The 132,168-nt window shown below is 43.5% G+C and overlaps 1 protein-coding gene across 1 annotated transcript; it reads left to right on the top strand.

The window, feature by feature from the left end:
* Window positions 1-36,853: 36,853 nt before the first annotated feature.
* LOC115464776 (cysteine-rich venom protein TEL1-like) lies at window positions 36,854-118,064 on the top strand. The gene is made up of 8 exons (XM_030195130.1): window positions 36,854-37,001; window positions 53,680-53,741; window positions 68,034-68,153; window positions 84,306-84,396; window positions 88,039-88,184; window positions 97,509-97,603; window positions 111,368-111,456; window positions 117,931-118,064. The coding sequence occupies exons 1-8, from the start codon at window positions 36,854-36,856 to the stop codon at window positions 117,948-117,950; spliced, it is 771 nt and encodes a 256-aa protein (XP_030050990.1). The 3' UTR covers window positions 117,951-118,064.
* Window positions 118,065-132,168: the final 14,104 nt, after the last annotated feature.

The raw sequence follows: 132,168 nt of genomic DNA, 5'->3' as shown, positions 1-132,168 counted from the left end.
TCTCAGCCCACACCCAGAAACTCTCAGATTTCCTTCCTTCCTTCCTTCCTTCCTTCCTTCCTTCCTTCCTTCCTTCCTCAGACCTCTCTTACTCCATGGCAGCTTCATGGTCCCCCAGGCAGAAACAGCTGATCAGACGCTTCCCTTTACCCTGCATATGAAGGATAAAGGGGATTCTTTAGTCAGTCACCATGATTTTCAATTTTAGTGCAGGAAAAACTGAAGTCATTGAGCATTGCTTCTACTCAAGGGGTCCTGAAATTTCCATGGAAGAAAAGGCAAAATTTAAGGGGCGTAGGGGGTAAGACGTGGATCTAGAAAATTACTAAGCAGAGGAGTTTTGTTAGATTTTTGTTGGGGGGGGGGGGGGCTTATTAACAGGATTTGCTAAAAAAAGGTACCTGCAAAGGGAGCTCTGTTTTCCTGTTTGGAAGGTTTCAAATTAGGTCTAACTCACATTCCCACAATGGGAAACTCAGGAGCACTAATGATGTTTCTAGCTGTCATACATCATAAAAATCATTAAACCAAGGAAGATAATTTAGATTGGAGAATACTGTAAAATGTTTTAAATGCATTCAGTTATGTATGAGCTAACATGCTCATTGGTAACCTCATTTTTGTGTTTGTTCTAACACAACTTATTAGACCCCCAAATTTGAAACTAAAACAGCAACCAGAGATGCAGTTTTGGGAGGTCATGAGGGCTACTGGTGTTGAATTGGCTCCCTCCCCATAATACCAGTATAGCCTCCCTTCCTTTCACCCCCTCCTCCTTAAACTAAGCAGGCAAACTACCCTTACAGCAACAAGTAAATGAATCCACTCAAGAAGGTACTATCCGGTGCCAGGTAAGTATTTGAATTAAGCAAGTTTGACTATGTATGTTTTATATGATGAGTTATAACTATTAGAATCTTAAAAAAACATTTTTCCTAGGTGATGGGAAAACTCATGTAAGAAAATAGCCATGAGCTTTCTTCTTACATATAAATCATGCAGCCAAAGCTGGAAAACAACATCTTGTGATGTTAATAGTTTTCATGGGCATGGAAAAAAGTTTAAAGGCAACACAATCTTGTTCATTTAACTGTCTATTCTTGTTCTAAAACATCAAAACAGAGGCTTAAGTGATATTTTTAACTATAATGTAGCATAATTGATCTTTTTTTAAATTTAACTCTATATATACTGTTTCTACAGCAGAAAGATGGTAATTCTGTAAAAGGTGCCAATTTTTAGGTGCAAATAATATGCCCATTTGTAGCCTATTTTATAAGGAAAAGTAGATGCCTACCTTTCTTTACAGAATACTAACATAATCCCCTGGATTCTATATAGCGAGACTAAAGTTATGCTTGAAAATCTGGTCATACTCTAGATTTGCACACACAATTTAATTACTTAACAAGTCAATCAGTGCCTATAATTGCCACTGAATATGCAATTATTGACACTAATTAGTATTAATTAGAATTTATGCTTACAACTTGGTAAATGTATTCTGTAAAGTGGTGCGCATAAACTCTAATGCATGCTACCAAAAGGGGGAGTGGCTATGGACATGGAATGGTCAGGCCATGGGAGCTCTGAAAATGTATGCACAGGGTTATGGAATATACCTGTTCTGCGCCTAACTTAGCCGGTATTTACACCAAGTTTTACTTGGCGTAAATGGATGCACCTAGAGTTAGGCACAGGCATGGCTGCTAGGTGTATTCTATAAACCTACTATGCATATATTATGAACCATGCCCTAATCTAGGCATGGTTTATAGAATACGCCTAGGTGAAAATATTTTCGATGCCAATTTTTCAGCCATCCTATACAGAATCTAGTCCAGTGTGCCAAAAATGCACCTATAATTTAGGCAAGATCACTTACACTAGCAATGGGGCTGATGTAAATGCTCATACCTAGATTGTTAAAGAATGTGTGTACATATTTATTTATTTATTTATTTATTTATTTATTTATTTATTTATTTATTTATTTATTATTGCATTTGTATCCCACATTTTCCCACCTCTTTGCAGGCTCAATGTGGCTTACAATACATCATGAATAGTGGACATATATTAGAAGATAGACAATTAGTGATATAGAAGGATCTTGGGAACATGATAATGATAAAACATGATAGTAGTATAACAAGCAACTATTATAAGACAGTTCTGAATATATGTGGAGTAGTGTATATTCATATTGGTTGATCTTTGTGGTATGCCTTGTTAAAGAGATGGGTCTTCAATAGTTTGCGGAAGTTCATTAGTTCGTAAATCGTTTTTATGTTGCACAGCAATGCATTCCATAACTGTGTGCTCAAGTAAGTAAAGTTAGACGCGTGCATTAGTTTGTATTTTAGACCTTTGCAGTTAGGGAAATGTAGATTCAGGAATGTGTGGGGTGATCTTTCGACATTCCTGGGTGGTAGGTCTATCAGGTCTGACATGTAGGCTGGTGCATCTCCGTGTATGATTTTGTGAACTAGGGAGCATATTTTGAACGTGATGCGTTCTTTAAGTGGGAGTCAGTGTAGTTTCTCTCGTAGGGGCTTAGCACTTTCGTATTTTATCTTATCGAATATGAGTCTGGCTGCGGTATTCTGGGCTGTTTGAAGTTTCTTGATTATTTGCTCTTTACAGCCGGCGTAGAGTGCGTTGCAGTAGTCTAGATGACTGAGCACCATTGATTGTACCAGGTTACGGAAAACAGTCCTTGGGAAGAAAAGTCTTACTCTTTTTAATTTCCACATTGAGTGGAACATCTTCTTGGTTGTGTTTTTCGCGTGGTTCTCGAGTGTTAGGTGTCGATCGATGGTAACTCCAAGAATTTTTAGGGTATCCGAAATTGGATGGTTCAGATTTGGTGTATTAATGGCGGTAAATTTGTTCTTATTATGTTGAGAGGTGAGTATTAGGCATTGGGTTTTTTCTGCATTAAGTTTCAGCCAAAATGCATCCGCCCATGAATGCATGATATGAAGACTTTGGTTGATGTCGTTGGAAATCTCCTTTAGGTCTTGTTTAAATGGAATGTAAATCATTATGTCGTCTGCGTATATATATGGGTTGAGGTTGTGGTTTGATAATAGTTTGGCCAAGGGTATCATCATTAAGTTGAATAGAGTCACGTTGCCTCCAATTCCGAAGTACTCAAGGATATGTAGTAGTATTCCATGATCAACCATATCGAAAGCGCTTGACATGTCAAATTGTAGAAGTAGTATGTTCTTTCCAGTTGCAATCATTTGTTTGAATTTGGTCATGAGAGTGACTAGTACTGTTTCAGTACTGTGGTTAGACCGAAATCCTGACTGGGAGTCGTGGAGTATTGAGAATTTATTTAAATAGTTTGTGAGTTGTTTGTATGTGCATAAAGGTCTGCCCTGTCCATGTTCCACCCAAATTCTGCCCATGGAAATGCCCACCTGCAAAGTATGCACCATCAAATATTGTTGAGTACTTACAGAATAACATATAGCAGGAAATGCACTATTTAAGAGGCACTAAAGGATCCCTTGCTAAGCATATATAATCTGGTTAGCACATGGTAATGTCAGCACCCCCCCAAAAAATGTGAATAAATATATGACTTACCAGCCATTATGATAGCCTCAGATGTTAAAACCAGGTCTGAGCAGCATGCAGGTCCCTGGACTAGTGTAGTGGTCGGTACAGTACACTATGGAGTGGGGGACTCAGGTCCCTATCTCCATCTACCTGTCACACTTGTGGTGGAAACTGTGACCCCCCTCCCAAAGTCACCAAAACCCTAGTATACACACATATAGATGCCTCCCTTCAGCCATAAGGGCTATTCTAGTGGTGTACAGTGGGAGGGAGAGGATAGTGGCATTTAGATGAGTTTTGGAGGGCTCAGGGTCAAGATAAGGGAGCAAAGGTGAAATGTGTACCTGGGAGCATTTTTATGAAGCACACAGAAGTGGTCTCTTGGGTGCCCCATTGTTCTCGTGAGATGTTTGGGGGACCATCTACTAAAAATACTAGCTCCTTCTACATCCCAATGGCATGAATCTCTACATTTTGCACTTATTTGTTTGTTTGTATTTTTTAAATGGACAAAAAATAAAAAATGCCCAAAAAACTAAACTTTGTTCAAAACAGTATTTTCTAAACAAACAAACATACAAAGATATACATTTTTCTTTTTCAAAAATGACTCTCTTTCCTATTTGGATTTTGGACGTTTTGTGTAAAATGTCCACAGTTGGACTGAGACGTCATATCAAAAATATCCCTCCAGAAAAACAAACATTTAAAGGAGCATTTTTTATATGATACCTAAGTCTGAATTGAGACGTTTTGAAGAAAACGTCTCAAACCAACAAGGTCCAAATAAAATCACTAAGGGGTCCTTTTATTAAACCATGTTAAGCGCTAACGCATGCTTAGAGTGGAATTAATGGCCTAATGAAGGACTCATTCAAGTCTTTTGTATTGGCTTTGCCACTTGCATGCATTAAATGTGCAGTATTTTTTATTTTTATTTTTGGAGGGAGCATGTCAGTGCAGAGGATGGGCATGGAAGCACAATTTAGCTAGTGCGCTAACATTAGCATGCTGTATCTGAGTAACATTGACTTAATGTGGATCCCTTAATGCCTCCTACATAGGAGTCAGTAAGGGCTCTTCCTATATAATAATTCTCACCTCCAACGTTCTAATCTTGCTGCCTGTGTCCATGGCCCCTTCGGAGTTGCTGAGCTAGGCTCCGTAGTCAGGCTCACGTCACCGTTGCCATTATGCTGTGAACTTCATAACCTGCGAAAAAAGAAAAAAAAAAACCTTCCATGCCTCACAGCTGATCCATGTCCAGCGACCCTCCTCTCTCCCCTGCCCCCCCCCCCCAGCCAACCAGGTTGTGTAGCGAATTCTTTGGGGCAGGCAGGAAAGATCCCAGGTCCTCCCTGCCCGCTGCTGACCCTCCCCTGCTGCCGGATCGCTGTTCAAAATAGCCGCCGAGACTTACAAGAGCGACCTCCAAGACTTCAACAGATGTCTTGCGAGTCCACCATTGGAGGTCTCGGCGACCATTTTGAACAGCGATCCGGCAGCGGGGGAGGGTCAGCACCAGCAGCGGGCAGGCAGGACCAGGGATCTTTCCTGCCTGCCCTGAAGAATTCGCTACACAATCTGGGTGGCTGGAGGGGGGGGAGGGTGAGAGAGCAGGGTCGTTGGGCATGGGTGGCTGGACGGGGGGGCAGGGGGAGAGGAGGGTTGCTGCACATGGGTGGCTGCAAGGGGGGCAGGAGAGAGAGGAGGGTCGCTGGACATGGGTGGCTGCAGGGGAGAGAGGAGGGTCGCTGGACATGGGTGGCTGCAGGGGGGGCAGAGGAGAGAGGAGGTTCGCTGGACATGGGTGGCTGGAAGGGGGCAGGTGAGAGAGCAGGATCGTTGGACATGGGTGGCTGGAGGGGGTAGGGGAGAGGAGGGTTGCTGCACATGGGTGGCTGTGGTGAGGGCAGGAGAGAGAGGAGGGTTGCTGGACATGGGTGGCTGCAGGGGGGCAGGGGAGAGAGGAGGGTCGCTGGACATGGGTGACTGGAGGGGGGTGCAGGGGAGAGGGAGGGAGCAGGGGATAGGGAAGGGGTGAGGGGGTTCCTGATACCAGAGGTGGGGGTGGAAGGGGGTCCTGAGACCATAAAGGGGGAGGAGGGGGTCCTGAGAGAGGGGGGGTGGGGGCACACACTCACTCACTCTCTGTCTCTCACATACACTCTCTCTGACACACTCTGTCTAACACACTCTATCTCTCTGTCACACACATACAGTCTCACACACACAGACACTCTGTCTTTCACACACTCTCTCTCTCACACAAACACACTGTCTTGTCCACAAGGAAGGTGAGCCCTTAGGTCCCGCAAGGCTCCGAGGGACCTCAAAGGACAGCCGAGCAACCCCAAGTCTTCACCCGCGGCGACCACCGTTCACCAGCTGCAGGCGGTCAACGGGACTTCAGGAACCGCGGGGTTGACGGACTGACCTGGACTGGAACCAAGAGAGAAGAGGGCAGATGGAATATAGAGACGTCCACAAACAGGCAACAGTTCAGGGCAGGCAGCAAACAGCGTAGCCAGAGTGAGGCAAGAGGACAAGGCAGGTGGCTAGCAGAGTAAACCAGGAACAGTCCAAAAGTCAAAACCAGAAGCACCAGGAAACCAACTGAACACAGGAACAAACGGAGACTGGCCTCGGGAAACAGAACCTGAAGCAATGTCCTATCTCAGGCTCATTCCTTAAATACTGTTCGGCAATCAACCGCCCAGGCCCCGTAGACATAGCCGGCCAATCAGAACCTGGTTATCGACAGAACCCTTCTGATTGGCTCTGTCCGATCTCCCAGGCGGGACTACCGTACTGGCCTTCCAGTCTAACTCCTCTGAGGCGGAGCTTCGGATTCCCGCGCCCGAGAGTGAAGAAGACGCCGGCCATCGCACCTCGGCGCCATTTCCCCTACTGGCGCAAACACAGCCCCCATAGCCGGCGATCGAGAGTCCGGCAGCCGCGATCGCCGGCCTCCGGCCTCGGCCCCGGACTGGGCGGCCATCACCACGGCGAGCCCCGGCTCCCCGCTGTGGCCTCAAAAAAGCCGGCCTTCGTCATGGTGGACGCCGGCTCCTGCTTCCCGTGGAGGAGCAGCCGGAGGGAGCGACGGATGTGACAGTATCCCCCCCCGGATGCCTCCCTCCTCCTGGGTCCAGGTTTTTGAGGATATCGATCATGGAAGGCCCGTACCAACTCCGGGGCAAGTAGATTGGTAGCCGGCTCCCAGGAATTATCTTCGGGACCGAAATGCTTCCATAATAACAGGTAGAGCAGCTTTCCCCGACGCCTCTTGGAGTCTATGATTTCTTCAACCTCATACTCGGGATCGGGGTCAGCCTCTGGAACAACTGACTCTTTATTCTGTGGATGCCATTTAGACCCCCGAAAGATCTTCAGTAGAGAAACATGGAAGGCATTATGGATCCGCAGAGTACTGGGTAGCCGCAGGCGGTATGTCACAGCTCCGATCTGAGACTGGATAACAAACGGCCCGATGTATCGTGGCACCAGCCTCCGAGAGGGTACCCGGAGCCTCAGGTATTTGGTGCTCAGCCATACCTTTTGCCCCGGCTGCAAAACCGGGGCGGGGCGCCGGTGTCGGTCAGCAAACGATTTATACCTGGCGGCTGCTTTCTGTAGTTGCTCTCGGGCCATATTCCAGACTTCCCGCAGGTCATCCAGGGTTTGAGTAACCATGGGCGTAGAGGAGTCAGAGGGGATGGGCGAAGGAAGCCGCGGATGTTGTCCATATACCATGAAAAATGGAGATTGTCCAGAGGCAGAGTGTTCGCTGTGGTTATAGGCGAACTCGGCCCACGGAAGAAGGGATGCCCAGTTGTCTTGCCGCTTATTGACAAAAGCCCGCAAGAACCCCTTCAACGTTTGGTTAATCCTTTCAACCATCCCGTTGGTCTGCGGATGGTAGGCAGAGGAGAAATGGGTAACAACCCCCAGAGCAGAACACAGGGCTCTCCAGAATCGTGAAGTGAACTGGGCTCCGCGGTCACTGATGATCCTAACTGGTAACCCATGGAGCCGGAAAATATGTTGGATAAACTGTTGGGCTAACAGTGCTGCCGACGGAAGCCCTGGCAGGGGAACAAAGTGTGCCATACGAGAGAACCGGTCTACCACCACCCAAATCACAGTGTGCCCCTGGAAGCGGGGAAAATCCGTAATGAAATCCATAGACAATTCTTCCCAGGGGTGCTGCAGGAATGGGCAAGGGCTGCAGATCTCCCCAGGGGCGCCCCACCACTGACTTGGTCCGGGCACAGGTAGGGCAGGTCGTGACAAACTGAAGGATATCTTGCTTCATACGAGGCCATTGGTACTGTCGAGAGATCAGACGGAGGGTTTTTTGGAACCCAAAGTGTCCGGCCCATACAGACGAATGTCCCCAATGCATTACTTTTTCCCGGTCCTGAGGAGGCACAAGTTCCCGCATCGGGGTGACCCCCCCCCCCGGGCCGCACAGAGGCAGGCCAGATCCAACATAGGATGAGGCTCTTCAATGTCTTCTGGAGCTTCGAAGGCTCGGGAGAGGGAGTCCGCAGGGGTATTCTGTGCAGCTGACCGGAACACAAGTTGAAACCGGAACCTGGCGAAGAACAGCGACCAGCGGGCTTGCCGCGGATTCAGCCTTTGGGCCTCCTGCAGATACAAAAGATTCTTGTGGTCTGTAATCACTGTAAATCGGTGCTCTGCCCCCTCCAGCAGATGTCTCCATTCTTGCAGAGCTAACTTCAAGGCTAGCAATTCTCTGTCTCTCACAGTATAATTGCGTTCCGCAGGGGAGAACTTCCGGGAGAAAAAGAAGCAAGGTTGATGCCGGCCCTTGGCGTTAACTTGAGAGAGGACTGCCCCGGCACCCAAAGCAGAAGCGTCCACCTCTACCACAAAAGGCTTGTTAGGATCTGGGGCCTGAAGGATGGGAGCGGATTCAAAGGCTTTCTTCAAGTGACTAAATGCTGCTTGCGCCTCGGCCGGCCAGTTCCGAACATCTGCATGCTTCTTAGTGAGCGCTGTCAGCGGAGCTGTCAATTGCGAATAGTGAGGAATAAATTGACAATAGTAATTCGCGAACCCCAGGAACCGCTGCAGCGCCTTCAGGCCTTGGGGTTGGGGCCACTCCCGGATAGCGCGGAGTTTGTCTGGATCCATTCGCAGACCCCCAGGTAAAAGAATATGTCCCAGAAAAGGCAGAGTCTGCTGATGGAATGAGCATTTGATGAGTTTGGCAAACAGGCGATATTGCCGTAGGCGTTGAAGAACAGTCCGAACGTGGGCCACATGCTCCTGGGGATCTTTGGAAAAGATCAGGATGTCATCTAGGTATACAATTACCGTAGCGTAAAGCAGGTCTTCAAGAGCGAAGTTTATGAACCTCTGGAACACTGCTGGAGCTTTGCACAGGCCGAAAGGCATCACCCGGTATTCGAAGTGCCCCTCATGTGTATTAAATGCAGTTTTCCATTTGTCCCCCTGCCGGATACGGACCAAGTTGTATGCTCCACGGAGGTCCAATTTAGTGAAGATCTGGGCCCCCTGCAGCCGATCAAACAACTCCGGGATAAGGGGCAGAGGGTATCGGTCCTTAACGGTGATGGCATTTAGGCCCCGGTAGTCAATGCAGGGCCTCAAGGAGCCATCTTTCTTGGTCACGAAGAAGAATCCTGCCCCAGCAGGGGACATGGAGGGACGAATGAACCCTTTCTGGAGATTCTCCCGGATGTAGGCTTGCATGACCTTCGATTCCTCTTGGGACAGGGTATAGAGTCGGCCCCGCGGTGGCATTTTGTCAGCCATCAGATTAATAGCGCAATCAAAGGACTGATGTGGGGGTAGTACATCCGCTTCCATGGGACTAAATACATCAGCGAACTCCCGGTACTCCTCTGGCAGAGCAGCTTGACAGACTGACACAGTTCTAGGAGTGGCTACTACCGCGGGACAGCTGGATTCCCGGCCCTTCAAACAGGTCCCAGTGCAGGCGCCACCCCAGGCTTGAATCCTCCCTAAAGTCCAATCTATAACAGGGGTGTGATGCCGTAACCAGGGCAGGCCCAGTACCACAGGATGAATGGTGCGGGGTAAAATCAGAAATTGAGCCTCCTCCCGGTGGTCTTCCCCCACCTGGAGCCCCAAAAATGGAGTCACCTCTGTGATAGGCTGAGGTAACGCTGTCCCCTGGATGGATGTCACTTGCAAAGCGGGTCGATAGGGCAGTATAGGCCATCCCATCTGCCGCAAGAGTTCCTGACAAATGAAATTTCCCCCGGCGCCGGAATCCAAGAGAGCTCGGGTGTGAACCATCGTCTCCTGCCACTGCAGGGTTACCGGGAGAGTTATCAGATGGTCTGGTAGGGGATTTGAGTGCCCCAAGACCCCTCCCCTCAGGGCGCCTTGGGAGCGGCGTTTCCCGGCCGTGCGGGGCAAGTGCGGATGAAATGACCGGCCTCGCCGTAATACAGGCACAGGCCGCCCCGAAGGCGTTGAGTCCTTTCCGACGGGGTTAACCGTTGACGGCCGATGACCATAGGTTCCTCAGAGGTCGCCCTGGATTCGTTGGAGCCCCATCGGGGGGAAGGTACCCGACTAGACCGGGACCTGCCTCCAGGCCCCCTCCGCCGGTCCGCAAGGGCTCTGGCACTTTCCTGGAAACGGGTATCCACCCGGACACAGAGCGAGATCAATGCGTCCAACTGCCCGCCAGCTTGTCCTTAATGCGATCCTGAAGCCCCTCCAGGAAAATCGCGGATAGGGACTCCTGATTCCAGCGCAATTCAGTCGCCAGAGTCCAGAACCGGATTGCGTAGTCTGCCACGGTCCCTTCGCCCTGTTGGATCCGCAGCAGCTCGGAAGCGGCGGAAGACGGCCTTCTTGGAAGATCGAACACCATGCGAAATCGGCGTTGGAACTCCGCGTAGTTGTCCAAAATCGGATCTTGTTGTTCACATAGCGGGGATGCCCAGGCTAGGGCCCGTCCTGTAAGCAAGGAAATAACATAGGCCACTCTTATCTGGTCAGAGGCAAAAGCTTCTGGTTGCATCTTGAAGTATAAGTTGCACTGGTTGAGGAACCCCTGGCAGCTTCCGGGGACACCATCAAACCGAGTAGGCTCAGGGAACCGAGGTCCCAGGAAGGACCCTCCCGGACGGGAAGTCGCTGCGGCGACCTGGTGTGCCACAGCGGCCTGGTTCTGCACCTGGACCGTGGTTAGCTGAGAGCAGACATTCTGCAGGGCCCCCGACAGGGCATTTAACTGCTCCTCCTGCTGCTGGAGAATTTTAGCCAGGTTCCGTAGATCGGGTTGAGTAGGCGAGCTCATGGCTTCAGGTTCCTGTCTTGTCCGCAAGGAAGGTGTGCCCTTAGGTCCCGCAAGGCCCCGAGGGACCTCAAAGGACAGCCGAGCAACCCCAAGTCTTCACCCGCGGCGACCACCGTTCACCAAGGGTTGAGCCCCCAGCTGCAGGCGGTCAACGAGACTTTAGGAACCGCGGGGTTGACGGACTGACCTGGACTGGAACCAGGAGAGAAGAGGGCAGATGGAATATAGAGACGTCAACAAACAGGCAACAGTTCAGGGCAGGCAGCTAACAGCGTAGCCAGAGTCAGGCAAGAGGACAAGGCAGGCGGCTAGCAGAGTAAACCAGGAACAGTCCAAAAGTCAAAACCAGAAGCACCAGGAAACCAACTGAACACAGGAACAAACGGAGACTGGCCTCGGGAAACAGAACCTGAAGCAATGTCCTATCTCAGGCTCATTCCTTAAATACTGTTCGGCAATCAACCGCCCAGCCCCCGTAGACATAGCCGGCCAATCAGAACCTGGTTATCGACAGAACCCTTCTGATTGGCTCTGTCCGATCTCCCAGGCGGAACTACCGTACTGGCCTTCCAGTCTAACTCCTCTGAGGCGGAGCTTCGGGTTCCTGCGCCCGAGAGTAAGAAGACGCCGGCCATCACGCCTCGGCGCCATTTCCCCAACTGGTGCAAACACAGCCCCCATAGCCGGCGATCGAGAGTCTGGCAGCCGCGATCGCCGGCCTCCGGCCTCGGCCCCGGACTGGGCGGCCATCACCACGGTGAGCCCCGGCTCCCCGCCGTGGCCTCAAGAAAGCTGGCCTTCGTCGTGGTGGATGCCGGCTCCTGCTTCCCGTGGAGGAGCAGCCGGAGGGAGCGACGGATGTGACACACATACACTGTCTCTGTCTCTCATTCTCTCTCTGACACACACACTCCATCTCTCACACACACTCTCTCTCAAACATACACTCCGAGGAAAACCTTGCTAGCACCTGTTTCATTTCTGACAGAAACGGGCCTTTTTTTACTAGTATATTCATATTTATACAATGGCTGTGTGTTAATATGCGAAGACCCCTGTTTTAAGCAAAGGTCGTTTAACCTGAGCTGAGCCAGTAGTAAACTTCAGAGTTAAGAGGGGAAAGGGGGGATGAAGGCAAAGGGTGTTAGGGAATATCAATATGTTAGTTAGGGATTTGATTATTAGGGATGCGAGAAGAGCAAAGGGGGATTGGATGGTCATTATGGAAACAGGAGCATGAGATGGGCTGGAGAGGAAGATGATTGATGGGAATGTAGTAAACAGAACAAGGCTGTGAATGGGAGATTTGGATGAGATCCCATTTTGTCAAGTGGCAGGGGAGAGGTCGAGTGTGGATTTTAAGGGTTTGGGGCCTCTTTTATTAAGCCGCGTAGGCACCTATGCGCGCCCAACGTGCGCCAAAATGGACTTACCGCTTGGCTCTTGCGGTAATTTCATTTTTAGTGCATGTCCACTATGTGTGTCTATGGGCATCTCTAACGTTTAGCGTACCCACAATTCTCCACCCCTGACACCCTCCTCCAAACATAAATTAAATAATAATAATAATAATAAATACCATATCGCTAGTGTACACAAAAGGGAAAATTAGCACAAGATGCTGTAACATTTCCTCTGGTAACCATTTATCAGCATGCTAAGTTTGTGTTATGTATTTATTGATCGCAGAAAAAAAAAGGGGTTTGCAGTTTCCACAAAAATTCAACAAAAGAAGGAAGTGGAAAACACAACTTCAAGAGATCAATCCGAGACACCAGGGTGAGATGCTCCAGGAAAGCTTTATTAGGACCCTACACGGTCCGTGTTTCGGCTTTTAAAAAAGCCTTCATCAACATATATATAATAATTAAATTAAAATCAGACAAAATATGTAACAACAAATATGAAAACACACCTTATATACAAAATTACATATAATCCTCTAACTTAAATGTTAAATATTAACTAAACTAATACAAATACTATTACTATATCATCAGACAAACATCATAGGGGTCAAATAGTAAATAAAGAATATTTAAATAAATAATTTTGGAAATTTTGTAAAAAACATACCTCAAAAAAATATTTTATCTATATAACCATGGGTATATAATATCAATCCATAAGTACATAAATTAATATAACGTACAGCAGGACAGGTTTCTTTAAACATAAAAGTTAATAATGAATATGCTAAATAAAAATACAAATATCTAAAACAGATGATTTCTTAATACATACAAATTGAACAGAAATGAAAATAGAACATATCGATCAGTGGATGCACAAAGTCTATACTGATTGATAATGGAGCACATGAAATATCGTCTCTATAAGAGGACAGCAAAAAAAATTTATATGAGTAGAAAAAATGGGAAAAATTACTAAATGCAAAAATAGTAATAAAAATAAAAATAAAACATGTCAAAGCATATAACGACCAATAGAGACGATATTTCATGTGCTCCATTGTCAATCAGTATAGACTTTGTGCATCCACTGATCGATATGTTCTATTTTCATTTCTGTTCAATTTGTATGTATTAAGAAATCATCTGTTGTAGATATTTGTATTTTTATTTAGCATATTCATTATTAGCTTTTATGTTTAAAGAAACCTGTTCTGCTGTACGTTATATTAATTTATGTACTTATGGATTGATATTATATACCCATGGTTATATAGATACAATATTTTTTTGAGGTATGTTTTTTTTACAAAGTTTCCAAAATTATTTATTTAAATATTCTTTATTTACTATTTGACCCCTATGATGTTTGTCTGATGATATAGTAATAGTATTTGTATTAGTTTAGTTAATATTTAACATTTAAGTTAGAGGATTATATGTAATTTTTTATATAAGGTGTGTTTTCATATTTGTTGTTACATATTTTGTATGTATTTATTGATGACATTTATACCCTACATTATCCCAAAAAAGACTCAAGTTCAATGTGTCTTACTAACAAACAAACAATAAAGTGAATAAAACTTAATCATGTATAGAATATAACACAAAATACAATAAGTTCAAGAAGCAAATTAATTCATATGCAGTAAGTAACCAGGGATTTAGATTTAGGGCTTAGTGCAGCTTAGTTAAAATGCCCCAGAGTGATTTATGTAACCATATAAGTTTTATATGGCTTTCAGCAGTCATAATCAGTACCTGAACCTAAACTCATTAGTGTTTTTTAGCATGACTCAGTGAGCCAGCTGAAGCACAGGTTAGGTTTTTTGGACAGCAAATATATGTTTGTGAGAATTTTGTTTTTGTATTCTCCATAACAAATTTTTAATTCTGAACAGACAAAATTTGCCTTTTTTTTTTTTTTTTTTGCTTTCCACCAAATTACTTACATGGCTATTGGGAGACACAGGAAAAACAAATTAGTCAAAGCATGAAAAAACACATCAGATGTTTAATTCTTTGGCCTCAGGGTTTGGAGGAAATGGGACTTTATGGGGGGAAGGTTTTTGTTACTCCTTCTTCCTTCCTTCTTTACAGAGAAAGTTACATTTTCATCAAACAGTAACAAGTTGAGGCCTTGTAAAATAAACTGTAGAAGCATAGACAAGACAGATCACAAACTATGTATCAAATGCTCAATACTCTTGGAGAAATGCTTTGAACTGCAAACCCCTGGAGGCTTATCACATGACAGCATTTCTTCTGTACAGTGCATGCAAAAGGAGGGCAGTGGCATTTCTTTGCTTTTTATCTTCCCGTGTGCATTGCCTTCTTGTGTGTATGGAAACAGAGATATAACTGCACACACTATAGATGTCATACATTCATCGAGGAGGAGAATTCTTTTCAATATTTTCTTTCAATTTTATCTAACTTGCAGCTGAAAGGGCTCATTGTGGTGAATTTTGAGATACTGTGTTCAAGCACCATTGCTAGTTTCTGCTTTTACCTGCACCATATCTGTTCCTAAAGTGTAAAATATCCATGTGCTTTATGGTGATATTATATCATTCTCCTCTGCTATATATATGACCTAAGTATTGAATTTATACTTTTTATATTGATAAGAGAGATGTTCAATTTGTATGTTATGGATTGCAATTTTATTTTCTACTAGTAAAAAAGGCCCGTTTCTGACACAAATGAAACGGGCGCTAGCAAGGTTTTCCTCGGAGTGTGTATGTTTGGGAGAGTGTATGTGAGAGTCAGAGTGAAAGTGTGAGTGTGTGTGTGTGAGAGAGAGAGTGAGTCTGGGTGTGAGTGTGTTTGTGAGAGTGTGTGTGTGAGAATGAGAGTGTGTGCAAGTGTGTATGTGAGACACAGTGTGAGAGTGTGTGTGTGTGTGTGTGCGAGAGAGAGAGTGTGTGTGAGACACAGATTCTCTGTGAGAGTGAGTGTATGAGACCAAGCGAGTGTGTGAGTGACTGTGTGGCACATAGAGAGTGAATGTGGTACATTGTGAGACAGAGTGTGTGAGAGTGAGAGTCGGAAAGACATTGTATATGAGAGAGAGAGTGTGAGCCTTGCCCTCCCAATCCATGCCCATCTGTCCCCTGCCCCCTCCATTTATCCTTTTCCAGCAATTCCCCTCTCTCCCTGAGCCCTGCCATCTCAATCCATGCCCATCCATGCTTCTCTGTCCCCTGCCCCCTGCATTCATCCTTTTCCAGCAATTCCCCTCTCTCCCTGAGCCCTGCCATCTCAATCCATGCCCATCCATGCTTCTCTGTCCCCTGCCCCCTCCATTCATCCTTTTCCAGCAATTCCCCTCTCTCCCTGAGCCCTGCCATCTCAATCCATGCCCTTCCATGCTTCTCTGTCCCCTGCCCCCTCCATTCATCCTTTTCCAGCAATTTCCCTCTCTCCCTGAGCCCTGCCATCTCAATCCATGCCCATCCATGCTTCTCTGTCCCCTGCCCCCTCCATTCATCATTTTCCAGCAATTCCCCTCTCTCCCTGAGCCCTGCCATCTCAATCCATGCCCATCCATGCTTCTCTGTCCCCTGCCCCCTCCATTCATCCTTTTTACAGCAATTCCCCTCTCACCCTGAGCCCTGCCATCTCAATCCATGCCCATCCATGCTTCTCTGTCCCCTGCTCCCTCCATTCATCCTTTTCCATCAATTCCCCTCTCACCCTGAGCCCTGCCATCTCAATCCATGCCCATCCATGCTTCTCTGTCTCCTGCCCCCTCCATTCATCCTTTTCCATCAATTCCCCTCTCACCCTGAGCCCTGCCATCTCAATCCATGCCCATCCATGCTTCTCTGTCCCCTGCCCCCTCCATTCATCCTTTTCCATCAATTCCCCTCTCACCCTGAGCCCTGCCATCTCAATCCATGCCCATCCATGCTTCTCTGTCCCCTGCCCCCTCCATTCATCCTTTTCCAGCAATTCCCCTCTCTCCCTTCCATGACCCCCCTCGCATCCATGCTCTTCTGTCTCCCATGTCCCAGCATGTCCCACCCCCTTCTTCCCCCCCCTTCGCATCCTTGCTGTCGTTTCTCCTCTGCCCTCCCGCTCCCATTGTTCAACTGCCCACCCTCTTCTCTTCCCCCTACATCCCTTTTTTTTTAAAATTTACCTCCGTGGCGGCGGTTCCGGCAGCGCAGCGTCAGGGAAGGAGGCGGCGCTCCCGACGTCTAGCCTTCCCTTCGTTGTGTTCCGCCTTCTTCTGACGTCATCCTTGACGTCAGAAGAAGGCGGAACACAGTGAAGGGAAGGCTAGAGACGTCGGGAGCGCCGCCTCCTTCCCTGACGCTGCGTTGTTTTTTTTTGCGCCGTCGATGTCATGACGTTTGCCCTGGACGTCATGACGTTTGACGCGAGGGCGGGGCAGAGACGGCTGGCAGCCTGGCTGGCTTCACACCACGAATCCACGAACCCTAAGAAATGTTTGAGTGACTTCAGAACGTTGTCCTCATTAGAACGTTCACGGTGCGTTTTATTATATTAGATTATTTTAATTTATGTGCACTGCTTTGATGGTCTGACTCTAAGTGGATAATCAAATAAATAAAACCTTTGAACCTTTGAATCTTCCAGAAAATAAGGTCAATGAGGACTCAAGGGAACTGACTTTGGAATAAAAGTGCTGCCTGTGCACATTAGTGGCATGGAAGGGATTTGAATTTAGCTCACACCTTTTTGGTAGTAGCACAGGGTGAATTATACCTTATGCACTCCAGAAAGAGGCTGTCTTTGGAACTGTGCAAATGTTGAGATAGGCATTAGCAGTGAATCACAGAGAATGAGATCACCTATAAAATACCCTGACATAGGAGTGAGGTTTCTTCCTATCTTGGGATGCACAATATTAAACTCATTGGGAGATATTATCCTGAAAGGAACATTAGAAAATATTTCTTCACAGAAAACATGGTGGATGCGGTAGACCTGAGGGAGGCAAAAATATAGCAGAATTCAAGAAAGCATGTGATGAGTACAGAAAGATAAAGCGTAAAGGGTCATGGATTTGATATACCACATTTCTGTGTGTACAACCAAAGAGGTTTTCGTATATTATATGCTGATACTTTTTATGTCCCTAGTGGCCTTACAATCTAAGTGGTCCTTTTACTAAGGCGTCCTAATGGATTTAACACACTATAACAATTAGGATGTGCTAAATGCTAAGACACCCATTATATTCCTATGGGCATCTTATCATTTAACATTCGCTAAATCCATTAGAATGCTTTAGTAAAAGGACCCCTAAATTTGTACCTGGGCCAATGGAGGGCTAAGTGACACAAGGTGTTGCAGGGGGAATTGAACCCATTTATCTAGGTTCTCAGCCCACTGTACTAACCATTAGGCTACTCATCCACTCCTCATGTTACCCCATGTATAAAAGTTAGATTGTGAGCCCATTAGGGACAGAGAATACCTGTATGTAATATATAAACCACTTTGATTTGTACCACAGAAAAGCAGTATATCAAGAATCTAATTAACAATGGGGTTGATAGCGCTCTAGAAATGTTAAGTAGTATATTCAAAGTGATGTGGAGGGCCATTTTCAAACCTGAAAAAAAATCTTTTTGTTTTGAAAATGTCCATTTTCTAGATGTTTTCTAGATGTTTTGTGCTTACTCCCCGAGTGGTCACTGACCTCCCTCCCACCCCCTAAAGATATGAAAGAAACAGTACAGATGATATGGCCAGTCCTATTAGAGCAGCAAGCAGGTCCCTGGAGTAGCCTTGTGCATAAGTACACAAGTACATAAGTGTTGTCATACTGGCGCAGACCAAAGGTCTATCAAGCCCAGTATTCTGTTTCCAAAAGTGGTCAATCCAGGTTACAAGTACCTGGCAAGATCCCAAAACAGTACAATACATTTTACGCTTTCCACTCATTATCTTATAGATCTCTATCATATCTCCCCTCAGCCATCTTTTCTCCAAGCTGAAGAGCCCTGGCTGCTTTAGCCTTTCCTCATAGGGAAGTCATCATCTGCCATTTGGATGACCAGTCTCCCAGTCTTGTAAGGTACTCTTGTAATTTTTCTCAATCCTCTTTAACAACTTTAAATAACTTTGAGTCATCAAATATTTAATTACCTCACTAGTTCCTCCCATCTCCAGATCATTTATAAATAGGTTAAAAAGCAGCGGTCCCAGCACAGATCCCTGGGGAACCTTTCTATCTACCATTCTCCATTGATAATACTGACCATTTCACCCTACTCTCTGTTTTCTATCTTTCAACCGGTTTTTAACCTACAATAGAACACTACCTCCTATCCAATGGCTCTCCAGAGAATTGCACAGGCCACGGACAATGAAGAAGTATACAAAACTTTGGCCATAGTCGGCCGTGGAGAGTAGGAAGTGACTATGGTGCTGCTTAAGATAAGTTTTCACTTAAACACATTTCACTTATAAACATTTTTGAAAATTCACAACAAATTAAAAACTTAGTATGGAGGTTTTTATGCCATTGATGACAGCAAATGCTCCGTATGGTTTAAGGCCAGTGAGCCCAAGATATAGGAGTCTGTTGAGGCTTTTCCACCATTAATCTGTAACCTTTTTGATATGGTTATAAGATCAACCTAGTAAATTCAGAGCTTTATGTGGATATTTGTTGATGTTGATATAAGTATTTATTCTCTTACCATTCTCCCCTGGGGTGGCAACTCTATAAGCTACGTTGATACAATTTTCCTAAAATAAAATCCATTCCCTTAACCCATAGTTATTAACCAATCCATACACCAATACATTTAAAACCAAACAATTCTCCACAATACTCTTTCAATACACATTCAAATAGCATATATCTGGTTCCAACAAACCATTGTAACGTTAGTGATAAATCTTGAACAACCATTGATGATGTCAATCAGCAACATCCAAAACTATCCATTTTCACCATTAGCAGTATCATGTGTTCCAGATATATATATTTTTTGAAAATGTGGTTACATTTGTATTAGAATTTCAATCTCTCCAATTCTTATAGTATTCCACCATACGACCAGGACCCAACATGCTCATGTTTCGCTATAAAAGCGTCATCAGGGGTCTTGAATTCTAAACACAATAACAGTGGGTTAACTCTAATTCTACTTAATATATATCATTATTAAAAACTCTCAAAATTAAACATTAACATGCTATCATAGATACACTTACTGGCTCATCCAGGTGGTGGGGTAGTCAAATACCAACGATGCGGTGGTGAGCTAGAACTGCTCTCCCAAACGCATAGATGGTTACCAACTAACACAGAGGTTAAATACTCTAGAGGTTTAACCACTCAATCTCTTTATTGAGTCCAGCTGGAGCTACCGTGTTCCATTGAAATATATAACGTTGCTCCTTCCTAAGTAGTGCCTGAGGCATGTTACCACCCCTCTCTAACTTAACACAATCAAGGACAACAAATCGAAACTCCTCTAAATTGTGTTGCATTTCCAACCAGTGGGCTACAATAGGAGCTTCCAAACGAGTTGTACGTATGTTACTTAAATGCTGTGAAATATGCAATTTAACCCTCCGAGAAGTCAAGCCAATATACTGGTTGGAAATGCAACACAATTTACAGGAGTTTCGATTTGTTGTCCTTGATTGTGTTAAGTTAGAGAGGGGTGGTAACATGCCTCAGGCACTACTTAGGAAGGAGCAACGTTATATATTTCAATGGAACACGGTTTTATATTTAATTCTGGTGTGCATCAGGGTTAGGGGGAGGGGAGATGGCTACAGGGATGATTGGGGGGGGGGGGGGGGAGGGTAGGGCTGATGCTGGGCTACAGGCCAATTTCAAAATTTTGGTCCTCTATTCTCAATTGATGAGGGTTAATCTGTGTTCTGAATGTGATCCAGGTGAGGGATTCTGCTTGCATATGGTTTGATACAGATCCCATTCAGTCTGACTTGTCTGTTTTGTTCCAATGGAACACATTGCTATTGTGTATATTCACTGCTGCCTTTTTAAAGGTGCTGTTATTGGTATTTGTGTGTTCAGAACTGGCGGTATTAAGGTTTGCAACATAGGTTCCAAGTATGTATGTGGTTTATGTTGATGCAGGACAACTGCTGGGCAGACTGTTTATTAAAAATCTGTCATCAAGTGCACTCTAAGGCATTATTTAGGAGTGTCCCAAGAAACACTACTCACACCCATTTACATAGTGCCCACCCATATTAGCTCTGGGCCCACCCAAAATGTTAGGTCTGGCTACGCCACTGGTGCTGAGCCCCCCAAATCCCCCCCAAAACCCACTCCCCACAACTGTACACCACAGCCATAGCCCTTAGGGATGAAGGGGGGCACCTAGATGTGGGTACAGTGGGTTTTGTGGGGGTTTGGAGAGCTCAATATTTACCACCACAAGTGTAACAGGTAGTGGGGGATGGGCCTGGGTCCACCTACCTGAAGTGCACTGCACCCACTAAACTTGCTCCAGGGACCTGCATACTGCTGCCAGGGAGCTGGGTATGACATTTGAGGCTGGCATAGAGGCTGGAAAAAATATATTTTTGGGGGGGGGGAGGGGGTTGGTGACCACTAGGGGAGTAAGGGGAGGTCATTACTGATTCCCTCTGGTGGTCATTTGGTCAGTTCGGACTCCTTTTTGAAGCTTGGTCGTGAAAAAAAAGGGACCAAGTAAAGCCGGCAAAATGCTCGTTAAGGCCGGCTTTCTTTTTTCCATTATCGGGCGAAGCCGGTCATCTCGTGAGCATGCCCCTGTCCCGCCTTCACTACCCTACCGACACACCCCCTTGAAGTTTGGCTGGCTCCGTGACGGAAAGCAGTTGGCGCCGGCCAAAATCGGCTTTTGATTATACCGATTTGACCGACTTCAGGAGATCGCCGGCCATCTCCCGATTTGTGTCGGAAGATGGCCGGCGATCTCCTTCGAAAATAAGCTGGATAGTGATTTTTAAACCAGAAAATGTCTTTTAGAAAAAAAAAATTAACCATTTGATAGATGTTTATGTGCTCAGTGAATCTACCTTTTTGGACTATTACAAAAACAAACAAACAAAATTCCAAGGGAAAAAAATGCACAAAAACAAGCCATTGGGATCACAGGAGGAGCCAGCATTCTTAGTAGACTTTCCACACAGACATCCCAGCAGAGCAGTGGGGCCCCTTAGGGGGCACTGGAGTGGACTTCACATAAAAGGTCCCAGGTACACATCTCACTGTTACCCCCTTGTATGATGAGCCCTTCAAAACCCACCAAAAACCTACTGTACCAAACTATACTACATTATAATAGTCCTTATGGCTGCAGGTGTCATCTATATCTGGGTACAGTAGGTTTTTGGTGGGTTTTGGATGGCTCACACTTTCCACCACAAGTGTAACAGTTTGAGTGGGATATGGGCCTAGGTCCTCTTCTTTATAGTTCACTGCACCAACCTCTAGGTTGCTCCATGGACCTGCTTGCACTAATAGAACTGGCCATAACATCTGAAGCTGTCATAGAGGCTGGTATATATTGTTTCTTTCACATCTTTGGGGGTGGGAGGGGGTCAGTGGCCACTGGAGGAGTAAGGAGGGGTCATGCTTTAATCCCTCCAGTAGTCATTTAGGCCACCTTTTTGTGGCTTAGTTGTGATTGAAACAGGTCTATACCAAAACATCTTTTAGCCGTGGACATTTTTGCTTTGTTCCATTATGGCAGAAAAAAATGTCCAAGTTTTGGGAGTACCCAAATCCTGCCCCTAACATGTCCCAACATGCCCCCATGTAAACTGGATGAACTGTAGATTAAGTGTATAGAAAAATGTCTTAAAATATGTTTTGAAAATAGTGATTTAGACATTTTGTCAAAAAAATGTGCTGCTTTTTAGATGTTTTCCTCTTTTGAAAATGAGCCCCTGTATCAGAAATAGCAGACACTGATACAAATGAAAATGACTGAAATGGAAGGTGCATTTTTTTGCAAAGAGGACCATGGGTTTGATACAGAAACAGAGGATATGGAAGACTTGAATTAGACAATGAGACGAAAGAATGAAAAGTGGATTATGTAACTAAAGCAGAGAGAAAGAGGGATGTCACATTAAAAAAAAAAACCATAAAACAAAACTGTGAGAGCCTGTGAAGCCTGCCTCACCATTTGTTATTGTATGCCACCATCTACTGGTGATTTGTAAGTAATGCAAGTTTTATTTAGAGGATGGTGTTGATCACTTTAATCTACCAAACAAATGGGATCACACTTGACTTAGAAAATGTAATGTAGATATAATATTCCTATTGGAGATTCACTTCTTAACCATAGAGAAAATTTCTACTATGCTTGTTTCCTTTGCCTTGATGAATAATAGATTATTAATTCTGTCTTGATGAATAATAGATTATTGATTCTTGTTAAATCAATTAATTTGAAGTAAAAGATGTAGCCCTATGATCAGAGATGAGATAGAAATAAATTTGCCTTGAAAAACTGGAAAACTCCACATAGGAAAAAGTGTATGCATACTTTCTACCCTGCATGCATTTCCAGTTATCCTTAAAAGTTTGGCAAGCAGCAACAACGTCCCTAAACTACTGATGCCGGCACCTTATGCATTCTTAGCTGTCGGTGACTGCAGAGGATAGTAGAAGGAAGTTCTGCCTGCCTCTGGAGGAGGTCCTCAGCTGGGGAGGATTGAGATTCCTACCAGCTAAACAGCAAGGGTCAGAACTAGGGTTAGACATGTTAGGGCCTAGGGGTGGACTGACACTGATCTGGGCCCCCGGGCACTAAGGGTCTTTGAGTCTTTTGCTGCTTGGGTAGTGGAGGTTTAGGTATGATCGTGCAGATTTTGTGGTGTTTCTGGTAGGCAGGTTGATGAGGATGGAAATGGATAGGGCTGGGGACATGAGGTACTGTGGGTGAGCTAAGGCAGAGTGGGCATGGCTAGACCATGTACTAAAATCTCCCTTTCAAAAATTGGGACCCCCTTAGCAGCTCTGGGTGATGGTGGTGGCAGCAGTGGCAGCAGCCAATGGAGTAGTGAAACATCTCCTGGTCCTGGCTTGTGGAGCAGACATTACAAAATTCATGTGTGAGAACTGATGGAATGTCCTAAACCCAGGGTACAAATGTGTTTAATGTGGCAGGGGTAGCAATGAATACTGACCCCAGTGAGATAGTTCTGGTCAGCAGCACATGCTACACCCACAGCTAAAAACCAGACTATTTTACATCAAACAGCAGTATAGGGGGAGGGGTCACTGACAGGGGGATAGGGAGTAGAGGGGGAGTAGGAAAGAGGGAGATCAGAGACATGAGCAAAAGACTGAGGCTGAAATGATGTACCTGGGGGGGGGGGGGGGGAGCGTATTGTAGTGGAAATGGTGCATGAGGGAGAGTGGGTAATAACCTGAGGAACAGATATTGGGAACTGTGTTTGTGGGTGTGAGGGACCTGGGGGTGTGAGGGACCTAGGCAAGTGAAGGAAGGAAAGAAAAGGGAAACAGGTAGTATGACACTTAGATGTAGCCAGGCATCAACCTGGAGGGGATGGGACCAGAGGTCAAAATGGGGGGGGGCACATTTTGTCTCCCCCCTTCCCACTGCCAACTGCCACCACCTCCTCTTCCTCTCATTCCTTGGCTGGTGGGGGGGTGGTCCAAACCCCCCAGCAGCTGAAGTGTTTGTTTAGCACTGGTCTCCACCATATTGCCTGCCCTTCCCCTTATGTCACATGCATGCAAATTTTAATACAAGAAGCATGCATGCATGCAGCATGAATGGAAGAGCAGGGCATGCAATGTGACAGAGATCAGCGCTGGACAAATGCTTCAGCTGCCAAGGATTGGGGACCCTCACCAGCCAAGCCAGTGGTCCCAAAGCCTATTGGGGGGAGCACACACCCATATGACCCCCTATACCTACATCACTGGAATTGCTGCAGACATTCTGAGTTGTGATAAAGAACAGGGGACATATTGTGCAGACACACTACTATTGAGCAAACCTCTGCTACAGATATGCTAATCTTGAGGACATGTAAAGAACAGAGGTATGCCTCCTTCCAAAGGATCTGAAAGAGAAGAAGATTCTGTGAAAGTACTCTTGTGGCAAGTTGTTCTGCATTACAAATTGTCCATAACAACTCGGGTTCCTACATACCTTCTGATATTCTTTTTATCCTTCATGAAGGGAAATGGAAGCTTGCCTCTACAGATACTGGTTTGGGTTTCAAACCCATGGAGGCAAGATGAGAAAGCAGCTACGTTACATGCTAAGCCAGGGGTTCCCAAATTTTTTCGGTTCGCAGCACCCCCCCCCCTTCCCGGCCACATGGGTCTCCATGGCACTCCATTGCTCATATGGGTCTCTGCACCCCCCCCCCCCCCGGACATATGGGTATACTTTCCTTGCAGCCCCCTCCTCTCGCACCAGCACATGTTCCCCAAATCCATCATCGCTCCTACCTTCCTTCCTGCAGGTCCAGGATCGCTGCAATTTCCTTCTCCTTTCCCCACTGCTGCTGCAGTGTTTGCAACTTAGAGTTTCAGGCCATCTGCAATGCACACAGGCACTCCGGGGCCTTCCTAGTCTGCTGCATCTGGCCTTCTCTGATGCAACTTCCTGCCAGATGTGGCAGAGGGAAGTCCCCGAAGTGCCTGTGTGAATTGCAGATGGCCTGACACTCTAAGCTACAAGTACTGCAGTGGCGGCAGGGGGAAGAAGCAGGAAGCGGCAGATGCCAGACCTTCTGGAGGGGTACGTATGGAGTGAAGCACCGTGGCACCCCTGAGAATTTGCTGCGGCACACCAGGGAGCCAAAGCACACAGTTTGTGAACAGCTGTGCTAAGCTATCAGTTACCATACATGTTGGGTGATGCAAACCTCACAGAAACCTTTAGCGGTCTACCTTCACACCTGTAGAGGCGGGAGGGGAAATGCATCTCATGAAGTATAAACAGTGGCTACAGGGAACCTTTTGCTATGTTTTGGGTTCTGAGTACTCAATTGGATTATAGGCAATATGTTCACAGTTTGATGTAAATGGTTCTGAATTCCAAACCTCTGTGTCGTGGCTGTGATGACAAACGTTTGTGATCCAAACACATGGAACCTCATCTAGCCATACATGCAGGAGATATGGAGCTGGCCATTTAGATTGAGAAGCATGGTAGAATGTGCACAAAGCTTGTGTGCCTTGCACAGTCCCAACACATGTGTGAGCTGTTCTGTTCTGTCAGATCCACGTGACTCCAAATTGAGACTTTCATAGATGAGCCTCACAAAAGCGATGTGCTACAACAATGATTACAATGGCAGTGGTGAGAAAGGGGGTGTTTGAAGAGCAACTGTGGCCCATATTACAACTATTCATTGCCATGATTACAGACATCTTGTCCTTAATGGATGCACATACCTGGTGACCCTCCCTGACTGGTAACATTCTGGGTTGTTCAATAACAGTTTGCAGATCTCATGGTGCCCAATTGTAACTCCTAAAGGGTTAAATAATTTAGGTACCTGGGGTGCTGTTGGGGCGGTGACCTGGGAAGGGTAAGCTGCGGCGTGGGTGACGGCAGCACGGTTCCTCCGGCAGGATGCAGCATCAGCTTCGGCGGAGTCAGCTGTTTTGTCCAGTGTTGGAAGAAAGGAGCAGCATTGGAGCATTGGGGCTGCAGCGCCGGCGGAGTGGAGGGCCTGAAGAGGCTGTTTGGCCATGCGTCTGCTTCTGATATCAGCGTGATGATGTCAGACTCACGTCTAGACACAGGGTGCATTGATTCCCTATTTTTAAAGGAACCGGCTCATTTTAATGGGTAGAGCCGGTTCCGAAGAGAGAAAAAGACTGGCATGCTCCAGTGCACTCTCCCAGGTTTTTTAAATCATTTTTTAATGCGGATGGGTCTGGAGCTGGCGCTGCATGCGCTAAAGAGAAGAGAAGAGCTGGGTGCAGAGAGGAGAGCATGAGCCAGATGCCGGCTCATGGCAGAGCCGTGCAGTGGTCGCATGCAGAGGAAAAATTGAAAATAAATACACAGAATAATAAAAAGGTATGGAGAATGATATTTATTAGAGATATGTATGCTAAAATGTATAAATATGTATTTTTATTTTGGTTATTTGCAGGTATGCTTAGTGCAGAGGGTCGTGGGTGAGCTCGAGGCAGCTGTGACAAGGTTAGGGTTCTAAATGTTCGTTTTAGTCAGTTGGGAGGTGAGTGAGTTAATGAACGGACTTATGTTAGTGGTCTCCGTTCAGGAAAGTTAAAAAATCTGTTCAAAACAGATTACTACTACTACTTAACATTTCTAGAGCGTTACTAGGGTTACGCAGCGCTGTACAGATTAAGAAAAAAGGACAGTCCCTGCTCCAAGGAGCTTACAATCTAATGGGCGAAATGTCAAGTAGGGGCAGACCAGATTTCCTGAATAGATTAGATTAGATTAGAGTGCTGACTAATTTTAAGTAAGAGTGGGCTTAGATAATTTAATTAAAGAAGCCTCGCATGTTAATTTTGGCTTCAAGGGGAGAGTTTGAGAATTTTTGTGAGAGTTTTGGATTTGAATTAAATGGTATAAAAATTATTCTAAATTTAATCAAGCAAAGTACCTCATTGCTTGAGAAAATATATTTTTAAACAGTTGAATAATTTGCCAGCGTAGCATTGACTGTTATAGGAGCTGTCAGAGAAAACGCTAATATACTGTTAATATACTGCTCACAGATAACAGCTGTGAGAGATGTTTTTTTTAATAATAATTTTCCTCTGAAAAAATTAAAAATAAAAGTACTTGAGAAAAGTAATTTAATTAACATTGGGTTATATGACAGCTATAAGCTGATTATCATCAGAGGACTTTAGATTCTTTGAATTGATATTTACTGAATAAAGCCCTAAGATTATATTTAAAGCGCCAGGAACTCTAATTATCTGTTTATTTATCTGGGATAGCTAGTTATATATATATATATATATATATATATATATATATATATATATGGAATAGATTTTTTTCATTTAACTTTCGTTCTTCTAGTATATGAATGGTACCCAACATGAAAGAAAGGAGAAAATGCGAAGAAAGTCAAGAAAGCTTGAAAATCAGCTAAGTTCTGCAAAGAATAAAGAACTAAGAAATTTAAAGAAAAAAGAGTGCAAAAAGTTAAACCAATACTTACCTCTGTAGTAGTGAAGAACCTGAAATAGAAAAAAAAATACACACAAAGCATCAGTCTCTTTAAAATTGCATTAATCTGGGTTAATTTAAATACAGTACATATGTTCCATAACAAAATGTAATTGTCATATAAAGAAAAGTACTTATCTGATAGAACTGCAGCAGAAATTTCTTGGGATGTTTGGGTGGTGAACTGTTAAATAAGAATACAAAATCTTTGATTAATTTATTTAGAAGTAAATGTTATAATTGAAATTAAAAATACATTTATTAGATTTTTTAAACATAAGTCACTTGTGTTCCTGAGTTACTTGGGTTTTCTTTCAGATTTTATTTCCCCCTTCTATTTTAGAAATAGAACGGCGGGGCTAGTTTCAATAATTGTGCTTCACCTCCGTTTTGATGAGAGTTTACCTGAGGTATTCAACTGAGTATTGTAAGGTAGACAATCATTCTTGAAGGTGAGGTTACACAATGATGAGATGTAAATGTGGCTGGCAGAGGCCACTAGCACCGTTATAGAACCCACATTGGCACCAGCCCCTGCCCATTATCAGCAGCCTCAGAGCACCAGAACAATTCAGTAACAGAGAGCTCATTGAAATTTGATTTTAATCGCCTCTGCTTATATTCCATCCACTATGATCACAGAACAGCACCCTGATCATTTGAGAAGAACAGCACTGTAACCCTACACCAGTTCATAGCAGACATTAGGGTTGTGCCTCTGTCCCCCCCCTCCCCCCCCAGCAGAGTCTGCCATCACAGGTAGCCAACGTATCCTGGGAGGCCTTTGGGACCTCCACACCCCCTTGCAAAAAAGTGAGGCCCTGGTGTCCTCGTGGCCTGACCCAACTTTATCTCCAAATAGTGAAACAGGGAGCTGTAGGTCCTGTGGAACTATAAACCCCTACCCCCCACCACCAAACAAATCCATGATGGGCCAAAAGGGTTCCCACCCAACCTGGTGGTGTAGTTAAGCCCTCCCTTCATCCCTCCGTGTTGAAGGAGGAAGTATCACACTCCCTCCGCTTTAGAGCTGCATTCAATAATGTGAACATTGCGCTCAGCCATTGGAGACAGTAGTTTTACTATCATGTTTTAGCAACTGAGGAATACCTGCCCTGTCCATGTGACATTCACACACATGAACACAAGCCACTTTCTCCCAAAGTTTTGTGACAGCGTGCCCCCCCCCCCCCCCCCACCCACCAAGCAATTGCTCCCGGTACACCATTTCCTTTAAGATGACACTTCCCTTCCTGATGAGTTTGTCATGTGCCAAAAGTCGCACACATGAACGCGCGAGTACTCAATGCTAACCATATATGGTGTGCATATGAGGTAGCAACAACACACCTCCTAGACACACTGGTTGCATACACTCTGATTTCTAAACTAGCACACATCCAATCCCATGTTGTACACATCTGCGACAGATTTCATACTGCAGCTTAGTAAAAGGGGCCCCAGTTAGCCATCTTAGATAGTAGTTTGAACATTGCTATTATCCAGATATTTAGCACCATCCTCTGTCCAGATACAGACACTGCGTATGCAGACAATTTTTGACTATCACAGATGACATTTATAAAGAAAACACTGACCACAAAGGCTAAATATTCAATACAAAATATATTCTGCATATAATGCTAGGATAAAATAGATATAGATATATATGATATAGATATATATGAACCGGTGAAGCAGCGTCGCAGGCAGCGCCTCGTGCCCTGCTTGTAAAAAAAAATCTCCTTCCTTCTCCTCGTCTTGACGTCTTGACGTCGACTCGGGCCTTCCAATGATTGGAAGGCCCGAGTCGATGTCAAGACATCAAGACGAGGAGGAGAAGGAGGGGAAGGAGATTTGATTTTTTTTTTACAAGCAGGGCACAAGGCGCTGCCTGCGACGCTGCTTCGCCGGGTTTTAAAATGTGCGGCGCCGCGGGAACGGCCACGGGAGGTGGCGGGAGTGGAGCACCCCCCCACCCACTGGCACCCGGGGCGGACCGCCCCCACCGCCCCCCCCCCTTGGTACGCCACTGCCACCAGGTAACTGGAACGAAAGCCAGTCAAACTTCATGGACTTCATCTCAAACACTTGTGCAACCAACTCCAACATACTAGTTTTAGAATACATCAACCTTCACCTAGAAGACCCTAACTCCACCAACGCACGCGATTGTAAGGAATTCCTTCACTCATGGGATCTAAAATGGCCACACATGCAAGCAACCACGTTAAAGGGTACACAAGACCTCATCTCATATAAATTGTCCACAGACCAAAACCTGATAATAACAGATTCTAAATGGTCAGAAACACCTTGGACCGATCACTACAAACTAAACCTATCCCTAAATTGGAGGAAAAAGAGCTCATACCGTATACAAGAACATACAACCTACACCACAAGAGGTCAAATAGACCCGAATACATTCTGGCAACAGATATACAACAACCAATGGACAACACAAACGGACCCCACACACTATCTTTCTGAATGGGATAAAAGATGCACAATCATATTAGATGAAATAGTACCCTTATGAACAATAACATCACGAAGACATAATTCAATACCATGGTTCAACGACAAACTGAATAAACTAAAAACACAAACCAGGAAGCTTGAACGATCATGGAAAAAAATAAAAGACAGTCACACACTTAATGCCTGGAAGCAAATACTAAGGAAATACAAATACGCAATAAGATAGACCAAAAGGTCATACTATAAAACTAAAATAGGACCAGATCAAAGACATTAAGAAACTATACCTACTTATACATAAATTACTAGACACTACCTCAGTCACCACAACTAACTTAGACATCCCATCGGCAGACAAACTTGCCAAATAATTTAATGAAAAAATTGTAAAACTATGCAACAATCTTCCTCAGAACACCATCGATATCGAAAACTTCATCAACGGCCTGGATCCAACCTTTGGAGAATATCCAGCGGACGAGAGCAAAATTTGCTCTCCTCATAGCCGAAACAATTGCCCAAGTGATTAATAGACTCTCCAATACTCACTGCAAATTGGACACCTGCCCCAGCTACCTAATAAAATTTGCCCCCGATCGCTTCAGAACAGACCTCACATCCCACCTAAACTTCATGCTCCAACAAGGTCTCTTCCCTAAGGAAATGGCAACATCCTACTCACCTCCATACCAAAAGATACAAAAAAAAAAAAATGAACTTACCAATTACCGCCCAGTAGCATCTATCCCACTAGCAGTCAAACTGATGGAAAGCATCTTTATAGCCTCTATTCTATAAAGCTGTGTACATACATTTTTCCATGTGGATCTGAAAAAGGGGTGTGGCCATGGGAGGGTATAGGCCAGGGGCGTATCTGGACTCCGGCGGTAGGGGGGGGCCAGAGCCAGAGGGAGGGGGCACATTTTAGCCCCCCCCCCCGCCGCCACTGACCCCCCCCCGCCATTGTCAGAGCCCCCACCGCCACCAATGACTCTCTCCACCCTCCTCCCGCCGCCAACCCTCCCCCGCTGCCGTTGCTTACCTTTGCTGGCGGGGGACCCCAACCCCCGCCAGCCGAGGTCCGCTTCCACCTGCCGCTGCCTTAAAAACTACTTCTTCAGCCGGCGGGGGACCCCAAACCCCCGCCAGCCGCCCCGAGGTGTTTAAAATTCATCTTCGGCCTCCATGGCCGTGCTGCTGTTGATAGGAGCTGTTGAATCCACTTCGGAGTCTGACGTCGTTGTACGTTGTACGTGCTGCGACGTCAGACTCCGAAGTGGATTCAACAGCTCCTATCAACAGCAGCATGGCCACGGAGGCCGAAGATGAATTTTAAACACCTCGGGGCAGCTGGAGGGGGTTTGGGTTCCCCCGCCGGCTGAAGAAGTAGTTTTTAAGGCAGCGGCAGGTGGAAGCGGACCTCCGAAGTGGATTCAACAGCTCCTATCAACAGCAGCATGGCCATGGAGGCCGAAGATGAATTTTAAACACCTCGGGGCGGCTGGCGGGGGTTTGGGGTCCCCCGCCGGCTGAAGAAGTAGTTTTTAAGGCAGCGGCAGGTGGAAGCGGACCTCGGCTGGCGGGGGTTGGGTCCCCCGCCAGCAAAAGTAAGCAACGGCAGCGGGGGGGGGGGGGGGGGGGGTGGATGGTGGTAGGGGGGATCCAGGGCAAAATCTGCGGGGGCCCAGGCCCCTGAGGCCCCACGCAGATACGCCCCTGGTATAGGCGAGTCAGGGGTGTTTCTAGAATTTGTGCAAAGTGTTATAGAATTCAGGGGATCCACAGATCATAGGAGCCAACTTTTCAAAGTTATTGGGGGTGCTAAGCCCAGTGGAAATAACCCCTCCCTGGACAAATACAAGGAATTTTCTCAATATTGGGGGTGCTCAAGCACCCACAGCGTCGGCTCCTATGCCACAGATAATTTAGGGCCCCTTTTACTACGCTGCAGCAAAAGGGGGCCTGCGATGGTATCGGCACATGTTTTTCATGTGCACCGAAGCCAACTTTTACCGCAGCAAGTAAAAGGTAGGTCTTTCTTGTTCACCTTCTTCAGAGCCCACTGCTTCCTTCTCCCTTTCCCTAACATCTATTGCTTATGCCTTTCATCCCCAGCATGCATTTCCTTGCCTCTTATCCCATAGTTCCTTCTCACCTTCTCCAGCATCCATCTGCCTACCTCCTTCTCTAATATTTCTTTCCCCTCTCTTTCCTCATCTCCCACATTCATCCCTTTGCTTTTCCATCACCACCTTCCCCTGCATATGCCCCTGCTTCTTGTCCCTGAACAGTACCTGTTCACCTTTTCCTTCTAATGCCCCCCCAAATCAGTTCCTTTCTTTCATGCCCCCTCATGATATACCAGCATTAGTCTTCTTCCTTTCCCAGCACCAGTGTCGGCCTCCAATATCCCCTCCCAAAATCAGTCTCTTTCTCTCAACACAAACCCTAGCCCTGGCATATACTAAATATTAGTTCCTTCTCCCATCTCCAGTATCTGTGTCAACCCCCAATACATTTCCCTATCTCCAGCATCAAATTCTTCTTCCCAAGTTAGCCTTCTTCTCTCAAATCTACCCTTGTCCTCAGCATCTCTCAGTATCAGCCCAATATGCCATCCCCAGTATCTGCCTGTATCAGTCCCTTTCTCTCATTCCCAGTACCTTTGACAGCCCTAACTCCTGCGCTATATAAATGCTAAATAGTAGTAGTAGTAGTAGTAGTAGTAGTAGTAGTAGTCTTCTAGCCCCTAGCATCAGACCTTTCTCCCAATCTACTATCTACCAGCAACAGTCTCCTTCTTTCTTTCCCTTGTCCTAAATCCAGCACCTTCCATTTTTTCTCCTCCCCAGTGTGATCTAGCACCTCATCCTCCTCCTCTCTTTCTTCACATCTCTTCATGCCTACCATGCCTCACTTACCATCCCTACCCACCATGAGGTCCAGCATCTCCCACCTTCCTCAAACCGTTCTCTCTGCCATGGCAGCAACAGCAGTAGTAACTGTGAGTAAGGCATGCTACAGAGCTTTAGATCCCGAATACTTTGCAAGGTTTTGTTCAGTCTCACTCCCAGAGCTGGAGTAGCAAGGTAGTGTGAGGCATCAAGTTGCAAAGCCTTATATATCAGAAGTAGGATTTTAAATGTAATACAAAAATGTAAAGACAGCCAATATAAGGTAAGATAGGGTGTAATATGATAAAACAATGCAGCTCTAGTCAGTAAAAGAGTTGCAGAATGTTGTACTAAACGTGCTTGTGAATTTCCCAGATAAAGTGAATAACAATAATCAAGCCTAGATAAAACCAGGCTCAGAATGATAGTTCTAAAGTTATCACCACACAGTTTGCTTAAAGTCTGTAAGCAGAAAAAAGGATGACTGTACAACAGTTTTACTTTGGACCTTCATAGTTAAGATTGAATCTAGTGTAACACCCAGACTGCAAACCTGCAGAAAAACCATAGGTTGCATACTATTAAACATTAAGTATGAAGAAATGTCTAAAGATTCTGAGTGGTTAAAATCATGTTCTCAGTTTTAGAGAGGTTCATGACCAGTCAGTTTGCAAACATCCAAGCTACCACTGTTTGCAGGGAAAGTTGGATCTTGAAAATAGCATCAGTGAGAGGACTATCAAATGAGAAAAAAAACAAATCTCTATGTCATTAGCATAGAACTGGTAGTGATCAAGGAATTTTACAACATTTCTGATAGACGGATGCCAAATAAAGATTGAACAGTAATGCTAACAAGGTGAATCCCTGAGGCCCCCCTGTCCCCAAAGCACGAACAGAAAAGTGAGAATCATCCAAATGGACTTACTGGTATGGAACGGTAACAGGGAGCATATCATAACCCAGCTCTGGCAGTCCCAACTGATTTCATATGCTGCAATAGAATAGAATGATTAATAGTATCAAATGCAAGGGTGGATACAAAATTAGTAAGCAATCTTGAACATAAAAATTATAGGGACAGGCTTATGAACCGCATCATGTATACGCTGGGAGAGAGGAGACATGATAGAGATGTTTAAATATCTCAAGGGCATTAATGTACAGGAAGAGAGCCTTTTTCAACTGAAGGAGAGCTCTAGAATGAGGGGGCATATGACGAAGTTAAGAGGGAATAGATTTAGGAGTAATCTAAGGAAGTACTGTTTCACAGAAAGGGTGGTGGAGGCATGGAATGGCCTCCCGTCGGAGGTTGTGGAGTCGAGGACTGTTGCAGAATTTAAAAAGGCATGGGATAAGCATGTGGGATCGCTTAGGAAAAGGAGGAGTTAGGGGTTACAGAGGATGGGCAGACTGGATGGGTCATATGGCCTTTATCTGTCGTTATGTTTCTATGTTTCTATGTTGAGTAAAACTGAAATATAATGTGAACAGTGATCCAATTGTTGTCAGATTATATCCACACAGTGGTGTAGCAAGGGTGGGGCGGCGGGGGCGGTCCGTCCCGGGTGTCAGCGGATGGGGGGGTGCTCCATCGAGAGCCGACAGCTCTCGTCTCCTGCCACCACCCTGCCTTTTTTTAAAAAATCCATGCAGCGGCGCAGGCAGTGCCTCGCATCTGCCCTATGTGTGTTGTGAAAGGAGAAAATCGCCTCACTGGCGTCGGGCCTTCCCTCGCTGTGTCCCGCCCTCTTCTGAGGTAACTTCCTATTTCCTCGAGGGCAGGACACAGTGAGGGAAGGCCCAACGCCAGCGAGGCGATTTTCTCCTTTCACAGCACACACAGGGTGGACGCGAGGCGCTGCCTGCATCGCTGCATGGATTTTTTTTTTAAAGGCAGGGTGGTGGCAGGAGAAGAGGGCTCTGTCGGCACTTGACGGAGGGGGACAGGACCGGGTTGGGGGGGCTCAGATGGGAGAGGGGGAGCTCAGAGGGGAGAAGGGGATTGGGGAGGGGTGGGGGAGCTCAGAGGGGTGCTCAGAGGGGAGAAGGGGATTGGGGAGGGTGGGGGAGCTCAGAGGGGTGCTCAGAGGGGAGAAGGGGACTGGGGGAGGGGAGTGCTCAGAGGGGAGAAGGGGTCTGAAGCTGGAACTGGGGTCCGACAAGGGGGCAGGAGGGAAAATGGGCCCATGCCTGGGACAGGTGGGAGAATGGGTCTGGGGCTGGAAAGGGGGGATGCAAGGCATGTGGTGGATGAAGGGGGCTGGAACTGGGGGCTGAAAAGGAGGGTAGTTGGGATAAGGGGGCTAGTACTGAAACTGGGGGCTGAAAAGGGGCAGGGGCTGAAACTGTGGGGACTGCGGGCTTTAAAGGGGACAGGGAGAACTGGCTGGGGCTGAAGCTCGGGACTGGTGAGAGAAAAGAGCTAGGGTTGAAACTAGGGGCTGAAAAGGGGACAGGGAGATGTGGCTGGGGGCTGAAGCTCGGGACTGATGGGAGAAAAGGGCTGGAGACTGGTGGGATAGTTGGGCTGAAAAGGGGGGCAGGTGGGAGATGTGGGCTGGGGCTGGAACTAGGGGCAGGTGGAATAAGGGGGCTGGAACTGGGGGCTGAAAAGAGGGGGCAGAGAGAGAGGGGACAGACCCTGGATGGAAGGGGGGAGCGTGAGGTAGGGCAGACCTTGGATGGATGGGAGAGGGAGGGCAGACCCTGGATGGATGAGAGAGGGAGGGCAGACGGATTGAAGGGGCAGAGAGAAAGGGCAGATGGTGGGTGGAAGGGGGAGAGAGAAAGAGGGCAGACTGGGGCAAATGGTGGGTGGAAGGGGCAGAGATAGAGGGCAGATGTGGATGGAAGGGAGAGAGAGGGCAGATGTTGATGGAAGGGGGAGAGATGGCAGACTGGGGCAGATGGTGGATGGAAGGGGCAGAAATAGAGGGCAAATGTGGATGGAAGGGAGAGAGAGGGCAGACAGTGGATGGAAGGGGCAGAGAGAGAGGGCATACAGTGGATAGAAGGGACATTAGAGAGGGCAGACACTGGATGGCAGAGAGAGAGCGAAGACAGATGCTGGATGGAAGGAAGACAGTGAAATGAAGATGAGGAAAGCAGAAACCAGACACAACAAACTGTAAATAAAATATATATTTTTATTTTTTTGCTTTAGGATATAGTATTGTAGCTGTGTTAATAAATGTTTATAAATAGAACATGTAAATAAGGTAATCTTTTTATTGGACTAATTTTAATACATTTTGACTTAACTTTCAGAGAACAAAACCCCCTTCCTCAGGTCAGGATAGGATACTGTAACAGCACTATACTGTATTGACCTGAGGAAGGAGACTTTGGCCTCTGGAAGCTAAATGTATTAGTCCAATAAAATGGTATTATTTTATTTTCTGTATTTGTTTTATTTCTATTTGTTAATTTGTAAAGTGGTGATTGATATTTGTTAGTTTTTTCAAATTTACATCTGCTGTCTTTATATTTTGCACAGTACTAGGGGACATTTTCTGTTTCTGTGGTGTTGCATTGTATGCAGAGTCTGGCATCTTGGGGGTTCAGTTTAATTTTTGTCTAAATAGAAAGTTTATGATTACTTATTCTATAGTGGATTAGGGTGTATCTGTGTTTGTGAAAAAGACATGGCTTTCGGTTGGCATTGACTGTGCTGGATCGATCTGTACTAATCTGTCTGTTTTCGTTTTACAATAGTTGAATTGATGTTCTAGTGCTCACTGTAGTGTTTAAGATGCTTTCCTTTTCCTTGTGTGACTCGTACAAATGACTGCTTATGGTATAGTAGAATTGCTCTATAGGTCCTGAGTGTTTTGTATTCTCGGTATGCCTAGTACTGGATTTGGGGGGGGGGGGGTGGGTGTTAAAAAATGACCGGCCCCGGGTGTCAACTACCCTAGCTATGCCACTGTATCCACAGTAGAAAGAGCAAAGTATCTGTGCTATATGATTTTCTAAACCATGTTGGAACAGATCCAAGAGTTCATCCTGTTTCAGAAAAGCACTGGTCTGAGTCAAAAGAACATTCTCAAGAACCTCAGCAAAGAAAAAAAAAGGGAAAAGATAGGATGGCAGTTTCTACAAATAGCTGGATCTAGCAACTCCATACGTAAAGAAAAGCAGTGGCAACTTTCAACAAATCTGACATCTGAGCAGAATTCAAGGAAGCAGTGACTAAAGAAATGAGAGCTGGAGCAGTTTCCTCACACAGCTAAGAATGAGGGTCATGTAAAGACAAGGTAAGGTTCAAACTTTTCAAAGTAGAATATATTTAATTTTCAGCCACAAGCTCAATGTCATTCCATAGGTACTGAAACTGAATTGCACATCAGCAAGCATCTGATTTATTTATTTATTGCATTTGTATCCCACATTATCCCACCTCTTTGCAGGTTCAATGTGGCTTACAATTCATCATGGTTACTGGAAATAGAAGTGAATATACATTTGGTTTACAGAGGGTTTTGTGTTACATGGTGGTGAAATACATGATGGTGTTAAAGCAAAAGACCTTATAAGACAGTTCTGGAAGTTTTAAATTAGCCTACAAACTTCAAAATCTTTCCACTGAAGGAATTAAGGAAGTCAAATTCATTAATGATTTCTTCCTCTGTATCAAATACTTAACTGTATTATTCAAAAAAAAAAAGGAAAAAAAAAACTTCCCTGGATTGATTCAAAGTGACCCTGATTTTTGACTGAAAGTAAGAATTTCTAGTGGTTTCAAACGTATGCATTTATTCCAGGAGTTTTAGCTTATATGAATGAATCCTCATTCAAACAAGAGATCTCCAGCATTTTTCTGATTCCATCAGTTTATGCCCTAGCACATTCAATACATCATTTATCCAAAGAGATGGATAGTGGTCATTTTACAAGCACTATTCACACTTTAAATATCTCAGTCCTGGCACATTATTAGTTTTTGCAGCCAAAATATAATAAGCCAGTATTTTACAGAACAGTAGGACAAAACATAAAAGCCACTAAAATGCCTAGGACCATTAGAAGCATGTCAGGAGTGGTATGGAGGTGTGTCATGGGTGGTGCAATGTTCTCTATGTCCATCTCTGATTCCAGATAGCACATTGACATTCAGGCGACACAAGATCTACGTCAGGGCTTACTTTACATTTAAATCAAAAATAAGTGCTGTTGCAGCATATACCTGTGACAGTCTTGGCACTGACTGTTAGAGAGCTGAGAGAGAGAGAGTCTGTACAGGAGCCTGATTGCTGTTTCTGTCCATCCAGGTTTGTCGTCTGAAACCTTTCTTTCTCCACACCTGCAACCTGTCCTCCCCCTGCCAGCAAACATCTCACTGCATTGCCTGCCCCCCATCCTTCCAATACCAAGTCAACTACCTCATGCCCTTCACCTGCCCCCCCCCCCCCCCCCCAGGGTACAGCGGATCCCTTCTATGATCCTATCTGGTTCTCAGCATGTCCACCACTCTGCCCAGTGAAAGGACACCCCCCCAGGTGCAGCGTGACCCCCCCACCCCCGGCGAAAGGACACCTCCCCCCGGCAAAAGGACAGACACCTCCCCCCGGGTGCATTTTTACCTGCTGGGGGGGGGGGGGTGCCACGCGCCTGTCGGCTTCGCTCGTTCCCTGCTCCCTCTGCCCTGGAACAGGAAGTAACCTGTTCCGGGGCAGAAGGAGCAGGGAATGAGCGTTGCCGACAGACGCGCGGCACCCCCCCAGCGGCGTGCACCCAGGGCAGACCGCACTCCCCCTTGGTACGCCACTGTCCCCCCCCCCCCCCCCCCACACACACATATCCACTTCCTCTGAGCTAATGTTTCCTTTGCAGGATAAGAACTACTGTTTTGGAGTCAGTACAAACCTTCCCATGCAGCTTCTGCACAAGATTGCAAAATGGCAAGCATCACATTTAAATATGCCTTACTAAAATGTCTAGGTGGGAGGGCTGCAAATGTTGATACTTGTTATGCCCAAGTTTCTGAAATTGCTGGCAGCTCTGAACAATTAAGGCTGCAAAATGTCTATGCCTGCCATTTTGCAAACCGGCTGCTTATCTAGCTCAGTATGTGTCTCCACCATCGGGGAATAGAACCATCGAAATGTGAGCCAGAGTTGGTTGCAGAAGATTTGGGTAGTACAATATATATTTTTTTACATTTCAATTGCTTTTTGTGATTTTATGCCCTTTATATTATATTTGCTAATGGTGGGTATAACATGTTCTTTTTCTGTGCAGTACTGCTTTAGGGGTTAAAATGGTTAAAATAGGAATAAAATGGGCCCTACTGCAGATAACTCAAGCTAAGCTTTAGTAAACCGGGGGGGGGGGGGGGGGGGGGGGGGGTAAATTAAAAAAAAAAAAAAAAAAGCTATCTGATAAATGTTTTGTACCCCAGAAAAGTGCTAAATGTTTTGCAGGCACTATATGGGTTTTTTTTTTTTTCGGTGCTAGTTGTTTTCCCCTGCAGACACTGAATGGACATCAGAGATCCTGCAGGGTCTTTGCAGATGTTATGTACTTGTCTTACGACTTTTCTAAAATGGAGCTGCAAATCTTTTACCGGGGCAATGTGATCCATAGTTGTAGGAATTTCTGTGCACGATTCAGAGTAGAAAAATATTTCCTTTCAATTAATCATCAGTCTAGCTCAAGATTAGATCAAGAAGTGGTGTTAGGTTCAGCCATGCTTCTGAAAGTCTAGTAACATAGTAAATGACGGCAAATAAACACCTGAATGGTCCATCCAGTCTGCCCAACAAGATAAACTCATTTTACATGATATGTGATACTTTATATGTATACCCGAGTTTGATTTGTCCTTGCCATTCTCAGGGCACACCACTTTTATACTAAAAATTCTGAAGCTAATGTTGAAGCCCATTAAAATTTACACTCAAGCCCATTCATATCTATTCAGTCACGATCAGGGTGTAGACCATAGAAGTCTGCCCAACACTGGTTTTGCTTCCCAATTACCGGCGTTTATGTTGTCCAAATTAATAATAGAATAATCCATGGTGGCACATCTTCCTGACTGTTCCCACCATCTGATCTCCCCCAAAGATCTGAACCTATCCAGATCCAATCCCACCCCTCAAAGTCCTCTCCCAAATGGTTCCTCCAAAGTAACCAACCCCCCCCCCCCCATAGCCTGACCCTCCTCCCACCCACAATGCACCTCAGGATTATTTAGGGATCTCGCTGGTAGTCTAGTGGTCTGAGACAGGATTGATCCCTCCCGCTCCCATCCTAGCACAGCCCTGTAATCCCACAGGGAGTTGCTTATGGGGGACTGCCCTGTGGATTCCTTTGAAGGAGGGACAGAATCAGGGGTTAGATTCTTGATGGGGGGGATTGGATTGTGGTAAGCTCATTGGGTGGACTGGATCAGGGTATGTTTGTTGGGGGGGGGGGGGTCAGGTCAGGGTGTTTAGCTCCTGTGGGGTGTCTAATGGGAGCATTGTCACATGGAGGTTCTGATTGGAGAGGTCTGTATTAGGTGAGGGGAAAGGTGAAGGTGATGTGCTGTGAATTTGATTTTTTTTTAAATTTTATCCTGGCACTGCGTTACATATTTTGGCAGGTACTGTCAATGCATATAGGAGGCAATTCCTTAAATGGTGCCAGAAAACCAAAACCCACGGCCATTTTTCAGCACGCCTTTGTGAAAGATCCCCTAAGTTTTTGCACTTAACACACCTTAACACCAAAAATGAACACCAAAAATTAATGTGCCTTAAGAGCAAAGGCTGCGTGCTAATTGTTGGAGGCATGCCCAACTCATCCTCTGCAATGATCGTGTTAATGCTGCTTGCAATTAGGGCAGATACTTATCGCCTCCTATTGAGGAGGTGCTAAATGATCCTGCACTAACAGCATAATCGACAGTGCACAATATATTTTTGCACCAATTGCAATATGCTATCCATGCCCATGATCCACCCATGCCCTGCCTCATTCCTGCCCATAGTGCAAAAAGCAATTAACACATGAATTAGCACATGCTAACTGCTAAACCACCATGTTGACAATTGGCACATTTGTGCACTAGTGGTTGATTTGCATTAATTTGCAAGTTAAGGGGGTCTTTTATTAAAAATTAGCTTGAGTTATCTACAGCAGGGCCCATTTTATTCCTATGGGCACTGCTGCAGATAACTCGAGCTAATCTTTAGTAAAAGACCCCCTGAGTGCTTAATACACCTTAGTAAAGACCCCAAAATGTTACAAACTTAAAATTTATTCTCAAATCACTAAGGGCCCCTTTTACAAAGGTGCACTAGTGTTTTTAGTGTGTGCATTAAAATGTGTGTGCTAAATCCCAGAGACACCCATATATTCCTATGGGCGTCTCTAACATTTAGCACATGATAAAATACTAGCATGCCTCTTAGCAACCAATGAAGTCTGATTCAAAATAGCATCGCTTTCTCCCATGCTTAGTTGATAAGGACATTCACTGCAAACCCAAATAAAGAAAATTATAATACTAAGATGAAAGAGAGGAGCAGCACAAACCATGTGTAACAGATCAGGCTTTCATAAAAGCACTTACTGTATCAGCTTAACCATTGCAAGTCTCCAAAATACCTTTTAAATACATAAGACGTATGGTGTTCAAACAAATGTGTAGAGTCGATATTGACTCCCAATCTTCTAATTTTAGACTGTAGATGAATTAATCTTTTTGAACCATGATTTTTACCTTTGTTTACAGTTAATGCTAGTGATTAGATTTTTGTTCCAGTTCTAAGACTACCTGTCTCTCTGATCTCTACCCTGCAATTTTCAAGTTCAAAAAAACTGGCCTTTTGAAACAACTGGCTATGGATATTAATTCCTCTTTGCAGGAAAGCATACCCTCTAATCTTTTAAAATACACTGTTTGTCCATTGCTAAAATAATAAAAGAAAAAAGAATCAAAATTATATCCTATTAAAGGAAATTATACACCAGTCTGTAACTTTATTAGGTAAAACTGTAAAAGAGCTAATACATACCAAACTACAGGCGTTTTGGAGTTGGAAAGGTACTTAATTCAGTCAGGATATATATTCCCATAACAATAGACTACATTGTTGGCTATTGTAGATCATCTTTCATGTGAGTGATGGAGTTCTGAAGGAAGAGGAAGCCTCTCTGGGTAAGTGAATATTACTTTGCTGGGAGATTTGGAAATTTAAGCTTTGGATAGAAGATAATTTATAGATTTATTGTTAATACTGCTTTAATTTGGCACCCAGTCATAATAGCCCTGACAAAGTAGCCCCAACAAAAAAGCCCTGACAAAACAGCCTTGTAACAAAATAACCCTTGACATTTCACACCCTAACAAAATGGGTCCTTCCACAAAACAACCCTTGACAAAATAGCCCCTACACAAAATAGCCCCCTTAACAAAACAGCCCCCCCTAAGAAAAATAACACCACAAAAAATATAATAAACTACAACAGAAATCTTCACTGATAAATAATCCTACCAGCATTCAATTGCACAAAGCATATATAAATAAACAATATTCTATAGCTATAAACTGGTATTCATGATCTGTTCCGCTATTTAAATAAACTATTCTTCCATCAACATGCTAATTAAAAAAAACAATATTGTCATCATTTTCATAGTCTTACCAACCTTATCCTGTTTGGCAAGGTAAGATTATTAGGAAAAAAATGCAGTCCCAGATTCTGGGCATCCTAATCGGGCCCTTTTGTCATGTGGCTAACTTGTCAAGGGTTATATTGTGAGCAGACCGTTGTGACGGTGGCTGTTATGTCAAGGACTATTATGTCGGGAGCTTTTTTGACTGGGCTTTTTTGTCGGGGCCATTTTGTTGGGGCCATTTTGACCAGGTACCTTTTCATTTAATTTTAAAATAAAAACAAACAGTAGGTATTAGCTTGTTAAACTAGTCTAAAATTCATAGCAGTTCAAAATTCTGTTGCCCTAGTTTAGATCTGTTAGGGGCCATTTTACTAAGCCGTGTAAGCATCTATGTGCACCCAACATGCATCAAAATGGAGTTACCACCCAGCTACTGCTTGGCTTTTTTTGGTAATTTCATTTTTGGCGCTTACGCGTGTCCGAAAAATAATTTTTATTTTCAGATGCGCGTATCAGATGCGTGCCAAGTGGCATTTGATGTGCGTAGGTTATTACTGCCCGGTTACCGCGTGAGACTTTACCGCTAGGTCAAAGGCTGGTGGTAAGGTCTCAGACCCAAAATGGACGCGCGCCAATTTTGATTTTGCCGCACATCCATTTTCGGCAAAAATTAAAAAAGGCATTTTTTTTGCAGGTGCACTGAAAAATGGATCTGTGCACACCCAAAACACACGCCTACACTACCACAGGCAAGTTTTCAGCGCACCTCAGTAAAAGGACCCCTTAGTGCCCTACAGAAGTCAAAAATAAGATTTTAGCTAGTTTATCCTCACTAAATTCTGCTATTTTAATTTAGATTTAACTATTTACAGTCCTACTTAAAAATAATTGATTTTGCCACACGTCCATTTTTGGCAAAAAAAAAGGCCTTTTTTACAGGTGCGCTGAAAAATAATTCTGTGTGCGCCCAAAACCCATGCCTATACTACCGCAGGCCATTTTTTAGTGTGCCTTTTTTAAAAGGACCCCTTAAAGAAATTGTCCCTAGGCTCCTCCTTACTGCCCACTTACAGACCTGTCTCAAACCTCACCTACATTTTTAAGTTCACTGAAAAGGCAGTATTCACTCAACTTGTACAGCATATAGAAAGGTGTCACATATTGCACTCCCGTCAATCCAGATTCCATGCAAGCTATAGTGCAAAGACCATTCTCACTAATCTCAGTGAGCTTCATAGTATCATCAATTATGGCAGGTATGCACTGGTAGTTTCCGTTGATCACACATCTGCCTTCTGTTTAGTAGTCTGCAATTTGCTCCATATTTGTCTGGTATCCATTGGCCTTTCTGGACAAGCCCTGACTTGGTTCAGCTCATTTTAGACTGGTTACTCTATCTATATCCTTCCTCCACCTATTCAGCTCTTCCCTTGCAATATGGTGTCTCTCAGAGTTTGGTTTTGTCTCCTTTGCTCATTAATGTCTTTTTCATTCCTCTTGCAATTTTAGTTGAAAATCATAACATCTCTGCATATTACTACACTGCTTATATTCTTCTCATTGTACAATGACTTCTTTTATCCTGATCTTGATAAACTTCAGTCTTATCTTGGTGCAGCCACTAGATGTCATCATATTAATTGTCTCATTTTGAATCCTGCAAACATTGTTCTTCTTTGGTTCCAACTTTCCTAGTAAATCTAATTACTTTGGTCCACAATTTTTGATACCTTGATATACTTAAAGATCAATCCCTGTCTTTTGAGACTAAAATATCACACTCTGCCAATTTGGTCACAAGATTTGCTTTCCTGCCTCGAAAAAAGCAGGGGAAGGCTCCAACACTACCTGTGTGTCCAAAGGAATTCTTCTGTCTGCTTCTTACACCTAAAAAAGTTGAGAAATCCTCTTTTCAACCGCTTCAGTGCCACCTTGGCTGGCGGTAGGTTTCCAGCGTTAGGGTAGGGTTGTTTTGGGGGTTTATTTTCATTTCTCTGAGCATTTTGAAGGAATAGCTACTGAACTAATTTATAATAATTTTGACTACATCTAAATACTATTTATGGCCATCTTTGGTGAGCACACTGTTCCTTGCTAGAGGTCTGGTAGTAGATGCCAGTGGCTGGCTATGTGCTGGGGTTGGTCTGAAATCAGCCATGGAGTGGGGCTGGTCAGGTGGCTCCTGCTTAATCACAGGGTGTTTTGCTGGGTACAACTGCTCAATCTTTGTCTAAGCCCAGTTCCTGGGTAGTTCCAGAGTCTGTGATAGAAAGGAAACGTTTCCTTTGGTGCACTTTCCTGGAGCGAGAGCCCATGTTAGTACATTTGTTTGTGTGTGAGTGTGTGGATCACTTTGGTGGTGGTTCACCTCCTTGGCATACTTTGCCTTAGGCTTGATTTTTTCAGGTGAGCAAGACTTCGGTGTAGAGGAAAGTGCTTGCTCAGAATCTGACGACTCTTCTGAATCAGACTGTGACAATGCACTTTTATGAACCAGGGTATGAGCCTTAAAATATGCTGCTGTTCGCAGAATCTTCTGCGATAATGTGGCTGAGCTTGTACTCCCCACCATCCTGCCTTGTACCCTGCTCCAGGGCCGTTGCTTCAGCTTGCATGGTGGCTGCTTCTTTTTCTTGCTGGAGCAGTTTTAAGGTGATGTCTAACTCTGCCTTCTTGCATTCTGTAGTGGCTTTTGCCTCTTATTTTTCTAATTCTGTCTCCCTGCATGAAGTGGCAGCCACTACTCTCGCCTCTTCTTCCAATTAGGCCTCTAATTCTGCCTTCTTGCATGCAGTAGCAGTCACTGCTTTCTGTTCTACTTTCCATAGAAAACAGGTCATATTCTGGACTGAAGTTTTTTAAAAGCAAGCAAGGGAAGATCAATATAAACAACATTACAGTTATCCGGCTTGGAAGCAACAAGGGCAAAGAGAAGGGTAGCACAGCTATCATATTCCAGAAAAGGCTGGTCAGATCAGGCACAGGGAATAGAAACACAATTTGGTAACTGCTGAAATTAGTGAATGGAAAGTAAGAGCTGAATCAAAATAAATTCCTAAATACTTAAGGGCATCCCTCTCTCTTCCTTTCCTCCTTTCTTCCCCTTTTCCAGCATCTCTCTCCCTCCCCCACTCATAGCCCAACATCCCCTCAATCCAGCCCCAACCATGGTCCAGAATACCCCTCCCTGAAAACTCTCTCCTCTCACCCCTGATCCACCTCAAAATAATTTTTCCTTATAGAAGTCACAGACAGTAGCAGCAATTCATATAAGCTGGCTACAGCTGGCCCTGGAGCCTTCCCTCTGCCATGTGATGCCCCCTCTGACATAATTTTCTTTTTCCACATGGGCACCGTATGGCTAAAGGAAGGCCCTGGGGTTATCTTCAGGCAGCCTACTGTATGTGAATTTCTGCTGCTGCCAGTGACCTCTACAGGGAAATATACTATAAGGTAGATTGGGGAATCATAGGAGGGAAAGAGAGAGGAATACTGCTTTAGACTCTTCATTTCAAAAAACCCTGAATGAAGTGAGGCGGCCACTTCTGGGGTGTTTTCAGGTCACTTGCTGCTGCCTCCAGAAGGTCATATTTATTGGCTCAAACTTCGAGGCATGGCATAGGATCAGCTATTGCCACTTTATTGCAGGCTTGCTGTTTTTCGTCTCCTTTGTTGGTCATTATACATTTAGAGGGTAATGAGCTTTGTTCTGTTAAAGGAGTGGATTTAATTCAGGAAATGAAGAGGACTTTCTTTATAGCTTGCTGTTATTTTCCAACCACGAGTTATGTGTGGTCTACAATTATTCCTCATTTTGTGTGGTGAGAGGCTAAGAATGTGAAGGCTGTGGAGTGGTTGCTTAAACGAGTCAATGCTGAAGTGTCTCATTTTATGATCACTCTGCGTGGTTTGGTGCTTTGTCATGCTTTAATTATGAGGGATTGCTCTGGGTTGTTTTGGGGGAATGGTACCCACTTCTCCGACATTGGGTTGGACATTTTCTTGAGTGACTGTCAGGATTTGTTGGAGGTTTATGTTGGTAGCAGACAGGCCGCACCACTTGTAGCAGGGAAGAAGTACAGAACTTTGCATGTGTTTTGGCATTAATTCTAATTTGGGTTTTATTGAAGGCCCAGGGATTGGTATCTGATGTGTGACATCACTATGGGATGGGCAAGACCCTGCTGCACCACAGGCCATGCATGAAGATGGGATAAATGGTATATACAAGGATTTGGAGCAGCTATTTCGGCACCAAATGGCTGTTGGGAGGAGGGTCACTTGGGATGTTGTGTGTTATTTATTACCTGGTTTAAGTTTGTTAATAAAGCTGCAGCCATTTTCTTGCCCAGCACATTAAAGTTATGGTGTTGTGTTTTAATTGGAGGTGATAGTGTATGTAATGCTGAAAGGGAAGATGTGAGTGTCAATATTATATTTATTTTATTCAAAATGTATATTCTGCAGAACCAAACATGCACAGAGAGTAACAACATATATAATAGAAGGTTGACATCATACTAATTGGCCAATAATCATCTACTAAAAAATTATATTTTTAGTATATCTCTATTCCATCAGAAACATCATCACTTGCATGCTCTGACATTTGTTCCTTTCTCATTGAATTCACATACAGTTTTTTAAATATTTTAAAATATTCCGTATTTCTCAGTGACCTCACAGATGAAGGCAAAGAGGGGCATAATTGAACGGGGCGCCAAGTTTTCATGAAGGCGTCCTCGCAGGATTGACCCAAAAAGTGGCGGGGCAACCTGTATTATAGAAACAAGATGGGCGTCCGTCTTTTGTTTCAATAATACGGTCAGGGACGCCCAAATCATGAAATTTAGGTCGACCTTAGAGATGGTCGTCCTTAGGTCGTTTTTGAGATGGTCGTCCCTGGTTTTTGGCAATAATGGAAACCGAAGATGCCCATCTCAAAAACTACCAAATCCAAGCCATTTGATCATGGGAGGAGCCAGCATTTGTAGTGCACTGGCCCCCCTGACATGCCAGGACACCAACCAGGCACCCTAGGGGGCACTGCAGTGGACTTCAGAAAAAGGTCCCAGGTACATAGCTCCCTTACCTTGGGCGCTGAGCCCCCCCCCCCAAAACTCCAAACCCAAAGCCCACAACTGTAGACCACTACCATAGCCCTTAGGGATGAAGGGGGGCACCTACATGTGGGTACAGTGGGTTTCTGGTGGGTTTTGAGGGCTCACATTTACCACCACAAGTGTAACAGGTAGGGGGGCCTTGGCCCGCCTGCCTAAAGTACATTGCACCCACTACAACTGCTCCAGGTACCTGCTTATTGCTGCGATGGACCTGAGTATGGCATTTGAGGCTGGCATAGAGGCTGGCAAAAAAGTATTTTTAAAGATTTTTTTTGAGGGTGGGAGGGGGTTAGTGACCACTGGGGTAGTAAGGGGAGGTGATCCCCGATTCCCTCCGGTGGTCATCTGGTCAGTTCTGGCACCTTTTTGATGCTTGGTCATGAAATAAAATGGACCAAGTAAAGTCGGCCAAGTTTCCATCAGGGACAGCCTTCTTTTTTCCATATTGCCGAGGACGCCCATCTCCTAAGCACACCCCAGTCCCGCCTTCGCTACACTGCCGACACACCCCCATGAACTTTGGTCATCTCCGCGACGGAAAGCAGTTGAGGGCGCCCAAAATTGGCTTTCGATTATGCCGATTTGGGCGACCTTGCGAGAAGGACGCCCATCTCCCGATTTGTGCAGTTCAGTCTCTGATATGGCAGGTTTAGTGCCACATGCTGTACAGTGCCTGAATTGTTACCACAGTGAGAGAGTGTTTCTAGGGATGCCTGCCACTATGACAGTCACTTTCTGACATTGTTTTATTATACTGTAGTATGGTGGTTCAATTATTTTAATTGATTAAGTGGCACATTCCTGGCTAATGAGGAATGTACCTTAACTTGGCTGAGCTGACCATTGCACCGGAGAATTTGAAGGGTTACGTGGTTAGAGGGGGTGAGGGGGGAGAGAATGGATACGAGAAAGTATAGGAATGGAAGTTATTGAGTTCTGATTGGTGCTATGGATTTTGCAGTTCACCAATAAGAGCTATGACATTGAGGTCTGGCAGTGGGCTCATGGCGGGCTCAGAGTGTATTTGTCCGAAGCCCATGTGGGAGACCAGTTTTTGAATGGGTCTTGTCTCAGGGCTGTCCATGGTGACAGAGGCTTACCAGGTTGTTTCCAGGCTGTGGATTGTGGTAGTCCATTTAGCTTAGTATCTTGTTTCCAACAGTTGCCAATCCAAGTCACAAGTACCTGCAAGAAGCCCAAATAGTGGCAGCATTCCATGCTATGAATCCCAGGGCAAGCAGTAGCTTTCCCATGTCTGTCTCAATAGCATGGGCTTTCCCCCCAGGAACTTGTCCAAAACCTTTTTTAATCCCAGATACGTTAACCTCTGTTAATACATCCTCCAGCAAAGAGTTGCAGAGCTTAACTATTTGTTGAGTGAAATAATATTTCCACCTATTTGTTTTCAAAATATCTCCATGTAATTTCCTTGAGTGTCCTCTAGTCTTTGTACTTTTGGAATGCTTAAAAAATAGATTCACTTCTACTTGTTCTACACCACTCAGGATTTTTTAGACCCCAATCATATCTCCCCTCATCTGTCTCTTTTCCAAGCTGAAGAGCCCTACCCTCTATAGCCTTTCCTCATATAAGTGGAGATCCATGTCCTTTATCATTTTGGTCGTTCTTCTTCGAATCTGTTCTGATTCTGCTTTTTTGAGATACAGTGACCAGAACTGAATGCAATTGTCGCGTGCTCGAGGACCTTGGCATACTGTCAGGCTTCTTCCCTGGGAGCACTGGGTTCGTGAGTCCTTGGGCCACTACCGTGGAGCGGCAGTGGCAGGCAAGATCACCTTCACAGTAGAGATGAGACAAGACTGGATCGGAACCCCGGACCGGAGTTCTACACAGGAATACTCGGAACTGGAACGCACTGGACGGGTGCGCACTGGAGTGGAGCCCGCTGGACTGGAACACACTGGAGTGGCCCCACTGGACTGGAACATACAGGAGTGAAACCCGCTGGACTGGAACACACTGGAGCGGAACCCACGGGACCGGAACCCACTGGACTGGAACACACTAGACCTAGGCTTTACCTAAGCTTAACCACCTTTCCCCGAGGGTTGAGCCCTCAGGTTCGGGCGGCCGGCAGGGCTTACAGGAAAAACCGGAACTGGAACTTGCAAGCAGGAACAGCAGGAATGAGGATCCAGGAGTGCCCCCTGGCACCTAGGCGAAGGCAAGGCCGACAGGCAGGGAATGTCCGGGTTCTGGCAGTAGGCAGGTATAAACACAATGACTAGTAAACAGTACCCAAGCTAATAGGAAAGCTATGCCCAGGCAGACCAGTCATACACAAGAAACATACACTAAGCAAACTCAGGAGACTAGTAAAGCTATACACCAGCTAACAACCAAAGCTGTGCCCAAGCTAACAAGTCATACACTGGAAACATACACAGAGCAAACGCAGGAGACTTAGTAAAGCTATACACCAGCTAACAAACAAAGCTGTGCCCAAGCTAACAAGTCATACCCTGGAAACAAACACAGAGAACTAGCAAAGCTATACACAGGCCAACAAGCCAAGCGGTGCCCAAGCTAGCTAGTCATACACTAGGAACAAACACAGAGAACTAGCAAAGCTATACACAGGCTAACAAGCCAAGCGGTGCCCAAGCTAGCTAGGCAAACACTAGGAACAAACACAGAGAACTAGCAAAGCTATACACAGGCTAACAAGCCAAGCTAGCTAGTCAAACACCAGGAACAAACACAGAGAACTAGCAAAGCTATACACAGGCTAACAAGCCAAGCGGTGCCCAAGCTAGCTAGTCAAACATAGAAACTCACACAGAGCAAACACTGAAACAGTGTACAGAGCACTCTACACACCAGGGCCCTTAGTTGAGATGCAAAGGCAAGGGCTGTAGTCTCTAAGTGATTAATAAAGCCCTTCAACACCAGAGGCACAGCTGCAGCAATCACCTTGCATCCAAACAGAGGCTTGACACACAGAGAAGTCAGCCCACAGAAAGGAACAGCAGGAGCCATCTTGGATACTGGCATAGAGGAGGAGGCGGAAGCCATCTTGGAAGAGGCATAGCCCACACAGGTGAGATTCAGTAGGGCAATCAGCACACAGAGCCAGAGAGAAACTAAGACAGAGACAGACACAGAGACAAGCAGAAGCCAGCACAGCCACTGACTCCCAGAAACAGGGTAAGTCTGAGGGTGGTCACGGCCACAGCCGTGACAGCAATACTCAAGGTGATGTCGCACCATGGACTGATAGAGGCATTATAGTATTTTTAGTCTTAATCACCCTCCCTTTCCTAATAATTGATAGCATCCTGTTTGATTTCTGGATGTCATCGCACACTGAGCAGAAGATTTCAGTGTATTATCTACAACACCACCTAGATATTTTTCTTGGGTGCTGACCCCAAAGTGGACCCTAGTATCAGGTAAATATGATTCAGATTATTCTTTCCAAGGTGCATCACCTTACATTTGTTCACATTAAATTTTATCTGCCATTTGTATGCCCAGTTTTCCAATTTCCTAAAGTCTTCCTGCAATTTTTCACAGTTTGCATGTGGTTTAACAACTTTGAATAGTTTTGTGTCATCTGCAAATTTAATCACTTCACTCATCTTTCTGATTGCTATATCATTTATAAATATGTTAAATAGCACCAGTCCCATTACCGATTGCTGCGGCACTCCACTGCTCACCCTCCTCCATTAAGAGACCGTTGCCTTCTATCCCATGACTCTTTAATTTTCTCAGTAGTCTCTCATGAGGAATCTTGTGAAAAGCTTTCTGAAAATCTAGCTGTACTACATCAACTGGCTCAACTTTATCCATGCCTTCAAATAAATGAAGCAAATTGGTGAGACAAGTCTTACCTTGGCTGAACCCATGCTGACTCTGTCCCATTAAACCACGTTTATGTATGTGTTCCATAATTTTATTCTTTATAATAGTGTCCACTATATTACCTGGAACTGATGTGAGGCTTATCAGTCTGTAATTACCCAGATCAGCCCTGGAACCTTTTTAAAAATCAGCATTACATTGGCCACTCTCCAATCTTCAGGTACTATGGATGATTTTAATGACAGGTTATATATTACTAACAGCAGATCAGCAATTTCATATTTGAGTTCTTTGAGTACATTTGGATGTATGCCATCCAGTCCAGGTGATTTACTACTCTTTAATTTGTCAGTTTAGCTCAATATGTCTTCCAAGTTCACAAAGATGTCTTTCACCCTTGAAAACCATTTCCAGTACACGTACATCTCTTATATCTTCTTCCGTAAAGACCGAAGCAAAGATTTCATCCAGTTTTTCTGCTATGGCCTTGTGCCCCTTTTGCTCCTTCATGGTCTTCATGGTCTTATGGTCCTACAGATTCCCCATCTTTGCTGCAAACTCACCATTTCTCAATGTCTGCTTATCTGCTGGTTCATTTGGGAGAGAATGATATCTCCTACATTAAGGGAATTAAAATTATTCAACACATGAAAAGGACCTTATTGTTTCTTCATTGTTACTTTCCTGAGGACTCGTTGATTTGGTCATGTATTGTTCCCTACAGACTTATACAATGACAAATTATGGGGCCCTTTTACAAAGGCGCGGTAGGCTCTATGCGCATGCAGCATGTGCCAAAATGAGACTATCGCCAGGCTAGTGCAACCCCTGGTGGTAATTTTGGGTTTGGCGTGTGTCCATAATGCCTTGAAAAAATATTTTTTATTTCCTACCTGTGCAGCGTTTCCAGCGTTAATCGGCAGTTGAAGGGTGCTTACCGATCACCACACATGTAGTGCATGAGCTCTTACCGCTAGATCAATGGGTGATGATAAGGGTTCAGGCTGTAAATAGGCGCACGCTGGTTTCAGTTTTACCACAGTGTCTTTTCCCAGCCTATTGAAAAAAAGCCCTTTTTACAGAAGTGGTAAAATCTGACCCAGCACACGCCAAATACACACACCCACATTAATGCAGGCCACATTTTGCCATGCCTTAGTAAAGGGACCCCTATGTAATTATAATGAATTATTTTCTGAAAAACAAAAAAGATAAAATAAAAGTTATTGAACCTTCCATAAAGTTAGTCCTTTCTTTGTCAATCCAGAAAAGGAAGTATATGGATTACTACTTTTACTTATTATTAAAGACCCTATTATTAGTGAAGTTCAATTACTATCTACTGAGGAAATTCATTCTTTATAATTGCAGGAGGAGTCTTCCTTTGTAATAGTATTCTTTAACTATTTTGCAACACACTTCTAATTTGAGTGTCCTTGTATTTTAACTTTGTTCACCTTGGCTGGTATCCCTTAATCCCTTGCTCAATCAGATATTAATAAAGTCAGGAACCAGAAATGCTATATAAGCTGCTTCCAGGTATAAGATTAACTATAGTTCTCAGAAGTTTCCATAAAGATAGAAGATACAGTCTCTTCAGGCTCTGAAAGGTAAAATTAAAATAGCTTACATTTATTTTTACTAACTGTATTTACTTTAATATAAAGCATATCCAGATTTTAACAAATTGCACTTTAATGATGTAATAAATATTTGAAGTATAGCTAAACTTTCTTGAAATAATCAGATTTGATTATGGGAACAATATCTAACATTTTCTATTTTATCAGCATGTAGGCAAATTATTTATTTCATGTATTTTATTTGTCTTGGTCACAGCATTTGTCAAAAAGCCACCCAATTCTACTGTAAACATTCCTTTTCCACCATTATATAGTACAAAACCATCAGTACTTAGACTCAATCAGTAAAAACTTGATTGAATAAAACTGTTTTCTGAAGGTGCAGAAACTGTTTGTAAGCCTAATTTCCAGTTGCAATGTATTCCATTGAAATGTTGTAGTCAGTATAAATGATATGCTGCAAGTTTCCATATAGGGATATTCTTGAGAAGCAGGTAAATGAAGTCTCCTAGAAGTTTCAGATTGCAAAACTGGAGCAGAAGTATTCATTTTAATTGAGACAGAATACATTGAGTAATCCCCAGAAACAGTTTTGTATATAAGACAAAATACCTTAAATTTTAATCTTTTAATTTAATTTGTGTTTCTTCTCTGTTTTAGAGATGGCCATGCTGATTTTTACTGTGTGTTTTGCAGCTATGCTGCATCAGACAGCTGGGCAAGTATGTGTCAAATGTCAGGAACATATTTAGATATGCTATTTACGTGTTATTGCAGCATAATTATTGCTTGCTTCTTATCTGAAAAAAAAAGTTTAAAATAACATTGAGATAAAACGTGGAAATGAGGTCTAGGAAAATAAAACATAGTGGTTTATTTACTAACTAGTAAAAAAGGCCCGTTTCTGACACAAATGAAACGGGCGCTAGCAAGGTTTTCCTTGGAGTGTGTATGTTTGGGAGAGTGTATGTGAGAGTGACTGTTTGAGAGTCCGAGTGAAAGTGTGAGTGTGTGAGAGAGAGAGTGAGTCTGGGTGTGAGTGTGTTTGTGAGAGAGTGTGTGTGTGAGAATGAGAGTGTGTGCAAGTGTGTATGTGAGACACAGTGTGAGAGAGAGTGTGTGTGTGTGGGCGAGAGAGAGAGTGTGTGTGAGACACAGATTCTCTGTGAGAGTGAGTGTATGAGACCAAGCGAGTGTGTGAGTGACTGTGTGGCACATAGAGAGTGAATGTGATACAGTGTGAGACAGAGTGTGTGAGAGTGAGAGTCAGAAAGACATTGTATATGAGAGAGAGAGTGTGAGCTGTGCCCTCCCAATCCATGGCCATCTGTCCCCTGCCCCCTCCATTCATCCTTTTCCAGCAATTCCCCTCTCTCCCTGAGCCCTGCCCTCCCAATCCATGGCCATCCATGTTTCTCTGTCACCTGCCCCCTCCATTCATCCCTATCCAGCATTTCCCCTCTCTGCCTGAGGCCTGCCCTGCAATCCATATCCATCCATGCCCATCTGTCCCCTCCATTCATCCCTATCCAGCAATTCCCCTCTCCCTGAGTCCTGCCCTTCCAATCCATGCCCATCCATGCTCATCTGTCACCTGGCCCCTCCATTTTTCCCTATCCAGCAATTGCCCTCTCTCCCTGAGGCCTGCCCTGCAATCCATATCCATCCATGCCCATCTGTCCCCTCTATTCATCCCTATCCAGCAATTTCCCTCTCTCCCTGAGTCCTGCCCTCCCAATCCATGCCCATCCATGCTCCTCTGTCCCCTGCCCCCTCCATTCATCCATTTCCAGTAATTCCCCTCTCTCCCTGAGCCCTGCCCTCCCAATCCATGCCCATCCATGCTCCTCTGTCCCCTGCCGCCTCCATTCATCCTTTTCCAGCAAGTCCCCTCTCTCCCTTCCATGACCCCCCCTCGCATCCATGCTCCTCTCTCTCCCATGTCCCAGCCTGGCCCGCCCTCTTCTCCCCCCCCCTTCGCATCCATGCCCCCCCCCCTTCGCATCCATGCATCCCTTTTTTTTTTCTTTTTTTTAACTTTACCTCCGTGGCGGTTCGTGCAGCGAAGCGCCAGGGAAGGAGGCGGCGCTCCCGACGTCTAGCCTTCCCTTCGCTGTGTTCCGCCGGATTTGTTTGGTTTGAGGCGAGGCGGGGCAGAGACGGCTGGCTGGCTTGAAGGCTTCACACCATGAATCCACGAACCCTTCAGCCTGGGAGTGACGTCAGATGGCTTCACAGAACGTTGTCCTCAGTACGTTGAGGGTGCGTTTTATTATATTAGATGTTTTGTCCAACTCTGCGTATATGGGAAAATGCTTAGGGGTCCTTTTACAAAGGTGTGCTGAAAAATGGATTGCGGTACTGTAGGCGTGGGTTTTGGGTACGCGCCTGTAAAAAAGGCCTTTTTTAAATTTTTTACGGAAATGGGCGTGCGGCAAAATGAAAATTGTTGTGCGTCCATTTTAGGTGTGAGACCTTACCACCAGCCATTGACCTAGCGGTAAAGACTCACACAGTAACCAGGTGGTAATGACCTACGCTCACCAAATGCCACTTTTCACGTGTCCGTTACATGCACCTAAAAATAAAAAATATTTTTCAGATGCACGTATCGGACGCACGCCAAAAAATGAAATTACTGCAACAGCCACGTGGTAGTCAGGCGGTAACTCCATTTTGGCATGCGTTGGGTGTGCATTGGGCGGCTTAGTAATAGGGCCCCTTAGTAAACAGAGCTATAAACATAAAATATATATTACCCAGAAACCTGGCGGTCTAGTGTTATATATTAGGGATTCCATTTACTACCAACTGACATGTTTGAAACTTTTGTATTAGTTCCTCCATTTTTAATTGTTCTTTTAATTTAGGGCTATGTTTACTAAGCTCCTCTATAGACACACTGTTTTTAGCATGCACTAAAAATTAGCATGTGCTAACGCTAGAGACACCCATAGAAATATATGGGTGTCTCTAGCGCTAAGATGCACTAATTTTTAGCACATGCTAAAAACGCTAGTACACCTTAGCAAACAGGGCCCTTATGGTCTTCAGGTTAATTGTATTATAATTAATTAATTTTATTTATTTATTTTGTTTCATTTGTATCCCACATTTTCCCACCTATTTGCGGGCTCAGTGTGGCTTACAATACGTTGTAGTAATGGAAGTAGAATCTGTTACAACATAATTATGGTTACATCGTGAGGAGTTAATCCCTTCTTATTGAAATAATTTCTACCTCTGATTTCCTTGATAATGAAAATGTTATTTTATATTTTATTAATTTATTTTATTTTAAAATTATATACCCAGTCTAAAACCTAAGCAGCTTCCAGATAACCATACATAATAAAATCAAACATATTGTTTATTAATTTGATATACCGCATCATTTGAGCATGAATCAAGGCGGTTTACATACAATTGTACAGATACTTGCATTGTACCTAGTGGACTCTTTACTGCCTAGGGGGAAAAAGTATATTTAATCATTAAATATATATCCCTTTTGCCCTAGGCAATGAAAAGCCCACCCCCACCTAGAAATTCACAAACAATAAATTTTAATAGTGCCCAGGACTCATACATAGTGCCTACCCATATTCGCTCTGGGCCCACCCAAAATGTCAGGCCTGGCTATACCACTGTTATAAACAATCTTTAAAACAAATTTAAAAGACAAAATCAGCAACCCCAGTACTTAAGTGGCGGAGTAGCCTGGTGGTTAGTACAGCGGACTCTGACCCTGGGGAACTGGGTTTGATTCCCACTGTAGCTCCTTGTGACTCTGGGCAAGTCACTTAACCCTCCATTGTCCCAGGTACAAATAAGTACCTGTATATAATATGTAAACTGCTTTGAATGTAGTTGGAAAAACCACAGAAAGGCGGTATATAAGTCCCATTCCCTAGCTGGCACAGTGCTGAAGGTAAGCAGAGCTCCTGACGCGCACTTGAAAAAAAGGCATGGCATTTCGGTTCCACAGAACCTGCTTCTGGGGTGATTTCAAACCAGGTGGCTGATAATGGTACAGCCTCAACGCTCAAGTGGCAACTGTCAAAAAGAAGCTGAGGTTATATTATTCCATAGGCTTTAGACCATTATGAGATGTCTCAATGCCACCTGAAATTAAACATGACCAAAACCGAGCTTCTCATTTTCCCCCCAAACCCACTTCCCCACTCCCCCCATTTTCTATTTCTGTTGATGGCTCTCTCATTCTCCCTGTCTCCTCAGCTCGAAACCTTGGGGTCATATTTGACTCTTCTCTCTCCTTCTCTGCTCATATTCAGGAGATCGCCAAGACCTGTCGTTTCTTTCTTTACAACATCCATAAAATCCGCCCCTTTCTTTCTGAGCACTCTACCAAAACCCTCATCCACACCCTTGTCACCTCTCATTTAGACTACTGCAATCTGCTTCTTGCTGGCCTCCCACTTAGTCATCTCTCCCCTCTCCAATCGGTTCAAAACTCTGCTGCCCATCTCGTCTTCTGCCAGGGTCGCTTTACTCATACTACCCCTCTCCTCAAGTTGCTTCACTGGCTCCCTATCCGTTTTCACATCCTGTTCAAACTTCTTCTACTAACCTATAAATGTACTCACTCTGCTGCTCTCCAGTATCTATCCACACTTGTCCTTCCCTACACCCCTTCCTGTACACTCTGCTCCATGGATAAATCCTTCTTATCTGTTCCCTTCTCCACTACTGCCAACTCCAGACTTCATGCCTTCTGTCCCGCTGCACCCTACGCCTGGAATAAACTTCCTGAGCCCCTACGTCTTGCCCCATCCTTGGCCACCTTTAAATCTAGACTGAAAGCCCACCTCTTTAACATTGCTTTTGACTCGTATCCACTTGTAACCACTCGCCTCCACCTACCCTCCTCTCCTCCTTCCTGTACACATTAATTGATTTGATTTGCTTACTTTATTTTTTTGTCTATTAGATTGTAAGCTCTTTGAGCAGGGACTGTCTTTCTTCTATGTTTGTGCAGCGCTGCGTGCGCCTTGTAGCGCTATAGAAATGCTAAATAGTAGTAGTAGTAGTAATTTCATGGGTTTGCTCATTATTTTCAGGAAAAGGCTTTACAGATTATAAACCCATTTCCAGAAAATATAGAGTTAGAAATGCAAGATAGTATTGAAAAAAAGATGACATTTGTAATGAATTTATACCTGCAAATTTGTACATGATGTTTTGAAGTTAATTGACACACTTAATTACTCCAGTAGTATGGGAAAGACGATGGGATTTGATATACCACCTTTCTATTGTTACAATCAAGTGGTTTACATACTATATACAGGTATTTATTTGGGGTAACAGAAGGTTAAGGGACCCTTTTACTAAGCAGCGGTAAGCCCAAAGTGAGCTTAGCACATGCCACTCTGGAGCTACCGCTGACCCAACAGAGGTTCCAGTAGTAGTTTTACCCCCAGAGCATGGCATTTCCAGCGCTAGCAGAAATATTCAAAAAATGTTTCCATATGGGGGTTACCGGGTGGTAATCGGGCAAAGGGTGGTGGTAATTGCTTCCCCCTCCCCAAAATGGTCACGCAGTAAAAGCAATCTTACCACATGGTCATGTCTTTTTTCAAGCAAAAAGGTAGGGTCCGAGTAACTTCCACAGAAAGCCAAAGCGCAACAAAGAGGTAGAAGGAGAATGAGGTTCAAAAGATACAGGCAAACTGAAAGTGAGAGCTTCCATAAAGTTTATTTGCCACAAATCATAACCTACAATGGAGTAAGAAGGGAACCCAAGTGACCCTACACAGGCCATATTTCGGCACAAAAGCCTTCCTCAAGGGTCGTTGTGGATTACATCAAAAACTCCACTGCTTGCAGAGAAAAAAATGAAACGTCAGCTGTTGCAAAACACTGAGAAAGATAGACACTCAAAATCCAAATAACTGGAGCAACTTGGATTTTGGTTTATGCGGGGGGAGGGGGGGTGAAGTACTTACCGCCACCCATTGCCCGATTATGGCCCGGTAATCCCCTCTGGAAATATTTTAAAAATATTTTTTACTAGTGCTGGAAATGCCATGCCCAGGTTGTAGTTCCTTACTAGTGACGCTTTGCTGGAGCTACTTGGATTTTGAGCGTCTATCTTTCTTAGCGTTTTGCAATAGCTGACATATCATTTTTTTTTCTCTGCGAGCAGTGGAGTTTTTAATATAATCCACAACAAACCCTGAGGGTCGCTTAGAAAGTTATGTGAATGCATTTTAATTACTGCCAATTAGTGCTGGTAATTGCTTGCTAATGGCAAATTATCAGCATTGATTAGCTTGTTAAAACAATTAAGTTATGGCCGCAAATTGGCTACCCATGCAGATTTGCGTGGGCACATTTAGTCACCATTTATAGAATGTGGGGGAGAATGGGCAAAGTCACCAAGAGGCATGTTTTCAAAGCACTTAGACTTATAGAATCTGGCCCTTTCTGTAGTTATTTTATAAAGACTCTTAGGTGCTATGTTGCCTTTATAGGATAACTGTAAAATAGGCATCTACTTGCGCTTCTTCCCTAGGTGGCCTATTATAAAATTATTCTCCACAGGTGTGGAAGAAGAGCAAAGTTGGAAATCAAATAGGGTGCAGAGAATCTCACTAAGAAGTAAAAATGAGCAAACCAGATGCCTTCAGGTCTTTATCTGATCTGATAATTTAAGTGTATTTCTTTTATTTTAGATGAAACAGTCAAAATATATCTTGAACACTTTGAAGCACTTTGAAATTATTTGTAGTTCTGAAACAAAAGTTCCAAGTGAACCTATACAACTGTGAATTGCTCATTTTTTCAAATATTCTGGTGCTGTTGGGGGAAGGGGGGTGACACTATTTTCTAAGATGTCTTGTTAGCATTGACAATGTGTTAACTATATGTATATAACTATATGTAAGCGCAAGATGGCCGACAAGTAAAGACCTCGGAAGGCGAGCTCCAGAAGTCCCGAGTGAAGAGACCCACCTAGGCCATCCCTACCTGGACCGGAACGGACCAGGAGGGCTCGGGACTGGAGCTAAAGCCTGCTGGATCAGCTGAAAGCCATCTGGGCCCAGAGATCCAAGAACAAGCGGCGAGCCTTGGACGGGACTGTCCGCACCACGAGGCCCGTCCACCCACGGCTGGTCACTGCCAACGGAGACCTGAGTGACAAGCTGTGAGACCTGAAAACAGCAGACCCACCGAGTGATCCGGATCGCCGCTGTGCCGCGGCACCGACCGGTCCGTGACAGGCCCAGCAGTCTGAGAGGTGAGTCAGCTGGGCTTTGCCAAGCCGCGGACCATCTACCACCGACGATCTGGGTCCCTAGAGGAAACAGAGCCCGAGGACGAACGGCATCCGGGTCCGAGCATACCTTGCGAAGCTGGACCTGGAGTGCCGTGATCTGGCCCGAGCTTGCCACGTGGAGCCGGTCCTGAAATTAGACCACGAACGTGTTCCGAGGCTGCCGCGTGGAGTAGGCCCTAGAATGCTGAATCACGCGCGCAAGCAGAAGACAGGAGAGACATCCGACACGCAGGCGAGGAGGACCGGAGCACCGATTGCGCACTGGCACAGGAGAAGGTGCACTACAAAGACAGAGTCAGCGAATCAACCCAACGGAGGACAAGCGGACCGCCAGATCTCGCAAGAACCGCGCGTTGAGCCCAAGCACCAATAGATTGACCCGAGGGCCGCGTGGAACCGAGATGCCCGAATCAACCCAATCCTTAACGCACTACGATTGACAACAGAGTGAACGACGTGCAGATGTAAGAAGGGAAAAAACCCATCTGTTTTTCATATTATTATGCTGCTGCTGTTGCTAAGTTGCCTATGACTCTACCTGCTACTTTTCCAATTCTGCCTTCAAACACATGCTAAGTATCGCTTTTCATATTATGACTGCCTATGACTTAGCCTACTAACTTCTGCAATTCGGCCTCCAAACACAAACTAAAAATTGTATTTCATATTATTTTGCTGCCGTTGTGCTAAGCTGCCTATGACTCTGCTTGCTAACTTTGCAATTCTTCCTTCAAACATTTGGTAAATACTGTTTTTCATATTATTCCGTTGTTGCACAGCCATTAGACTTGCCTCGCTTTGAATTGTTGCCAAGCTTTGAATTGTTGCCAAGCTAAATGCAAATGTAAGCTTTGCCTCGCTTTGAATTGTAGCCAAGCTTAAATGCAAATGTAAACTCTGCCTCGCTTTGAATTGCCAAGACATATGCAATGTAAGCTTTGCCTCACTTTGAATGTAGACTAGCTAAATGTTTGTAACAGCGCCTCAAACATAGATATGAATACCAACAAAACACTCCTAATCATCCATTGTCTCACCCTACTCCTACACGCAAACACAACCCACAACCCAGATAACAACAACCCCATAAATCACAAATCACACAGCACTCACACACACACAATGCCCACCTCAAAGAACATCCATAATAACTCACACACAATACACCAACCCTATGTACAACCTATCAGCAACTCATCAATCCAAAGACACAATAACCAACCAAAAGGAAAAATCTCCGGATACGAACATCACCAACAAAAAGAAGAAAACAACAATAACAAATTCAACCCCCGAAGAAACAGACAACTAATAAAAATAAACACATCGAACCTCCCCGCGGAACCATACCACTCAATCCAACTAGGATACATCAATGCAAGATCAGCAGTAAGAAACTCAGTAGACATACTAGACTGGATCACCACAGATAATCTAGACCTTCTATTTATCACAGAAACCTGGTTCTATAGCCCCACAGACCCCGCCATCTTAGAAACATGCCCACCAGAATACAAAGTCACCCACTGGACTAGAATTGGAAAAAGAGGAGGCAGAATAGCCATAATTTACAAACCTGAATTTACCATCACAATCACGGGTGAATCCACCTCACCACAACTCGAAATTGCATCGACAAGAATTAATCACCCAAACCTAATAGGACACCTTAACACTATCCTATTCTACAGACCACCAGGAAAATGGAAAGACTCCCAAACACTACTCATGGACTTCATCTCGAACTCCTGTGTATCTACCTCAAACATCCTTATAATAGGAGACATTAACCTACACCTGGAAGATGACACCTCACCAAGCACATGAGAATGCAAAGAATTCTTAAAACTCTGGGATCTTCAAGCACCCAACATGCAACCAACACACAAAAAAGGACACACACTCGATATCATAACAAGCAAATTCGAACCGGACTCAACAATCATACTCACCGACACACAATGGACACCTACATTATGGTCAGACCACCACAAAGCAAATGTCTCTCTCTGCTGGCGAAAAACACACATAAACACAACCAATAAACATGAGCGAACAACATACAAAACGAGAGGAATAATAGACCCCACAACATTCTGGCAACAGATCTACCAGAACGAATGGTCAACAAATGCTGACACCATCCAATTCCTCCAAGAATGGGACGACTTATGTACAACAACACTAGACAAAATCGCCCCATTCCAAACTAGAACATCGCACAGGAAAAAATCAAATCCATGGTTCACTGAAGAGCTGAAAAAACTTAAAACACAAGTCAGGAAACTAGAACACGCATGGAACAAAAAGAGAGATGAACAAACACTGAGCGCCTGGAAACTACTTCGGAGAAAATACAAATATACCATAAAACAGACTAAAAGACTACATTGCAAAACAATAATAGGACCAAACTACAAAGACACACATAAACTCTTCAACCTTGTGAATAAACTGTTAGACACCACACCAGTCACAACGGCAAAGACATACCAGATGTGGACAACCTTGCAAAATACTTCAAGGAGAAAATCATACAATTACGACTCAAAATACCCACTAGCCCTATTGAATACGCCACAATTCTAGATTGTCTAGATCCAGAAGAAGGAACATATCCAGCAGACAGAACCTGGACTGAATTCGAATTACTATCAGAAGACCTCATCTCTAAAACACTTAAAAAATATGCCAAATCCCATTGCAAACTAGACATTTGCCCAAATAACCTCATGAACTCTGCTTCTCAACAATTCATAGTAGACCTAATGAACCACGTAAACTTCATGCTACAAAACGGACTCTTCCCAAAAGAAAAAGGAAAAATATTACTCACTCCAATTCCTAAAGATACAAAGAAAAGCATGAGCGAAATAACCAACTACAGGCCAGTAGCATCCATACCACTAATAACCAAAATAACTGAAGGAATGGTAACGAAACAACTCACAAACTATCTAAACAAGCACTCAATACTGCATGATGCCCAATCAGGATTCCGATCAAATCACAGCACAGAAACGGTATTAGTCACCCTTATGACTAAATTTAAACAAATAATAGCTACTGGTAACAATATACTCCTCCTACAATTCGACATGTCAAGTGCCTTCGATATGGTTGACCACGGAATCCTATTACACATACTTGAATATTTCGGCATAGGAGGAAATGTCCTGAACTGGTTCAAGGGGTTCCTAACCCAGCGTTCATATCAAGTTACATCAAATTCAACCACATCTACTGCATGGACACCTGAATGTGGAGTACCACAAGGATCACCCCTCTCACCAACCATTTTCAACCTAATGATGATCCCTTTGGCAAAACTCCTATCAAACCACAACCTCAATCCATATATTTATGCCGATGATGTAACAATATACATCCCTTTCAAGCAAGACATCAAAGAAATCCACAACGAAATCAATCAAAGTCTACACATCATGAACACATGGGCAGATGCATTTCGTCTGAAATTAAATGCAGAAAAAACTCAATGCCTGATACTCACCTCCCAATACAACACGAATGAATTTATCACTATAAACACACCAAAACTAAACCTTCCAATCTCAGAAACGCTAAAAATCCTTGGAGTCACTATCGACCGCCACTTAACACTCAAAACTCATGCAAACAATACAACCAAAAAGATGTTCTACTGTATGTGGAAACTGAAAAGAATAAGACCATTCTTCCCAAGATCCGTCTTTCGTAGCCTAGTGCAATCCCTAGTACTCAGTCATTTGGATTACTGCAACTCACTGTACGCAGGTTGCAAAGAGCAAATTCTGAGGAAACTTCAAACAGCCCAGAACACAGCAGCCAGACTCATCTTCGGAAAACCAAAATATGAAAGTGCAAAACCCTTACGAGAGAAGCTACACTGGCTTCCACTCAAGGAACGCATTACTTTTAAAGTATGCACATTAACCCACAAAATCATTCACGGCGAAGCTCCAGCCTACATGTCTGAGTTAATAGACTTACCACCCAGAAACGCTAGAAGATCATCCCGAACCTTCCTCAACCTCCACTTCCCTAATTGCAAGGGCGTAAAATACAAGACGCTACACGCATCAACCTTTTCTCACGTGGGAACGCAGTACTGGAATGCACTGCCGCGCAACCTGAGAACGATCCACGAGCAAACCTCCTTCTGCAAACTACTGAAGACCCATCTTTTTGAAAAAATCTACGGAAAGAAGCAAAACACATAAAGTCCACACTCACTGTTCACTAATGCATCAATACATCCATTTCTGAACTCTCACCCCCGTAATCTAACTTCACTCATACCTTCATCCACAGATATATGTATACCACACATAATGCCCTTCTAGCTTCCCGCTGTCTCCTTCCAATGTTTCAAAGCTTTGATCCATTGTTATATTCTGCATAACTCTTCACAATGTAATCCATTACCAAGTTGTAACAAATTGTACTTCCATCATTCATATCATATTGTAAGCCACACTGAGCCCGCAAAAAGGTGGGAAAATGTGGGATACAAATGCAATAAATAAATAAAATAAATGAGACACATTAATGAGACACTACTGTTAGTGATATGGAATTTATCCTTAAAATCAAGCGTGGTACCGGAAGATTGGAGGGTGGCTAATGTAACGCCGATTTTTAAAAAAGGTTCCAGGGGAGATCCGGGAAATTATAGACCGGTGAGTCTAACGTCGGTGCTGGGGAAAATGGTAGAGACTATTATCAAAAACAAAATTACAGAGCACATCCGAGGACATGGATTACTGAGACCAAGTCAGCACGGCTTTTGTGTGGGGAAATCTTGCCTGACCAATTTACTTCAATTCTTTGAAGGCATAAACAAAACATGTGGCCAAAGGGGAGCCGGTTGAAATTGTGTATCTGGATTTTCAAAAGGCGTTTGACAAGGTACCTCATGAAAGGCTACAGAGGAAATTGGAGGGACATGTGATAGCAGGAAATGTCCTATTGTGGATTAAAAACTGGTTGAAGGATAGGAAATAGAGAGTGGGGTTAAATGGGCAGTATTCACAATGGAGAAGGGTAGTTAGTGGGGTTCCTCAGGGGTCTGTGCTAGTACCGCTGCTTTTTAACATATTTATAAATGATTTAGAGATGGGAGTAACTAGCAAGGTAATTAAATTTGCTGATGACACAAAGTTATTCAAAGTCGTTAAATCACGACAGGATTGTGAAAAATTACAAGAGGACCTTACGAGACTGGGAGACTGGGCGGCTAAATGGCAGACGATGTTTAATGTGAGCAAGTGCAAGGTGATGCATGTGGGAAAAAAGAACCCGAATTATAGCTACGTCATGCAAGGTTCCACGTTAGGAGTTACGGACCAAGAAAGGGATCTGGGTGTCGTCGTCGATAACACACTGAAACCTTCTGCTCAGTGTGCTGCTGCGGCTAGGAAAGCGAATAGAATGTTGGGTATCATTAGGAAAGGTATGGAAAACAGGTGTAAGGATGTTATAATGCCGTTGTATCGCTCCATGATGCGACTGCACCTTGAGTACTGTGTTCAATTCTGGTCACCGTATCTCAAGAAAGATATAGTAGAATTGGAAAAGGTGCAGTGAAGAGCGATTAAAATGATAGCGGAGATGGGACGACTTCCCTATGAAGAAAGACTAAGGAGGGTAGGGTTTTTCAGCTTGGAGAAGAGACGTCTGAGGAGAGACATGATAGAGGTATATAAAATATTGAGTGGAGTGGAACAGGTGGATGTGAAGTATTTGTTCACGCTTTCCAAAAATACTAGGACTAGGGAGCATGCGATGAAACTACAGTGTAGTAAATTTAAAGCAAATCAGAGAAAATGTTTCTTCACCCAACGCATAATTAAACTCTGGAATTCTTTGCCGGAGAACGTGGTGAAGGCGGTTAGCTTAGCAGAGTTTAAAAAGGGGCTAGACGGTTTCCTAAAGGACAAGTCCATAAACCACTACTAAATGGACTTGGGGAAAAATCCACAATTCCAGGAATAACATGTATAGAATGTTTGTACGTTTGGGAAGCTTGCCAGGTGCCCTTGGCCTGGATTGGCCGCTGTCGTGGACAGGATGCTGGGCTTGATGGACCCTTGGTCTTTTCCCAGTGTGGCATTACTTATGTACTTATGTAATTTTTAATGCCTACTAACCCCCTGAGTTTATAAAGCTCACCAAAATTGCACACACAAATGTAGGCGTGTCCCCGATTAGCACATGCAATTTAATTGAATAACAAGCCAATTAGTGCCAATAGTTGAATTTTAACAAGCAATTATTAGCACTAATTACATTTAATTGGGACCATGCACATAAAGTTAGGTGCATGATTCACGCCTAAAATTTACGCACAATCAAAAAAAAGGGGCACAGCAAAGGGAGGGTCATGGGCATTTCACGGCAGAATGAGGATGTGGCTTCAATTTACATGCACAATTTCAGAATAATGGTGCACCGTGCATAAATGTAAGCACTGTCATTTGCACCATGTTTCCTTTGGTGCAAATGGTCATGCCTAAATTTATGTGTGACTCTGCTTAAGTGTGTGAACATAAGTACATAAGTATTGCCATACTGGGAAAGACCATAATCCATCAAGCCCAGCATCCTGTCTCCAGCAGTGGCTAATCCAGGTCACAAATACCTGGCAAGATCCCAAAAAAGTACAAAACAAAGTCCATTTAATAATGGTCTATGGACTTTTCCTTTAGAAAGCCATCCAAACCGTTTTTATACTCCGCTAAGCTAACTGCCTTTACCACATTCTCTAGCAACGAATTATGGAATCTAGCCCTAACTGTGCAGTTAGTAGTCAACAAGTAATAGGGCACAGAATGGGCAGAGACTGTGTTTCATACACAGATAATTAACATGGCAGATAATGAGGCACAGTTAACACCACCTGAAGAGGTGTAGTTAACTGCATTGCATTATCTCTCATGCAGTTTACAATAACATTTCCTCTGTGTTAACTAAGAAACTACTGAGATGTGTTCAGCATTAAAGCAGAAGTTTTGCAGTCACTGTGCATTAATTTTGGCTATATTTATTTATAAAATAAATCCTAATAAATATTATTTATTTATTTATTTATTTATTTATAAGGATTTATTTTCACTCAAGGTGGTGTACAGTAAGAATAAATCAAACATGAACAATAGACAATTACAGCAGTAAAAATATTAAAAAACAATACAAAGTATGGCATGGTATACTATTTACAATGTCAACATAATACGTAATAGAACATTATAATTGATAGTGAAGGGTAAAGCAACATATAGATAGGTAAGAAAGTATGAAAAATTAGAAAGTAAGGTGATTGATTTAAAGGGAAATGGGACTTGATATACTGCCTTTCTGTGGTATTTTGCAACTACATTCAAAGTGGTTTACATATATATAGGCACTTATTTTGTACCTGGGGCAATGGAAGGTTAAGTGACTTGCCCACCATCACAAGGAGCTGTAGTGATTCCCCCCCCCCCCCCCCCCCCCCCCGGATCAAAGTCTGCTGCACTAACCACTAGGCTACTCCTCCACTCCAACTTTAAAGAAAGTTGTATATGAGGTCAGAGAAATGGTTATATATTATCTCAGCTAGGGTAACTTCAAAACCTTACCACACTTTAGTAAATATATTACTTTAGGAGATAATAGGAGTAGCAAATTCATACAAAAATTCAAAAGAATAATCTTTTTTTTTTATCAGGATGCATCACCATTTAGTTCCCTGTCAACCAGTTTAACTGAGAATCAAAATGCTGTCGTAGATGAACACAATTCATTAAGAAGACAAGTATCACCAACTGCTAGCAACATGCGGAAAATGGTAAGATCACCTATATGAAATTCTATTTTGCTGTAAGATATTCTGAGAGTAATTTTAAAACTGGTTACCTAGTTTAAGGCAGAAAAAGTCACCTGCTTAAAGCCTATTTTATAAAGAAAAGTAAGCACCTAAGTGTAAAGGGTGGGAAATGCATCTTCATTTCAGCACAATCACTTTCGCCAGTCCCGTGGAGGGGCATTTTCGATATAACGTCTAAGTGCGATTGCCGAAAACATCTCAAAGAAACGTCTAGTTCACAGCCATAACTGAACCAGAAAAAAGTTGTTATGCTCAAAACATCCATTTGTAAAATAACGTAACATAATGTTGTTAGGCTCAAAACATCCATCTGTAAGTACCATTTTCAAAATTAAAATGTCCCAGGGAAAAACATAGAAGAACAAGCCATAGGGATCTCTGTCTGGTAAATTGGCTACACAGACATCCCAGCATGCAGAGGGGCAGCTAGTGGTCAGTACAGTGGAATTCACATAAAGGGGCCCAGGTACAAATCCAAATTAACCCCCTTCATATTGTATTGTGAGCCCTCCTGGAGGAGGGAAAACCTACTGTACCTAAAGGTCCACAACTATAATAGCCCTACACATTTGCAGATCACGTGGAGGGCCATAATTGAATGGGGTTGGCCATCTCTAACGCCGGCCCCGTCAAGCGGCGTACCCGACTGTATTATCGAAACAAGATGGCCAGCCATCTTTTGTTTCGATAATACGGTCGGGGCCGGCCAAATCTCTTAAAGATCGCGTTAGAGATGGCCACCATTGGTTTTCACTGATAATGGAAACTAATGGCGGCCATCTCAAACCCAGCCAAATCCAAGGCATTTGGTCGTGGGAGGAGCCAGCATTTGTAGTGCATTGGTCCTCACATGCCAGGACACCAACCGGGCACCCTAGGGGCCACTGCAGTGGACTTCATAAATTGATCCCAGGTACATAGCTCCCTTACCTTGTGTGCTGAGCCCCCAACCCCCCCCCCCAAAAAAAACCACTACCCACAACTGTACACCAGTACCATAGCCCTTAGGGGTGAAGGGGGGCACCTACATGTGGGTACAGTGGGTTTTGGGAGGGTTTTGGAGGGCTCCCATTTACCACCACAAGTGTAACAGGTAGGGAGGGATGGGACTGGATCCGCCTGCCTGAAGTGCACTGCACCCACTAAAACTGCTCCAGGAAGTTGCATACTGCTGTCAGGGAGCTGGGTATGACATTTGAGGCGGGCATAGAGGCTGGCAAAATATATATTTTTTTGGGGGTGGGAGGGGGGGTTGGTGACCACTGGGGGAGTAAGGGGAGGTCATCCCCCATTCCCTTCGGTGGTCATCTGCTCAGTTGGGGCACCTTGTGAGACTTGGTGGTGAACAAAAAGGGACCAAGTAAAGTCGGCCAAATGCTCGTCAGGGCCGGCTTTATTGTTTCCATTATCGCCCGAAGCCGGCCATCTCTTAACCACGCCACCGTCCCGCCTTCAGTACCCTGCCGACACGCCTCCTTGAACTTTGGCCGAGTCTGCGATGGAAAGCAATTGAATCCAGCCAAAATTGGCTTTCGATTATACCGATTTGGCTGGCTTTAGGAGAAGGCTGGCCATCTCCCAATTTGTGTCGGAAGATGGCCGGCCTTCTCGTTTGAAAATAAGCAGGTTATATATTTAGGTACAACAGGTATTTCTATGTTCCTGGAGGGCTCACATATTTGTGCTTAAAATAGCCCGTGGGGATGCGGACAAACTTTGTCCCTGTGTCATTCTCTAATTTGAAGTCTGTTAATGAACTGGACCATTATTAATGTTTGAGTGATGCAGACAATATTTTGATTTTTTTTTTGAAAACCAAGCAAAAATGCTGGCCACAACTGGCAAAATTTCCATGGGGAATACTGTGTATTACTGCTACCAGCACATCTTCTAAGAAGACATCTTCTATAGCATTAAAAAAGGAGGGAGGAAAACCAAACAACAGACAGACAGATTAAAAACTGAGGTGAAGGAAGCTATAAGAGCTAAAAGAAAATCCTTCAGAAAATGGAAAAAGGAACCAACTGAAAATAATAAGAAACAACATAAGGAATGTCAAGTCAATTGCAAAGCGCTGATAAGAAAGGCAAAAATGGACTTGAAAAAAAGATTGTGTTGGAGGTATATTAAAAGCAAGAGACGGCAAAAGAATCAGTTGGACTGCTAGATGACCGAGGTGTAAAAGGGGCAATCAGGGAAGACAAAGCCATAGCGGAGAAATTAAATGAATTCTTTGCTTCGGTCTTCACCAAGGAAGATTTGAGAGAGATACTGGTTCCAGAAATGGTATTCGAAGCTGATGAGTCGGAGAAGCTGAATGAAATCTCTATAAACCTAGTGGATGTAATGGGGCAATTTGACAAAATGAAGTGTAGCAAATCTCCTGGACCGGATGGTATTCATCCCAGCGTATTGATGAACTGGTGGAACTATTGTTAGTGATATGTAATTTATCTTTAAAATCGAGCGTGGTACCAGAAGATTGGAGTGTAGCCCATGTAACACCAATATTTAGAAAAGGTTCCAGATGGGGATCTGGGAAATTAAAGACGCTGTTGCTGGGCAAAATGGTAGAGACTATTATAAGAACAAAATTACAGAGCATATTCAAAAGCATGGATTAAAGGGACAAAGCCAACATGGATTTAGTGAAGGGAAATCTTGCCTTACCAAATTACAGTTTTTTGAAGGGGGTATTGTGTATCTGGATTTTCAAAAGGTATTTGACAAAGTACCTCATGAAAGACTCCAGAAGAAATTGGAGAGTCATGAGATGGGAGGTAGTGTCCTATTGTGGATTAAAAACTGGTTAAAAGATAGAAAACAGAGAATAGGGTCAAATGGTCAGTATTCTCAATGGAGAAGGGCAGATAGTGGGGTTCCTCAGGGGTCTGTGCTGGGACCGCTGCTTTTTAACATATTTATCAATGATCTAGAGATGGGAGTAACTATTGGGGTAATTAAATTTGTTGACACAAAGTTATTCAAAATTGTTAAATCGGAAGAGCATTGTGAGTTTAAAGGGAGTCTAGACAGATTCCTGAAGAAAAAGTCTATTGATCGTTATTAAATTTTGGGTTTTTGCCAGGTTCTTGGGGCCTGGATTGGCCGCTGTCGGAGACGGAGTGCTGGGCTTGATGGATCTTTGGTCTTTTCCCAGCGTGGCAGTGCTTATGTACTTAAGACCTTACGAGCAGGGCCGTAGTGAGAGCGGCTGACACCCGGGGCAGGTCGCCGCTGCGCACCCACCCCCCCTGGGTGCAGCACGGCGCGTACCCCCCCCCCCCTCTGCGGTGCACCCCCCCTCCGGAGCAAATTCTTACTTGCAGGGGACGGGCGGGAGGGCCGATCCGCCCCGAGTGCAAGTCACTCGGAGCTGCGTCGGCTCCGCTGGTTCACTGCTCTCTCTGCCCCGGAACAGGAAGTAACCTGTTCCTGGCAGAGGGAGCAGGGAACCAGCGGGGCCGACACCCCCCCAGCGCGTGCACCCGGGCGGACCGCCCCTCCCGCCCCCCCTTCCTATGCCACTGCTTACGAGACTGGGAGACTGAGCATCTAAAACCTGCCGTTTCTTTCTCTATAATATCACCAAAATTCGCCCTTTCCTTTCTGAGCACACTACCAGAACCCTCATTCACACTCTTATCACCTCTTGCTTAGACTATTGCAACTTGCTTCTCACAGGTCTCCCACTTATCCATCTTTCTCCTCTTCAATCTGTTCAAAATTCTGCTGCACAACTAATATTCCACCAGTGTCGTTATGCTCATATTAGCCCTCTCCTCAAGTCACTTCACTGGCTTCCTATCTGTTTCCGCATACAGTTCAAACTCCTCTTATTGACCTATAAGTGCATTCACTCTGCAGCTCCTCAGTACCTCTCCACTCTCATCTCTCCCTACATTCTTCCCCAGGAACTCTGTTCACTGGGTGAATCTCTCTTATCTGCTAACTCCAGACTCCGTTCCTTTTATCTTGCTGCACCATATACCTGGAATAGACTTCCTCAGCCGGTACGTCAAGCTCCATCTCTGGCCGTCTTTAAATCTAAGCTAAAACCCCACCTTTTTGATGCTGCTTTTAACTCCTAACCCTTATTCACTTGTTCAGAACCCTTATTTTATCATCCTCACTTTAATATTCCCTTATCTCTTGTTTGTCCTGTTTGTCTGTCCTAATTAGATTGTAAGCTCTGTCGAGCAGGGACTGTCTCTTCATGTTCAAGTGTACAGCGCTGCGTATGTCTAGTAGCACTATAGAAATGATATGTAGTAGTAGTAGTAGTAGTAGTAATGTGAGCAAGTGCAAAGTGGTGCATGTGGGAAAGAGGAACCAGAACTGTAGCTGTTCCACGTTAGGAGTCACTGACCAAGAAAGGGATCTCGGCATCGTTGTTGATGATACATTGAAATCCTCTGCTCAGTGTGCTGTGGCAGCTAAGAAAGCAAATAGAATGTTAGGTATTATTAGGAAAGGAATGGAAAACAAAAGTGAGGATGTTATAATGCCTTTGTATTGGTCCATGGCATGACCGCCCCTTGAATATTGTGTTCAATTCTGGTCACCGCATCTCAAAAAGGATATAGTGGAATTAGAAAAGGTACAGAGAAGTACGATGAAAATGATAAAGGGGATGGGACGACTTCTCTAAGAGGAAAGGCTGAAGCATATAGGGCTCTTCAGCTTGGAGAAGAGACGGCTGAGGGGAGATATGATAGAGTTCTATAAAATAATGCATGAAGTGGAACGGGTAGACGTGAATCTTTTGTTTACTCTTTCCAAAAATACTAGAACTAGGGGGCATGCGATAAAGCTACAAAGCAGTAAATTTAATATGAATCAGAGAAGATTTTTCTTCACTCAACATGTAATCAAACTCTGGAATTTGTTGCCAAAAAATGTCGTAAATACAGTTAGCTTAGTGGAGTTTAAAAAGGGTTTGGACGGCTTCCTAAAGGAAAAGCCCATAGACCATTATTAAAATGGACTTGGGGAAACTCCACTGTTTATTTCTGAGATAAGCAGCATAAAATGTTTTGTACTTTTTTGGGATCTTGCCTGGTATTTGTGACCTGGATTGGCCACTGTTGGAAAAAATGCTGGGCTTGATGGACCTTTGGTCTGTCCCGGTATGGCAATATTTATGTACTTATGTACAGCTTCTGGTATTATGACCATTCCTAACAGATCAGCATGCAAGTGTAAGCAGTGGCCTAGTGGTCAGTGCGGTGGACTTTGAACAATGGGACACAGGTGTAACTCCCACTCCTTTATTTCTGTACAAATATGTGAGCCCTCCTGGAAGCATAGAAATACCTACTGCACCTGAATTTATAAGATACCTGCAAGCATGATGACTATTGTCGTGGTGTACCTTAAGATAAAGTAGGTTTTTATTTGTTCCTGGAGGCCTCATAATAGCATATAATGGATTGTTTAAAATCCACTATACTGACAACTAGGCTGCCCCTCTGCTCTAAAGGGATGTCTGTGTAGTCATTTTTGTACAAATGATAGCAGACAGACATTTTCGTGTCTGTGTTTTGGCTTTCATATTTTGGACATTTCATTTTTGAAAATGTCTGTTCCTTTTTGGATTTTTTCAGCACAAGAATATCCTTCTTACCTATTTTCAAGCAGGAAATCCCATGTTTTTTCTGTTCAAAATTAGCTGTGAGATGAACAGGGTTCTCTCAAAAATGCTCCTCCACGTTTGAACTGTGACTTTTTTGAGCACAGCATTTGTTGGACTAATCATTTGAAAAAAATTACTACTTAAAATATTTTGACCTATGATGTCATGTGATAAGTTTTGCTGCCACCACAAAAGAGCACTCCCAGGACGCCAAGATGTTGCCCAATTTCACTGGAAGCTGAGCATGCAAAGGCACAATAAAATCCATTTTAAAGCAGATTTATAAAATATTCTGCTTACTTTAAATGCTGAAGGTCTCTATCAAACATATAAATGGCGATTGACCGTACTCACTCTCAAATGCGCAGTAGAGACTTCCCTCTCTGCCCCGCCCCCACATCAATACGTGATGATGGGAGCGGGACAGAGAGGGAAGTCTCTACTGGCATGCTGCAGACGTCGGAACTGCTCCCCCTCCCCCGGAGTCGCCGCCGCCCCTCCATCTTGCCCGAGCACTGTGAACTTACATCACCACGCAGCAGCAGCAGGCACATCAGCAAAGCTGCCGTCAGGCTTCCTTCTCTGCCTTTGTCCCGCCCTCACTGACGTTACGTTACACGAGGGCGGGACACAGGCAGAGAAGGAAGCCCACCCTGACGGCAGCTTTGCTAATGTGCCTGCTGCTGCGTGCTGATGTAAGTTTACAGTGCTGCTCGGGCCAGGTGGAGGGGCGGCGGCGGTGGTGACTCCGGTGGAGGCGGGGCGCCGCAAACCTCGGGGGGGGGGGGGCTCGGAAACCCCCCCATTCCAAAAGTAGCCCGTTTTCACGGGCTCAACGGCTAGTATAATATATTATATCATTCTCATATCATGCAGTTTAAAGCCCAGTTTTGGAGAGGAGTTCACATTCTGGTATATTACAATTTCTCCTCTCAAGATTATTTACATTGTGAAGAAAGTAAGAAACAGCATAAGGAATTTTCAAGTCAAGTGCAAAGTGCTGATAAAGAAGGCCAGATGATAGAGGGGCAAAAGAGGCACTCAGAGAAGACATGGCCATAGTTTAGGGCCCTGTTTACTAAGGTGCGTTAGTATTTTTAATACAGCTATAATTAGCGCATGTGCTAACCATGTATGTACCTATAGGGATATTGTGGGTGCCCACATGGTTAATGTACATACATGTTTAATGTGTGTTAAAGATGCTAACGCGCCTATAAAGCGGCTTAGTAAACAGAGCCCTAAATGAATTCTTTGCTTTGGTCTTCACTGAGGAAAATGTGGGGGAGATATCCATGCCAGAAATTGTATTTTAATGGTGATGAGATAGAGGAACTGAAACAAATCTCTGTAAACCTGGAAGATGTAATGGGGCAATTTGACAAACTAAAGAGTAGCAAACCTCCTGGGCCAGATGATATACATCCCAGAGCACTGGTAGAACTAAAAAATGAATTTGCAGAGCTATTATTAGTAATATTTAAATTATCTTTAAAAATCGAGGGTGGCCAATGTAATGCTAATTTTTGTTTTTTTAAGTTTCCAGAGGTGATCCAGGAAATTATAAATCGATGATCCTGGTGTTGAAGCCACACAAAATGTTAGTCTATTATAAAGAACAAAATTACTTAACATATATATAGACATGGAGTAATGGAACAAAGCCAAACATAGATTTAATCAAGGGAAATCTTGCCTTACCAATCTGCTACATTTCTGTGAAGGGGTGAATAAACATGTGGATAAAGGTGAGCTGGTTGATATTGTGTATCTGGATTTTCAGAAGGCATTTGACAAAGTTCTTCATGAGTGACTCCTGAGGAAATTAGAACGTCATGGAATAGAAGGCAGTGTCCTATTGTGAATTAAGAACTGGCCGAAAAAAATAGAAAACAGAGAGTAGGGTTAAATAGTCATTATTCTTAAGAAAGAAAAGTACATAGTGGGGTTCCCAAGAATCTGTGCTGGGACTGACACTTTTAAACATATTTAACGTTTGAGTGAGTGAGGAGACTAAGGGGCCCTTGTACTAAGCTGTGCTAAAAAGTTGGTCAGTGCTTATGTTCTTCTGTTCTTATCTGAGGTAATGGAGTATTAAGTAATTTGTCCAAGGTCACAAGGAACTGTAATGAGATGTGAACTGAGCTTCCCTGGTTTTCTGCTCTAACCAGTAGGCTATTCCTCTACTCCATGTGACCAACACACTTCTATAAGGGAGGGAGGCAAACTACTGCAAAAGAAAGGCCTTTCATTCCTTCAATATGCAGCTAGTCTGCAATGCCTAGGGCAAAATAATACATGTATTCCCTGGATTCTCTGAATCCTGTCATGATGCATACATCCTGTCACACTCTGGAATCTATCAAAAGTTTGAGAGACGCCAGATAACTGACAGTTGTCTGCCTGATAAGCATGTACTACTCCACACTTACACTTCTCCATGTTAATGGAGTTTGAACCTTGGCTAGGGAACTTTACTGTAAAATGACACCGCTTTTTGTGTTATTATTTGCTAGTATTTTAATGCTTATTCTGTTAAATCAATAAACAGTTAAGAACAGGAAGAAAAGAAATGGCTATTTTAATTACTCATAATTGTCATATTTTTAATATAGATTCAGAAACTACTAGTCTATTAAAAATTGAAATGATTCTGTGTAAATTAGATAATAAATAGATATTGTAGAAATTCTAGTAACGTCAAGAAATACTTTTTCACAGAGAGGGTAGTGAACACCTGGAACACCCTTCCAGGAGAGGAGGTAGAGTCAAAAATGGTGAGTGAATTCAAAAATGTGGAGATAGACACAGGGGATGCCTAAATAGATAGATGATGGAAACTCAACATGGCTGGTGAGGTATTATGTTAGGTAAGTGTTCTGTCCTCCGACAGCCTCGCACTAGTTTATAACGTGATCCTAAAATGTGTGTAATGCCTTTACTGTTATTCTCAGTCCCAAGGACTATCATTGCTGCAGTTTCCCACTGGAAAAATACATGAGCAATGCACTGTGGGTAATGTAGTTCACAGGCAGTGCAACCACACTTGTTTGGCTGTGTAAGAACTGTTATCACTGGTTGTGAGGCTGCTCAGACCTTCTCCCTCTCTCTCTCTCTCTCTCTCTCTCTCTCTCTCTCTCTGCCAAGCTTGGCTCTTTTGTCTTCCTGTTCAGTCTTACTATCTGCCCTCAGAGGTCAGCCAGGTATGACCTTTCCATCCTATCTCTAGGACTACCCCTTGCTATCTGATGGCAGGCTCTGTCCCCATTGGTCTCTATCTGCTCCTCCCTGTGTGAAGCCCCACCACTTCTTTGTCCTTTCAGCCACGGCACGCGGGGCTTCTTTCACCATTATAGCCAGGGACATGGAGCTAACACCATCTGGCTCCACACAGCTCTGTCCTGCTGAGAACTCCCTTTAAAGAACCTGGTTTTTTACCCTGTGAATATCTTCTTCCAAATGAGATATCACACATTCCAGTCACCCAGCTTTGGACTATTTTTACCTGTTCAACTACCTTCCCCTCCCCCTGCAATACAACTACCTCTCTTCAGATCTCCACCTCCCACAGCCTCCAGATTAAGAAGTCTCTGTATCCTGAACATCTATCTGTGAGTAAATTATCTGTGATTTATTCAATAAAAGAGGCTTCATAAAATAATAGAGACTTCAGGTGATTGCTTTGCCAGGGTTATGCTCCATGATATTGGGGCTTCTAATTACCAAGCTCCAAGAGTCATGACAGTAAAAAAAACAGAATTAAAACTTAAACATCTATTGGAGAAAACTCAGCAGGATGTGCCTTTGAAACAGCCATCTGCACTGTGTTTAAAGAAATCAGTGACACTGCTTGCAATGCCTATGTTAATTGAAATGCATTTAAGTGAACTTGCAGCTAAAGAAAGCAACATTGGACTGTTTAAAGTTTAAAAGCGTTTATCAGAAGAACTTAGTTGTGAAAAAGCAGAAGATTGTGGAGTTCTAAACTCAAACCAGAAGCTGTGCTAGCCAGCCCTGCATTCCTAAGGGTGATTGAGTTAAGTGCCCTTCTATTGTGTTTCTAAGTATTCTTCCTTGCTCGAGAGCAGCCCCCACCACTTCTATGTCATCAGTAAATAAAGCCAGCAGCTAAAAAGTCAGAGAGAGAAGAAAACTGTTTTTGTGTTGACAAACCTGTGAACATTTAACCTTCAAGCAAGCATAAGAAGTTAAGAGATAGAAGGAATTAAACTGGCTGTGGCAGATCTATTAGAAACTTTGAAGCAAGACATTAGAGTGAGCCAAAGAATGTGCAGCTAGCTCTTTGTTTGAATATCACACCTCTGTGATCACTGAGGACACTTGGAAGGTCCCCATTCCCTCTCCCTCCAGCTTCAGAAATCTGAGCCCTGAAGGTCTTTGGGCAAGGAGGGCGGGAAGCAATCTGTTGCTAGGTTACTGCTTGAAGCGACAGCCCTGACTCAGAGCTACTCTCTCCAGTCCCCTCTCCCTCCTCCTTTGTCCAGTAACATAACAGTGAAACTTGATCCAGTTGATTTCAGCACCTTGAGAAGCAAACTGCTCCCTGACCCAGCACAGAGAGAGAAGCCACCACAGCTAGTAGGTCCCAGCACAGCCTTCATATTGAACAGCTCTCTCCACCCTAAGAGCTGACCCCTCACTCAATAAAGACAAATAAGCAAACCAGTGCAGGATGGCAGAACTTAATGCCTTACAGACAGGACCAGATGAAGTGTCCCCTGAACCAGGCACACAGAAACAGCCAGAGGGCAGCGCAGGGTTCAAGGGCAGAAGAACTTGTCAGTTAACCCAGAAATTCCTGGAAGGTTATCAAGCAAAGCGAGAAACTAATCGAGCGCTGTGAGGAAGTTGAAGAAAGCATACGTAGCGCTGCAAAAGCAGGGGTAGACAATGACGCAAGATCCTCCAGGTCACGTACAACAAATTGCTCCAACCATTCGAAAACCAGCGAGGCAGCCTTCCAAATGAGGGCCCTCATTGAGCAAGAAACCGCCCTGAAGTTAAAACGAGCTGCGCTAGAGGCCGAGGCAGCACATAGAGAGTTCGAGGCTGCACATAGAAATGCTAAGGCTACATATAAAATTGCCGAGCTGGACATCATGATGGAAGCACTCCAACAAGAGAGAGAGGTAGCAGCACTTGAGGCAAAGGCCAAGGTTTTAGAGGCTGCCGTGGGTTGGAACCACGGAAAGAACCGACTCAGTCGCCTTGCCTCTGAAGACTACGCTCCTCGAGCCAAAACTCATGCGATGGCACACACCCCATCACCTACTAGCATATTGAAGCAACTTGAGTCAAAAGAACCCTCATATACCGAGGAATCTGATCTACTTTCGTCAGAGTTTAACGCACCCGAGATGAATGAGCCTAAAGCAGAGCACACTACGGAGGCAAGCTCGTACGACAGTGACTCACACGCAAGCATGCACACGGATGCACTACCACTAGCACTCGCTCCAGAAAGATGCGCTAACAGAGACGCTCCATCTCAGCAACAGAGTCTGAGCCTTCACACAGACTGGGGGCAGGAGAGACACGAGCAAGAATGCTCACCGCAGAGTCTGAGCCCTCACATAGGACAGAAGCAAAGTGGAAACGAGCAAGAATGCTCACCACAGAGTCTGAGCCTTCATGCAGACTGGGGGCAGGAGAGACACTAGCAAGAACGCTCACCACAGAGTCTAAGCCCTCGCATAGGGCAGAAGCAAAGGGGAAATGAGCAAGAAAGCTCACCGCAGAGTCCGAGCCTTCACGCAGACTGGGGGCAGGAGAGCCACGAGCAAGAATGCTCACCGCAGAGTCTGAGCCCTCACACAGGGCAGAAGCAAAGGGGAAATGAGCAAGAATGCTCACCGCAGAGTCTGAGCCCTCACATAGGGCGGAAGCGAAAGGGAAACGAGCTAGAACGCTCATCGCAAAGTCTGAGCCCTCGCACAGGGCGGAAGCAAAAGAGACTGGAGCAGTCGCTCTCAAGCAGAATATCGGCTGAACTCCCTTGCTCTAAACCAGAGGGAGCTGGACAGCCACACTCCGCATCAGGCGTCGGAAAGGCGCAAGCCAACCAACTGGCAGTGACGTCAGCTGCTCGACTTAAAGCCACAGCAAGAGATGAGCCAGCAGAGTGTCTGACCAGCAAAGATCTGGGGAGCGCAAAGCTTACCCAGTCCAATGACCGCCCTGAGCGCCACAGGACGGGGAAATCCAATTTCGAGGATGCCATAGCAAGTATGAAGCTTACTCCTAAGCAAGAGAAGCACACGATGCTACATGGGCTGAGAAAGGAAACAGCCGCACGTGTAGAAGAATTGAATTCAGATCATCCTGCCAAAAATGGCAGAGTACCTATCAAGGGTACAGAACATGGCAATGACCAGAGCGTCTATGCCGTACACCCAGATGATGCCGAACTGAGTTCTAACCCCGCATCGAATCATGATGGGGAGACGGAGGAGGAGAAGGCACCAACATTCCAAGCCACTCTGAGATGCACGAAGGTGTGTGAAGGAAACTGCGAAGGTAGATGCCGCACCAAGACATGCTTGACCGAAGTGCACCTTGAAGGACGACGTGACAAAGCAGCCAAAATGTACGTTGTCATAGATGAGCAGAGCAACAGGCCTCTTGCAAGATCAGAGCGCCATGACCTATTCGACATCCACCAAAACTGCGCCCAAGACAGCATCAAAACTTGTGCAAAGGCCGTACAGACTGCAAGGCAAGCAGCAAGCGGTTACGCGATAGAGGCTACGAATGGCGACACCATGCCACTGTCACTCACGAAGGTTGAACGTGACCAGATACCAAATGACAAGGGTGAGAGTCCCACGCTACAGGCTGCCCGGAATCACCCTTACCTGAGGCCCACCACCGACCAGCTTGCGTACTTGAATCCAGATGCTGAGATCTCGCTTTTGCCAGACAGAGATGAACCAGAACCCCTGGACATCCATGAATCAGGCAAGAGCCCATGCATTGCTCCCTATGCACACCCACTCAACTTGGGTGGGACAACAGCAGGCGATGCCTGCCTCAAGCGAACAAGAAAGTCAAATGTCAAGGTACTTCACACCAATGTCCTAGACAGCAGGTGCTCTTCCTTGTTCGAGCCATGTACCAACCACTTAACCACCAAAGAAGCTCCCGCCCAGAAGGAACAGAGCATTGTCCCAACGCTCTACAAAACAGTCTCTCCAGCAGACCTAGGAGAACACCTGGGAAGCTCAGTGTTCCAGAACACCAAAGATGGAGATGAACCAGCCTTCTCCATAAAAGATAGAGTTCCTGAGCATGATGAACAAAGAGTTCAGTAAAGATGAGTCACTCCCGTCAGTAGACCATGCCAGAGACCTGAAAGATCTAGACTTGGGTGTGGACACACCCTTGTTTCAACGCCGCCTTGGCCTAAGCTGGGAATTCACCCTTTGGGTCTCCACCCAGCTGCACCAGCGCACCCAACGAAGCATCCTGCCTACAGTGAATGGCCCGTATGATCCACCGCCAAGATTTCGCTTCCTGGACCACCCGAAGAAGCACAAGCACAGAGAGTCGCCATCCTCCCATGAAGACCAAAGACTCAAAGACTCTCTGTCTCTTTTGTGTTGTCTAGTGTTGTTGTTGTCTGTCTCTCGTTTCAGCTCCTGTGTGATGAAGAAGATGACCCTACAGCCAGTACCACAACTGTGGTCGTGATCCCCCTCTGGTCCACACCTTGTCCTGAGGGTCAGCTGCTGTGCTGGCTACTGTCTGCGTGTTTATCTCCTGTGTGTGTCAAGCCTCACTTTGGGTTCTGTGTATTTCCTGCCTCTGTCCTGTTTATAAGGAAGTGTAGCACTTCTACCTCGTTCATAGTCTGTGTGCCTATGGGCACTTCTGCCTCTGCTCTTCTCAGTCTGTTTGTGTGCTGGGTTCAACCTTCAGCCGTAGTTCTGTTATTTGTCTGTGTAGGTCAAATTTGTGTCCTGCCTAGTCAGCCTTGCTTGTTCTAGTTCTCTTCTACCTTAGCTTCAGCATTAGTCTGTTGTCTGTCTCTGTAGGTCAGTTTTGTGTCCTGCCTAGCCTGCCTTGTTTGTTCTAGTCCCTCTCTGCCTTAGCTTCAGCCTTAGTCCTGTTGTTTGTCTGTGAGGGCTAGCTTTGTATCTTGCTTGTGTCTATCCTGGTTGTCTTCAGCTCCAGTCCCCTGCCTGCTCGTCTCTGCTTTGTTTGCTTTCAGCTCCCGTTCCTGCCAAGTTTGTTCCAGCATCCTGAATCCTGTTCCCGTCCAGCTTGTTCGATTATCCTGAACCTGGTTCCAGCATCTTGAATCCTGTTCCTGCTAAGTCAAGTCCGTCCTAGCAACTGGTTCCAGCCAAACCAAGCTTGTTAGTCCAGTCCTGCTCGGGAGGTTTGCCTCCTGCTGCCGTTCGACGACAATAGGTCAAGAACGCACATTGTTCCAGAGTTTGCGACTGTTTGTTTGAAGCCTGGGATCGTGACAGCCGATGGACAGCCTGAATGTCAATAATGGACCTTGCATGCGATTAATTTGATAAAGTGTGATAATAAGGATAGTGGTATCTACCGATACCAGGCGGGGAGTGTTCTGTCCTCCGACAGCCTCGCACTAGTTTATAACGTGATCCTAAAATGTGTGTAATGCCTTTACTGTTATTCTCAGTCCCAAGGACTATCATTGCTGCAGTTTCCCACTGGAAAAATACATGAGCAATGCACTGTGGGTAATGTAGTTCACAGGCAGTGCAACCACACTTGTTTTGGCTGTGTAAGAACTGTTATCACTGGTTGTGAGGCTGCTCAGACCTTCTCTCTCTCTCTCTCTCTCTCTCTCTCTCTGCCAAGCTTGGCTCTTTTGTCTTCCTGTTCAGTCTTACTATCTGTCCTCAGAGGTCAGCCAGGTATGACCTTTCCATCCTATCTCTAGGACTACCCCTTGCTATCCGATGGCAGGCTCTGTCCCCATTGGTCTCTATCTGCTCCTCCCTGTGTGAAGCCCCACCACTTCTTTGTCCTTTCAGCCACGCGGGGCTTCTTTCACCATTATAGCCAGGGACATGGAGCTAACACCATCTGGCTCCACACAGCTCTGTCCTGCTGAGAACTCCCTGTAAAGAACCTGGTTTTTTACCCTGTGAATATCTTCTTCCAAATGAGATATCGCACATTCCAGTCACCCAGCTTTGGACTATTTTTACCTGTTCAACTACCTTCCCCTCCCCCTGCAATACAACTACCTCTCTTCAGATCTCCACCTCCCACAGCCTCCAGATTAAGAAGTCTCTGTATCCTGAACATCTATCTGTGAGTAAATTATCTGTGATTTATTCAATAAAAGAGGCTTCATAAAATAATAGAGACTTCAGGTGATTGCTGTGCCAGGGTTATGCTCCATGATATTGGGGCTTCTAATTACCAAGCTCCAAGAGTCATGACAGTAAGAGTATTGGAAACTAAGGCCGAAGCCGGACAGACTTCTATGGTCTGTGTCCCACAAATGGCAAAAGACTGAAAGATAACTAACAAAATCCTGCATGAAGAAATTAAGGCCGCAGCTAGACATACTTCTACAGTTTGTGTCCTGCAAATCGCAAAAGAAAGGTGAAGCTTCAGCAACTCCAGTGTCGTAGATCACTTTACTGTCACATGCTGTGAATGAGGGTGCTGTGCAGCTCAGGGGAGAGGGGAAGAAATCTTGATTAGTAAGATGAATACTGTCAGCAATACTTGAGGATGATATGTGGTTATAACCAAGACCCCCATCAAGTTTGGCTACAATAAAGTTGGCATGGTGAAAACTTGAAAACCAGTGTTTAAGCATAGGTGAGTGGGGCCGGCATAGTGTGGTAGGTATGGCTCTGGCCAAATTGTTGGGCAGATTGGATGGACCATGAGGGTCTTTGCTGTCATTTACTGTGTCACCGTGGGACCCTTTTACTAAGCCACAGTAGGCTCTACGCGCATCCGGTACGTGCCCAAATGAGACTAGCGCCAGGTCAGTGGTAATTTCAGTTTTGGCATGTGCCCATAATGCTTGGGTGAATTATTTATTTATTTCTTCCTATGCACGCCGGTTCCAGCGGTAATCGGCACTTGGTGCGGACTGACCGGTCATTGCACATGTAGCGCATAACCCTTTACCGCTCTATGGGTGGCATTAAGGGCTCAGGCCGGTTTTGGGCATGCATTGGTTTCATTTTTAACGCAGGCCCTTTTCCTGACCCTTTAAAAAAAAGCCATTTTTTGTAGATACGTTAAAAACTGTCCTGGCACAGCCAATAAACGTGTCTATACTACCACAGGCCACTTTTTACCACAGCTTAGTAAAAGGACCCCTATGTTACTGTGTTACTAATCATACTGTAGCTTAACATTTTGGAATCTTATTTTAACAAGACATATAATATATATATATATATATATATATATATATATATATATATATATATATATTTCTTTTTGTTTAGAGATGGAATGCAACAATTGCAGCGAATGCACAGCGCTGGGCAGATACCTGCGCAGAAGCTCACAGCCAGCGTAGCGATAGGCAGATAAATGGTAAGTAATTTATTCTGAGCTGTTACTTACTACAGTACATTATAGACTGAAAGACCACATAGAATCCATCAGATCAATATTCATAGCATTTATCTGGATTGTAACACTTACTGTCCGGATAAGTGCCCCTTGACCAGTACATTCAGGAACACTATCCTGATAATGCTTCTGAATATTCTTACAGACTTAAGGGGTTGTTTGCTAATGCTCGAGTTATCTGCAGCAAGGCCCATAGGAATAAAATGGAGTAGCCTAGTGGTTAGTGCAGTGGACTTTGATCCTGAGGAACTGAGTTCAATTCCCACTGCAGCTCCTTATGACTCTGGGCAAGTCACTTAACCCTCCATTGTCCCTGGTACAAAATAAGTACCTGAATATATGTAAACTGCTTTGAATGTAGTTGCAAAAACCTCAGAAAGGCGGTATATCAAGTGCCATTTCTCGTCCCTTCCCTCTATGTACCTCTCTGTCTCCCTCAGCTCCACCAAGTCTGCTACTCTAGCCTCAAGAGAACAGACACGTTCTCTGAGAGCTAGGAGCTCTTTGCATCGGGCACACACATATGACATCTCACCAACTGGGAGATAATCACACATGTGACACTCAATGCAAAAGACTGGATAGCACCCCTCTCGTTGCTGGACTACTGACTCCATCTTAGTGTTTTTGAGTTTTTCAATAATTTAAAACTTGCTACAGTGTTAAGGATATTAGCCTAATATAAAAATGTATTTTAGTTTATGTGGAGGGGCATAATTGAACGAAAACGTCTATCTCCATGGGCGTTTATCTCCGAGAACGGGTCCGTGAAGGGGCGGACCAAACCGTATTTTCGAAAAAAATAGACGTCCATGTTTTATTCGACAATTTGTGAGCTGGGCGTTTTTGTTTTTCAGCGATAATGGAAAATGAAAGCGCCCAGCTCAAAAACGAATAAATCCAAGGCATTTGTTCGTGGGAGGGGCCAGGATTTGTAGTGCACTGGTCCCCCTCACACCAACCGGGCACCCTAGGGGACACTTTTACAAAAACAAAAAAAAAGGTAAAAGAGCTCCCAGGTGCATAGCACCCTTCCCTTGTGTGTTGAGCCCCCCAAATCCCCCTCAAAACCCACTGCCCACAAGTCTACACCATTACTATAGCCCTAAGGGGTGAAGGGGGGCACCTACATGTGGGTACAGTGGGTTTTGGGGGTTGGACGACTAATAAGCATTAAGCAGCACAATTGTAACAGGTAGGGGAGGGATGGTCCTGGGTCCACCTGCCTGAAGTCCACTGCACCCCCTAATAACTGCTCCAGTGACCTGCATACTGCTGCCAGGGAGGTGGGTATGACATTTGAGGGTGAAAATAAACAGTTGTGAAATGGCATATTTTGTGGTGGGAGGGGGTTTGTGACCACTGGGGGAGTCAGGGGAGGTCATCCCCGATTCCCTCCAGTGGTTATCTGGTCATTTAGGGCACTTTTTGGGGCCTTATTCGTGGAAAAACAGGGTCCAGGAAAAGTGCCCTAAATTCTCGCTAAAAACGCATATTTGTTTTCCATTATCGGCGAAAGGCGCCCATCTCTGATCGGCCGATAACTACGCCCCAGTTCCGCCTTCACCATGCCTTCGACATGCCCCCGTCAACTTTGTACGCTTCCGCGATGGAGTGCAGTTGAAAACGTCCAAGTTTGGCTTTCGATTATACCGCGTTATTCGTTTTTGGGAGATAAACGCCCATCTCCCGATTTAGGTCGCAATATAGGCGTTTTTGTCTTTCGATTATAAGCTGGATAGTATATTGTATGATTTATTTAGTGTTTTCATCTTAGATAGTAATGAAATGTATTTAAAACTCTGTAAGAGCACTCCTTGCTTTTTACCCTAATTACAATAACAGACTATAAATGTCCTAGGGGTGGGCGGGTGTTGGGGAGGGTGGGTGGGAAGACTAAACTAGATCCTGCAGTGCCTGCTAGAGTCTACCTGTTAATGCTGTGGTACAAGTTTTTAAAACTAAGGGGAAAAGACTATGGAGATAATTTGATAAAATTTGCATTTTTATATTTTTATTTTGCCTATTACTAACCTACAATTCCTCCTTTAAACCCCAATCTTTAAGTTCCCAAAGCACAAAGCAAAATAGTTTTCACTTACCTGAGAAATGTCCACTTCTCTCAGAACTTCTCAGAAAGAAAGTTCAGTGGGACCTTTCCTCTTTATATAGTTTTGAATCTAAGAAACCTTTTTAAAACAGGCTCTTTGAAGCTAACTCAGCAACCTATGCAAATATTCTACTTCTCCACATCTTAGTTAGCACTTAATTGAGGTCGCTGGATGTGCTACCTCTCCAGTAGCTAAATAACAGAAAATAACTGCCTTTTAGAACAAGAGTTTTTGGCTGTTAAATTTCTACCTCTAGAAAAGGTTTCAGTTTAAAACTATGGGAAAAGGGTTGTACACTATAGGCAACTAGTTAATAATGCTTGCTTTTCTCTCTCTCTCTCTCTCTCTCTCTCTCTCTACTAACTGGTTTTATTCTCATTAACCACACACAAGTGGATCCCAGTTATAGATGTTTCTTGTTATCAGTATAGTTAAGCAGTTGAATTTATCCCAGAAAAAATATGTCTGTAATTAAACTGCTTATCAATATGTACAGCAGTGGAATATCACCAATTTTTACATTTCAATTTTACAATATCAGTACAATAAGCACTGCATCAAGCAATCAATTACAGCCACATCACGGAAGGAGAAGCAACATTGAACATGAAAATAAACCTAAGAAATAAAGACATATGCCATAATATAACCTGTTCTAAACAAAGGCGATCTAACATTTCTCCACCTATGATCACATCATTTGTTTTCCCTATCTATTAATAGTCTTTCTAGCTGATCTGGGTCCAAGAAAACATAACATCTGAAAAGTTAGCAATACACTTAAAAGGACATTTAAAAAAATGTAGCTCTCAGAGCCAAAACCTTAGGCTTAAAATTTAGAAATTGTTTACGTCTAACCTGTGTAGCTCTGGAAACATATGGAAAAATCTGTGTTTTTCCTCCACAGAAAATAAACTTTTGTTTCCCTACAATAATTTTTCAATACCAAAGTTTTATCAGTTTCTAAGGAAAAATAGACTAGAAGGGTTGAATGTTCTGGAAAATCACCCTGAATAGTTTCCAAAAAAAAAAAAAAGCAGTTAGATCTGAAATATCCATACCCTAAACATATAATAAATCTGAACCTTGTTCCTCCTGACCTACATATTTTTAGGAAATACCACTGTTATAATAGCACTGAGTATAAACGTTTTTTTAAAACACCACAGCAGGTATTTAAAAATCATGATCACTGCAGCAGCTAACTATTGATCTGAATAATAATAGTACAGAAGTCACCTGGGCTTTTGGGCTTCATTGCAGGAATCAACGTATCCTTTCATATTTTCTGAAACAAAGTGCTCATGCATCTCTTTCATACCAGGCACAGGATTGTCAGTCCTACGTATTAAAAAATAGTTTTGTATATTACAAATGTTAATCTGAAACTGTAACATCAGACCAAGAGCCTGCTCAGATTTTATCTGCAGAAATTGTTCCACCTTGTGAAAAAAATCATCACCTTTATTTCTGAATGATTTTTATTTTTAAGGACTTATTTGTGGTGAAAACCTGTACATGTCATCAACTCCCAACTCTTGGTCTATGGCAACTCAGGTCTGGTATGCAGAAGACAAAGATTTTGTCTATGGAGAAGGTCCCAAAACGGAAGGTGCAGTAACCGGACATTATACACAGGTACTGGCTTCTTAAGAAACTGCAATGACATGATAGCTAATATGTTGACTTTTAGAAGTATTGGGTGCCTTTTCATGAATAATAATGCACTTATATATGTATAATGTGAGAACAGAACAGAGGCGCACACCCTCACTCCCCAATGCTGGACCGTTAGGCGTGGGCTGCGGGTGGGGGGGGGGGCAGGCATCCGTGACCAGTGATAAAGGAAAATAAATTAATGGAGCAGAGCGGAGGCACCCCAGGAGGCTGCTGCTTGCTTCCTGGAGGCTGGAGCGCTGGTAAAAACAAGAATAACACCAGAGCTGCAGTTGGCTCACAGACTGGGACTGGGAGGGAGGGCCTGAGTCAAGAAGGTGGGCCTGGGCCCACTCAGGCCCACCCATAGCTACGCCCCTGAGGGGTCAATAAAATAACACATGTTAATGAGCTAAAATCCCGAGGAACTGGGTTTGATTCCCAATGCAGCTCCTTCTGACCCTGGGCAAGTCACTTAACTCTCCATTGCCCCAGATACAAAAAAAAAAAAAAACTTAGATTATGAGCCCACTAGGGATAAGGAAAGTGCCTGTATATAGGACTAGATTCAGTAAATGGTGCTGGAAAAATGACATAAACAAACAAAAATTGACAGTGTTATTCCATAAATGATGCTCTGTTGCATGTTGTTTCTAAAATAACACTTACAGCCAATTCCTGCACCAAACTTTAGTCATAAGGATTTACACCAACTAAAACCTGGTGTGCATACTGGCACCTAAGCTAGGCATAGATCCCCCAAATTCTATAACACTGTGCATCTTGTGAGAATATCCATGTTGGGTTGTGCACCGTTTTAGAATAGCACACAGCTGTGCAACTCCCATTTGAGGCCAATTAATGCCAATAATTTATTGTTAGCATTCAAATATTGGTATTAAGTGGCTCGTTAAGCAATTAAAATGCACACACATCTCAGGATCACATGCCAAATTCGGCATGTATATTTTAGCACCATATATAGAGTCCAGGGGATAATGTGTACAGCGCTGTGTACATCTAGTAGTGCTATCAAAATGATAATTAGTAGTAGTACAATATGTATTAGCAAATAATGAGATGCAAATCAATGTAGACCATCTCATTATTATGAAAATCAAATAACACAACTTGCAGTGAACTTTGCAAGCTGTGTTATTTGAGACAAAATAGTACCAGTTTGGATCTGACCTTATATTTCCTTCCTTACATGGACCCAATTCTCCGCAGTCAAACTTCTCACCTCCAGTGAAAATCTACCTCCTTCCCAAGAGGATTTTCCTAGTATTTAGTGTCATAGGCAGGAGTGATCCCCAGTTGTTCCTGCTCTGCACGGATCTAGGTGCAAAATGGCGCCATTTAGCCTTAGCAGTAGTCTCACATTACTACCACTAGGGGGCAAGTTGTCAAATGTTAGTCCTACCTCACTGTAACGTTCAATTTCTTGGTGTTAAGTGTCAATATCAGAAAACAATTGCAAATCATACTGAACACAGCTGCTAGACTTATATACAGATTGAATAGATATATTAGTGTTTCAACTCATCTAAACAAATTGCACTGGCTTCCCATAGCAGAAAGACTCAGGTTCAAAGCTGCCTGTTTAGATTTTCAAATCCTACAGGGCTTCACCTCTGAACTGCTGACTACGACCACTTCACGACATTTGGTCCAGTCTAACAGACTGAAACAACAACTGATGCTAGCATCACCGTTTCAAAAGACAATTCAAAATCAAAGATTTTCAGCTCTCTAGTCTCTGTTCTTGGAGTCAAAATATGGACTCTCTACCTAATCCCATCAGAACAGAAAACAGCTACCTCAACTTCAGGAAGAGGCCAAAAACCTTTCTCTTCCCAAAATCTACTTCGAAACAATCCATTGCTGACTTGCTGACCTGAACATGTATACCTTGAAGGAAAGGAGAAACTGTTGGAATGTATTGTATTTTGCATGCATTGCCTGTCACCTATTATTTCTCTGTGATTACTCTGTGACCTCTGATGTGAATTACTTAGAGAGGTCACACAGCTATGCAACTTCCTGTGGGGGTTAGATGCAGCACATGCAGCACATGGAGCACATGGAGCTCATGATCTCTCCTAACCTGAGAGGATCTATGGTGGTGTGAGCATCCATTACCATCTAAGCACATGGAAAGAGCTGATAATACAAATGTATAGTAATATGTATATATAAGCCTGTCTGATTATAATCTAACTACAAACTGTGAGTAAACAGATGTTTTGTTACTTCAACTTTAAAGTGACTCAGCAGTGAATTATTCAGGGGTGAATGAGAGAGAGATGAAGAAAGAAATTAACATTTCTAAAGCTGAAGCTGTGTGTACTAAAATCTGCTAATTATTTACTACAAATAATCCAACAAAAGGGTTATGGGCCCAGGGCTCAGGAATTGAAAAAGAAGAGAAATATTACCAGGCAGAAAAAAAGGCCACATTTTTCTCTTAAGTTTTAAAGGAAAGATTCAGTCTGTCTCTCTCTCCCCCCACACAGCAGACAGAAGGCTAAGAAAATGGCTGAGGGAAGAAATTCACCATTGTTCTATTCTCTCAAGGTGCCTAGATTAACTGAGTTTAATTATCGGCAGTGGGAACTAAGATTCATATGTCTCCTTCGAGCAAAAAGATTAAATATATGCTTAGACCAAGACAGAACAGCTGAAAATATGGCTGAATGGGACAATGCAAACTATTATGTGAAGTGCATGCTTTTGGAAGCTCTCTCAGAGAAACAAGCCATATTAGTGGAGGGAAAAGATACACCAAAGGACATTTTATATAAACTGAGAACTATGTATGCAACTACATATGCAAAGCAGCAACCAATTTGGTTGGCAGAGTTGAATGAAACCAAATTAAGGGATAAAAGTAAATGTAATGATCACATTATGCATCTTATGTCTTCATTTCAAAAGCTAGAACTTTCTGGAATTCCCATGTGTGATGCATTGAAAAGAGCATTTCTTTTTACCTCACTATCAAAGAAGTTTGATGTTTTTAGGTCTGTAAATGAGGCCATTGAAGGGCAATCTTTTGAACAGGCAACATCAAAACTAAGGCAGGAATGCATAATAAATGATTCTGAGGAGATGTGTTCTCAAAGTCAGTCAGAGAGAAATGAAACAAATTTCTTGGCAAAGAACAGAGGAAGGCGGAGCTATGGGAAAACTCCACCCAAGGGCAAGCTGATTTGCTACTCATGTGGAAAGGAGGGACATGTATCTAAATGGTGTAAGGAAACACAAAACACTCCCTCTAGCTCACCTAAGCCAATGGAACTAAAGAATTTTCAAACCAGGAAATGTATGAAGGACAAAGATAAACACAAGGGCTTTCTAATGGCAGAAAAATCTTTGACTATGGTAAATAATAATTCAAATGAAAGTACTTGGATTTTGGATTCAGGGAGCACATGCCATTTAACCAATTGTAAAGATTTCTTTCAGGAAATGTGTCCAGAAGAAGGAATTCTTAAAACTGCAAACGCAGGGACTGCTAAGATCCAAGCAAAAGGTATTGCATTCTTAAAATGCAAAGTGTCTAATGAAGTTAAAGAAATTCCTGTAAGTGATGTCTTGTATATTCCCCAAGCAGTTTGCAATATGCTTAGTGTATCTACATTAGATAAGAAGGGATTTGCGATTCATTTTGAAAAAAGTAAGTGCACAATCTCTAAAAATGATGAAGTGTATGCTGAAGCTTTTATGCATAATGATGTTTATAAGCTGAACATTTCAGGTGAAGCCTCACATATGGCGCAAGTAAGGAAGAATGATGGTAAATGTAGTCTGGAAATCTGGCACCGCCGCCTGGGACATCGTGATTTTAAGGTGATCCAGGATCTTTACAGTAAGCAACTAGCCACCGGCATTCAGATAAGTGCAGATGCTGGTAAAATGGAGAAATGCATAGACTGTGTTACTCAAAAGGGTGCGAGACCCTCATTTCCTGCATACACAGGAAATAGGAGTAATAAAGTGCTGGACTTAATACACAGTGACTTATGTGGACCGTTTAATATCCCATCATTGGGAAATAACAGATTTGTGCTAATATTCTTGGATGATTTCTCTAGATATTGTGTGGCCTATTTGCTGAAAGAGAAAAGTCAAGTCACAGACATGCTGAAGAAATACGTAGCCATGGTGAGCAATAAATTTGAAAGAAAACCAAAGGTTCTTCAGACCGACAATGGTGGTGAGTTCACTTCACAAAGCATGCGCACATTTCTAGAACAAGAAGGCATTCAACATATCACAACAGTAGCTTATACACCAGAGCAAAATTCTGTTGCAGAGAGAAAATTTAGGTCACTTGTGGAAATGACCAGATGTATGCTGTCAGATAGCAATCTCCCTAAAAGACTATGGGGGGAAGCCATTCTCACAGCAGTGTACCTACAAAACAGAATGCCAACTAAAGGCGCTGAGCGCACACCACATGAGACATGGCATGGTAGGAAGCCAAACCTGTCACACATAAGAACATTTGGAAGTACAGCATATGCTCATGTACCAAAGCAAAGAAGGCATAAGCTGGATTCCACAACAGAAAGGGGCATTTTAGTTGGCTATGCTCCAGGACACAAAGGATATAGAATTTTGAATCTGAAAACTGGCATTGTTGGCATAAGACATGTTACATATTTTGATGAAAACAAAAGGGTTGATAAAGGCTGGATTATCCCAGATGAGCCTTATCATCCAGAATATGAAACTAGAACCATAATAGACATGCCAGTGTATATAAATGCCATACCAAGGCAGATGTCTGAAAGCAACTCATCTGTATCTAACGAGGAACAGACAGAGGAAGCAGACACAGAAAGGATCATTGAAGAAGACAGTACAGTTGGAGAAGGGGAATCAATTGGAGAAGAACTCTCAGATTTAGAGGATGCGGAAAGGTCAGACCAACCTGTTGTCAGACGCTCATCCAGGGAAAACAAAGGTGTTCCACCCCCAAGACTGTCTTACCTAACAAAGTCAGCAGAAGCTCAAGAGCCCTTAACATGGGATGAGATTGAGAAAATGCCAGCAGAAGAAGCTGCTGAATGGCATAAAGCTGCACAAGAAGAAATTGATGCATTGGATAAAAATAATACTTGGATTCTTACAAAATTACCTCCTGGCAAGAAAGCTATAGGATGCAAATGGGTATTCAAGTTAAAAAGGAATGCACAAGGAAAAGTGGAAAGGTATAAAGCCAGATTAGTGGCAAAGGGATATCTTCAAAAATATGGAGAAGATTTTGATGAAGTGTTTGCACCTGTAGTGAAACACACGACAATAAGAACACTTCTGAGCATTGCAGTCTCAAAAGGCATGCAAGTCAAACACATTGATGTGAAAACAGCGTTTCTTCACGGAGATATAACTGAAGACTTGTACATGGAACAGCCAACAGGTTTCATAAATACAAAACAAAGACAGCTAGTGTGTAAATTAAACAAAGGTCTTTATGGATTAAAGCAAAGTGCAAAATGTTGGAATGAAAAATTGCATGAAATATTGACAAATTTAGGATTTAAGCAAGGTGAAGCAGATAAATGCTTGTACACTAGGTGCACAAATGGACAATATGCATACATTTTAGCTTTTGTTGATGATCTGCTCATTGCAAGCAAAAGTGAGCAAGAGTACAAGGACATTGTAAAGTGTTTAAACCTCAATGTTGAGATAAAAGAACTTGGTAATGTGTCATACTATCTTGGTATAGAAATTGAGAAACAAAATGATGGTTCTTATCTTCTAAGCCAGAAGCAGAAAATAAATGAGCTTATTGAAAGTTTAGGTATGCAAGATGCCCAAGTTGTAAGCACTCCCATGATCACTGATTTTCTGAAGGATGAAACAGTAAGAGAACCTTTACCAGATAACATCCAATATAGATCAGCCATAGGTAAGCTTTTATATCTAGCTACCACATACAGGGCTGATATAGCAAATGCAGTAGGAATTTTGAGCAGAAGGGTCAGCTCACCTACCAAATCAGATTGGACTGCAGTTAAAAGGATGGTAAGGTATTTAAAGGGTACCATTGATTGTAAATTAAAGATTTCAGCCAATAGTAATCCAAAACTAATATGTTACTGTGATTCAGATTGGGCAGGGGATCATTCTGATTATAAATCCACAAGTGGATATGTGTTTATGTATGGAAATGTACAAATTTCATGGGCCAGTCATAAACAAAGTATTGTGAGTCTGTCTTCTACAGAAGCTGAATACGTGGCTGTATCGGAAGCGTGCAGAGAACTGATGTGGATTGAAAAACTTTTGCTGGATTTCGGAATAGCTGAAAAGAGACCAATCCAGATAATGGAAGATAATCAGAGCTGCATCCGACTGTCACAGAATGACAAGGTTCAGTCACGCACCAAGCACATCGCAACGAAATACCACAACGTGCGAGAGTTGGCGAAAGAAGGGGTCATCAGTCTACACTATTGTCACACCAGTGAGATGACAGCTGACATCATGACCAAACCGTTACCCAGAGAACATTTTGTGAATCTGCGTATAAAGCTTGGACTTTGTATGAATAAATAATTGCATGACAGTTATGCATGAGAAGGGGTTTGTTGGAATGTATTGTATTTTGCATGCATTGCCTGTCACCTATTATTTCTCTGTGATTACTCTGTGACCTCTGATGTGAATTACTTAGAGAGGTCACACAGCTATGCAACTTCCTGTGGGGGTTAGATGCAGCACATGCGGCACATGGAGCACATGGAGCTCATGATCTCTCCTAACCTGAGAGGATCTATGGTGGTGTGAGCATCCATTACCATCTAAGCACATGGAAAGAGCTGATAATACAAATGTATAGTAATATGTATATATAAGCCTGTCTGATTATAATCTAACTACAAACTGTGAGTAAACAGATGTTTTGTTACTTCAACTTTAAAGTGACTCAGCAGTGAATTATTCAGGGGTGAATGAGAGAGAGATGAAGAAAGAAATTAACATTTCTAAAGCTGAAGCTGTGTGTACTAAAATCTGCTAATTATTTACTACAAATAATCCAACAGAAACAGGGGTGACATGATGCAGACGTTCAACTATTTGAAAGGTGTTAATCTGCAAACAAACCTTTTCCAGAGACGTAAAGGTGGTAGAACTAGAGGACATGAATTGAGGTTGAAGGGGGGGCAGACTTATGAGTAATGTCAGGAAGTATTTTTTCACAGAGAGGGTGGTGGATATGTGGAATGCCCTCCCACGGGAGGTGGTGGAGATGAAAAAAGTAATGGAATTCAAGCATGCATGGGATAAATACAAAGGAATCCTGTTTAGAAGGAATGGATCCACGGAATCCTAGTAGAGATTAGGTGACACCGGTAATTGGGAAGCAAAACCAGTGCTGGGCAGACTTTTACGGTCTACACCCTGATTGTGACTGAATAGATATGGATGGGCCGGCCATCTTTTTCGATAATACGGTTCGGGACTGCTTGTTTCAGCGCCGGCCAAATAGATGGCTGGCCATCTATTTGGCTGGCGCTGTTCGATCATGCCCCTCTATGTTAGTGTCATCCATTATCCTTTCCTTAATGTTTTTATTTATTTATTTATTTGCTACACTTGTACCCCGCACTTTCCCACTCATAGCAGGTTCAATGCGGCTTACATAGTAATAGGAATACAAAGTATAGTGTAGAGAAAACAGGCTAAGCTTAGCATAGTAATGGGGAAGTGTGGATAGGTAATATAATAAGGGAGAGGGAGTAGAGGAGGTATAAAGAGGTGCTGGTTTTAGGTTAGATTGAGATAATCAAGGGAAAGGGTCAGGTGAACATAGGGAAAAAAATTGGAGGAGGCATAGTCTTAATCATTGCCGTTGTCGTAGGATCAGGTGATAAATAGGTGGATTCGTAGGGTTAGGTTATGGCATTTGGATAAGCTTTCTTGAATAGATGGATTTTCAGCGATTTTCTGAAGGATAGGTGGATTTTAATAGAGTGAATGGGTCTGGGTAGGACATTCCAGAGTAGACTGCCTTTGAAGGAGAAGTTGGAATCATACAAGGATTTATACTTGAGCCCTTTGCAGCTAGGGTAGTGCAGGTTGAAGTAATTCCGAAAGGACTCAGAAGTGTTTCTGGTGGGTAGGTCGATCAAGTTGGTAATGTAACTCGAAGATTCTCCATGGATGATCTTGTGAATCAGTGTATGAACCTTGAAGTTTATTTGTTCTTTAATAGGGAGCCTATGAAGCTTTTCACGAAGGGGTGATGCACTCTCAAATCGTGATTTACCAAAAATGAGTCTGACTGCGGTGTTTTGGGCAGTCTGGAAATTTTTCAAGATTTGGGCCTTACAGCCTATAAAAATACTGTTGCAGTAGTCCACATGGGTAAGTACGGTGGATTGTACCAAGTTGCAAAATGTTTTCAGGGGGAGATAAGGTTTAATGCGTTTCAATATCAACATCATGTTGAACATTTTCTTCGTAGTGGATTTTGCGTGAGTATCAAGTGAAAGATGCTTATCTAGTGTCACTCCAAGAATTTTCAGGTTGTTGGATATAGGGATTGTGATGTCAGGGGTACTAAGAGTAGTTGGGAGGAGTGAAGAGTGTTGGGATGAGAGGATTAGGCATTGTGTTTTCTCTTTGTTCAGTTTCATCATGAAGGTGTTGGCCCAAGAGGTTAAGATGTTCATGCCAGTAGTTATTTTGTCAGAGATTTCTGATAGATTGGATTTGAAAGGGATGAATATGGTGACATCATCAGCATAGATGAAAGGGTTGAGACCATGACTGGACAGGGATTTAGCTAAGGGGATCATCATAAGATTGAAGAGGATCGTAGGTAAAGGAGATCCCTGAGGTACACCACAAACTGATGACCAAGTCTCATGCATTACACCAATGGTATCTAATGTTTCTCATACCTCACACTAACACTATTTGCTTTTGTCTCACCTAGAATGTAAACCGCACTGAACCCTGGAAAGGGGATATTAACATATATAAGAATTGATTTGAACTGAATTTGAATTGAATTGAAAATAAGGGCACACATTTACTTTTGATTTGATTTTAAAACATGTATTATGGGAAAATATGTTTTTACAAAGATACTTTTCTTACTATCTTTAGCTTTCTGGCAGCATAGACAAACTTCTTTCAGCACCGCTGACAAGATTTCAAAACCTTTCATGCAATTAGTTTAAAAAGGTTGTAATATACAACAGCTGGATAAATGGTTGATCATGCAGTTTAAAAGGCATTTTCCAACCTATTTGAAATATTGTTCTGCTTTTGCACATCTAGGTGGTTTGGGACCATTCCTATGAACTTGGATGTGCTATTGCCTACTGTCCAGATGCAACATATCAAGGCTTCTATGTCTGCCAGTACTTTGAAGCGTATGTACATATTTTATTTTATATAATATCATTGTTTATTGGTTCTTTTTTTTAAAGATGAATTGCAGCATTTGTACACAGTGATACATGTACCAATTTTTTCAAATTCAACCTAATATCTCTATCTATCTATCTATCTATCTATCTATCTATCTATACACACACACACACACACACATGTAAACATAAACACTTTCATGCTACTTTTCAAGTGAAATCTATATTCTTCATCCAGATTGTTAATGAACTACTTTTATTTTCTCAAAAAATATACAACTTAAAAATTAGGAAATGTGCAGAGACAGGATATTCCACAGCCCAACCCAACACATAAAGGGGAGAGTGCAATGAATGTGAAAATCTTTACATTTTTAATGCTGACTTTTTACATCTGTGTGTATGCATATATATCTATAACTATATCTATAGATATATGAGATCTTGTGCAGTGAGCAGTGCAGGACGTGAGGCTGCTCAGAGGCCCCTCTGAAACTCACCTCCTTTCAGTTTCTTGATGTCAGAACCTTGCAGAAATTCATCGTGGACCAGTGCCTTCCCTGTATGGACAGATTTGTGGTGCGAGTAGCAGACAAAATGGCCAGTAGAGCACCAAGAAGAGGCACAGATCATATGCAGCCTCACTTCCACCCTCACCGGGTTTAAATGCGGACATTACTTCAGCATTGGTAAAAGCAATGCAGCCGTACTTACATCAGCTCTCAGAACAAATAGCTTCAATTCAATAACTACTCTTTGGAGGTTTCAATGTGCACGGGTAAGCTGGAGGTGCACGTTTCTGACTTAGAGGATACAGTCAATACTTACCAGCACGATTTGGAAGTGCTCATCCACCAGGTGAAGGAACATACTAAAAAACTGGATGATTTAGAGAACCGCTCATGAAGAAACAAGATTTGTTTCATTGGGTTTCCGGGGTCCCTTCCAGAGGCTCACTGGTGGAAGACCTGGAGGACTGTCTGGCAGCCTAGTTTCCCATGCCATGTGGTGAGCAATCATACTGCCTGGAGTATGTACATAACTGGGCTGTCGCAGAGAAGAAGTGGTATGTCCTTGTTCTATCTTAGAGAAATTCCACAGCTATGCCAGAAAATCTGCTTTACTGAGGTTGTACAAGCAGAACAGGGATGGTGTTGTGAAGATCACTTAATCCAGATCTTTCAAGATTACTCCATAGCACTAACTGTGCACCGGAAGGCATTCACCCTCATATATACTTCGCTCTTTGAAAGAAACCACCGCTTTATGCTTTTCTACCCAACACAGTTAAAGGTGTTTGTGGATGGTAGCTGGAAACTACCACAATTCAAGAAACATAAGACCGGCTTAATTCCACAGAGCACTCGACTGACTGATTGATGAAAATACCCAGTGGTTGTATCACTCTCTGCATTGAGTACTCCGGGACTCCTTAGTAGAGGACTGAGTTCAAGATTTGGGCCTGTTATAACTGAATGCAATGATGTTTGTGTAATTCAGGGTTGGATGGAAGATGCATTGATAACGTGATTGGCTTTTCTCTCCCAGTGTTTGGACCTGAGATAGGCAAGCCCTCTGTTACTGTTTGGTATTAAAGGGTTGGGGAGTTGGGTCAATGGCTCTCATTCCAGACATGGGTGACATGGTTGGTGGTTAGAGGTGGGTGGGAAGATGACTCCTCATTTCATTTTGGTATGTAGGTTGGACACCGGAATCAGCATTGTTGGACCGGAGGCTCTTTTTTTTTCTGATACTTATAGACTTGCTGTTATATCTTCCACATCATTGTACTGTGTGCTTCGAGCTGTAGAATAGTTAAATGGAATGTGGGAGGTATTTCCTCCCCAATAAAGCACACAAAGATATTGATTACATTGCGGCGGTGGGGAGCAGACATTGCATGTGTTAAAGACATGCGCTTACTGTCCATGGATACCAAAACTTAAGTTGCACTGTTGCAACTTGGCAAGGGACCTCCCAGCCGGGTCTTGAGGTACTTTCTTATTTTAGTATATCCCTACCACTGGTGGACGCCTGGCGCTAGCTGCACCCTACTGAGTTAGATTACACCCACAGATCTCGGGCTCACAATTTTCTGTCACGGCTAGATTACATTCTTGTCTCTTCTACTTTGTTTCCATTGGTGATGGAGGCGGTTATAGGCCCCGAATCGATTTCAGATCACTCATCTGTGTGGATTGATCTCAAGACATCCTCCTCCAACCATTTAGTCTCGGAGTGGTGTTTTATAGTTTATTTAGCTCAAAGCAAAGATTTTCAAACTCTTTTAATTTCCCGATGGGAAAATTTTTTATCTGATAACAAGCAACATGTTGATCACCCTGAACTCTTTTAGAGTACTGCTTAGGCAGTGATGCATGACAAAAAAATAGCATACATTGCAGCTAGGTGCAAAAAGCTAGTGGTGGGTATTTGAAATATGGAGGTTCAGCAGGACTATGTACAGGCCCCATACCCCCAAACAAAAGACATTTTTCTCTCTGCACAGGCAACACTAAACTCTCTCATAAACGAACAAACCCAAAGAAGTTTCACACTTATGGTAATAAAACCGGTAAAATGTTGGCCCGCATAGTCAAATCTTGGGGAGGTTCTCATGCAATTGGGATGCACTAGGATTGTACTGGACACATGGTGAATTAGCCTGACCATATAGAACAACTTTGTGACTACTTTCAAGCTCTTTATGTGGGTCACCCTGCAGGGGACATTCAGGTTGTTGGGGATTTCTTGGATAGGGCAGGACTTCCTTGGTTATCAGACTCTGATAGCCAGGAGCTTAATGCCCCTTAGCAGGCCAAGGAGTTTCAACAGGCTATTAAGAAATTAAAGCCTTGTTCCGCACCTGGGGCAGATGGCTTTTTTGGGAGAGTACTATAAGCTTCTGCAGCAGCAGGTCATTGGCCCCCTCTTGTCCGATCATCAATCAGTAGTTGATATGGGTGCCTTCCCCCTTCATGAAAATGTTGCATTAACTTTAATTCCTAAACAGGGAAACCACGTGAGAATGCAGATTCTTATCACCCCGCTTCTTTAATCAACATTGATGTCTTTTTGTTGGCACGGGTGATGACTACTAATTAGTTCAGCACAGGTGGGTTTTGTTCAGGTCAGGCAGTCAGTTCTAAACACGCGTCAAATGCTTTTGGCTATGTCACACTGTCAGGCACATGATATTCCAGCAATTTTGGTGAGTCTAGACACTGCCAAAGCATTTGAGCAGGTTCATTGGCAACATCTTTTTTGGGTGCTGGACCAGGTGTGGAGTCAGGGATGGTTTTTCAAAGCAGTACATACTTTATCAAGGTCCCCAAGTTCAACTACTAGTAAATGGTGGACATACCTCCACTTTTCCTATTTATCATGGGATGCTCCAGGCTTGCCCCCTTTCACCTCTTTTGATTTATCCATAGAGCCACTCTTGCGTGTGTTTTAACCTTTCTCCAACAATACCAGGTCATGATCTGCACAGTCATACTATTAAGACATTGCAATATGTTGACAATAATCTGGTGTTGCTAACTTCCCAGCGAGAGTCTCTACCCCAGTTATTGTCTCTCCTGGAACATTTTGGTAGCTTCTCAGTCTTTTCCCTTAATTATGCTGAGTCAAAGGCGTTATCTCTCTCCTTGAAGGTGCATCACCATTGGAGGGGACAGTTTCCTCTTCAGTGGGAGGATGTTGCTTTACAATATTTAGTGGTTCTTCTGCTGATAGATCTGTCTACGCTTTACACTATTAACATCTTACAATGCTGGCAGGCTTACCCACCCTTCTTTAAGGGGGCATTCCACCTCTTTAGCATACTCCTAGCCCCCCAGGTGGCATTTTCAAATGCTGCCTTTATACTTGAGAGATAGGGAGGAATGGTAACTTACCAGAATCTTACAAACATATCCATGGGTTGGTATGAAACCTTGCCTGCCACTGGCCCTGATTCAAGCCCCTATGGCACATAGAGGTATGGGCCTGCTGAATATTCAATATTAGACAGTAGCCAGTGGCATGCAGCATATCAAGGACTGGTATAAGGGCACAGAGCATTTTTTCCCCACTTCTTTAGTGACAGGCCTGCTTCCTGGGGTGCATTTTACTCATATTCTTAACACATCTATCAAACTGCCTCCACATACCTTTCAGCACTACCCCATGCTTAAGTCCTCTTGAGCAGTTTGGCACTGGGTGTGTAGACAGCACCAATTCTCAGCCTCAGTGACAACTCTATATTCCCACCTGGACAGGGACCCAGTGTTTTTACCAGATGGACTCATCAAGGTATTTAGTATACCTTCAGAAGGAAGGTATTTAGTATACCTTCAGAAGGAAGGGATCCTCAGAAGCTTAGCCGGGATTGGGTGGCAGTATAGCACTGCGTGAGTCTGGTAGCGCCTTGGAAATGTTGTGTAGTAGTAGTAGAGCCGATGGGGGGAGGCGGGGCTGGTGGTTGGGAGGTGGGGCTAGTGCTGGGCAGACCTATACGGTCTGTGCCCTGACAATGGCAGATACAAATCAAGGTAAGGTATACACAAAACGTAGCACATATGAGTTTATCTTGTTCGGCAGACTGGATGGACCGTGCAGGTCTTTTTCTGCCATCATCTAGTATGTTACTATGTTTTATAAAGCACAAATAGAGGGACATTTTTGATAGAACATCTAAATCACAGGAAAGAATGTCATTTTTGAAAAAGATAGATGTCTATCTTTTGTGTTCGAAAATGCTATGGACATCTTGTAATTTTGACGTTTTGTGATTTGGATTTCCTTTTTTTTGGTCCATTTTCGAACAAAAGACGTCCAAATGCAAGATGTCCAAAACAAAGGAGGAGTGGCTTTATGGTTAGTGCTGTGGCCTTTGATCCTGGCAACATGGGTTTAATTCCCACTGCTGCTCCTTGTGACTTTGGGCAAGTCAAATACACAAGGGGCATTTTTGGATATGACATCTAAGTCTGAATTTTGACATTTTTTTTTGTAAAATGTCCAAAATCAGAACAGGAAAGGTTATTTTCTACAAAAAAAGGTCTACCTTTTGCTTTTAAAAATGCTGTTTGGAAAAATGTTTTGTGATTTTGGAGAGTAAGGGGAGGTGATCCCCGATTCTCTCCAGTTGTCATCTGGTCATTTGGGGCATTTCTTCAGTAGAGTAGAGGAGTAGCTTAGTGGTTAGTGCAGTAGACCTTGATCCTGGGGAAGTGGATTCAATTCCCACTGCAGCTATTTGTTATAAAAACAGGTCTAGCTCAAAACGTCCAAGTTTTAGTCTTGGACGTTTTTGTTTTGTTCCATTATGGCTGAAAGATGCCTAAGTCCCACCTTGAACACACCTCTGGCACGCCCCCTTGAGATTTAGATGTCCTTTTGATGGACTTCAGAGAAAGACATCTAAAAATAGGTTTTGAAAATACAGATGTGGACGTCTTTATGAGATAAACGACCAAATTCAGATTTATGTCACTTTTTGAATGTGTTTCTCTTTTGAAAATGAGCCTGATAGTTACTGAAGAAGGCCAGATGAAATCTTTCATCACTTTGCAACAAGATCATCAGCTGCCGGATTCCCACTACTTTGCTCACCTGCAACTGTGGTACTCACATCTCCTTGTTGGAATGAACAGACCTTACTGAGGATGTTCAACAGACTTTGTCTGAAGCATACACATTTGGCTCGCAACAACGAGTGCCCCCTTACATTTCTTCATCAGTATCTAAAGGACACCACCCCTGATTTAGATTGTGCTGGCCTGGTGACAGGGTGGTCCAGAGATCTCAGTTGCACCTTTTCTACAGAACAGCTCAACCATTTTGTGTTGGTGATCCACAAAATGAAGAATCAATGCTGTTGAAAGAATTACTATACAAATTTGCTCTGAGGCTACATATATCTCTACACCAGGCTTTCAGAGCTACAGTTGCGGATGTTTGTCCTAAGTGTGATAGACCTATGCTGACATTGAGACATATGTTTTGGCATTATCCTATGATCTCACACTTTTGGAGGTTGGTGCTCTCTACATTAGTGACTTACTGGGATTGTACAGTCACCTGTTACCCACTTCTGCTTTTTGGACGTTATATTTACATGGACCTATCCCGATTGGATTTAAGCATTTTCTCCGTAAGGTCATCCTCTTTGGTATAAAAGTGACTTTTAACTTGGATGGAAACATCAGGACCTACTCTTCAGTGATGGCACTTTGCTCATTTTCCAGATGCAGATAGAGAGACAGGTGATTTATTCTCTTGATAGTCGTCTGGGACGCTGCTCTCAAGAGACTTAGGAGCCTCTTTGGATCACTGTGCATTCTTGAGCTCGCAGCTATTTATTGAATTTTTTAAGGTGCTTGCTCCTTGCTCATAGTATTAAGGGGGAGAATCTGGTGGGGGAGGGGGCAGTGGATTTGGGGGAAATTTGGTTCTGTTCCTCTTAACTTTGTTAAAGTAGTTGTTCTTCTGTTCATGTCTAGTTTGGTATGATGCCTTAATAAAAATTATTTCAACATATACATATATAAAGAGAGAGAGAGAGAGAGAGAGAGAGATCTTCTCTCTCTCGCTCTCTTATATATATATATAGGGGATGTACAAGTTGCTTTCCAGGTCTGGATGTGGAGTTTGTAATGGCTGCTGACCTTTAGTATACCCTGGGTTATACCCAGACTACAGAGAATCTTGCACGTTCTATGCTATCCCCCCTCCCACCTAGTCCTGCTCCCCTCCAAAGTTCTAACCAACTTTTACCCTTCAAAGACATTTACACACAAATAAACAAATACTTCTCAGGATTCTTACTGAAGCTGTTTGATATATTATTTATTGTACAATTGCATTAGGTTTAAACTACATCACTTTAAAGCTTCCTTCCATGCAGATGGTTACCAACCAATAAGTAGAAGAAAACAAGGATCACTTCCTTGGGGTTGCTGTTAAACTTACAAACAACATGACATTCCACTCTTATGTGAACCACAAGAGCATATCTCGATGCAGTACTTTTTCAATCAAACAACTAGAACAAAAACGTTGTTACTTTCAAACAAATACTACAGAATCTTGGAAGAAAAAGCCACAGAACCCAGTATGTGATCTCAAAATCTTCTCAAACTAAACAGATGAAACCCCATAGGTAAAAAACCAGTCAATCAGCTTTCTCTCACAGATACAAAATTATTTAATAAATGCGTAAATTGAAGTCACTTAGTAAAACTGACTTCATCAAAAATATTTTTAGTAATAAGTCTTTGTGTTGTATAAACTGTTGTACTTTTAAACCCTGCATATCAGAGGCATTTTTCAGGAGTAGTTTCACAGGGTCCCATAGAGGGTGGCCAGCATTTTGCTAAAAAGCTACTTCAGGGTATCTGGGACCAACCATTTGATCTCCGTGTCTATACAAATGCTTATTTGCCTTCACAGACTCCAGACATTATAAATAAAGACTAACTGTTTTCTTTACCACAAGTTTGGAAACATTACTACCTGCACACATTACAAATGTCACAACTAATCCTAAAAGTACTGGGCAATTGCGACTTGCAGTATTCAAGGCAGCTTCAAAAATCCTGTGCCAGATTTTCAGCCCTACCTGCAGGTGTTGTCTCTCTTGTGGAGACTCACAGTATTAAAGATGAATTATTTCTTTCTTCTTCCTTTCCACAATTAAACTGCAGCATTTCTAGGAGAAACAATCATCTACATTCACCAATTTTTCCCCTAGAGATTTACTCTTTGGTAACAGTGAATTAACCAAACACCCCCTTCATTAGCATAATTAACCGCAGCAGTCCAAAGAGGGTACCAGTCAGCATTTACCAATCTTTGCAATTATATTTCCCTCCCAAATCCTGTTCTTAGTTTGTTTTAGCTAATAAGTAAACCATTTAACATAAATTAACAGAATTTCATCCTTCTTTACCTCTCATAAGGCAATTACTCTTCTGTACTAGCAAACCAAACCTTGCCAAAACCTTTCTCTCTCAGCTTTCCAACTGGATTTGTTTCAGAAATTTAACGAGCCAATTAGAGCTAATTGGCACTATCAATTATTGGCACTAATTGTCAATAATTAGAACTGTTAAAAGGAAGTGGGGAGTGGACCAATAACTCCAGGGAGACGGGATACTGATGTATAAAGTACCACTTTATTCACAGACTCAAGTGGTACTTTATACATCAGTATCCCGTCTCCCTGGAGTCATTGGTCCACTTCCCACTTCCTTTTAACTGTTGTTTTCTCGTGGGAGTTAGTGTTCATCCACCTCGTGGATCACCTCCTCCAATAATTAGAATTTACATGTGCATCTTTATAGCTTCTATTCTATAAAGTTGCATACATACATTTTTCCATGTGGATCTGAAAAAGGGGTGTGGCCATGGGAGGGTATGGGCAGGTCAGGGGTGTTTCTAAAATTTGTGTAAAGTGTTATAGAATTCAGGGGATCCACAGATAATTTAGGGCCCCTTTTACCATGTTGTAGCAAAAGGGGACCTGCGATGGTATCAGCACATGTTTTTCATGTGCGCCGAGGCCAACGTTTACTGCAGCAGGTAAAAGGTAGGTCTTTCTTTTTTTGAGGAAATGGCCATGTGGCAAGTGAAGAACTTGCCACATGGTCATTTCAGAGGGAGTCCTTACTGCCACCCATTGAGGTGGTGGTAAGGACTCCCATGCTAACCCAGCAGTAACCAGGCAGAGCACGGCACTGCTTGATTACCATCGGGTACACACCGTCGCTACAAAAATAAATATATTTTTGTAGCGCAAGATATGATGGCGCACTGGGGTGGGCTTACCACTGCTTTGTAAAAGGGGCTCTTAGGCGTGGGGATTTACACCAGGGTTCAGCTGGTGTAAATCCTCACAGACAAAAATTGGATGCAGATCCCAGTTCTAAGCACTATTCCATAAATGGTGTCCAACTTGGAGCACTGTTTATAAATTAGCACTTAGTATGCATTTTTTGTGTACCCAAATTTGGGCACCATTTTCAGAATTGTTCTATATGTGAATATATATATATATATTCACATATAGGACAATTCTGAAAATGGTGCCCAAATTTGGGTACCCAAAAAATGCATACACACACACACACACATATCTATACTCCCTTACATTAGATGCAATTCCATATGCAGGAAAATAGAATATGAACTCTGATTAAATTAATTCACTCCTTTATTTCCTATTGAGCACTCATTTTGTAGGCTAGAACTTTTACCACATTAGAAGTGATTTTACCATATATGATAAAAATCAGTGTTGAGCTGGAATGAGTCTGTCCAATATTTAAAATGGTTTGACCACTGAAACAACAGTTAACCAGCTATCCGGCACTGAATATCGCTGTATAGTGGCTTAAAGATAGCTGGTTATATTGCGCTATATAACCGACCATCCAGCGATTATACATGGAACTAAATAAGTTTGGCTGCCATACTTGGCTACCACAATAGGTGGAATAACTTTGGCTGGCTCCAACTTGATCGGCTAGCTCTGAAAATCGGCTTGGCCGGTTAAGTTGGAATCAGCCAAATTTAAACCGAATATTCAATATCAGTCACCGGAAATGGCCAGGCATTGAATACTCGGGCTCAGCGGTGAGAGACAGACCGGCTACCTCCCACGATCTGAATACCAGGACCAGTGTGCTCTAGGTTAAAATACATCCAACTTCTACCTAGTGGCTGGAGATGTCATTTACTAGAGATGGGTCCGTTGAAGATTTTGATGCAATTGGTATTCCCTTGAGTTAACCTGGGAATAGCATAGCTGAGGAACTATACCTTACATTTAATCTTTATGTTCAAGATGTTATGGTTTGTGGGAACATTTTTGTTATATTTGCAAGAGATGTACAGTTTTGTGCTAATGATAAAATGCTATGAACAGCAGCATATTTCCTTATTTTTGCCACCACTAAACTGAACGCATGAGATCATGGTTTCACACAGACCTCCATCATCCCATTCATTGTTGTAAAAGATGCAAATGCATACCTTGACACAGTAGTGCCACTATGGGAGGGATAAAATGGGAGGAAGTAGGGGATAAGCTTGTGACACCTTATCCAATTACTCTGGGGTTCTTTGACAAGAAGCCAAACAAGTGTATCCCTGCCTGCCTGAACCAAAACCCATAGATAATGAGGTCCCAACTGAGCTGGAAGGCAAAGCACAGAATAATGGGAGAGAACCATTTCTAGGCGTTTCCAAAAGAGCGGGGGAGGGGGTGTTCTGTACTGATTTGTTCCAATGCTTAAATAACAACAAAAAGAAAAAAAATAAGTTATGCAAGTTTAGAAGGTGGTAAAGAAGAAAAGAAAACATTTCCAAAGAACACACAGTACACAGACTTCTGTTACAGTTAGAGAAGAGTGCACTTGCTTTTCAAGTTAGACAGGATTACTAGGTCTTGGAGGGGAAACCATGTTTACTTACAACCAACTGGGAAGGATCAGTACACTGCCAGGGAGGAACACTGGGCGGGATAGGTTAGTGAGTGGCACACATCTCTATTAAAGGCAGAGAAAGATGTGCTTGCTTTCCAAGTTTGTCAGTGTTGCTAGAAGTACACCAATGTCTATGGGAGAGAGACTATTGAGTGAAATCTTAGTGTATCTGTCTACAAGCAGAGAGACATGGAAGCAATTTATAGAGATTATTTTTGAAGCACATAGATGTCTTAAAATGCCCAAAAGAACATCCATGTGCTTGAAAAGTCCAAATCCCAATTTTGCAAAGGCAGAAAAGGGATGTCCAACATTGCAGTACATCCAAATAGATAGTGGGTATATTGTGGGCATGACTAGGGAGGTTCCAAAATCAGGATGTCCGACAGCAATTACTGAAGGGGAAGAAACAGCCTAAAAAGACTCAAGGAGAAGGGAAACCACTATAGGAATACACAGGACTGTGCCACTCAGAACTCAAGGGTCAAGGAAATCCACACACAAGAGTACACAATTCAGTGCCACAGAGTCAGATAACAGATACTAGAGGCAAAGGGAAAAGCAAGCAAACAGAAAAGGCTGCCTTTACATACACAAATGTCCCCTTTGTTAGCTTTTATCCTTTAAATGCAGTGTAAGCCTGCTTCTCCCTGACTTGTTTTTAGCAGCCCCTCCCTTTAGCCTGCTTTCACGCTTTGTCTGCTGTGCTTGTCTCCTGATTCTTGTGAACATTGCCCTTATCTAAGGGGACAAAGAAACAATGTTCTTACCAGAACTAAGTCAGCACACAGAGACAGAGCAGCAGAGCACCCACAGGTGCAGGGAAGCAAGGTAATCAGGGAAAGTAGCTTAGCTAGGGAAACAAACAAGCATACGCTGGGAACAACCAGCACACAGAGAAGCTACGAGCAATGAGAGGAGTAAACAAACTCCCATGAAAGCACAGTGTGCAACAAGCACAGACAGAGAGAGGGTAACAGGCTTCAGATGACAGGATCAAATGCTAAAGCATGTACTGTAGGGAAAGGTAGGTTTAAATAGATCTGACTTCTGACGTCTGCTGCCTCAGATGGTGTATTCCTGTCCATTGCTTTCTCATTATTGGGAAGCGATTTGGGAAACACTGTCCAAAATATTTCAGCTTTTTGAGCCTCTTGCAAATAAGCTCATCATCATTTGGAAATTGCTCAGACTTGCCAGCCCACTTCTGCAAAAGCAGAGGAGATTATTTGACTTCCTCCTGGTGGTTGCCCTACAAATTATAATTTATAATTGGAAAAATGTTGCACGGATAGTGGAGCATTACTGGTGGAATTTGGTATGTCTTTATTGTAAATATGTGGAGGCTATATTATAAAAACATTTTCTGGTTCAAGCCAATGTCTGGAAGCCACTGGATTTACATGTTTCTACAATGTAACTTTATTGTTTCGATTTGTATTGAAGCTGGCCCATTGCTGTTATTTGTTGAGTTTAGTTCTGGTTTATGGCTGTAAAACTAATAAGAATATTTGAACAAAAAAAATTGCATGTATAAATTTAGGTGCCAAAATCCAAAAAGGAGGCACAACCGTGGGAGAGTAATGGGTGGATCAGGAGCATTCTTCTAATTTATGCCTATTGTTATAAAATAAAGGAGATCCATGACTATTGAAATAGCCACAGGTTAATGATATCTGTCTTTTAGTAGTAGAAGGACTACTAGTCCGTTCATTTGGAGCAATTTACCCTGAAACAGCATTACAGTGAGAGTGTGGGGTTTGATTGCTGGAGCATCTTAGCTAGGAACATTTGATAAAAGTGCTTTTACAGCACCATGGACAGATGTGCCTCTAATAGAAAGAGATTTTACAGCACTCTCCCTTACTCAAGAACTGTTCAGGGCATCAGCAACATTTTGCAGCTAATCAGAACCAGCATTTAGAATGAACTGATCCAGGAAACCGTTAAGAAAACCACAGACCAATAGATGGCATCTGTACTTACAGACTGGCCCTACTGAGAAAGTGAGAGTGTTGTCGGATAGCTCTGTTTTGTTGCTGGGATTCCAAGTGTTCATTGTCCATTCTGCTGCTGGAGTGCATCTTATACCATGGTTTGCAATAAGCAGGGTGTATCATCATCCCTCAAGTATGGAGCAAAACCCAGCCCAGCTCAACACTGTCACTTGCACTGGGCAGAAAGCTCCCAGTTTGCAGAAAAGTAGTCCAGCACTAAGTGCTATTCTATAAATGGCTCCTAACTTTTAGTGCCATTTATAGAATACTGCTTAGTGCTTTTTTTTCAGCTCCAAATGTTTTGGTGCTGTTTATAGAATTGAATCCATAATGTGGGTTATGCCTACCAACATTGGTGTTGCTTTACTCCTTTCCTGGGACCTCTGACTTAGCGCCTCATAAATAAGAGGCAGTAGGTTCTTCTGCATTTAACTCTCAGCGGGTACAGTGCACTAACGAGAACATTAGCGCACAACTTACAAATAATAATAATAAATACGAAGTCCCCCCAAAAAGGTGGTGCATTAAATTTGGACTTAGTGGCAGGAAAGTCCTACAGTAGAATGTGTTAAACCCAGATGTCAATGCAGTTTAATAAAAGATCCCCTTAGATTCCAAATCCTCTGGGAACAGGAAAGTAATTTCCTTCAGCTACTACTAGAAAGGTATTGGCTAAATCCAGCTTCCTTCATTGTGACCTCAAGAAAGTCACTCATCCTCCATTGCCTTGGGTATAAACATCAATTGTACGCCCTTTGGGGACAGAGACATGCCTACTGTATTTGAATGCAACTCACCTTGAATTGTCAAGAAAAAGGTCTGAACTAAACCTAAAATAAATGCCAGTGGAAGAGCCCTTTGCCTCTCTTTTGGTACAATAGGATCTTCATGCCACTCTTAAAACTTGCTTGCTAGTCAAGACATCATCGCAAATTGTAAAATTACTGTTTACTTTTATGGTTCTAGATGATCTGAACATCAAATTTAATTCAGAATCCAAAACCAAACAGCATGTGATTGAATTGACCATCAACAAAACTGAATTCTTTGCCATCCCTAGTATAAATGATACAACTTCTAAAGATAATTTCAAACCTATGAATATAAAAGCAGTGCACAATCAGACTAGGTCTGTCACTTAATATGTGTAGGAAGAGGTATCAGTCAAGAGTTTGTTAGAAATTTAGATCACCCTTGAAAATATATCAAATACTTTTTGTTTCATATTAATAATGCTTTTCAACAAACATTGTATAATGTATCCTCTTTAACATTGTATCTATGATTTAACTTTTCAGTGGAAATTATCTGAACAGGATAAACACACCTTACAAAGAAGGGATACCATGTGGTGATTGTCCTGATGATTGTGACTATGGACTATGCAGTAAGTGTCACACCAGTATTTTACATTAGCTATCAAGTGAACCATATTTTGCTTGCATGGGTTACTAACCTGTCTAGTTCATTTACATAAAGTCCTAAACGCCCCCCCCCCCCCCTGTTTACTAAAGCTTAGCTCGAATTATTTGCAGCAGGGCCCATTTTATTCCTATGGGCCCTGCTGCAGATAACTCGAGCTAAGCTTTAGTAAACAACCCCTTAAAAATGAAGAATAAAATGATTACTTTTATATAAAATTTATTTCATTGGTTTTAACCTTTCTAGCTATTCTTAATTGACTATCTGTTTCTTAAAAATCCATGAGTAGAGAGGTGTGGTAGCCATGTTAGTCCACTTTTAAAGGTAATCAATAGAAATAAAATAAAACATGGAAAAGAAAATAAGGTGATACCTTTTTTTATTGGACATAACTTAATACATTTCTTGATTAGCTTTCGAAGGTTGCCCTTCTTCGAAAGCTAATCAAGAAATGTATTAAGTTATGCCCAGTAAAAAAGATATCATCTTATTTTCTTTTCCATGTTTTATTTCTATTGATTAAAAATACATAGAACTTAGCCAAATGTAAGTGAGATGGCATCAGTCAATGTGTATGGCAGGCATGCTTTAACATTGAGGGTTTGTAGCACATCTTTTCCTTTTCTCATCCAGTTCTTTCTGGTGTCCTCTGGTATATGAACTGCAGTAGGAATCAAACCCTTCCATTGCTTGTGATCTTAGGAAAGGATTCACAATTAGTGTGTGGAGGGCATTTCAAATCAGCAATTTTGCGGATTTTTTGGATGGATTATTTCATCCAGTTTGTCTTGGTCTGCAGTAGGTTTATTTGATGGGGGGGTGGTTCCTGAATGGCTAGCTGGAATTTGCAGTAGGCAATCCCATCTATAACATTTTGTTCATAAAGCTTTAATCTTAATTTCCAGTGTCATAATTGTGTTTATTCTCTTCTGTGGTGTCTAAGAGGGATGAGGAAGACGTGCCAGGAAGTATCCCAAATGCCCATGTTAATTTTTCCTTAGTCAAAACTGAAGAAAACATCTTAGTAATTACTGTAAGCTTAAAGCACTACTTCTATGTAAGATAACTTATACAGGAGTATGTGAGGGAGTGGATGGTATAGTGAAGAGCACTCTTTCACTGATGATACTGTTCAGCCACCTTGTACCAGGTAGTGCTAATTTGCTGAGGCGGAGGCTAAGCCTGAGTCAGAGAGGTGGGGCTTGGGCCAGGAGGATGTTAAATGCCCTAAGTCAGTGACAGAGAGACAGGCCCCAGGGAATGAAGACTAGAAGCCCAGGCAATGCTGCTCCAGTTCCTGGGTACTAATTGTGACTTGGCTGAAGTAAGCCAATTTTACTGCTTGTTTAAGACTTGCAAGCCTTGCTTTTAGGTCTGGCTTCAGCCAGACCTGGGTATCAGAGAAACTGAAAACTTATGGGCATGGGTGTAGTTTGGGGGGCAAGGTGGGCATTGCCCCCCAAACACAGGGCTGACGCAATGCTGCAGGCAGCTCTTGGTCCCTCCTTTCCGCCCTCAGTTCCCCGACAGGTAGCATTCCTCTTCATTCCTTTCTGCCCCCCCCCCCCCGCACATTTAAACCTTTTATTTTCCTCGAACCAATGGAAGTAAAGAAGACAACACAGCAGGCTCGCCTCCAGCTTTTCCCTTCCCTCACTCAGTGTCCCGCCCTCGCAGAAAGGCGGGACACTGAGTGAGGAAAGGGAAAAGCTGGAGGCGAGCCCGCTGTGTTGTCTTCTTCACTGTCATCGCTGTGAGGAAAATAAAAGTTTTAAACACGTGGGGGGGGGGGGGGAAGAAATGGAGAGGAAGGCTGTCAGGGAGCTGAGAGAGGGCAGGGAGAATCGCTGGACATGGATGGGAGGGGAGGGCAGGGGAGGGAAGAGATCGCTGGACATGGAGAGGAGGGGAGGGCAGGGGGAGAGAAGAGATCGCTGGGCATGAAGAGGAGGGGAGGGCAGGGGAGATGAGAATTGCTGGACATGGATGGATGGATGGATGGAGAGGAGGGCAGGGGAGAGAGGAGAGTTGCTGGACATGGATGGATGGAGGGGAGGGCAGGGGGGAATGGAGAGTTCCTGGACATGGATGGATGGAGGGGGCAGGGGAGAGAGGAAATCGGCTGGACATGGATGGATGGATGTAGGTGAGGGCAGGGGAGAATGGAAAGTTGCTGAACATGGATGGATGGAAGGAAGGGCAGGGTAGGGGAGAGAGGAGAATTGCTGGACATGGATGGATGAATGGAGGGGGCAGGGAAGAGAAAATGTTTGCTGGATATGGGTGGATGGAGGAGAGGGCAGGGGAGAATGGAGAGTTGCTGGACATGGATGGATGGAGGGGAGGGAAGTCAGGAAGGAAATGCACATGGATGGAGGGAAGGGAAGAGAGGAGAAATGCTGGACATGGATGGGTGGAGGGCAGGGAAGAGAGGAGAAATGTTGGACAAGGATGGAGGGAAGGAAAGATGAAGGAGATACACATGGATGGAGGGGAGGGGAGTGAGGAGAAATGCTGGATATGGATGGAGGGAAACTGCTAAATTTAAGGGCTAGATTGGAACATTTTGAGGGCAGATGCTGAAACTGGAGGAAGAATAGGGACAGGGCTACAGATGGTAGACAGGACGCATAAGGACACAGGAGGATGGTGGACATGGTGAATGAAAATATATCAAATGGGAAGAAGACACTGCATAAAACAGAAGACACTGGGACCAAAGCGAATAGAAAAAACTAAATGAGCAGACAACAAAGGTAGAGAAAAGTATTTTATTCAGAATTTATTAATTGTAATATGTCAGCTTTTGGAAATGTGCATCTGTGATATTTTGCATGTAAGTTTCAATTTTTCTGATATTGCTGCATGCTGAGTCTGACTTCTTGAGGTAACTTTCCAGTATTTTGCCTTCATATTTTTTTTTATTTCTAGTTTCTTGTGTCATATCTGTTGTGTCATGTGTTTTTCATGTGTGATCAAGGTGCAGTATTCTGCTAGCGTGTAGTATTTGCAGCCCTTTTTGTTTTTTTCACTAGGTAGTGTACTGATGTTTTAGAGCCTGGTATAATTACAGTGCTGCCTTTCCATGCATAAGGTTGTAGCTCGTCCTGTCCTTGGAATTGGTGCTGTTATGGTTTGGTAAGGTTATGAGTGTGTTTTTGAACAAGTTTGTGTATAGTGTTTTGCAGTGGAGAGATTGTGTGTTGGTCTTACTGAGGTGGCACCAAAACATCAGAAAGGGTGTAGTGCCTAATTCATGACACATTACCTCTTGAAGGATCTACATATAGAGCTTATGCATTTCTAAGGTCTACACTGGCGTGGTATGGGAAAGGGGTGGGGAAATACTACTGGAGAGGAAGAGGGAGTGCTGGGTAACGAGGAATGAAGGGAGAAAGAGCTGGCTTTTTTGGGAATAACCATAATGAATTTGTATGAGATAATACATATTCATTATGGTTATTCCCAAAAAAGCCAGCTCTTTCTCCCTTCCTTCCTCCATATCAGCATATTCATTTGTGTGTGTGTATATATATATATATGCAAATGAATATGCTAATATGCCCTGCCCCATCCTTTGCCCCCCCCCCCCCAAATGGAACAGTCCAACTTCACCCATGCTTATGGGTTGTGTTTGGGGCATGGCACCCCCCCCCCCCCCCCCAGTCAAAGACCCTTTGGCCTGCCAGTCAGAGGCCTGCTCGAGATTGTTTATTGTAGGGACTTTTGCAGTTGATGTTCCTGGCCTGTGAAGTAACAGGTCTCAAACTCAACTAAATAGACCATTTATTTCACATTTGTATACTGGTCTGGCTGTGTTATTCACAGGGCCACTCCACAACCCTCGCCCAGGGTATCACATATAGTGGCAGTTTGGGAATTCTTTGTGTCTCTGCAGAAGAGGCAGCCCATGTATCTCCAGGGCTGGGGGCCTCAGTACAATTTTGGGGGAAAGATTATATAAAAGACTAAGGAGATCAGCTCTTCCTTAGAGAGGGAAAATACAAGGAGTTAATAAGTGCTGGACAAGCAGATTGTATTTTTCTGTTTTGGAAAAACATGCATTGCAGCAAATAAATTCTGGCTTGGAATGCACAGGAAGTCTGGCCAGGAGGGGCCAAAGAAGTGCAGAAGAGTGTGTTTGGGCTGTTGTACAAGCTACAACTAACCAGGAGAGTTGGTAAGAGGGGTGAAAGAAAAAAAGTTTAAAAGTGTGAAAGCAAGTAAAACCTAGGAAGTGGTTCCCTGTCGAAAACATAAGAGTGAGAAAAAGTGTGTTGGGGCTTTGGATTAAGTTACAAACAGCAGAGTGCTGAAAGCTGCTTGAGCTGCAGTCTGCACCTGAGAGAAATCAGAAGCTGGTCAGAAGCAGAGAAAGCTTTGATGCAAAAGTGAAAGTAAGATTGCTGCTGGTACTAGAGCAGCCAGGGAAAGCTGGAACAGAATCTAGGAGTGGAGTTGGAACTGGAGCTGCTATTGAGAAGCTGGCTCTAAAGAAGTATAAATTTAAAATCTGTGCATAGAGAAAAGTATTAAAGGCTGAACTGTGCCAAAGAACCTGCAGCTGAGGCAGTTCGGGGCCTTGATTTGGAGTGGAAGTTGGAGACAGAGCTGAAGCTAAGTGTCCTGAAACAAGGCAAACTCCTGAATACACAGCAGACCATAGTGGGGGGGAGTGGGGGGGTGGGGAGAGGCAGAGATAGAGGCTACTGCAACTGGAGCAATGGGAATCCTGGAGTGGAGTAGTTCCAAGCCTATATTCCAGCGGATCACAGAGCAGTTCTGTTTTTTTTTTCTGAGCTTTTCCTGTTTTTCTTATTTTCTCTGTTGTCCTAAAGTACTAGAAGTTTTCTAGTTTCATAATTTTTAATGAATGCATACTGTACTATAGTCATACCTCTTTTAAACAAGTCTCTATTTTAACAGTTTTCCGTACCCTGTATATAATTACCCAGTATTAGTGTGGCTATCATTTTGTACAGCAATGTGCAACAAAATTGTCACAATGGCCCTTACCACTAAGAGACATCCTTCCACATAAGATGTATTGCAAGATCATTTGAGCAGACGCTACATGAATTCTAAAATGTTGCAAGCTGCCATTAGTATTATTTAAAATGGCAGGCAAAAATATTCATACATTCTGCCTGTTCTTTTTATCATATCACTGAGATTCTGACTTTTAATAACGAATTATGTTTTTGAGTTTGGTTTTTTCTCCTTCATTAAGACTTGTCAAGCTTAAAGGCTACAAACAAACGCTGTCTACTTAGGAACTGTTTCCAAACAATCGTCTGCTCTAACATCCACTATTGCTCATATAAAAATAAAAGAACTTGGCTAGTACTGTCAATTTCATTTTAAAAAGTTTAGTTTATTTTTTTTTAGTCTTAGTATTTTTATGGATTTAATTACAGAACAACATAATACAAACCAGTGTAATAATAATAATGTACATATTTTAAAAAGCGTAAAGAAGGGGGAAAAGAAAAAAAAACACTTCTCAACATGCATCTTTAAAGTAAGTCAGCAACAAAGACCACTTCTCCTTATACAAGATAAAATGAGGTGATTTTTTTTAGCAAGGAATGTTTCATATTTATAAGTTTGAAACACTAGATTCCACCAGTCTTGATGTGTGGCTTGGTTCAAAGTCTTCCAGTGCGTAAAATCTACCTTCAGGATTAAAGTAAACATGATATTAACAAGCATGCATTCATTTGGGTTTAACATAGATCTAAAACATTGGTCCCTAAGCAGCACATATTTGTACAATATAGGACCAGTAAAATGAAACGCTTCTGTTAAAGTGAGCCATGTGTCATTCCAGAATGTTTTAATACATACACACTCAAAAATAAGATGTTTAATAGTACCTTGCTGGGCATGACAGAACCAACATAAAACGGAAATGCAAGGGTTAATTGCATGTGACCTGAGGGGCGTCCATAATGATCTATGCGTAAAGAAATAGAGGGACTGTGTTATGGCAGCAGACTTGGAACTTTTAAACAGTGATTTCCATATCTGCTTCCAACTTTTATCTGAGATAGATTGTTGGATATCTTCTTCCCAACACCTAAGCAGACCCATACATGTAATGGGAGATTTACTTAAAACAAAAGTATAAACATGCGATGCAACATGTTTTGTAGACTGAAGACTTTTAACTAAATCAAGAAGCTCAGGGGAATGATAAAATTAATAAAAATATAAAAAAGGGAAAAGAACTGCAACTATAAGAGAGCATAGGAATAGTCAAGGAGTGGAGCACAAAAGCTGACCAGTCAGTCGGGCTGGGCGGCCAGATCGACTTACGAAAAACCCTTTAAAAAACAAATGGGGGTTTAGGGCAGTTTTAAAACACTGATCAGGCTGTTCATTATCTGGATTATGTATTTGTTTAGTATTTGACAAGTATTCTTTATGATTATTTCAGCCACAGCTACGCTTGCATGAACATGCCTACTTCAACAGTCCTGCTTGGAAGCCAGCAGGCATGCGAAATCCTATTGCCCTGCCATTCACAAATGTGAGACAGCTATAAAGCATCTTAAACTTCATTCTTTTACAATTCAGAGCTGATTTGTTTCAGAAAGAAATCAGTTGATATAGCTCAAGAATTGTCCTCGTTATTGAATTGTTTTTTTCTACAGTACAAAATGCATGTTAGTTAATAAGACCATGATTACTTCTACAATAAACTTCTTTCATGCCTTTCTCCCTATATGTCACAAGCTAAGGATTTCAGTGATGGAATAATTACAAGTACTATTTACTATGGGGTCCTTTTACTAAGCTGCGGTAAATGCTGGAGCATACTTGCCGTAACTTAAAAGGGCTTACCATGGGAGGTCCGGAAGGAAGTCTAAGATTAGTGCATGCAAACCACATGCTAAAATGATTTTTATTTTTAAGGCAGAGGGAACACGTCAGGGGGTGGGGAATGGGCGTGCTAGCACTGATCAGTCAGTGCACTGCACCTTGATTAGTGCACGATTACTGTGTGAGCCCTTACTGTCCACAAAATAGGTGTTGGTAAGTGCTCACACTGTTTTAATTGCTGTGCGATAACGGCAACATTAGCACGTGGCTATTAATTTTTTTAAATGGAAAATCTGCTGTTTTACTGCTGCAGTAGAAAGTGGTCTTAGCATGTGGGACAAGGGTGCACTAAGGCCAATTTTTCCACACCTTTCTAAACGGACCGTTTGATTTGTTCTTTAATGCAGGGCCGCCGAGAGGGGGGACAGGGGGGACAAAATTCCCCGGGCCCGGGACTCTGGGGGGGGGCCCGGGACTCCGGGGGGGGGGGGGGGCGTTGCTGCCGCCGCAGTCCGGCCCGCCCACCCTCCGTCGCTCCCTGGCATTGAACTTAAGTGCCTCACCTTCAAAAGCGCAGCAAGCGGCGGCAGACCACTCCTTCCTTCCGTGTCCCGCCCTCACCTGATGTAACTTCCGCGAGGGCGGGACACTTAAGGAAGTAGTGGTCTGCCACTACTTGTTGCTGCACTTTTGAAGGTGAGGCGCTTAAGGTCAGTGCAGAGGACCCGGGGGTGGAGAGAGGGCCCGGTGGCGGGTGGAGGGGGGCCCGGCAACCTCGGGTGGGGGGGCCCTGGCGACGGCCTTGTCCCGGGCCTGGCCCAGTCTCTCAGTGGCCCTGCTTTAATGTTAAAAAGTTCTTAATTGTATTGATTAAGTCTGTCATTATTGTTACATTTTAAACACAGCTTTGGTTGTAGATTATAAAACTGATCACCCAGATCTCGGATCTTGTAATCTAATAAATCTGTGCTAAAACTTTAGTTTTTGTACTGTGATCTTTTTCTAAACTGAAGTCATAATTTAGTCTTGTTTTCCATTTTGAGGGGCCCTTTTAGTAAACTGCAGTAGTTTGTCTCCTTACCACATGTGTAATGCAAAGCCTTAGGTACTGGGAATGTGTCCTGAATCTGCCCTGTATTTAGCGCACAGGACACACAGTTAATGCACAACCACTGTATTACCCGCCCGGGCCAATTGTGTGAGGGCCTGCACTTAGGCAGGTAACATGGTGCTGTGCATTAACACACCACATAAATTCCTGACCCCCCCCCTCCCCGACCAGACTCTCAACCCCATGTGACAACCAAGCTTTCCAACACAACTTTGATCCCCCTCCCCATGAGACATCCAAAGCCTCCCAATGAGCCACCCAACCTCTTAATTTAACAACTCCAACCCTCTTTAAGAAACACTACCATTTTGAATCCCAGAGACACATGTTTTCCTTTGCTTGCCTCACCTTTGTCTGCTGTGTAGCCCTGCTTCTTGCAGTTCAGTGTTTCAGGAGTAGCCTTTTCCCATAGCCTGTTTTCCCCTCGGTTTACTGAGTCTGTCTTCTGATTCCGGTGAGCAGTGCTCCTTTTCTGATCTGTGTATGTTAAGGCAACTTTCTCTATTTGCTTACTCTTCCCTTTACCTTGAATGCTGTGTGGCACAGCCTTGTATATTCCTATAAGCAGTTCCCTTTATCCTTGTGTGTTGTGGGACCAGCCTTGTGCATTTTTGTGTGTGGATTCCCTTTACCCTTGTGTGCTGTGTGATACAGCTTTGTGTATTCTTATAGGTGGTTTCCCTTTACCTTTGTGTGCTATATAGTACAGCCAGGGGCATAGCCAGACAACAGATTTTGGGTGGGCACCAAGTGTTGTTCCCCCCATCCACCACCAAAATAATATCTCAACTGATGGGAAAACATTTCTTTCCACCTTGGCAGTCTGCAGCAGGCATACACTGAAAAATGAGCATGCTGGTTTCGTGGAGAGTAGTTGGCCAAGATTGGGATCCCCACCAGCTACTGCTAAACATGTGCTGCTTTTGGGTGGGCCTGAGCCCTAAATGGGTGGGCCCCGACCCACCCAGGCCCACCTGTGGCTACGCCATTGGCACAGCCTAGATTGTTCCCTTGTGTGGCTTCCTCTATCCTTGACTGCCCTGTGGCACAGCCTTGTGTAATCCTATAGAAGCTTCTGTCTGTCGCCCTTTCCCTTGTGTTTCTAGCTTGTGCTGTGTGCATTGCTGGTGCTCCAGTCCCTTTGGGGACCCCCTCATTGTTCTTTCTCCCTTCCCAGTGTATGACTTGGTTCCTGTTTGGCCATGAGGCCCGCACGCTTGGACTCTGTACAAGTGGGTTCCTGATAGGCCATGAGGCCCGCCTGAATGCTCTATCTCCCATTTTCTAGTGGTGCTAGATGATTGACCTGTGTGTGCGGGGCTTGGTGGCTGGGGTAGTGCGTACTGCCTGTTTGGTCTACCCTAGGCCTTGGCCAAGATCCTATGCTAGGCCTCAGCCTGGGCTCAAGGGCTCACGACCTGATTAACACTATGCAAATATTCTACTTCCTCACACCTTAGTTAACATCTAATTGAGGTCACTAGCCGTGCTACCTCTCCAGCAACCAGAAAATAACTGTCTTTTAGAACAAGATTTGAGCCTTTTAAAGTTTTTGGCTGTTACGTTTCTACCTCTAGAAAAGGTTTCAGTTTAAATCTATGTGAAAAATGCCTATTTCTAGAGAAAATTTCAGTTTAAAACTATGGAAAAAGGGTTGTACTTAATGCTTGCTTTTCTCTCACTCTCTTTCTCTCATTTTATTCCCCCTTAATACTAAACTGGGTCCTGCTCTCTCTCTCTCTCTCTCTCTCTCTCTCTCTCTCTCTCTCTCTCTTTCTCTCTCTCTCTCTCTCTCTCTTCCCTCCCTTAATACTAAACTAGATCCTGCAGTGCCTGCTAGAGACTATCTGTTAATGCTGTGGTACAAACTTCAAGTTTTAAAACTAAGGAGAAAAGGGTATGGAGATTAGTTGATAAAATTTGCTTTTTTATATTTTTATTCTGCTTATCACTAACCTACAATTCCACCTTTAAACCCCAATCTTTAAGTTCCCAAAGCACAAAGCAAAATAGTGTTCACTTACCAGAGAAATGTCCTCTTCTCTCAGAACTTCTCAGATATTCAATATCAGCACTGTATAGCTAAGCAGTCAAAGATAGGACAGACTTTTGTACAATCCTATCTGGGTACTCAGCTATGCAGGTATCGGCAGACTTACACGGTCTGTGCCCTGAAGAGCACAGGTACAAATCAAAGTAGGGTATACACAAAAAGTAGCAAATATGAATTATCTTGTTGGGCAGACTGGATGGACCGTGCAGGTCTTTTTCTGCCGTCATCTACTATGTTACTATCCTGCTTATTTTCGAAAGAGAAAAACGCCTATAGTGCGAACTAACTTGGGGAGATAGACGTTTATCTCGCAAAGGCGCCCAAATCGGTATAATTGAAAGCCGATTTTGGGCGTTTCCAACTGCACTCCGTCGTGGAAACCAATAAAGTTGACGGGGGCATGTCGGAGGCGTGGTGGAAGCGGAACTGGGGCGTGGTTATCAGCCGAGGAGAGATGGGCGTCTTTAGCTGATAATCGAAAAAAAAGGCGTTTTTACCGCGATTTTGGGTCACTTTTTTGGACCTTTTTTTCACGAACAAGTCCCAAAAAAGTGCCCCAACTGCCCAGATGACCACTGGAGGGAATCGGGGATGACCTCCCCGGACTCCCTCAGTGGTCACTAACCCCCTCCCACCAAAAAAAAAAACCCACTTTACAAACTTTTTTTCCAGCCTGTATGCCAGCCTCAAATGCCGTACCCACCTCCATGACAACAGAATGTGTTTGATCCTGTCACGGCCTTTCCCTGGGTCAGATGTGGCTCTCGGGTGCAGTACAGGGTCACATCAGCATTGCATTGTGGTGGGTGTAGGGTATTGGGCTCCGTGATTTCATTAGCTTGTGTTACAGTCTCACGATGTTGGTAGTTGGTAGGCTCTTCTCCCATGGTGCTTTTCCCCTTGCCTACTGGGTCAGAGTGTGCCCTGTTGTGTTTCCTGTTGTAGTCCATGCGGTAGTGGCCATTTTTGTAAGCCAGTTTTAGTTCCCTTTCCTGTGTTAGCCACTTTACAGAACTTAGTTCTTCCCTTGAATGTGGCTGAAAGAGGGCATTGTACACCATTCTGCCAGCTCTGACCTACTGCTCATCTCAGTACCAGGGAGACTCGTTGCCAGTGGGGCACAACCTCTGATCTGCAGTTAACTGTGAGTAAACGCGGTTATTCCAATAAAGGACGTTTTCGGAGAGATTAGTCTTCAGGTGTCAACTGGTGTGCCAATGTTATACAGCAGCAACAAGTCCTAGAGGCCTGCATGTATGCAGGTCCCTGGAGCACTTTTAGTGGGTACCACAGTGCACTTCAGCTAGGTGGCCCCAGGCCCATCCCCCCCCCCCCACCTGTAACACTTGTGCTGGTAAATGGGAGGCCTCCAAAACCCACTGTACCCACATGTAGGTGCCCCCTTCACCCGTAAGAGCTATGGTAGTGTTGTACATTTGTGGGTAGTGGGTTTTGGGAGAGGGGGTTGGGAGCTCAGCACCCGTGGTAAGGGAGCTATGCATGTGGGAGCTTTTTCTGAAGTCCACCGCACTGACCTAGGGTGCCCAGTTGGTGTCCTGGCATATCAGGGGGACCAGTGTACTACCAATCCTGGCCCCTCCCACGACCAAATGGCTCCGATTAGGACATTTTTGAGCTGGGAGTTTTTAGTTTCCATTATCGCTAAAAAAAACAAACGCCCAGCTCAAAAACGTCCATTTTTTAGAAAATACGGTTCGGCCCGCCCCCTTCATGGACCCATTCTCGGAGATAAACGCCCATGGAGATAGGCGTTTCCATTCGATTATGCCCCTCCGCGTATGTTACCTCCAACTCCTCCATAACTCCTCCTTGGATCACCCTTCCCCTGCCCAGATTTCAATAGTGTGGTTAGAGCTGTAAGTGCCGCTGAACATCAGTGGCTAGCCTGCTCAGTTGGTTTATGTGGGCAGTAGCCTCTCCTGCCTGCTTAAACTATGGTGAATATTGACCACTATATTTCTATATGAAGTATGTGTGCATAATCCAGCAGCCACACCCAACCACATTTTCATCTGTTCTGAAGCAGGTATAAATATGTGTGTTTGGATTTTTGCGGATATATGCATATAAGCCTATTTTAAGGAAAGGCATGCACTTACTTTCCTTTGTTAAAAAAAATGGGTATTCTAGGTGCCTCCCTGCTGTATGCAGTTATGTAGCCCTATTAGAGTACAGTTTTGATTATCTGACGTTTGTTAATCTGACCATCTGGCATATTCAACAGACCCCCCCCCCCCCCAACCAGGTGATATCATTGCATTGCAGTTAAGAAATGTGCAAGATCTCTTCCTGTTTTCCGATTTAACATGCTGGTTAATGTTAAAAAACAATAATTTTAATACAGATATCCTTTATGAATTATGGGGTCCTTTTACTAGCGTGTGCTAACAGATATAGTGTATGCTAATGATTAGCACATGCTAAATGTTAAGATGGCCATAGGAATATAATGGGCATCTTATCATTTAGTGTGCACTAAATCCATCACATTAAAATGGAAAGAGAACAGAAGTAATAGAACACCAACACTACCACACAAATATACGACTAGAGGAAAGGTGGATAACCACACCTTCTGGGAAGCAGCGAGGAACGAACACAACAACCTAGCAACAAACGACATCCACTTCATGAAACATTGGAATGAAACAAGTGAAAATATACTGAACAAAATAGCGCCACTAAAAACGAAAACAAGAAATAAAAAACAACCAATACCCTGGTTCAACGATGAAAAAACTATGCAGAAAACTAGAAAGAACATGGGCCAAAAACAAAATAGAACTAAACAATGACATATGGAAAAAAGCTATAAGAACCTACAAACATAGTATAAAGAAAGCTAAAGCAGAATACTACAAAAAAATTTGCAAACCCAGAACAAATTAATCAAAAAACAATATTAAAAATCATGAACAAACTCCTGAACACCCAGGACATACTGGCAGCAACTGAAACACCACCACCTAATGCAAACAAGCTACCACAGTATTTCAAGCAAGAAATAACAAAAACAAGAACCAATATTATGATACATCAGACATCAATCACTGGCTTCCTCCATGAATGTGAAATCAACAATATCCAAACCATGGCAGGCAGGATCTGGTTCTCATTCAAACCACCCAACACAAGCACAGTGAAGGAAGCACTGACAAAACACGCACATGCAAAATGCATACTGGACAAATGCCCCAACTATATGATAGAAAACCCGTCAGAATAGTTCATCAAATGCATCACCAAAGGCATCACATATATGTTCTCAAAAGGACAATTCCCAAAAGACAAAGGTGAAATCGTACTCACTCTAATCCCCAAGAATGCAACAAGCAAAATCAGCGATAACACAAACTACAGATCAGTGGAATCTATACCACTGCTAACCAAAACATGGAAGGCCTGGTAGCACAACAACAAATTGAATATATGACAAATTTCACAATCCTTCATAAATCCCAATCAGGATTCAGACCACAACACAGTACAGAAATGATCATAACAACACTAATAACGAAGTTCAGGAGCTTGATAAGCCATAGTCAGAGTATACTACTGCTACAATTTGACATGTCAAGTGCATTTAACCTAGTAGATCATGCAACACTAATGGTCCTGCTTGATTACATGGGAATCATGAGAATCAGTGGGAATCAGTGGGACTGTGGCCACATGATTTGATGGCTTCTTAAAGACCAGATCCTACATAGTGAAGATGTCTAACCAATTATCAGCCTCTTGGATCTCTGAGAGTGGGGTACTACAGGTCTCCCCAATATTTCCAATATTGTTCAATGTAATGATGGCTCCATTAGGGGAAAAAAATGGAACTAATGGGCTTCAATCCATTCATATACTGTATGCAGACAATGTCACTATCTACATACCAATTAAAAACGGTGTCACAGAAATAATGGACAAAGCTAATACAGGTCTGGACCTCTTGGAAAACTGGGCTGCAATGTTCAAACTCAAACTAAATAAGGACAAAACCAAATTCCTGGTTCTATCAAGCCCACACAACTCCACATCACATCAAAACATCACAATCAACCACCAAACATACAAAATAGAAACACAACTAAAAATACTGGGATTTATCATTGACAAGCATCTAACACTGGACAATCAAGTAGCAGCATTAACAACAAAATGCTTCAGAGCACTATGGGAACTGAGAAGAATCAGAGACTATTTTCCAATACAATCATTCCAGATAAAAGTACAGTCATTAATACTATCACAACTAGACTACTGCAATGCAGCATACGTAGGGTGCAAGGAGAACACACTAAAATTCCTACAAACCATTCAGAACACAGTAGCATGACTAATTTTCAAAGAAATCAAAATTTGAAAGAGCCACTCCACTGCTCAAAATACTACACTGGCCGCCAATCAAGGCTAGACTAATCTTCGAAACCAGCACCATCATTTATAAAATATTATTAGGTATGTTGCATGAATATATGCTAGATATGATTGAACTATTCCCAAGAAGCGCAAACCCAGAAACGAGAGGCTACCTGCATCTTCACCTACCAAACTGCAGAAATATAATTTACAAAACCATACACATGGCAGGATTTAGTTACCTAGGTTCCAAATGGTGGAACACAGTAACAAAGATCACAAGAAGCATCACCAACTATCTCTAATTGTCATAACTGTCAGGAATGGGGAGCCCTTGGACCAAAGCCGGAGCTTTGGCAGACATATCACCAGGGCTGGCACAGTCAGGAATCGGAACAGACTGAACTAGGATAAACTATCAGACTCAACAAGGCAGGACAGAGGTAACTAAACAGAATGGACAACACAAGAACTGGATCCAGATGAAGCAAGGAAAAGAAGGCAAAAGGCCAGAACTGGAACCCAGACAGGACAAGGCAAGACTCGGAACTGGATTAAAACTGGGACTAGGACCCAGAAATGCAAGACAAGGCAAAACACAGAAATAGATTAAAACTGGGTCCAGGAAAGGGCAAGACAAGGACAAGTCAAGGACTGGATCCGGACAGGACTAGACTGAAAGAGACAAGACAAAGCACAACTAGACAGGCAAGACAAGGTAGGAGCTAGGCAGCAAGAATAACAGAAGCAAGATAATAAACAAGGATTCAGGATTCTCGAACAGGATTCAGGATTCTCAAACAGGCTTGGCTGGAACAGGAAGCAGGGATACTAAAGTGAGGCTTGGCTTCAGGGATACCAAAGCGAGGCTTGGCTAACAGGAAGAACAACAACAGGAAATGAAGCAGAAGCAGGGAGACCAAAGCGAGGCTTGGCTTACAGGAAGAACAACAACAATATGGAAAAAGGCAGACTGGAGAGGTCACACCAATTCAGAAAAGAACTGAAATCCTAACTCTTTAAAAACAAATTCTACAACTAATTAACTAATCCATCAAAGAACTTTCCACTTCCTATCTGTAAACCTCCACTTCTAATCATTTCTTAATTGTTACTCCATTCCTAAATGTAAATTAGTTTGCAAATTCCACCTGAAGATAATTGTAAACAATCATTGCAATTTAGACCAGAATGTAAATTGTAAGCCATTTTGAACTGAAAACTTGTTTTTGGATAACAGTGGTATACAAGAATGCATAAATAAATAAATACATAAATAAGAAAACTCACCTTAGTAAAAAGACCCCAAAGTATGTTTTCTGTGTATTTTAAGGGGTTACCATTATTTTCTGTATTATCCAACTTGCCACATATCCAACAATGGCTAGGTCCTGTTTACATCAGATAATCAAGACCTTACTGTATCACCATCCTCTTGCCATTAGAATTCCTCTTTACTTATTCTGCTACTATTTCTTTTTCTCCATAATTTGTTCCAGGAGGGTGTTCCTGATGTTTTGCTACAGTCTATATCTTTAAAAGTTCATATTCTGTTCTTTATTTCTCGAACTTCATTTCCATTGATAAAGATTTTCTTCTTGTGCATGTTATACCTTTCAAGCCATGTGGATGAAAATTTTGTGTAAGGTTATCTAGGGGCCCTTTTACTAAGCTGTGCTAGAGCATAGTAACATAGTAACATAATAGATGATGGCAGAAAAAGTCCATCCAGTCTGCACAACAAGATAAACTCATATGTGTATACCTTACCTTGATTTGTACCTGCCTTTTTCAGGGCACAGACCGTACAAGTCTGCCCAGCAGTATTTCCTGCCTCCCAACCACCAGTCCCGCCTCCCATCACTGGCTCTGGCACAGACCGAATAAGTCTGCCCTCCACTATCCTCGCCTCCCAACCACCAACCACTCTTCCCCCACCTGCTCCGCCACCCAATTTCGGCTAAGCTTCTGAGGATCCATTCCTACTGCACAGGATTCCTTTATGCATATCCCATGCATGTTTGAATTCCGTTATCGTTTTCATCTCCACCACCTCCCGCGGGAGGGCATTCCAAGCATCCACCACCCTCTCCGTGAAAAAATACTTCCTGACATCTTTCCTGAGTCTGCCCCCCTTCAATCTCATTTCATGTCCTCTCGTTCTACTGCCTTCCCATCTCCGGAAAAGATTTGTTTGCGGATTAATACCTTTCAAGTATTTGAACGTCTGTATCATATCACCCCTGTTCCTCCTTTCCTCCATGCAAGATGTGCCAAAATGAGACTACCTGCCAGGCTAGTGCACACTCTGGCACTCGCTTATTCCAGCGATAGAAATTATTTATATATTTTCTATTGCATGTGGCATTTCTGGCAGTAAACGGCAGTTGATGCATGCTGAACGGTTAATGTGCATGTAGAGCATGAGCCCTTACCTCTAGAACAAATGGGTGGCGGCAAGGGCTCAGGCCGTAAATAGGTGTGTACTAGTTTTCAATTTAGCGCACACCCATTTCCCGGCCCATTAAAAAATACCCTTTTTCCCAGATGCGGTTAAAGAATGGCCTGGCACGTGCCAAAAACATAAGCCCACGTTACCGCAGGCCACCTTTTAACACAGCTTAGTAAAAGAATCCTCAGGTTGCAAAACAAACATTTAGGAACCCTTTTGCTAAGCAGTGGTAGGGCTAGTACATGGGTAGCATGCATCAAATTGACACTACCACCCAGGTAGCGCAGGCGGCCAGTGGTAATTTTGAAGTTGGTGTGCGCCGTTTCCGGCGGTAGAAAATATTTTTCTATTTTCTACCACGGGGGGCATTCTTGTCGGCAATCGGCAGTGCAGCCACATTGGTGCGCTGCCTGATTACCACAAGCGTAGCGTGTGAGCCCTTACCACTTGGTTAATGGGTGGTGGTAAGGGCTCAGGCAGTAAGTAGCCACACACTACTTTTAATTTTAGTGCACGGCCATTTACTGCTCCAATAAAAAAGACTTTTCTCTCAGCCATGGTAAAAATGGCCCAGCACGTGCCAATTTCACACATCTAAACTACCGCAAGCCACTTTTTACTGCAGCTTAGTAAAAGGCTCCATTAGCGCTGTGGCATATAAAACTGCATTAGAATTTCACAAAAGTCTGAGGGTGCGCTGAGCCTTTCATAAAATAGGTATAGTGCCAGCAAAGCCGCATGCATATTTTGTGAAACACACAAGAGAAGACGTCATTTCAAAAAGTAATACTATTTTTAAAAGAGTGGCATCACAGGGGCTTTGCACATATAACATAGTAACAATAGTAACGTCCATCCAGTCTGCCCAACAAGATAAACTCATATGTGCTATTTTTTGTGTATACCTTACCTTGATTTGTATCTGCCATTTTCAGGGCACAGACCTTAGAAGTCTGCCCAGCACTAGCCCCGCCTCCCAACCACTAGCCCCGCCTCCCAATCACCGGTGCTGCCACCCAATCTCTGCTAAGCTTCTGAGGATCCATTCCTTCTGAACAGGATTCCTTTATGTTTATCCCACGCATTTTTGAATTCCGTTACCGTTTTCATCTCCACCACCTCCAGCGGGAGGGCATTCCAAGTATCCACCGCTCTCTCCATGAAAAAAATACTTCCTGACATTTGCCCCCCTTCAATCTCATTTCATGTCCTCTAGTTCTACCTACCGCCTTCCCATCTCCGGAAAAGGTTCGTTTGCGGCATTATGTACATATATGAGGTATGATTTTGTAATTTGCACCAAAGAATCACGTTTTGATTTAATGATCCTATAATTTTATGGGATAAATAGCCAGTGGCCATCAGCATTTTTTTGGCCACTACCAGCATTATGCTCAGATATTTAATGTCCAGGCACCGGCACTGAATATCCAGGTTTGTGTAATATTCAGCGCTTAACCGTCTAAGTAAAACTGAACAAAGAGGACTGAATTTTATGCAATCTAATTTGTCTGATTAATTTAAGCGGTTGAGGGGTCCTTTTACTAAGCCGCATATGCATCTATGTGCGCCCAACGTGCGCCAAAATGTAGTTACCACACGGCTACCTCGTGGCCCTTGCAGTAATTTCAATTTTTGGCATGCTTCCGCTATGCACAACCAAAAAATGTTTTTTATTTTATTTTCTGACGGGCATCAGCTACACGCACCAAGTGACATTTGGCACGCATAGGTTGTTACCGCATGGTTACCACATGAGACTTTACCGCTAGGTCAATGGCTGGCGGTAAGGTCTCAGACCCAAAATGAACGCGCTGAAAAATGGATTGGCGCATGCTCAAAACCAGTGCCTACACTGCCGCAAGCCATTTTTCAGCGCGCATTAGTAAAAGGATCCCTGAGTGCTGAATATTGACACTTAACTGCATTAGTGCTGACTCCGCCCCAGACCGCTGACAAAATAGCTGGCTAAGGCTTTATTGGTTAGTGCTGATATTCCGCTGCACTAACTGGTTAAGTGCTGCTGAATATCCTTGGATAGCTCCACAGAAGTGATTTACTCATCCAGGAGTGGATGAGTGGTTAGTGCACCGGTCTTGACATCCAGAGATGGCTGGTTTAAATCCCACTGCTTCTCCTTGTGATCTTGGGCAAGTCACTCATCTAATTTTGTACCTGAGTCAATGGAGGTTTAAGGGCCCCTTTTGCCAACCTACTGCAAAAGAGGGCAGGCTCTGGTGTCGGCATATGTTTTACACATATGCCGAGGCCCCCTTTTACTGCAGCTGGTAAAAGGGAAGGTCTCGCTTTCCTGCAGGAAATTGCCGGGTGGCAAGTAAAGCACTTGCCGCATGGCCATTTCATGGTGGAGCCCTTATGACATCCATTGAGGTGGCGGTAAGGGCTCCTATGCTAACCCGCCGGTAACCAGGCACCACGTGGCACTGCCTGATTACCTCCAGATACAGTCGGGCGCTACAAAAATAAATAATTTTTTGTAGCACCGGAAATGGCGTAGTAGGGGTGGGAAGTACCATTGGGCTGCTGCCGTAGCCTTGCGGCACTTCTGTTATAGCGAGTGGTAAGCCCGCTTTGGGCTTATCAACGCTAAGTAAAAGAGCCGCAAGTCACTTAACCCTCCATTGCCTCAGGTACAAAATTAGATTATGAGCCCTCCAGGGTTAGAGAAGTACCCAGTGTGTACCTGGATGTAACTCACCTTGAGCTACATTTCTACTGAAAAACGTGTGAGCAAAATCTAGATAAATACATAGCTCTGAATTTCAACCCCTATATATTCCATTCTGAGGAATCTTAAATGAGACAAATATATAGAGAATGTAAAAATATGTGTCACTATTCTGGAAAAGGAGTCTCAGAACTCTACCTTGGAAACATTCAGCCTGTGGCAATCATGTTTACAAAGAGGTAAACCTTTCATAATAATCCCTCCATAATATCTCACAAAGAAATATTATTAAACTGAAATAGCCCAAAAACCAATCTCTGAATGACTCCACTAATCACTTTTCTCTCCTCATAAGGAAGTCCATTTCCCATTACTCTCTGTAATCTATGGGCCCAATATTCAGTCCAAGGCTGAAAGCGGGTTATAAGCCACAGGCTAAAATAACCCTGGGTATTCAATGCTGGGCAGTGGCGTAGCCATAGGTGGACCTGTGTGGGCCAGGGTCCGCCCACTTAGAGCTCAGGCCCACCCAACAGTAGCACATGTTTAGCAGTAGCTGGTGGGGATCTCAAGCTCTGCCAGCTGAAGACTTCCCCCCGATGGTAACAAAAATGCTACTCTCCATGATATCGGCACCTGTGCATGTTCAGTTTTCAGTGCATGCCTGCTGCAGACTGCCAAGGTGGAAAGAAGCCTTTTTCTGCCAGCTGAGATATATTTTTGGTGGTGGTTGTGGGGGGGGGGGGGGGGGGGGGGGGGGGGAAAGAACACTTGGTGCCCACCCACTTCTTGCCTAGGCCCACCCAAAATTTATTGTCTGGCTACGCCCCTGATGCTGGGGCATGTCCAGCTTCCAGCATTGAATATCTGTGGTCACATTGATGACCAGTTAACTTGATGGATAAAGTTAAGACAGTACGGGGGTCTTTTACAAAGTCATGCTAGTGTTTTTAGCATGTACTAAACACTAGAGACACCCATATATCTTATGAGTGTCTCTAGCGTTTAGCGTGTGCTTATTTTTATCCACTAGTGAACCTTTTGTAAAAGGACCCCCAAGTTTGCTGTCCTGACTATCTGCATACCTAGCCAGTTAGCAGACTGAATACTGTCACTAACTAGGGATGAGCAGCCAGAAAATGTTTTGTTTTGAATCATTTCCTGGGTCATGCG

Source organism: Microcaecilia unicolor, chromosome 3, assembly GCF_901765095.1.
Source record: "Microcaecilia unicolor chromosome 3, aMicUni1.1, whole genome shotgun sequence".
Classification (NCBI taxonomy): domain Eukaryota; kingdom Metazoa; phylum Chordata; class Amphibia; order Gymnophiona; family Siphonopidae; genus Microcaecilia; species Microcaecilia unicolor.
The sequence above is the reverse complement of the archived record's forward strand: the minus strand, read 5'-3'. Positions and strand labels throughout refer to the sequence as shown.

What these genes read in the sequence shown, in the direction of transcription:
- LOC115464776 (XM_030195130.1), top strand. Translation starts at nt 36,854, where the DNA reads ATGTTGGAACAGATCCAAGAGTTCATCCTGTTTCAGAAAAGCACTGGT. An exon ending in TGGATCTAGCAACTCCATAC is followed by an intron (nt 37,002 to 53,679) that starts GTAAAGAAAAGC and finishes TCTCTGTTTTAG; the next exon opens with AGATGGCCATGCTGATTTTT. An exon ending in TGCATCAGACAGCTGGGCAA is followed by an intron (nt 53,742 to 68,033) that starts GTATGTGTCAAA and finishes TTTTTTTATCAG; the next exon opens with GATGCATCACCATTTAGTTC.